At 30.7% G+C, this 144,179-nt stretch overlaps 12 protein-coding genes across 15 annotated transcripts; 7 read left to right on the top strand and 5 right to left on the bottom strand.

Moving 5' to 3' along the window:
* Nucleotides 1-37,805: 37,805 nt before the first annotated feature.
* LOC109609275 (runt-related transcription factor 2) lies at nucleotides 37,806-51,158 on the bottom strand. Of its 3 annotated transcripts, XR_007547054.1 has the most exons (7): nucleotides 50,976-51,158; nucleotides 48,862-49,408; nucleotides 44,374-44,487; nucleotides 41,600-41,719; nucleotides 38,743-38,952; nucleotides 37,985-38,683; nucleotides 37,806-37,933 (listed from the first exon to the last, which is right to left on the bottom strand). XR_007547054.1 is itself a non-coding variant. In XM_020025916.2 (6 exons), exons 2-6 carry the CDS (start codon nucleotides 49,280-49,282, stop codon nucleotides 38,046-38,048), a joined length of 1,503 nt encoding a protein of 500 aa, XP_019881475.1. In that variant the 5' UTR covers nucleotides 49,283-49,408; nucleotides 50,976-51,158; the 3' UTR covers nucleotides 37,806-38,045. The 3 variants fall into 3 exon arrangements, 2 of the variants coding, with proteins under 2 accessions (XP_019881475.1, XP_049817524.1); XM_020025916.2 differs by having other exon boundaries at nucleotides 37,806-38,683; XM_049961567.1 differs by having other exon boundaries at nucleotides 37,806-38,683; nucleotides 41,600-41,704; nucleotides 50,976-51,157.
* Nucleotides 51,159-56,489: 5,331 nt separating this feature from the next.
* Nucleotides 56,490-57,175, bottom strand: LOC109609252 (uncharacterized). The gene is made up of 3 exons (XM_020025889.2): nucleotides 57,017-57,175; nucleotides 56,810-56,962; nucleotides 56,490-56,750 (listed from the first exon to the last, which is right to left on the bottom strand). Exons 1-3 carry the CDS (start codon nucleotides 57,155-57,157, stop codon nucleotides 56,523-56,525), a joined length of 522 nt encoding a protein of 173 aa, XP_019881448.1. The 5' UTR covers nucleotides 57,158-57,175; the 3' UTR covers nucleotides 56,490-56,522.
* Nucleotides 57,176-59,520: 2,345 nt separating this feature from the next.
* LOC109609284 (uncharacterized) lies at nucleotides 59,521-60,230 on the bottom strand. The gene is made up of 3 exons (XM_020025926.2): nucleotides 60,061-60,230; nucleotides 59,852-60,004; nucleotides 59,521-59,791 (listed from the first exon to the last, which is right to left on the bottom strand). The coding sequence occupies exons 1-3, from the start codon at nucleotides 60,199-60,201 to the stop codon at nucleotides 59,564-59,566; spliced, it is 522 nt and encodes a 173-aa protein (XP_019881485.1). The 5' UTR covers nucleotides 60,202-60,230; the 3' UTR covers nucleotides 59,521-59,563.
* Nucleotides 60,231-61,015: 785 nt separating this feature from the next.
* On the top strand, nucleotides 61,016-61,732 carry LOC109609286 (uncharacterized). The gene is made up of 3 exons (XM_020025927.2): nucleotides 61,016-61,193; nucleotides 61,244-61,396; nucleotides 61,455-61,732. Exons 1-3 carry the CDS (start codon nucleotides 61,029-61,031, stop codon nucleotides 61,680-61,682), a joined length of 546 nt encoding a protein of 181 aa, XP_019881486.1. The 5' UTR covers nucleotides 61,016-61,028; the 3' UTR covers nucleotides 61,683-61,732.
* Nucleotides 61,733-62,054: 322 nt separating this feature from the next.
* On the top strand, nucleotides 62,055-62,745 carry LOC109609283 (uncharacterized). The gene is made up of 3 exons (XM_020025925.2): nucleotides 62,055-62,220; nucleotides 62,277-62,429; nucleotides 62,485-62,745. Exons 1-3 carry the CDS (start codon nucleotides 62,083-62,085, stop codon nucleotides 62,710-62,712), a joined length of 519 nt encoding a protein of 172 aa, XP_019881484.1. The 5' UTR covers nucleotides 62,055-62,082; the 3' UTR covers nucleotides 62,713-62,745.
* A 2,383-nt stretch (nucleotides 62,746-65,128) lies between these two features.
* Nucleotides 65,129-67,501, top strand: LOC109609256 (L-dopachrome tautomerase yellow-f2). The gene is made up of 6 exons (XM_020025893.2): nucleotides 65,129-65,286; nucleotides 65,664-65,791; nucleotides 66,178-66,447; nucleotides 66,520-66,724; nucleotides 66,777-67,032; nucleotides 67,084-67,501. Exons 1-6 carry the CDS (start codon nucleotides 65,192-65,194, stop codon nucleotides 67,429-67,431), a joined length of 1,302 nt encoding a protein of 433 aa, XP_019881452.2. The 5' UTR covers nucleotides 65,129-65,191; the 3' UTR covers nucleotides 67,432-67,501.
* Nucleotides 67,502-69,797: 2,296 nt separating this feature from the next.
* On the top strand, nucleotides 69,798-71,558 carry LOC109609250 (putative serine protease K12H4.7). Its single transcript, XM_020025886.2, has 6 exons — nucleotides 69,798-69,995; nucleotides 70,049-70,236; nucleotides 70,286-70,521; nucleotides 70,577-71,002; nucleotides 71,054-71,356; nucleotides 71,415-71,558. The coding sequence occupies exons 1-6, from the start codon at nucleotides 69,798-69,800 to the stop codon at nucleotides 71,522-71,524; spliced, it is 1,461 nt and encodes a 486-aa protein (XP_019881445.2). The 3' UTR covers nucleotides 71,525-71,558.
* Nucleotides 71,559-72,947: 1,389 nt separating this feature from the next.
* LOC109609249 (putative serine protease K12H4.7) lies at nucleotides 72,948-74,778 on the top strand. Its single transcript, XM_049970856.1, has 6 exons — nucleotides 72,948-73,145; nucleotides 73,203-73,390; nucleotides 73,438-73,673; nucleotides 73,729-74,148; nucleotides 74,199-74,501; nucleotides 74,555-74,778. Exons 1-6 carry the CDS (start codon nucleotides 72,948-72,950, stop codon nucleotides 74,764-74,766), a joined length of 1,557 nt encoding a protein of 518 aa, XP_049826813.1. The 3' UTR covers nucleotides 74,767-74,778.
* A 639-nt stretch (nucleotides 74,779-75,417) lies between these two features.
* Nucleotides 75,418-77,089, bottom strand: LOC109609248 (lysosomal acid phosphatase-like). 2 transcript variants are annotated; one of them, XM_049970447.1, is made up of 6 exons: nucleotides 76,954-77,089; nucleotides 76,661-76,866; nucleotides 76,513-76,611; nucleotides 76,315-76,462; nucleotides 76,078-76,230; nucleotides 75,418-76,023 (listed from the first exon to the last, which is right to left on the bottom strand). In XM_049970447.1, exons 2-6 carry the CDS (start codon nucleotides 76,745-76,747, stop codon nucleotides 75,449-75,451), a joined length of 1,062 nt encoding a protein of 353 aa, XP_049826404.1. In that variant the 5' UTR covers nucleotides 76,748-76,866; nucleotides 76,954-77,089; the 3' UTR covers nucleotides 75,418-75,448. The 2 variants fall into 2 exon arrangements, with proteins under 2 accessions (XP_049826404.1, XP_049826403.1); XM_049970446.1 differs by having other exon boundaries at nucleotides 76,078-76,462.
* An 18,677-nt stretch (nucleotides 77,090-95,766) lies between these two features.
* Nucleotides 95,767-97,495, top strand: LOC109609276 (segmentation protein Runt). The gene is made up of 2 exons (XM_020025917.2): nucleotides 95,767-96,320; nucleotides 96,632-97,495. Exons 1-2 carry the CDS (start codon nucleotides 95,873-95,875, stop codon nucleotides 97,285-97,287), a joined length of 1,104 nt encoding a protein of 367 aa, XP_019881476.2. The 5' UTR covers nucleotides 95,767-95,872; the 3' UTR covers nucleotides 97,288-97,495.
* Nucleotides 97,496-107,837: 10,342 nt separating this feature from the next.
* Nucleotides 107,838-109,547, bottom strand: LOC126266218 (pyruvate kinase PKM-like). Its single transcript, XM_049969735.1, has 2 exons — nucleotides 109,248-109,547; nucleotides 107,838-109,194 (listed from the first exon to the last, which is right to left on the bottom strand). The coding sequence occupies exons 1-2, from the start codon at nucleotides 109,507-109,509 to the stop codon at nucleotides 107,855-107,857; spliced, it is 1,602 nt and encodes a 533-aa protein (XP_049825692.1). The 5' UTR covers nucleotides 109,510-109,547; the 3' UTR covers nucleotides 107,838-107,854.
* A 61-nt stretch (nucleotides 109,548-109,608) lies between these two features.
* Nucleotides 109,609-111,336, top strand: LOC126266432 (pyruvate kinase-like). Its single transcript, XM_049970336.1, has one exon. It carries the CDS (start codon nucleotides 109,648-109,650, stop codon nucleotides 111,271-111,273), a length of 1,626 nt encoding a protein of 541 aa, XP_049826293.1. The 5' UTR covers nucleotides 109,609-109,647; the 3' UTR covers nucleotides 111,274-111,336.
* The last annotated feature ends 32,843 nt before the right edge of the window (nucleotides 111,337-144,179 follow it).

Genomic DNA, 144,179 nt, shown 5'->3' with positions numbered 1-144,179 from the left:
GGCAGAATATATAACCCATAAAATAAAATAAACGAGTACTATTAAAATTTGTTTGAAAAATATCATATGGAATGAAAAAGATTTTCTTTGTATTAATTTTATGTAAAACACTTTGACTTTACCACTGTTTTTTACTTTTTTATTTAATTGCTTCCATTTATTTGCGATATAGCAGCGAAATAAAACATTTTAAATACTTATTTTGCTTTGTGGGCATATATTTTGCCCACAAGGTGTTGTCGATATGATTGTAATTAATAAAAAAGTTGACATTCTAGTAAATTTAGGACTTAATTTTTCTTAAGAAAAATAGGCAAATTACTTGAGATAATGAAATACATAAACACGGAATGGATGAATCGAATTTAAGAATATCTTTCTCCCTTGCATTTGAATAAGATACTACATTATATTCACATCGCATGCAACGCTTTCGTCAAGGAACCAACAATTCCCTCTGCTGCAACGTGACCACTAATGTGGTAATGCAAAAGCCTAAGACTAAATAAAATCAATGCTGTATAAATGGGAACGGAATGTGGTTGTGTATCATATTATTCGCAAAAATTTCGTACCACACTGCTTTTATTTAACTTTAGTCTCATGCTTTCTATGTTACCACGTTAGTGGTCGCATCAGACAGAATTGACGAGAGCATTACGGATTTCCGTCAAAGAAATCCGTACGATGTGAATAGTCTGCAATACCTCATTCAAACACGCAGGACGCATTCAAAAATCCAACTTTAAAACAACAATAAACTAGTATGAATCTTTCCAAGCATGTATTTAAGTTTGCGAAACATCAGAAACATTTCATTATTAAGGAATATCACATCTTGTCAGGTTATACGGCAGATCATCGTTAAAAACAGCAACAGCAATCAGTATAATGTATCCATCTTTCTAATTCGTGAACAGGGTACAATCGGATTAAACTATTCCCTTACAATATGACATTTCCAGTGTCGAATTACGGAAAGAAATCGTCCGTGGCGCGTTACTCGTATCATTAGGGTGGCCGAAGGCCACGATTGCCGCCGCCTTCGGACGACCATGTGCGAATCTAATTTGCTTAGTTCGTCTACGTTCATTTGTTCAAATTACGCGGCGGCAGACCATCCCGGGAATCGGATCGGCAGTTTGGGGGCGGCCACGTCGCCCCGACCCCTGGACCTTAATCGTTTGGTCCGCTGTAAGCTCCGACGTCATGTTAGAAATAGCGCCGACCCCAAACTCAGAATTAATGATACCTTTTATTGAAACTTCAATTTCTTGATTAGCCCGCGTTCCACCCACGCCCGCTCTCCCGCTTTTTTTTGCGCCCCTCAATCTGAATTATACTCGTCATCAGTCTCACTTGCGATCCTGACGCTGGTTCTAATTATTTCGATTATTGACCCGATTTTGTTTATTAGCAAACAGATTTGGTGTTTTGAATTTACTAAATAGTTTAAATTTTAGTTTAATAAAAAAAGTATATAAAAATATGAGTGTTGCTGTTTCTTCAAAAATAATAGTAGCAGCCTTCGTACATGGAATTTCGAATGGTAACGCATCTGTAAAAATTGTATCTAACGTTAAATCTCAGTGTAAACTAGTTCACTTTAGTATAAACAAAGTAATTCTTTATTGGTTCTGAAAATTTTTGAGAAATTACACTACTGGATTCAAAAGAAATCTGCAGCTGAAGCACACAGAATTCTTGCGGTGACAATGCTCTATCGGACATCGGCAGAGAAAAATAATTGAAGGAATTACATGATCAAGACCGATATTAGACGGTTAACAGAACTTGGAGAAGTATAAGAAGTAGAGGGGTTAATAGTTTCAAAACGTTTAAAACTGTTATGGGTGCCGTATTATTTGAAGCCAAAAGACTTCGAACGGCGTTTTCTCACAAGTTAACTACTGCGAAATAGTTTTTACACCGTACCGTGACTGGCCATGAAAAGTGCATATACTAATATAATCCAAATCATAGGAAATGGTGGGGTAAGCCCGGACATCGTCGGAAAAACATATATATACTCGGTTCGAAGTTTCTTCTTTGCATTTGGTAAGATCTGCAGGGTGTAATTTTTGTTATAAGCTTCTCAAACCGAGACATCGCTATCGACTTCAATTGATGCATTCGAGTCGAACCCTAAAAGAAAAACGGTCACTATACCAACAGAGACACTACAAAATGATTTTGTTACATGACAACGCTCGGCCTTATGTTGCAAAACCAGTGAAAACCTATCTGGAAACACTTCAATCCCTTTCCAATTTCAACCTATTCCGTTCTATGGCATATGGCCTACCTGAACAGTGCTTCCAGCCTTAAAAGACATGCTTTTTTTGAAGAAGAATTTATATGCTGCTAGAAAGATGGGAAAAACCAGTGGCTAGTAATGAGTAATACTTTGAGTCAAATATTTTTGTTCGTTATATTTTAAATAAAATTTTTATTTTGTAACACCGAGAACTTATTCAAGGTCTTAAAATGTATAAGTTCGGAAACATTGAATATTCTTAAGAACTATTGTTTGCTATAAGAGGGCCAGTTCAAATTATTTCTGTTATTAAGCTGTTGAGAACGAAATATCTTGAAAGTAATTTGTGTTTTCTTTAGGTTACCTATTTGTTAAATTAAATTTCAGATACCTTATCAACTCTTGTAATAGAAAAACTGAGTGTATCAAATTTGATGTAAAAGCTACATAAAAAATTGTATATGAAATGTAATGCTTTTTGATCATTCTAGAATTGTGAATAGGTATACGTTTTTAGCAGAAATATCAGTAACATTTTGAAATATTAGCTTGGAATTTTTTACGTTTCCTCGGTGTCAGATTCATATGATTGTCGTTAATTTTAATTAATAAAAATTGTTGTTATAAAATAATATTATCAAGTATTATAAGCCAACATATTTGGGGAAACATATTAAACATTTTAAAAAGCTTAAAGTTTTTTATAACATTTAAATATTACCGAATATTTTTTCTACTAAAAACACCACTGTTCTCAATTTGAATAACGGGTCTTAATTTTGCCATTAAATTTAATGCGAAAAATATACAACTTTTCCATTATAACTATATATTATATAAATCCTGTATGTAAAACTAACAGATTGTGTTATGTTTGTCACATATAAATACTTGTAATTTTGTTGCTTTATATTTACTTATTACATTACAGTTTTACTTGTTTTAAATTCTATAAATAATAAAAAATGTTACTTTACCTATTACATCCAATTCTATTTGTTTAAAGGATATAAATAATAAAAATGTTGAGGCCTCTATTAGACTTTTTATTCTATTTTTGACAAAATGGAATTACAGATAATTTTTTAAATTGCTTATTAACTGAATTATTTTGAAGTATCAAATTGAAACTGGAGTGCCTAAATGCATTAAACATATTTACTATTTCGACCTATTTCAAACACGGTTGGTAATAATATTGACACTAAACACAGTTCGCTCATAAATTTTGAAGATATTTAAAGCTCTTTTAGTGTATATTGTTAAAGTTGAATTAACAATGAGTGATGGACTCATTGATGGGGATATTACTGGTATTTATTTCATAGTAGCTTACTATTAAGTAACCGCAAATCAGTCTATTGATTAATTTTAATTGACACCAGCGTATCGATGGCATATGCCATTTTAACCGATATTAATAATTGAAATGTTGTAATTAAGCGTTGAGTACCATTCAATTCGAGTTAATTAAAAGCCCCAAACTTTTTATACGACACTTGTACTTAAACTTGGCAAATAAGGAGGAAGTTTACGTCGTGAAGCTGAAGAGAGAAACATAATAGCAATAATAATATAAATCAATAGTCATGAGTTGGTATGCTGGAGGGTTGTAAGTAGGGAATTTTGGAATTGCAAAGGGCAAACGAGGTGTGTTCATTAGAGGCTAATTAAGACACAAGTTATTACTCCTCGGAGAACGTTTTTGACTGCTAAACAAATTTACACTGCTGCGCTCGCTAATTGAAATATTGCCGCGAAACGTAACAAAAAGATCATTGGGAATTGAGTGTCTTTAAAATTTCGATCGAAATTTTCTTTTCATTTCAGCATTAATTTGTTTGACGGAAATTGATGGAAAATTATTAGAACAAACGATTTTGCAGCCATCCAAATAATAATAAGAGTCATTAGCAAAGTTAATAATTCGAACAATTATATATTTATCTTTCACCACGAATATTTAAAAAAGAAACATGAGGGTCGGAGAACAATTCTTGGTTCACATACACACGACTCTGTTGGCAAAGTATGATATCCGAGTGTCAAAAGTTTCCCGATATTAAATTATGCCGCGTCGCGGAGCAATCTCCAAGGAGAAGGCAATACTACCAACGTAACGGTGCGGCAAACTGTTAATTAAATCACCAACTAATTACCCGCTGCCAACCTCTTCTCTCTTATAGTATCCCGGACTAACGGCTCGGGAGCAAAGGAAGAGCAACTTGTCAGTAATTATTAATTAACAACACGCTTTCAGTGAGCTTTCTAAGCTTTTACCGGCCTTACTAAGGGCTTAAAGCGAAGCAGAATATGTTTATATGAGCTCCGATGCGAAACTCGACCTTATTCAGCTTCATAATAAGATCCTTTCGTTATTCTTACGTTCAAGTATGGGAAATATCAGAGGCGGGTTCAGAGGAAATGTCTGTTAAGGATCGTAAATTATTTAAAAGTTTTTTCTGTACATTGGTTCTTCAACTTACAACTACCCAATTCTTCTATTTTAATATTTAAGGAATGGAAGACAGTCAACGTAAATATGAATATAAATATTGGACAATATGTGCTACATCTTGACGAAAACTCAGCGACTTCTTTTAATTAAATATTTCTTTGTGCGTTGCGATACAGATGTAGACTTTAAAGTCAATATTTAAATGCCGAAGAATTGGAGAGAATCAACATCAGGACTGGAGCCAGCCCTGCAGGAGGTTATATTTCAAAGCCGCTTTGCAATACAGTATAAAGATTTCGAACAATTTCTCATTAAGGCGCAATAAGCCAACGATTGTCGTTTATTTTCAACGCAATTGTGAAGCTCTCATCGTAGACTAGACTAGAAAATTCAGTCAAACATGTCAAACAAATGACTGTAATTATTCGTTTGTTCGCGCCCTCTTGCGTTTGCAATTATTTCCAAGGGCAAAAATGTAAGTCGTACATACGTTTGGAATGAACGTGACACGTTTTGTCTTGGGCGTCGCTAATAAAAATGACCGAATGGCTCACGAAGGGTCGCCCTAATACGGCCATTTTCCATTATCGAAATATATATAACGCTGATATGAACAATACACGCAGTGATTCGTGATTCCGGCAAGATTTTGCCAATTAACAAAGTCCACAGCTGGTCACGTGATCGCGAACACTTCCACAAAATTTTGGCAGTTTAGGTCAGCTGTTATTGTTCCTATTCTATTTTTTAATTAATTGCGTTTTTTTGTTTACAAAACCAGTTTTAGCTATTTATATAAAAAAATGAAAATTGAAATTCTGAAACTATTTTTTACCACAGTTTTTCTAAAACATTAACACAAAAAGATTATAAAGAACACAATTAAATACATTTGAATTCCATTTGTATGATAATACATGTACAATTATTAACTGTGAAGTTTATTTCCTGAGAAACAGAATGAAAATAAAATTCATCCATTCAAATATCATAGGTTGGGAATAAAAAATTGTAGATTTCACAATTATCCTTAATATTCGAAGGCAGTGGCAGCTGAGTGCTCTTTTTATATCTCCCTTAAACTGGAGGCAACATCTGTCCACGTACTTGCTTATTGGACACAGTTGTTTCAACTCCGTTTCTGACAGGCATTTTTGTTACGGGAATATTCAGATTAAGGATAATACGAAATTAATATTTTTAAGATATATATACAAACTGCTCCATTCAAGATGGAAACCCTCATCACTAATTATAATTCGGTTTTAAATTAATTTTTTTAACAAATAATATCTTAAATATACAAAAATAAAGCTCCATTCACGCCATATTTTTGTCACCTGTCAGAGGACTTTTGTAATATTTTTATAGTCAAAAAATGAGAAAAAATTATTAAGGCATACTTTATGAAAATTACATTTGTTTTATTTCTTCAGATCTTAAAAACTATCCAATAAAATACCAAAATATCTTAGAATATTAGGCAGTAACGCAACACATTAGTTCTCACAACTGGTTTATGTCTTAATGCCAACTAAAACCACAAGTTGAGTTTTGCTTGTTACCATACACTATGTTCACTGATCACTTAGTTCACTTTTTTGTATTTACATATATTTTTCTCATAAAAATGTGATTTTTAATTTTGTCACTGATTTTTTTGTACCCATTTTTATTTTATTTTTTAACCTTTTTTGAAGAATGATCAATTAAATAGAAATTATTTTTGGAAACTTTAATCATAATTTTATCTACAACAACCGCATTTTGGTCTTGCTCTATACGATTTGAATCATTTAGACGATGTCTGTGTTGTCAGTAGCACTATCTGCTGTCGCCTTTGAACATTTGTATTTCGTTTTCCAATGCCAATAAGTTACTCATTTTTTGGATGAGAAATGTCAAGTTGTTTTTCATAGCGATGTATTTTTATGGTTGAGTCTCTTTAACGGCTTTAATTTTCTTTGTGGGGTTCAATATATTGATTTACATTAATAAATAATCTTTTTTATCTTGTGATTTTTAATTCTGTCACTGATTCATTAATACATAAAATATATTTTTGAAATTTGCTTTGTATCCATTTTTATTTTATTTTTTAACCTTTTTTGAAGAATGTCAATTAAATAGAAATTTTTTCCTTAAAGAATATACTAACCAATATTTTCTTGTTAAATTGGTACATTGAAAGTAATTTTTATGGCTTGCATAGAGTTTTTTATTTCCTTCTCACCATTTTCTTACAATGTGATGCAGAATTAAGCGTGAAAATCTTTTGATGTATATATAAAATGTGTTTAACGTATGTATATGTATATAATGATTTTGGGTGACTACTAAAAATATTTATTTATTAAAATATTAAAATATTAGGAGATTCACAAAATTGTATTTTTTTTTCAAAACTATTCATTATATTCAGAGTTAAGTAATAAAAAAAGTCACGATGACATACATTTTAACATATTATTTTTTTAAAATATTATTTTTTAGAAATTTTTAATGTTTCTACTACCAACTTTAAAATACCATTATATGCTTCAATAGATATTTTAAGTACATACTGACGAGTAGTGGTTTTGTGCGTTTTGGACACGAGTTAGCATCAAGTTAATCTTAATATCTCTGGTACTCTTGGTAGTCTACAAAGTATGGTATGCAACTTTTAAATACTCGTTTTAATTAGTAATTATATTATATAATATAATTACTGTTTTACAATGTATAAAATTTAATAAAATCAGTTTATTTATTCAAAGAATTTGGTCTAAATATACTTCTATACTATATATTATTATATCTAGTAGAGTTTAATAGTAAATAAAAAAAGTAACAAAATATATTTTAAAAATCTGCTAGAAATTAAAGCGAAAACGGCATGCCGCGGAAACGGGGAATCCGACCCCGGTGCGTCAGAGAGCGGCCGTCTTCGGCGGCGCATCTGGCGCGGACCGTAACACGAGCGTTAAGGCATCCCACCGCCGCCGCCGCCGCCTCCTCCTCCACCACCGCCGCCTCACCCCGCAGGACGGCGTGTGTCTCACCGCCGCCCGGGATCACGACACCGCCAACGCAACCGACCCGCCACCGCCTCCTCCTCCAGCTCGGCGAGCCGCTCCTCGCCCCCCGGCCCGCCGCCTCTTACTTCGCTCCCGGCCGAGCCACCTTGGATCCCGAAATGAACCGTCCGATGGATATAGTCGATGCCCGTCGTTGCCGCCACACACGAATTCCATGCGTCTAATATCTATTGAAGATGTTGTATAGGTCCTATACCTATACCTGAATAATTAATATGTAGTAATATAATATCAACTATGAAAAATGCAAAAAAAATTAATTAATTAATAGTAAATCTTGACTATTAATGAACATAATAAGAATAAAACATAAACATATTTGAGAGGCATTTATTCAGATATCACAAATTTACAATTATTACTATTTGACACATTGTTTCTTTTTTTTTATATAATGTGTGTAATTGTATACAATTAATTATTCAATTCAATTAATTTAATCAATTTTCTTCATGATTGATCGACCTCAGCGTTATTGTTCAAAAAGTTTCATACACCTTAAAATCACTGTTTTTAATTTTTTTATAAAATTTGTACTTGCACAAACCCTTTCAATGAGTAAACGTTTGAAATGCCGGAAAAGATAAATTTGATAACCACATCTATAATACAACCTACCTAAATGCGTTATTTATTTAAACCCATTTTGATATCAACTATTAAATTAATCATTTTGGTGTCTAAAATATTATAAATTGAGGTGTAATGCATATTGGACCAAAAAAATGTAGTTTGTGAAAATTTATCAATGCGTACATTTTGGTGATAGTCAGCAAGCATTAGTTTTGAATTTATAATTTTATTTTGGAAATTATGTAACTTTAATATTATTTCCTTAGCGAGGCTGTTAATATTGTTCACTTGCACATTATTCGGCAACCGAAAATAATCACGAAATCACCCTTTACACGTCAATCGTTTTGAATAAAGGCACATTCTCTACATTTTCATATCTTTCTAATATTATATTCGGATAGAAATAAACTCTAATCGACAGCTTCGAATTTCAATACATCTTCTATATCTAATGATTCACAGTTTATGAGCTAGATTTTAAATAACTTTTGAGTTGTTCTCGAGATTTTCAATATGACAGTCGATTAAAGTATTTGTAGTGTTTTTAGTAGGTCAAACTTTGCTAAAAATTCTTCATTTTCTTTAAAACCTTTAATTATATAATCTACATCTATTTTAAGGAATTTCAGTATACATATTCCGTATGTTCCATTTAGTTATGTGTAGCTTGATGAACGACTTTCGTTATTTATTTGATTTTAGATAAATTGAAATATTTTTTTATATTTTCTCTTTTTTATGTGATTATTTAAATTGACGTTAAACGTGTACTATTTTATAAATTGTTAGACGTAAATTTCCTATTTTTAATATATATAAGATTTTTTTGAGAATTAAAAATAAATTATTTGATGTGTTATTGGTTTGTTCAAGTTTAGATTTTTGTTTCTTTTCTGCCTTATCTTTTGGATACTTTAATCATAATTTTCTACAACAAACGCATTTTGGTCTTGCTCTATACGATTTGAATCATTTAAATGATGCCACTAGCACTGTCTGCTGTCACCTTTGAACATTTATATCTCATCTTCCAATGCCAATAAATTACACATTTTTGTAAGAGATAAGTCATGTTGTTTTTCATTGTGTTGTATTTTTATGGTTGAGTCTCTTTAACGGCTTTAATTTTCTTTATGGATTCAATATATTGATTTACATTAATAAATAATCTTTTGTTTATCTTGTCTCTCATGTTCTAAATATTTCTAATAATTACGGATTTGAGAATACATACTTTTTATGGTTAAAAAAATTACGAAATAAAAAATTAAGTATATATATATATATATATATATATATATATATATATATATATATATATAGTTTGAACAAAAAAATTTGATATAAAGGTGAAATTGATATTTTCTACTTTAATTTATGAAAACTAAGTTCAATATCTTTATATACTATAAAATGAATCTGAATATTTTGTATAAGTATCAATAAATAATACAAATCCTCTTTCGGGTTAAAGAAAAAAGAAAAATACTCAAAAAGCAAATGTTGTTGGATACCAGCATTATCAGAAGTTAAACTGAGGTTGTTCTACATTCTACCTGTAGAACCAGGAAGACCCCCTTGACCATTATCTCCTTGTTTACCGACTTCAAAGTTAACTCCCATTTCTTCTTCGTGATTTATTCAGTACCTATTAGTTCATATTTCTTATGGATCCTTTTAGAGATGAACACAGTTTTTCTGTGGGTATTTATATTTCGAAAAACGAACCAGAACCTCCAGGTAATCCGGGTTGGCTATCAATACCATGATGTCGCTTCTATTCGCTTACAATTTATAAAAAAAATCCTGAGTTGTATTCGATTGTATTTTTAGTTGGTTTTTACATCTGAATTATTTCAATTTCTACAATAAAGATTTTTGGTTTGCCTTTTAATTTATTTTTTTACAGCTTTGTATCGCACATTAAAACCCCGATTTAGATCAATATATCATCACATTGTTATGCCTAATTATTGAAATAATTTTTTACTAGTAATTATAATTTTTTTTTTTTTTAATAAATATAAATAATACTGAAGAGAAACAGTTACAGAAACTAAATATATCTCCTAAAACTATCATCGTACATAAAAAAGCTTATTTACATTCTCGTTACTGATATTATTATACAATAATAGTTTATAGTATATAAAATAATAAACTAACATCGTATATGAAAAAGCTTATTTACATTGTCATTACTGGAACTTTCTTTCTTTATAGATATTGTCCTCTTTGGTTTCAAGTAATATATACATATTTTTAAATTTACATATGTCCTTAATGAGGTAATTATTTTACGTAAAGTATGAAATTTTGTCTATCAACACCTATTTTTATAGATAAATATGTAATAACAACATGATTTACATGAATTTCAGATTTCGAGTCCAGGAAAGTCGTAATATATACATATTACGACTATACACGTATTTACGTATATATATATATATATATATGCATGTATAATATCAGCTCAAATTCTTCTGCTATTTTTCCTTCAGAGTTTGCTATAATATAATCTTCAATATTGTCAATTTCAACAGTTCTCAGTTGTTGCCTACATGGTATTGAAAAAATATTAACTTGCCACATCCCGCGTTGCCAAAGACTGCTATCATCCAACAAGTCAGTTTCTGATGTAAATCATCGCATGTGTAGTTTATTTAAGAATTTCTTTGTAACATTTTATTTTGATTAAAATAATGTGTTACCAATAGATTTGTCGATTTTTTCTGATAACACTATCTTACGTCTAAATATATCATATTTGACAAATATATAATATTTCATGCCACCTAAATTTTTAAAATTATCGTATGTTTTCGTTGCTCATTGTCTAAAATGAGCATATCCATCGTCGTCTATTTCCACAGACAAAAATCAGAATCAATGACCATTTCAGTAAAATTCATGTGATATCATGAATTTCGTGAGATTTATAGGCCCATATCAGTTCTGCTTTCAGTGTCTTTAAAATTTTTTCTTTTCTAACTCTTCCTCCAATGTAGGTTATAACATGCTCGCTAGTTTATTTGTGACGAACGTATGCCACAATGGTGGTGCAAAAAAATCCGCAGTGGTGAAAGATCATGGTGACTGTTTGGTGATCCGCAACCGGTCTTATCCACCACAGCTTTCTGAATCCCAACGAAATATATATGCATATAAATCGACGAAATGCAAGGACCGACGTATGTGCCCGGCATTGGTCAACAGAAATGAACCAATTTTGCTCCATAATAACACTCGGCCGTACGTTGTACAATCGACTCTGCAGAATGTTGAACGAATTGGGCTATGAGACTTCGCCTCATCCGCCATACTTGCCGGACCTCTCGCTCACTGACTACCACTTTTTCAATCATCTCGACAACTTTCTGAGTGAGAAATGCTTTAAAAACCAAGAGGATATCATAAACGCCTTCACTGATTTCATCGTTTCCAGGCCTCCGGATTTTTAACCAACCGGCATAAATAAACTTATTTCTCGTTGATTCAAATGGTTTTTATTTCGATTAAGTTTATTATAAAAAAAGTTATGGTCTTTTAAAGTTAATGGTTAAAAACCGAGATTATTTTTGCATCTACCTAATAATTATGTGAAAAGTTTGAAGGATGCAGAAATGATTATTATCACTAAAAATAAAAAAGTAATTAATGCGTACTCATAAAACCAGATTATGAACGTGTATTTTTAATTCGTCGCGCTGAAATGTTATTAATAGTAGTGTAAATAAAATAAATTATAATGACACATATTTCGTAAAGTATTTTTTAAACATATCTTAGGATTTATATTACAACATATCGGTCATATAAGACTTTTGTGAAAAGTTTCCCCAATCGAGTTGACTAAATCTCCCCAACCATATTTCAAGACACTGTCTTAATTAATACCAGAAACATCGTACCGATCGCGGCCATACGTCTTACCAGTCCAATTGGTAAATTGTTCGCTGACATATATATCATTCCCAGACCTTACAGTAAGGATGATATATGACGCTCGCTCTCCACAATCCCCATCCCTTAATATATCGCAACTTGCAACTATTCTCTCCTTACTTAAGGCGCGGAACTTGAAACAATTATCCGTGTGTGTGTGTGTGTGTATGTGCGGGAATGTTAAATATATTGCACCGCATTTCATTACTTCCTGTAATTTGTTATGACCTTCATCTCATAAAATTATATCAAATTATTGTTGGGAATTTTCTTAAACATAATATCTAGTAAAACATGATCATTCGGAAACTATTACTTTATTTCTCAAATACATGAGCGGGGCTAAGTCAAATGTACTTTTGAGAAAACCCAAGAAATCCTCCAAAAAGAGTTAACACATAAATTAAATACGAACACTAAAAATTTGTAATTAAGGAAATGATTTAGTGACATAAGTGATATGTTAAGTATCATGATCCAACCAATAGTTGGATATTGCGATAAAAATACTTCTTGGCCAAGTTTGATCATCTGAGCCCCCACGTCTGGAGGAGCAGCGAAACCAAAGGGATAAAAGAGGTGGACGACTGCGGCGTCGGAGGCGGCGGGGACGGCAAGGCGAACGAGTGGGGCAATGCAGTGGCTCAAGCGACAATAAATCAAGAACTTGGATTTAATTAAATCTTGCATTGAAGTTACGCGGGCGGCCGCTCGCCGCGCTGCGGTGCGCGATAAAGATGGGACGGTGCGGGCGACACAACAACCGGGGGTGGATCGGGGGCAAAGAGTTTCGATTGCGTTTTTTCCTTTCTACGTGACCTGGCCCATTGCCTGCGACACCCCCCGCTCGTTTATGTTCGTCATGGTTTTGAAGTGCGACTACAAAAAAATGTTTAATTTGCAACTGCATTCATGATAATCGTTTTTTTATTATGCATCTCTACATTAAAAGTAAATGGACAAATACATGTAGAATGTTGAAAACAATACTGTAAAAATAAAAAGCAAGATGTTAAAAATATAAAAATCAGTTGAAATAAAAAAATGATACTAGTAAAAAATTAGCATCTCATAAGAAGAAACATTCCGAATCAATAAATCGTCTCGGTGAAACGCCCGGAGTGAAACCAGCAACAGCCTGATTTCTGAACGGAGTTTGTCCCTGTTTGTCCTGTCATCCCCTTATTCCCTAATTCCGTCTTTGTTGTTTACGCCTTTATGATTCCGGATCCGTCCATATGTACACCACTGTTACCAACTACCATCGTTTTATCGCGACAAACTAAATTCATACACCGCCGCCTTGGCTCCCGGCTCAATATTGCGTTCGCAAAGTGGCCTCTTTATTAATTTTATTATTTCATCCGCCATTATTAATCGACCCGAATTACGTTCCGTATTCCATGAAATCCGCTCTCCTGGTTGCCAATTAATTTCTGGCGTTGTGACTTTGACCTTTATTATGAATTTAATTCAAATTAACTTGTTTCCGATTTGATAAAATATTCTCCATGCTCTACACAGATGTCTTTTTATCAAAACCTTTGTTTCAAAGGGAACATACAACCGAACACATTTCGAATTAGTCGACATCTCGTAACTGATGCATAGGCAGATTATCAGATAGAAAACAGAAAGGAGAATAATCAGAATGTCCTCTGTCCGGTTGCCAGGCGACGTGGATGTTGTCCCCAGCATCCCGCCAGCTATGAGGATGTTCGATTCACGCAGATTAGACCTATTTTACACGTATTTCAATTGCTAATCGTTTCTTCCGGTCTATCCGGAATCCGGATTATGTCCGCACATGTCTACGGTCACACAATAAATACGGCGAGGGACTGATGGATTTGCCTAATAATTCCACAATTTGTCCTAACTTTGTACCTACTACTAAATCAATTTTCATAATATCCACAAGACATTTTACTCACAGACAATGTTATTAATTATCACTATTGTAAATAAAATTGATTATTAAATGGTTTGTAAATCTTTTGGCATCGGTTGCATTTATGTGGGGGAAACTTGAAAAATGAGCGTGCAAAACAAAAGGGACAACGAAAGTATTTACGTACAATAAAATCATATTTCGGCATTCTTATCGGTAAAGCCATGTTTCTTGCAATGACCCGGCGTTTTAGAATGGGATGTGTTCCATTCGTTCGCGTTGGGGACGAGACACAGTCTGATTTTGTTGTGTTCTTTTAAATCGAAAGCCATATTTAAGCTACTTGGTACATAATTTCCGTTCAATAATGCCCTTTTACGTTTATGTCGGGATATAAATATAGTAATATTTACGAGTTTCGGGTAAGATAAAAATATAAAATTATATGTCACAGTTTACGGCCACACTAAAAACGCAAAAGTTTCCAGAACAATCTTAATTGAAAACAGCATGTTTTATTTGGACAATATTAAAATTTTTATGCGAGGAATTCATTATCACACTCCTAGAATTCTTCTTAATAAAAATGAATGCACAATTTAATATCGCTAATTTAATACATATTTGCATATCTTTAATTTTTACTGGGGCGCCCTCATTATCCCATATTTATGCCAGATTCTCGCAAAAGCCGCGAGGGAAAAGGATGGAAAACATATCGTAACACAATTAGAACGTTTTGGTATGCTTGGTATTCTTAACAGCCTTCCTGCTGTCGCCTTAATTAAAAACTCCCCATGTTTCGTGGAATCGACCATTAAAGTCCAAGAGAAAAGTTCTGTTGCGCCGTAAGGGAATATCTAATTTGGACCGCTGTTCATTCCGGCCAGCGGTGGTTAGACACTGTGGTAGCCTTGCAATAACGTATGCAAAGTTTCCACTACGAATAGTTAAAAGTTTCCGGAAGAAAACGTATTGCTCCCCGAAATTACTACGCTCACTACTGTAGGAAATTATTTCGCACTATTTTTTTTTTTTTTTCTCTTCTTTTACAAAATACCGAACTTATGAACATTATTTTAATTATTTAATTTCGATTTGCCGTTATAACGTTACTAGTAATTTAATTGGATTACAAAAAGACTGAATAAATATTTGTTATACAAAATGGGAACACCGACATTCATAAGGGTATATTTCATTGCGAACCCTCTGGTGTTGTTCGAGAGGGTGGAAGTTCATACTACATTTAAACTGTCGACTTTTTGTCGCACTCTTTTACAAGGATTTTTTGATTTATGCAAATTTTTAAGCGATCCTCTCCTGTGAATAATAAAATGAACAATATTTGCGAGGGGATTTGCGTTCAGACGCAGTCTTTAAATACTGATGGCTTCGTATAATGATGTCGACTCGGATACTTAACTTTATTTTCTGAATACTGATTTAGTCATTTGTTAAGATCACGTGCACTCAATTTACTGTCACCTTGTACTCCTTGTATGTATGCAACAACTGGAACTTAATCTGGATATAGACACTCGTACTTTGCATTCGATTTGGCTGGAGGCAAAAGTTTTTGTCGTGTTTTAAAATAGGAAAAGGATAGTTGGAAAGTCCGAGCTGTTCGTCCTGCGAGTTTTAAAATTCAGAAAACGGCAGAGTGCTTTTTACCGGCGGACAAGAGAAGTGAATTTACAATTTCGTCTTCGGTCCTTTGAGGCATCTACTCCTGTACAGTCAGGCAAAGGATATTCTAACGTCTTACTATCGAATGGTGAATATCTCATTTATCAAATAATTTGCTTTAATTATTTTTCTAAAATTTTTTTTAATGTTGATTGTAATATTGACGTTGCTGTAAGTTCAAATATTGAAAAATATTAGAATATTTAGAGCTTGTTAACATTTATAACAGAATATTTAAATATTTCAAAAAATTTCAAATAATTCTTAAATATAAATAATATAAAATAATTAAAATACAGATTGATTGATTTAAAATTACATCGAAAATGTAAATGAAATTAATAAATAAATTGAATCTTAAAAAATATTGTCCTCTGAGAATTAGTTTCATAAAATTAGACATTAAAAATCATTAATTCATAAACGGTGAAAATATGTCATTATCAAAATACTTTCTGTAATGAGATTTAGACAAAATATTGATTTATGTTTTTTTTTTAACTTATACAATGGTAGCTAGAGAACTGGCAAACATTTTATAAAGGGATTTAATTATAGACCACATAATTTAGTTGGCTAAACAATACTCTTAATACTCTTAATAGCGAATAACATTGCACTGTAGAGAAGAGGAAAATTATAATTAACATGAAACATCAAAGTCTAAATATTGCTATTATCGCTAATAACTTAAGGTGCGCCCGAAAAATTATTATAATGTTATTAATATTAACAAATACAAAACAACACACAATAAAAAAGCCTCTTAACAAATAATCAATTTATTTTATAGACAGACAAGTTGAAAGAATCAGTAAACGAAATCCTTTCTTATCTATTAGACAAATAAACACTAAATAAAGTTAGCACATAAATATATTAATTATCCTCCATAATTATCCTGAGGAGTACTATGATAAATTCAAGTTCAATAGAATAGGATTAGTTGTCAACAATACGTTTGTTGTTCTTTGAAACACGCTAGAGGAACCGTTATAATTTGAGTTTCTTTTTCATGACATGGTATAGTACAATTACAGAAAATTATTGGTAACATGGACTATGTATAGAGATACCACGAGAGATATAATATAACCATTTGTAACGATAATTTACCAGTTACCATAATGATCCGAAGCATACGACCAAAATTATTTAAATTAGTTAAATCATGTTGAAGTTCTCGATTGGCCGGTCCGGATCTAAATACAATTAAAAACGTATGCAACTCGAATCTCGATAAAAACATCAAAAACCATCAATTTTGATGAATTGTGGTTATTACTTTAGTAATGGAATTTAATTTCAAGCGACCTCTTTAATTTAAGTAGTTTAAGTTAAAAATGAATAATTCTAAAAAGAATATACTGTACCTAATTAACAGTCCCGGTATTTTTTTATTCATAATTCGGATCTAATGAATAATTTGCCACAATATATATAAAAAAGCTCAATGCGTGTCATAAAAATTGTTTTTCATACTACTACTAAGTGGTTGAATTATGCAAACTGAAGTCTATATTTCACTAAAAATCATATCACGTTCTTCTAATAATAAATATTTATGTTATTTATTAAACAAATCTCAAAAGTTTGCTGCGAAATATTGTTGTTATAACAACAAATGCTGTAAAGATCTGTGCAGCAGCTTATTGAGTTGGTTGTGGAGTCGTGGGTACATATTTTTTAAAAACATCGTTCAAAATTATCACGTTAAGTTGCCAGCAAAGCACAGACCTTGACAAGGAAAATTAAGACATTGAAATACTACTACTATAAAGAAATTAATAATTTATTACAACACGGTTTCGCCAGTAATTGTATAGAAAAATAAAGAAAATTCCTTTATGCACAATGCATACTTTTAATGTTAAAAGAGATCGACACAACTTGAACCGAGCTACTAATTTGGTATGTTTTCGTGAGATAACATTCTGAACAGGTCATGTTTCAGATTTTCGATGCAGTATATTCTGCTAGTGTGGACAACATGGATACACTCCTAGGAAGGACAACTGCAGAACACAATTTAGAAAGGGCACGTGTTCAACGGTACACCACAATTCATCAAAAAAGATTTTCCATGTGCTTATTGCAAAAGACGTATCAATAAATATTTGAAGGTCACATACTGGTCAACAAAACGGAAATGATCTAGTAATTAACGAAAACTCGAAAACAACTTCGGTATTGGGGAAATCGAATTTGAAACCTCCCAAAAAACATCTATATTTAATTAGGGTTTCAGGACTGGTGCAGGTGTTCTAAAATTTCAAATCTCCCTGCCAACACCTAGTTTCATAAACTCATATTGCTAACCTAACCTAATGATTATTAAACTGCCTGGAAAACAACTTAAATATGACTTAAATTAGATTAAAGATATAAGAAAAATAAATAAAATAAATAAATATTTACAATACTAAAGAATTCATTAAAATAAATCGAATTATAAATAAAAGTATTATGTATATGTTAGTTTTGAATATAAATACTATAATAATTAATTAAGTTAACATATTAAAAGTTATTCGCATTAATTAATAGTTTTTTAGAATATAAAAAGAGACTTTTATTGATTCATAATTAATGTAATAACAAGTACAAGTTAGACACTTTATTTTTAATTATGTTAATGTGTCAATTAAGTGTTTATTGTGCTAATTAATAATAATGAAATAATAATTAAACTTTAGGTTATTACAAGAAATCGAATAATGGTAAGGAATGAAAAATAAGGTGAGTGTTAAACATCGATATAAAACCACCCGAACATCTTTCCGGCAACAACCACGCAATAAATTAAAATATTCTCAGGTATTAACACTCGAGACTGGATATAAACGAATTCCTTGGATGAGAGCAACGTCTCGGGTGTAAAATACAGAGGGCGTCGTTAAGATCATCTGTAAATATTTCGGCGTGTATTTAGCAACCTGCAACCCTTCCCATTAATTAGTACAACTCCACCCAAGGGGGTGATAAGCCTCCCTTACTTAAAGACGCTAAATATTAAGACAATTTAACCCTCAAAAACTCGGTGCTCGGTGCCATTTATTTTCATTTCTCACCTCACATTTCTTGGGGTAATAATTCGAGGATTCTAATGTGCACTATTGTAAAAGATCGATGCGAGGAATTATTTGGTCCTCGTGTACTGTACGCAATAAAAAACATCAAAGGCGTACCAACAACGGGGATGAAATCGGGAGTAAAGTAAATAAAGAAGTATACAAAACGAGAGCATAAAATATATGAATATATCTCATGAGATGTAATATTCAGAAGCCGAGGTTTTCCAGGCCCAACTTGATATCTAGCCGTTCCCGCGGGAAACACAAATATGCAATATTGCCAACATAAATTGATTCTGGATGCGATCCCTTGCCTTCTGATATTAACCTACCAAAAGCAATACCCCCTGTTTAACACGTTTCCAAAATATGGCCTTAGGCTGCGCCGGAATGGGGATGGAAACATTATTTACTGATTTCGTTATTATTTACTACCCTACTGTTCGATATATTGTGCGAAATTCCGAAGAAAATGGGGTGAATATTAGGCTTGGAACTTCCTGAAAAGAATGTAATTGGGTAATAAAATTAATTAAATTGTTGTGTGGCAGGAAACGAATGCCAATTTGTACGACCCTCAAATCGATTTCTGTTTAATTTTGGAATAAAGATGTTAACACCTTTATAATTTATTTTTACTTCTTGAAGTTTGTCTATGTTCGATTGTTGAGGAAAAATGAGCAAAATGCGTATACTCTTTTATAAATCTAAAAACGAATCAATCATTAAACATTAAATAACGTATTCAATATTTGTGTACCTCGACAGAAAGTGACACGTCAACGTTCAATAAACCTTTAACACTGATCCCTTGTGATTTTTGCGTGATAACCAAAGCCATAATTAGTAATTTTCTGTTATTCTTATTCCAGTACCACCAAGGACATTGTAGAAATAATTCATGCAAACCTTCCAACTAACAACAAATATTACAAACAAAGAACATGATATATTGTCCACTAACCCGGTTTGTGAGAAGCTGTCCAAAAATAATTGTTGACGTGCCCACCATCAGAGCAAGTGAAACAGTGATTGTAGCTCTAATATACACAAATGTACTGTACGACTAAAATACACTAGTTAACCACACAAATTAGTATAAGATTAGAATATTTTTACATTGTACCAGTCGATAAATGCAGTGACAAAAACCATACAACCACTGACAACCATGTAAAAAATTGGTGCTTGGCTAACATTTATAAACTCGGCCATGGACCTAAAAGAAGTTTAACGGATTCTGAATATGTTTAATCAATGTTTATTAACTTACTTTTTAATATCACAATAATCTTTAAAAAACCTTTTTAATATTTCAGCCACCCAGTTTTGCTGATCATAATTAACATGATCCTCCAAAAGTAGAAGTAAATTATTCTCTAGTGTGGTAACTTGAGATATTATAAACGTAGAATAAAATGTAAAAATTGTCGAACATATGGTGGCAATACAACATACATAAGCGAAGCATAGAAGTAAAATAACAAGCAAAAGCTTCTGATTCTCGATTATCTTTTGTAAAAACAACGCCTCGTCCACACCTTTCACAAAAAGAAATGCACATAAACCTGTAAGACAATCCCCCAGTCCAGTTAGAAGTACTGCTAATTTTAGATGTCCTGTTTTTGTAGCTGGAGTTTTAGATGTTTTGTACATTACCTCCATAGTGGATATAAACTTATCGTATTCGGGAATGTTGGCGGATATGATGTAATAAGAGGAAGATACCCAAAATAAACTAGATGCTAACGATAGGTTCTTAACGTAAACGAAATGTGGTACCACTTCGAGAGAAAGTATGACGAACGGTATTTTAAAAAGTATGAATTGTTGAACTTGCAACATTTTCTGAAAAATGTTAACAATCATCTGTCCTGAAAAAAAACTTTAATGTGTATACTATAAAGGCTCATAATACTTACTTTCATCATTATTTTTAAATATACAATCGACAAATATAATTTTAAATAAACTAAGCAGCGTAACACCCATTTTAAACTGTTCTAACAGTATTTTTTTCAACATTTTTACGGATAACAATTTAATAAAAACCAAGCGAACAATATTCTAAAATAATGGCAAAAAGTCAATATAATTGCGTTAATTTGACTATAAAGAAGTCAATTTAAACTACTTTGATGTGAACTTGACATTTTACTCTTTTAAGTTTTAGTTTTAAGTGGAATGGCCGTACAATTATCATTATTTGAAATGTTGTGTTAATGATTCAATTTCAATACCAATATTTCAGTTTTTAAATATCGGAATTAATGACGGCACTGATGACAGAACAAATAATTTATTTGATTATTTTTACAATAATGCAAAATTAATGCCTATTATATTGAATGTAGGAAAAATTTCTATAAATATGGAGATTTATAAATATCATTTTAATATGTGTAATAAAGTAACCCTCAATAAAAATTATTTGATATTTTTTTTATAGTTGAGACATTATACAAAAATATTTAGATGACGGAAGTAAAAGCCGATCGATCTACTTGTACTCTAGAATCAGTCTAAGAATATTAGAAATTGTTTAACTTGTAGCAATCAATAATGACTGTGATTAAAATTAAGCTTCCAGTGATTACCGTAAATATTATTTACATTTATATTTAAACATTTTGTAATCAACATATTTATAAATATTTATTATAATATTTCAATTACTTTAGATTTAACTACATGCATTTTTGTTATACAATACTATACACATTTTCTATAATTATTACTAGAACTAATATCATGCATTTTTCAATTGAGTTCAAGAGGTTTTATAAATCTATTATATCTATTAAATAGCATTCAAAAAAATCAAGGTGGTTAGGTAAATAATTTGAATAAATTTAATATGACACTATAGTTTGCGCGCACGAAAAATTCTCTTGTATAGTTTTATCCTAATTCTAATAATAAATAGATAGTAAATAGATTTTCTGTTACATAAATCAATATTATGTAATTAATAAATAAGTAATGTTAATGGCACTCTACTGTATTTTTATTTATTATTTAAATTGATATTAAATTAATATGTTTAATATATTTATTATTTATTATTACATAAATAAATAGAAATATTATTTATTTCTAGAACAGTGATAGCAATTGACAGAATCGATTCAACTACTATTATTACAAATAATAGGTACCATAAAATATTTATAAGATAGTAATTTTTTCGCATGAATATTAAATGTTATAAATTTAAATGTAATTTGTCTAATATATCATTGTGATTCGTTAATTAAATTAAATTTGATCGGATATTATTATATTATTATTTATCACTAAATTATTATTATATTATCATACAATTCCATGTTAATTTACGTTAACTAAAGAAACAGTTTATCATTAATTCAATGTATACTTTTATTAATATTCTTAAACATAATTTCAAATAAAAATCAGGAGAGATCATTAGACCGTGAATTCAATTTACCATAATGTAAAATATTATCAATTTAACAGCCTTATTGTTGCTATTATTAAAAGAATTATGACTATACCTTGATAATGAATGATAATGAAAGTTATTCAATAATAAATATCAAATATTATAACATTATCAATATTAATAATTAAAAAATAATATTGAATATATTCTTACTTTTAATATGTATTTAAACTATTATAATACTAAAATATCAAATAAATATAATAATTAATATTATAGTAATTACATATGTTATATCTGACAGCATCTAATAGTAAGATGACTAAAATTATATATATATATATATAAATATTTCATAGTTTTACGTACTAATCGATATATAATTATATTTATGTAATTATTTATATTTTTTTCTTAAACAATTATAATATTTTATATATTTTACATAAAATATATTTATTGTCACACATCAGCGAAAACCGTATTGGAGAAAAAAAGTAGAAAACCCATAAACTAATTTAAATATCTAAAAGTACATTATTACGACTAACTCTTTTCATTCCTATTATAGTACCTTAAATGAAATAGTGGCATCCATACGAAAGCAACCTTTAAAGTTGAGTCCATTATTATTTTGTATAATTAATAGAGTCATTAAATATATATTTTTATTTTCTTCATTCCATTCTGTCCATGGACATTCTAAACATAATGTATGTAAATTTTCAAACTGAAAATATAACTAGATTATTTAGATTCTTTTTTATTTATTAATTTAATTATCCCACCCTATTTGAAAGCAGTTGCGAGAAAGTTATAAATGAAAACAACATTATTACGTCTAATAACAAATATACAAGCGATGTTATTATTTTCCAAGTATTTTTCTCCTGAAAATTTATTAGTATTCTTAAGTAAATACTCGTGAAATTATTTAAATACCAGGTAAATGTCGATAAACGCAAAAATCAAAACAAAAACTCCACAGCTGATTATTATGAAAGTTGGAGCCTGATTATAATTATTTAAGTAATTCATTGCACTAAAAATTAAATTTAATATGTAAGTATTGAAACAAATTGCCAAAAATTATTTACCTATTAATGGAAAAGTAATGTGTCAAAGTATTTTTTAATCTATCTTTTGTATCTTTTTGATATTGCGAAGAAATACAGTCCAAGTTATCAGCTAGATGTAAAATATTTAATTCTACTATGGTCATATGAGAAATAAGAAATGTTGTGAAAATGATCCAAAGTATTAAAATAACAGGAGTAATAAAACAATAATATATCTGTCCCGAGAAATATATAAAATACCAAATGATTTTAAAGTCTCCTATGAGCCGGAAAATAAATATATGTTCAGAATTTAAAATGTAATGGGCTAATATACTGATAAGTATTATTAAAATTAGTAGTACAATAGTAGCTAACTTAAGAGTGCCTGTCATTTTAGTTGGAGTTCGTGAAGATATATAAATACTGGTAAATAAGAAAGCAAGATTTTGATATTCAATGATATATACTCTAATAATGTAATATGATACAGATACCTGAAATAAAAAGTTAATTTAGAAACATAATTACTTATTTAAATTTTAATACCCATAGTAAATACGAAAATTGATGCCAGTTGTGCACATATACTATCTGATTTATCATTTCTACTGACCATAATAAAAAGTGAATTTCGAAAATAAAAAATTTATGTAATTTCTTGTTTACCATAATTTGCATAAAAGTGACGACTGGTTCTCCTGAAATTATTAAATATTGATAATTGCCTATTTACATGAAAGTACATACTTTCATCTAATACATCATTTATAACACATTTAACAATAAAAAATTTAAAAATTTCATACATGCCGACGGTAATTTTAATTTGTTCAAATATATAATTTCGTAACATGCTTAACGGTAGACCATAATCAAACTGACTGAATACTATGTAATTTATTTGTTTATCGAAATATGATAATTAGATATATAAATTATTAAATATATTATTTTGTGAATAATTGATTCGAAACAGATAATGGATATTTTTTTATTATTTATTTGTTTGATTTAAAGAAACTTATTATTTAATCAATTATTAATATATAATTTTTTGATGAAATATCTGTTAATATTATTACTTACTCTTAATAATGGTAATTTAAGTAAAATGCATTTATTTATCATTCATCATCATGTTTAGTTACTGTTTATATAAGTAGAGCAGATAAGTGACAAATTAAAAAATAATAATAATTTAATTAAATGTATTTTGAAATATTTTATCATGGCTCTCAGTAGTATATTTTATGAAACTATTTGATTATATTAATATCCACATTTTAATTATTACAGTTACTGTTGTTGGATGGAAATTAATATATTATTGAACATTCTTTGTTGATTAGATATTAATGTTTATATAGAAAACCACAACAATTAATTAATAAAAAAGGTATTATATTCTTTGTAGAAGAATATAATGTAATTGGTAAAATTATTTATTTATGCATTCGTCGCGCAACAGATATAACCAGAAACGAAATTCGGTATAAACAGCCGAGTCGTCGGGGGTTGGGGAAAATTGAAACTCATCAACTACCGGTCTTATTCTAAGTGACAACATTTCCGGTCTTTTCAATTTTAACAGTCCTGTCGTGAAAAATCCAGTTTCATTAACTGACTTTTAGGGGCGGCATCAGCCAAACATTGATCCCGTTCCGCGTGTTGCCTCGCAGCGTTCACTTTTTAATTCCTGCTAAGTAGCGAGCACGAACAAGGGAATCTTCGGGGCTAAGACGATAGGCGGGATTAGATTGAAGGATAATAGGGGATTTGTAATAAAGTCGACGGAAAAATTCAACGAGAACTCCTACTGACTACCTATGTTTTTTCATTTTAGCCGAATTATCTTAAACGCCCCAAGGATGTTACGGAATCATCTTCCTACAAAAAAAAAACACTTTCCGGATTTTATTTTGTTTGAGACTAATATTATTCGAACAGTCATTTGTTATGCTGTTGTGGTTTTGAATTATACAAATTATATATAGCTGGTTATATATTTAAAATAAATATATAGTCATATTGCTAAGTAATTTCTTTGATTGTGATTTGACGAATTCAATTAGAATCGGAGTATCAGATCCATCCGAGTAAATAGGTTAAAGTCTCGTTCCCGGAAAAGCATCTTCTTTAAAAATAATCCATCATCCTGAGAGTTCGCAGCGGCTGGCAATGCTTTGGTCTGGGCAACTTCATTTATTATTAGTAAAGTAGAAGCAAAAAGCATTTTTACATTAGTCGAGGAGTACCGACTGAATATGTAATCAGATGCTGGAGAGCAAAGCCAAAATCAAAAGAAGTGCTTTTAAATAAACATGAGGAATCCGTTCCCCGTCTTACAAGGAATATATTTTTAAAGGGAAGCGGGATATTTATCTAATCGCGCTTTTATTGAACGGTTTTAATACTTAAAACATCCACTGCACAAATTAACTTATTCAATTTATATACTACTTATATTATATACTGTTTTTATTCATGCGTCTAGTAAAAAATGTACATAAAATCCAACATTTAAGACACTACTGCTTGAAAGTTATTCGAAGTGTTCATAATAAATTAGATTCTCGAGGAGTTTCGATCTTAAGAAACTACTTATAATTTAATTATCACCTTTGCTGTCTGAAACTTAATGCCTGATAATTAATATATGATAAGGGCAGAGTCGGTGGCAGTGTGTTGACTGAGTTCACTCGATGCTCCGTCGGGAATAGAAATTGAATTGCACATCCCTTTCGCTTCGGCTTTGAAATGTGTCAAGCATTCTATGCTTCTTCTACAGTTTCGAATTATTCACTCTCAAATAACATAAGAAGAGCAACTTTGGTCCTCCGTCTCCCCACTAAACATTCCATTCATGTTTTAGTAGTTTTCAAATAATCGAGCGAAATGTAAACGTAAACCGAGACACTTCGCACAGCAGGATACAATTAATTTTGCCGAGTGTAAGAATCCGACCCGCGGGAGAGGGAGCACGGAAAAACTTTAAGGGAAATTAAAAACTTCCTTGTTGATATTCTTATTAATTACAACCACACCTCGCAGTGCCGCCTGGCAGCCTAATAATAACTCTAATGAAGAACCAGGGACTAAACATAATTAAAAGAAATATGACATCCGCCGGGGAACCCCTGGAATTTTTTAATTACATCAACTTTCCAACCCAGTTTTCTTATCCAAACCGATATGGATAACGCGAAAAAGGCAATACTCGAAACCGTCCCCGGGGCAAATTAATGCGTCCCTCCGCACGCAACAATAAGGCCCGAATTTAAGGCACTAAAATAAAATTAAAATCCGACTTGGATGGAGGAGAAAAGCCTAAAATACAACCGATTGTACCATAAAACACATGTATATGTAAATCCGTTGCCTGTTTTTGGCTGAGCATCATATATTGCTCAGCGGGGGCGCATCTTATAAACACCCCACAGAACCGTATCCAAGAAATCCGTTTTGGCCTTCCATTAAAACAAATTGATATTAATGAATTGATAAATAAATATATAATTAGAAAAATAAATTAAAATGAGACAAAAAAAAATACTTAAAAAACATACAATATAACATTATTAATAATTAAAATTTCTTTTTCCGTGTTTCCTTAATAAATGGTGGTATTAGCAGGAATACAAATATACACACATTTAAGTTAATAATAACAGTGTTATTATAAAAGTTATCAATAAGTAAATATACAAAGGACAAGAAATAAAATAAAATAAAATAATAATGAACAACAATTTACTGGAATTAATAAATAAATATTAAAAGGTATTATATCTCTAAACAAGAATTTAATAATAAATGTGTTTTTAAAGTTAATATGAAATAAATATACAAATAAAATAAAATAATAGTCATTTTTTATTATTATTATAAAATAAAATGAAATAAAATATACACCTTCTTGGTTTTGGTATTGGTATTATAAATATAAACAAAAATGAAAATATTGGTACTGGCATTAATAATTAAATATAATAATAATAATAATAATAATAATAATAATAATAATAAAATAAATTAAATAAAATGAAATAAGAATAAGATGAAATTATATAAATTAAAATGAACTAAAATACATCCTTTCGTGTTTTTGATGTTATGAGTTTAAACAAAAATGTATGTTATAAATTAAATAAAACGAAATAAGAATAAGGTAAAATTATATAAAATAATATGAAATAAAATATCTCCTTTCGAGTGTTTGTTATTGCTATTATGAATTTGTATTTATTTATAATAATAATAAAAATAAATCAAAATTATCAATAATTAAATTTAAAAAGAATTAAAATATAAATGAAATAAAGTACAATGTGTATAAACAAAAAATTATGTTATAATAAAACTTGATAATATATAAATACATATACATATAATTAAAAAAATAAATTAAAATAAAATGAAATAAAAATAAGATGAAATAAAATGAAATAAAATATCATCTTTTATGTTTTATTAATATGTTTAATGAACGTATTTTCAACAGATAAATATAGAAGGAGTAAAAAATATATAAATGAAAACAAACTTAGATAAAAATAAGATGAAATATTATAAAATATAATTAAAATAAAATATACGATATTAGTATTATAAATATAAAGAAAAATGTATGTTAATAAAATATTAATAAATAAATACACAAGGAATTAAGAAAATAAATTAAAATAACATGAAACAAAATGAAATAAAATATTCCATTTCCATTTGTTTTTTAACATATCTAAAAAAATATATTAATATTAAATGCATTTTGAGATATCAATAAATAAATATAAAAATATAAATGAAAATAAAATAAATAAAATATCCTATTGAATAATAATAAAAATAAATATAATAAAATGAAATTAAATGAAAATACAATAAATAACTATAATTTAAAAAAAGTAAAAAATAAACAAAAATTAGTGTTAGTAAGAGTTTTTTTAAAACTATTAATAAATAAATAGCAAAAAAAAAATTAAAAATGGAAAAAATGAAATGAAATAAAATAAAACATAAAAAATCTAAACCACTTCGCTGCCTTGTGTGGAAGCTAAAACACTCACATATTTCCATTTAATCCCGCCCTGCGAAACACCGACGTAAAGACCTGATTTGGACGTGGCATTACTCGTGCTCTCTATATCACGACATAATGGGGCAGTTATTTAGTTACCCCACCGCCGTTTTTCCCGTGCCGCCTTCCGCCGTGCAAAACCGATGCCGCTACCTATTGCGAGGAGCGAAATAAAGTAACCCGCCGCGGCCCGGAAAAAGAATAGGGATTGTAATTTAGAGGGATGTTCGGAATTAAGGGTAGTTTATAGGTAAACCGACTCCGGAGTCTTTAGCGGATGTGCTTCGGGCCCTCGCTTCCTCCGACGATGCGCTTCTGTCGTCGACTTTTAATACTTTTATACAGGGGGCCAGGTTCGCTGCTTATCAACGTTTATATTTATCGGGGACGCGTCTCGGATTGAATTGCTAATGTTACTCACGAAAAATGATCTCGCAGAATTGGAAACATTTTATTAACAATTTTTTTGTCTATCTTTATGTTTTCGTATTATGAATTTTAATTACGTTTGCAAACCGAAATGCATCCGGTATGAAACACACGTATTTGAACAATTTTAATAATCAAATAGTTGTAAATTAGTGAGCTTAAAGAAGACGCGTACCCGTATTTAACAAACAATAAGTTTAGACTGCACCCTTGTTGCGTTAGTCCGTTTGCGAATGTTCACATTCTGAACGTCGCATGAAAATATCGTTCTTTGCAGGATCCATTCCGAGGGTTTATATATTCATGGAAGCGCCCAAGCTAAGATTAAGACGCAGTATGGGCAACTATGATGTGTGTTTTGGGATTACCATGCAACTTACTACGAGTTGATGGCTTATATTATCATTATAGAGGGCGCTGAATGCATTAGTCGGGCATACTGTTGAATATTTATAATATATTCGATATTATAATTTTAATGAAGGGACACTGTTCCAATTTGCGTTGCCACGTCATCGTGGATGGATGTTAGCTGATTACTTGAAATACAATAATACCCATCCACTTAATTACTGTTATTTTTTCCGCACTGTTACTTGATTTAATTTAATTATTTTTTGAATTTATATATCGTAATAATCATCTACCAACAATGAAAATTGAAGACAATGATTTACTTCTTGTACTTTGACAGTTTTTATGAAGTATAAATTATCTATTTTATATTGTGGCGAATCGACTGTTGACCTCCTTTAGATTATTGATTTTCTTTAAAATAATTTTATAATTGTTTATTATAAAACATTTCTATATAATATCCGGAATTATTCTTATTGCTTTATGAACTCGTGACTAAATATTAATCATTTATATATGTATATAAAAGGTGTCTTGTTTTGGTTAAATTTAAAATTTTATTCGATAATTGTTTTTTTACAACATATATTTTTTTTAATTCAAGAAATTAATTTTTGAACATTATTTTGTTATGATTAAAGGGGTACCTCGTAAGCCTGCAAACTTTAAAATCTTTTTACTTCTATGAATATCTTAATATTTTTGTTAAAGTATTGTTTGTCCAGTATTTTTAGAAGAAAAGAGATACACTTTTTACTCTAAGTGACTTTTATCAAGATTTGCATATATTATTAAATTCATCATAGCTAATAGTTGTAATATTTAAATTAATTTGGCTTTCAAACAACAAAGTTGCTAGCCAACAATTCAGTTTCTGACAAACCAGTATGAAAAACGTCACTGCTTGTTATAAAATAAAGTTACCTAACAAATTAATTGTTAGAAATCCAAATTAAGGGAAGTATTGCAACAATGTACCACTTTAATTCATTAAATCAAATATTTTATATTCAAATATTCCAAAAACGGTCACTCTGAGAGATGATTATAAAGTGTATGTTTTTCCTACTACTACAAACAATATTTTTATAAAATATGAAAATAAAAATATAAAAGTTATAACGGCTTTAAAGTGTACAATGTTGTAAAATAAAATCTTTAATTTTACTACTCATTTTATAGTTATTAACTTTTAAATAAATTTGGTTAAATCGTAATATTTTTTGATCATAAATATAATATTTAATCAAGACTTAGATAAGATTATTTGAATAAATAAATAAAATAGGGTTTGTGTAAATTTTTGATGTTATTAGTTTAAAAATAATCTTTTTTGAGTTTTCTGGTTTACATAAATTTTAATTTAATATTATTGAGTTTAATTCCTATAAAATGTCTAAAATTTGAACAAATAATTTCTAAATATCGAAGAGTTGAGTAGCCTCTTTCTTCACTATTTTCCATTTGTATTTTACTGTATTTAATATTGATAATGAAAATAGTATTTTATGGTTTATTTACAAAAATTCACAGGATACAATTTTTAATATATTTTTCTAAAGTTCATAATAAAGAAAATAAAAATAAAGTGTGACTAACAATGGGATTACTCACATTTTTATTTATAACTTAATATTAATGAATCAAAGCTCCAAAGATATACTCTATACTCTAGACATACCAAAACTGTAGATTACTCATCAAAGATCCTTTTATTAAAATAAGATAAGCATATTTGATATATACCATACACAGCTGCGTGTAAAATAATAGCAATGGTCATATATTTGATAAATATATATACAGAAGTAAACACTGCATAAAAATACAAAAAACAATGTTTGTTACAAATTTTAACATTTTTTATCTTGTTTTCTGTTGGACTTGTATTAAATTTTTTTTTAAGGAATCGACTTATTATTTAGAAGTGCATATTTGGTTAAAAAATTTCGGATAAATTGTGAAACATCCTGTATATTCATTTTATATAATTATTGCAATAAATAGATTATTAAATCGTGCCTACAAATAAATTAGATACACTCCCCTGTATTTAAAAGAAACAAAACTATTTCTTGTATCGAATAAAAAGTTGTGTTTTTAAATACATTTTATTTTGCTGAATTTATTTAGTTTATCAAAATCAAATAAAAATAATAGCAGTGTGTGCATTGTTTTGATAAATTTCCTTGAATATTTGTAAATCATAAAAGTAAGTGAATTTATTTATGTTAATTGAATAATTTAATGAATTTGATGAGTTTTAGTAATAAAAAATGGACCGTGGTAAACATTGTACTTCAGAAAAGCGAAAACAAATTAAAAAAATAATTTCTAAAAAACTAAGTTTGTTCAGGAAATGTTTTGCAAAGATGATTAGAAATGCCCTGATATGAAAATAAGCAGAAGAGACCCGTGGAAGAAACCGAAAAACTACCAAACGCAAATAATCAGGCAAATTAAAGTTGATGCGTTTACTTCGACAAGCCAAATTCAAAAGGATTTATTTACCACTTTCTGTTAGCTCTAGTACAAACAAACGACGTCTTCTGAGTGCAAATCTTTATGCCAAAACACCAACACTACTTCATAAAAGACATATTCGTAAAAGACTTCAGTTTGCCAGAGAAGATTTAGACCGGCCTGCATCAAAATAGCGGAATATCTCGTGGACTGATGAAAGTAAAATAGAAATGGTTCTTCTGGCACCAGAATGTATGTAAAACGATCACAATATATAGAGTTTCGACCACAGTACATTTTAAAAACAGCAAAGTATGGTGGACTTAACATTATGATTTAACTAACATTATGGCACAGGCCCAATATATTAGATTAAAGGCATAAAGGGTTAACCAGTTTACATACAAATTTTGGAGGATACAACAATACTGAACAAGAAATGCCTTTTTGCAGGAAAACGACCCAAACCATACCCGTCGTATAACAAAACAGTATTTTCATGACCAGCAAATTAACTTGTTAGAGAGGTGCCCAATTTTTCGACCTTAAGCCGGACGGACATAATTTATGACGAAAAACTGACTAATAAATATCTACTATGGAATGTAGTCGACAGAACATGGTTATTAATTCCAGAATAACATTGACAAAAATTTGTTAATTCAATGCTGCGTCGTTGTGCTGACGTTATACAAAAAATATAGGTTTTGCACCAAATATTAATTATATTATACTATTTTGTTATCTAATTTGTCAATATTCATCTATTCATTTTATTATTTTATTTTATATTTATAGGTATTACCTATAAGATAGCCATTTTTTTTTTTTGGACCATCGTTAATATATTATTCTATTTATTTACTATAGTTTGTTATACATTTAAATATGTATTAAAATCTATTCCGATGATATTTACAGTATTTATATACATTTATACCAAACTATTGTATACTATATGTATTTGAAAATATACAGGTTTCGAGATTCAGAAAGCACATTCAACATTTGGTTACAATTAATTGTTTTTTATAAGAAATATGTTTTAAATATTTATATAATATATTTATCAGATAAAATAATTATTAAAATTGTTTTAATTTAAAATTATTAATTGTGTTTGAATAATTTTTAAGTACTTATAATTTCTTCAAAAAAATTATACAGAATATTAATGATATAATAATTGTGAAATTTTAATCATATTTGGTAATATTTAAAATTGTCACTATAAAATATTGAACATTTTTTATTAAACTGATATAGGATTTAAATTTATTTACCATAACCTTTACTGAATATTTAGTATTTACGCAATCAAAATTAGTTCTCCCAAAAATGGATCGATAATTTCAAAATTTTAGAAATATATTTTAATAACAATAGTAAGTTAGTTATAATTATAAATATATACTATATTTTTCTTTTAGGTGATAAATATTAATATTTTTTAAATAATAATATTGACTTTGAAAAATGATTTCAAAAATAAAATGTTCTTGATTTTTTTTTTTACTTGCTGATTGATTAAACAAAAAAAAAATTAATTACTAATTTATTTCTAGTTCAAGCCTGAAATTCATAAAAATTTAGATATTAATACTTCAAAATATTACAACTTTAACGATATTTTAAAAGCTAATTCAATCAGGTTTTCCATTTTAAAAATAGAAATGTTACATAATATACATATACATATGATTATGATTATTTTCCATATTCGTATAAAAATATTTGATTGCAGTAAAATTGTGCATCTTAACACATAATTTGTTTATTTATGAATAAATATTAATTGTCAAAGATGGAACGATACAGGATGATAGAAACCTTCAATAAATTTTCAGTTATGATAACTTATGTTATGTTAGACGATTCCTGAAGAATTCGTCACATCCAACCAGATGGACCAAAAGATCAGCCCCAATAAAAATGTAATAAGCGACCACATGCGTAAACCGCAGGAATGATCTGCCAATCGTAAGGCGTCGTCTAACCGCAGGAACGCCTCTTCTAACCGCAAACCAACCGCAAAGTAACGTCACGACACCGCAGGAAACTTATAAAACGACCATAGGCTTCTTATCCATCCACCTTCCGCCTATCAGGATTGTGAATTCCTCTGCGACTAACCGCAAAACAATATACATACGGAATCACAGGAGATGAAATCCCAGTCCGTCAGAAACTTCTTCCAAGGAAGTATGTCGCAGGATTTTTTTCTAAAGTTATTATTCGGAAAAATCGTTATGGTGTAATTTGTTTAGTGCAGCGCTATCTGTTAGCAAGGAGGACAACCTGCGTTTTCTTAAAGATCCGGGCTTGAAAGTGTTGTTAAGAAGTTTGGCGTCGCAGAAAAACAAATACAGGCCACGCCAAGATCGGATTTTCCGTCGTTTCGAGTCGGGAAAATCCCACAATGGCGATTGAAAGGATAAAGTATAAAGTCCAAAATGCAATATTATGTTTATAAACTAGTGCTTATAGGGTATTACACATTTTGCAGGAAAATACAAATTATAATCAAGATTTTTTTATTGATGCTCATTATATTGAATAAAAAAGAAAAAATTTTTTTAGCATTAGTTTATTGTATAAAAAATTATGACAATGTCGTGATATCTTTTAAGTTTCAATTTAATTTTTATAACTTTATAATGTCCTAGACATTATAAAGTTACAAGAGCACAATATACAACACCCAACAAACATATATTCATAACATAAGAGTTATTCATAGTTGTTAATTAAAAAATATATAATAAAAAACATATTTATTATAAAGGAATATTTAAAGGAACTTTTACTGAGCTTCGCTGCTAAAATCGATAGCACCGAAGAAGCCCGAGCAGGTCTGGTTTTTCATGCGTCCGCGACCCGAGGGTTCTTTCAGGCGACTTTTATAAGAAATCCTCCTTCCCTTTCCGCTTCTGGCGGACCGGTCCTGTAAGAAAACAACCGAAAACACTTGAAGTTTTAAGGGTTGACACTAGAAAGCGCTGTCGTGCCAGAAAAACTGGCACGGTCGCGCTCTCGAGCTCAGATTTTGCGGTTTTCTTTGATATTTGAACTGTTTTTGATGTTGCCCGTCGAAATTTCCTGCTTTATTCCGCTGCCTCTGTTTCTGGAAAATTTATTAATTATTATTTCTTGCTTGAATTTCTTCTTTGCGACATAAATGAGCCCTTTGATGTGAACCAGGAGATTGGCATAGGGTTTTCCATATTTATTTGCGAAATTTCATCTGTACTCCTTTATTTAAAAATAATTACAATTAATTAGCCCAGCTATTTCGAGTGAAAATGGATCAATACTTTTGTGAAGTGAACATTTTCAAGGCAGGTTACAGTTTAACAAAATTAGCAAAACTCTCAAAAACTTTTGTTCTGGATGTTTTAGCATGAAAGTAAATAATCAAATCAATTAAATCTCGAAGCTTGCAAATTTATTTTTGTGCATTGATAGTGTGGGTGGATTTTTTTTAAAACATTTCAGCACGAAATAAAACATTGAATTCACAATCAATCTAAACAACGTAAATCGGCAGCTTTCAAACATTCAGAAACAGGGTGTTCGTCCCGTGCATAAATAATACAATAAAATCATTGGCGATGAAACGAATTTCCAAACAGCGGACGCATCACACACATGCGGAGTGTAATGAAATTGGGAAGCGGGGATTTTACAAAGCCCTCTCCTACCGGCCTAACTTTGGTTGCTATACGGTACACCTGCCACCGCTAATTAGTAGCCTATAATGGCTATCCAAATGTCGATTTAACCTAATATACTGCCTATTGCGCTCACACTCGCCCCTGCAAAATATCCCCTGGAACATGTGTTCCGTAAATAAATGCAATTTATAACAATAGGAAAAACAGGACAAACATGCACAGATAAATCTTCAGCTGATGTGTTAATTATCTCAAACGTCGAAGAGACCCACCGCTTCAGTTTCGCAAATTTATCAACATCCTTTTTTCAATATCACAAAGCAGTTTTTATTATTCCCGGAGTCTCCTTGGATAATTTGTTTTGTACTTTGTTTGGTTTGTAGTGCAATACATTAATCACCGACTCGTTCCGAATAAAATTGTTCTAATGTGTATATTTGGGTAGGAAGAAAGTTCTGAAACTCGTTCCAGTAAATTTATTCGCATCGACTTGAAGTTCGGCAACCATCCACATACAGTTGATAGCAAAATGTTCCTAGTAGTTAAATAAACAAATTGCCCCCGAGAGCAATTATGTGTAACATAATCAGATAGAAAGGCGCTCGCGAAACTTACGACAGCTAAGACATGCGTTGCGTTCCATCCCCCCAGGGGCCACTAATAACGTCATAATCTTGATTAACACATACGTGCTAGTAGTTATTTTAACAACCCTTCGCTTAAATCCTTTCCTTAGTGCACAAAGCCCTTCCTGCTTTCGGGGAGATCGCGATCTATTACTTGGAATCGTAGTTCAGGCTATAGTCAATAATTTTGTGGATTAATCATTTTCGACATAATCATATTCAAAGTTTCTTTATGATTATTGGAAACATCATTAATAAAAATTCGCCAATTGCAAAAATCAAATTGAACGAACCACTGGGTCAGTGCATTGTCGTGATAAAAGAACTGCAGTTAATGAAAAAAGTTTGTCCCATAAATGTTTTGTAATAGGGAAAACTGTTCAACTAACCAATTAATTAAAAGTTTCAAATCAGTCATGTAGATACATGAAATTCTCTCGTCTTACCATGGAATCCTAAGAGACCTTTGTAGTATTTAGATATTCATTATCCAAGCATTCTTCCCAGTTTAATTTTCGGCCAGCAAACATTCCACAGTTAGCGAATTCCTTTATATATTTTTTTAAAACTTTCCTTTTATACCTACATTTTCTGTCCCTTCTACTTTCAACCACAAACGGTCAATTTTAGTAAAAGTTCCAGAACATTATTTACAGAGAATTGTACGCGCCAGTGTTTTACTTCGTGTTCTCCACTTTTCAGGGCCGGTTAAATTATATTTTGCACTTATTTCAGGTATTTGCCATTTTATTTTCTGAGACTATCCCTGTTATTTAGCATTTGTATTTTAACTTACCTTAAATGTTCGGAAACTATTAAAAAATATTGACCAAAAACCAACCCTTTTACATGCTGTATAAGACTACACTAAACTTCTCTTCGATTGATACCAGTTTTAATGTTTATCACATTTTAAAATTAAGTCTATTAAAAAAATAATAAAAAAGCGATTTGTGATTCATATTTAAATCATATCAAATTATGAACTTAATATTTCAAAAAAAAAAAACACTTGTTAATATCAGAAACTTAAACTGTGCCAGTGCGTCACGTTTTTTGAGTTAATTTTATATCTGATATTAATATATTTTGCAAATTATTACTTACCTTTATTAAATTTTATGATAATTTTGGATATGGTGAATAAAAAAATCAAATTTGTCTTGTTAAATTTATTTCATATCGTTGTTATATTACATTCTTCAACAAAAAATAACAATTAAAGGTTTTTGTACAGGAAACTCGTACCATATTTAAAGCGTTATCAATTTACACAGTGTGATTTAAAAATACAAGCATTGTTGATGTTTAGTATTTTTAAATGGTTATTTACAGGACATATTCACTAATGATAGATTGCACAATGTTTTATTCACTTTTAGTTTACATTTTATACTTAATAGTAACATTTTATAATATATAATTTACAATGTCTCGTTTAAACAACATTAAAAACAAAAACAAACACGGTTTATGTTAAACATAAAGAACGAAAACTTGTAACTATATATACAAATTTAAATCGATGATCGATTATTTATTATTATATGTAAAATCTACAATACACACGTTCTTGGATGAATATCTGCCTGCAAAACACATATTCATGCAAGAGCCACTGCTTTTTGAGCAAACAATCCGTGAAACTGAATGAATAATTGGACGAGATTTATTATTCAAATTAGCGTTTGAGTGGCGTTTTGGCACATTTACTGCTATCAACTAGTCAGCAAGACATATTCTGTTTTTAAATTCGCAGTTTTATTCATTGGTCAACTGAACCTTTTTCAATATTTTTACCCGGACAAATTTTCAACTACGGATACATGCACAGTTTTATCAACAGCAAGTGTTTGTATTAAATGTGCTGCTAAACTATTGCAAATATCAGTTTTTTACAAAAAAAAATCTAACATACCAAATTGCATGTTTCCAATCCACATTGAAAAAACTGCGACGAAGAACCACGTGGTTTGAGTTTAATAGGGCCTCCAGACGACGGCGTCGCCGTTTTGAGCGGGCCCCCTGGGCCCTTGGGTGCTGAGCCCCCTAGTGTGACCGTCGTCCTGTCTGTTGGCGGCGGCCGCACACGTGCCGTTATTCGACAGGAGCAGATCCGTACTCCCATTCATCTGTCTCTGGTTGCTTGAGGACAAATGATCCATTACGGTCTGTATGTCGTTGTGGTGGGTCTGGCTCGAATGGTGCGTGTGTAACGAGTGGAAGTTGTGGCTCTGGTTGGCGGCTGAATAAAGTTGAGAATACAACAAGCCGGGCAGCACTGGATAAATGGAGTTGTTGCAGTTACCGGAGGAATAGGAACTCTGCGGCATGTTCTGGTGCAGGTTGAAGTTCGTCGTGTTGTTGACGTGGTTGACGCCCGGAGCGGTTTGGGGGGTGAGCAAGTCGTCTTGGACGGGACTCTCGGCGGCGCTCGAGTTGTCCGACAGACTTCTCGGTCCGGAAATCGCAAAATCTGTCGTATGATTGGAGGAGTACCGCGGCACCAACAAGGACGAGGAGTGTGCCGGATTTAGAGAGTGGTTCGTCGTGTGATTTTGTGATGTCACTAAGCCCAGATGTTGATCCAAATCCGTTGCCGAAGCATCAGGTATCACTGAAACGAAAACGTCCGCAGTTGGCAGATGTCCAAGGCAAAAGGACGAAAAGACTTACGTGAACTAACAGTGGAACTGGTGGTAAAGGCATCTTGTGTGGTGGATTGGTCGGGGGCGCTGCCCGAGAACCCGAGGGCTGGGGTGTTGAACTGGGCGGCGGGCGCCGCACACGAGCCCAACGTGCTTGGCGTGAAATACGGGGAATACGCCCCGGCCGCCCCGTAGCCCCAATGCGAGTTCGTGCTACTTAGTCCAAATTGAGGCATATCTGTGCAAGAACAAATGATGATAAATTTGAAAAATTGTATAAATGAATCCAACTACAACTGTTTACTTTTATGTTTAAATTAAGAGATTAAACTAACAGTAGGTATAATGATATGAATCATTATGGCATTATTAGATTTGCAAATATTTTAAATTGGTTTGCTAAATATTGGTGCAATTGAAAATCAGTAATTCGGCGGATCATTACGCTGTACTCCGGTTTGGGGTTGATTAATTTATCGATCTGACCGCATCACTTTAATTATGAATTTGCGGCCGGTTACGCACAGCAAAATAATTCATAGACACTTGTGCGTCCAACCTAAAAATTTCGCTTTTGCGTGTAACAAATCCAAAGTGAAATTACGACCTTTTTAGGCGCAATAATGTCGGTGAACGTGAAACAGACCGGTTTGATGGAATATCGAGTAATTTTGACAGAACGTCCTCCCACTCCAAAACCATCTGAACTGGAATCGTTTTTTTACAAAAGCCGTATTGTCGTCCGCATGTTATTGAATCCAATGTTCGGCCACAAAAACGAATTAATTGCTTTTTACTTTGCTTGCTTTTCAAACGGTTTGTTTTGTTTAGTGGTATCCGAATACACACAAATTATTGTACACAACTGCAGGGACTGAGTTACAGCTGGATCTCTTTATTTACATGTTCACGGTTTCGATGTACGTTCGATATTTTCGATATGTGAATTTATGGTTAATGGTAGTTTATTGTACTATTTGAACAACAAATATTATATACATTTTGGTATAAATTTGTACAATACGCGGTGCTGTTTAAAGTGTAAAACCTCAAGCAAATCTCTTTGGAAAAAAGAGTTGGATAACAACTTCAAAGTTAAAATGATTTCCACAAATGACAAAGTCTAATCACGAACAATCCATCTTATTCCTTTGTCAGTTTTAAGTAGCACGCGAACTAAAACATTTAATGAATATAAATATATTTACCAAAACACTTGTGCATTTCAAATCAGTTTATTCCTTTATCCTATTTACAAGGATAACGAATGAGTTTTGTTCTCATTTACAATGGTATTCCCAAAAGTACTATAAAAGGGTGGAGTCCTAAATTAAATTAAACCTTATCCTTTCGACATTCAGTTTTTAGCAGTTAGTTTTGCTCCGATTTTTGAATTTTAATGCAGTGGGAACGGTTAATTAAAGGATTTGTATGAATGTAAAGATTTCTGCGAGATTATGAAAGTTATAATTGAAACTTCCTTTGTTATTTTACTTTTGCTGAAAGTTTTACTTTCAAGAAGAATATCGAGGATAATTGGCAAAATATTCTTCTTAATAAAATACCTCAACAAAGAGATTTTGAATAAATTTAGATGTTACGATTATTTTTACATGATACTCTAAAAAGGGCGCAATCAAACAATGGCACGAATATTATAGTTTAATGTTTCGAATTTTATTTTGATAATCGTGTTAGAATCATACTCATACTCAATCATAAAATAAAAAAAAATAATAATATCTTGTCTAAACTTTAAGTTATTGCAATTTTAAGCACAAATATTTAAGAAGACTATCCAACTACATCGTCTAAAAATGTGCGAATCATAGATTTAAATACTTTCTTAATCAAGTACCTTAAAAATTGATTTGTGGTTGCAATATTCTATAGTGAATTTGCACATAGGTTTTCATTGTTTGGTCATACAAGTCGTGCTTATGAACTAAAGAAAATTTTGCCATGATCACTTGGCCGTGAATTACAGCGAGGTTCATGCCTAAACAAATAAAGGCAACCAACTCGTTTGGATTTCTGTTATTAGTTACTTCAACAAATTCAACAAACCTCTAAAAAGTCAAATCCAATAATGATCAATCTATTTACTAAGAATGATGTTTGTTAATAGTTGGGATTTCTTTCTCATTACGTTAATTATTGGGGTTTACTAAAGTATGAAAATCCTCATTATGTTAATTAAATACTCGAGGACGCTATAAACTTTTTTTAGTACATATACGAGGCAGCATCTAGAAACTCAAATTAAGTGGACAAGTTGTTACACCAAATCGTTGCATAATATGCAGCAGCTTTAGTTCGAAATTAACTTCCTACTTAATGGAGAAGTTGTGGCCGTCCTATAAAATAACTAGCTCCTACTGGATTTTTACCTTTTTAACTACAAGAGAGGTATTTTTTAGAGAACACAATTTTGGTGTATATAAATTTTAATTGAAATAAGTAATGATTATACATATTTAATGAATATACTGAAGAAGGACAAGAGTTTGGATCAAGGGATCAAGGGATCTAATTTTGAACTTATATGTTTATTTTATTTATGCATTTACTGTTATGTTTTTTTTTTCTATTTTATAATAAAATCATAATAAAGAAGTTATAATAAATAGTAATATGCGAAAATTTTGAATTAATTTATGGTATTTGAATATTCCGTACCCATATTAATAAGATATACGGAAAGAAAAAGCAATGTAATTTTATATTAATTCACTTTTTTATTTCACGAAAGGTTCCTTTACGACGTACCACCATTTGTTTGCGCCATTTTTGGAACATACTGTTAAACTATTGTAGTTGTTCTTTGAGTTAAGGTGCATAGTTAAATTGTGGACGTAAAATTAATTTGTTGGAAGGTTACTTACTATTGCAATTTCCAATCGGGGGCATCCTGAAACCTGACAAAGGGTCCGAGGCGGCGAAAGGGAACGGCCTCTGTCCGAAGGCAAAGTGAAATTGTTGTTGTTGTCCTAGAAGAGATAGCACTATATTAGAACTGACAACTGTCCTGATCTAGGCTTACTTCACAGTCAATATTAGCTTAGCACCAGCAACCGATGATTTCGTAGTATGTGCATTGATTAACTGATTGACAATCATTTTACGTTATATAAAATCAATTAAGCGTATGTTATTTACATAAAAAATTTGTTACAAAGTTACGTAAATAAACATAATTCCTGCAATAATCCCTAAACATAACAATTTTATATTATAGAGGTAGAATTATTTATGTTTGACATTTATATAAAAAATTATTTTGTTATAAAGTTGTGTAATTAAAGAGAATTCATACAATAATGATTTTCCGTTGAACATAAAATGCGTTGTAAATTTAAAGACCAGATGGAATTTTATATTAAAACGTCACTTGCAAAAACAAATCAACATCACCAATATTTTCCCCAACAAAGCATTAAAATTACAATGGTGTGACATAATCAACCATGTAAAATAATTACTGTAGCAGAAGCCGGAGTGGAAGAGAGACAGACAGCGACAAGCAGGAAAACTGTTAGCAGGAAATGTAATTATTTCCTGTGAGTATATATTAATTAACGTCTGCAGCAAACTGTATCAGCAGGAGGTGTGACAAACGTACAGTACTATCAGGACGAAATGTTATAGGAATATAGCATTTCTGGCGGGGCCGGCAGGATTTTCAATGCGACATCTGGACGCTTTCCTGCTGACATGTATTAGATTAGGGTGAGAATCCGGACACTTGGCGGATGAAAGGTTTTTAGTGCTGCTACACGGACACTTTTTTTATCGGGCGGATCTGTTAAAACTCATTTTCGGTAGGATGGAAACTTATTTCCTGAAAAATTAAACGCCTCCATAAACTTTTAAGGTAGCTCACTTTATATTTATTTTATTTTTAACCCATTATTTATTTGTCAACTGTACTTTGAATTTTATATTATAAAATGATTTTTATTTTCGCCAATTCCGTCTCGTGAATTTCCTTACGATTGCTCAAAGTACCTAATTGTATATTAGCCCTTTATAATAATAAGCCAAAGGCAGTATCAAAGTACATTTACCATGCCCTTATAATATCAAGCGCTCCTTGCATTGCCTTTTAAGGTTAAGTGAACCAATATTGCAGGAAGTTTGCAGGAGTCGAGCAGCAATTTCGAACAAACTAGCACAAAGTTGTGTCTAAATGGGGCCTCGCCGATATTCTCTTCTAAGACTTGCGGTTACTTAATGTTGGCTCCGCAACTGAACGAATGATTTATGCGAAAATGGCCGGAGAAAAGTCTGCAACGGCAAAAATCCATCTCAAACGTTAACCGGTTTAATTAATTCCTAATTAAAACTTGCAACAACAAGCGAACATTTAATTGTCTTCATTACAACGACGTATTAATTATATAACGTGGCACAAAAATACAGGGTGTAATTTTATCTGGCGGAATTAATTACACGTGAAAGAATTCTCTTAGATTCCTGTCAGACCTGTTGCTTTTGTTAAGAAAGTGTGAAATCCTGCGGATTCTTGTCAAGACGCGACCCCAGTTTGTCTTATTTACTTCTCCCGCATTCCAGGCTCATAAGAATTTACTACCCAAAAACGTTCGACGATAAATCACCGGGAACATGCTGCTGTCTCAGTTCAGCTGTTGGATTATAAATAGAAAATATTCTTGTGAGAAATCTGCCTGTTTTTGTGCGTTTCATTCTAGTAACTTGATGTATTGAGGGGTGACATTATAATACTCAAAACAAAGCGATTAACTTAACGTAAATAAAGTGGGGTTTGAAAGAAAATGTTATCTGAGAATTTTGAGAAAATACAAAAGATGGTTTATGGTTGTTTCTAAAAATAATAATTTTTCCACTACTGTACTGTTGGTTAATTAATAATTAAAAGGTCTTCATAGAAAAAATTAAATACATTTGACAAACAGCCATTCGTAGTAGTAAAGTGAATATTCATCAGCAAGTTGAAATTTCCCTAAATTTGCTCTAAAACTCTTCTCTGGAAGGGAATTAATGAATTGAATTGGTTGATTAATTAATTACAACTAGCTCATCTGTGTCTGTTTCACGAACCCTTTGTCCCGTCCCCGTTCCCGTTCCCGATTTCCCTCGTCGCTCTGTCGTATCTTGCCTGGCGAGGATACTCAATTTACATCAATTCAAGAATGTTAATGTGTGGGTGGACTGCATGTGACAAATGCACATCGACTTAACTCGGACTACTTTGTTTAGTTCCGCCAGTTCCAACTTATTTAAATGTCGGGTTAAAATTATTGGGGGGAATGGGAAACACCAGTAAATCATTTAACCCGTTCATTTTTTCCGAACAGACTGGAATTGAATGTTAGGAATGGTTGCAGGATAATAAACTGGGTATTTTTAGAACACCCAACTGAGCGGCATTAAACATTATACCGACTTAATAATTTTGTCGGTTTCATCTTTGAAATGGATACTTAAAGACGGAGCCGCTTGCAATCAAAACTCTGATACAAAAATAAATGCTACTTCCAGAGAATATTAAAAGCAACTTGAAAAGAATCGAAACAAAGCCTGTCTCATTTTTAATAGGATTATTTATTTAAATTAAGCTTTCTCAACCGGGTGGTCTTTAGCAAGCAATCGTATTGTGAAAAAAGATCATACTCACTTGTCTTAGATCTCGGTTCACGTGGACCATCCACCGTCACTTTTATCGCCTTATTGTATGTCGCTACTTGTGGGGGACTGGTCGATACCATTATTGTTAATGTGAAACTTTTGCCTGCAAACAAAAGAATATCTCTGTTAATGTATTTAATTTGTATGTGACGCTTTTGCCGTTCGTTTCGAGACATTATATTTCAAAGCCATTAAATTATTTACGACAATGTAGAGACGAAAATTGTTCCTGAAAACAGCACTCGGCGGTGGGTCGTTTTTGCGGGAACGTACAGACACCACCGCTTCTATTTCTGTGCCTGGCACGAATAATGGCGTGATCACTTAACCCCAACACACAGATACTTGTGCGGTGCGCCGTCGATGTTATGTCTATCTAAAACCATATGCCATGTCGGTGTAAAACACCGACAAACACGCTACTCGAGAAATCGAGTTTAATAAACCGGGAATATGTAACAGAGATCCTCCAGTCATACTAAGAAACACAAAATTATAAAAACATTAAGTTGGAAAGATAGAAAATGTAAATTGTGCGGCTAAATAAATTATGAAACTTTTTGAACCCTGTTAATTTAGAACAATCTCTCTCGTTAAAACGCTAATGAGAATTCTGGTCGGTTTGAATTTTTTATCCGATATGGCCGGCCGGCTAAACTGTTTGAAACATTCCTTTGGAGTGCTAACTGGGGCCGAAACCGAGCCAGCAACCCACATATGACCATAGGTCACACTCTCTGACCAAGCAGACTAACCAACTTGGTGGACCTCACTTACGCCGAACTTGTTTCAACAAAATCACATGGAATTCGACGCTTTCATCTATTCATCACTTAATAATTCATGCACAACTCCATATAATTAGATTGAAGGGAAATAAAAAAAAAAACAGACGCGCAATTAGCTTTTGTTGACCGCGCGGTGTAATTAATTGAGAAATTGGACACGTTAAAAAAGAGCCGAGTAAAAAATCGATGGACGTTTTGTATTTAAAGCTAGTGAGCACACGGTGGTATGTTTGAGGCATCACACAAACCCTAATAGCCGGGGTTAAACACATCAAGTAGTGTGCATTTTTCACCAAAAGCTCACCTACATGCCCACATTGCGCCGCAACGCTCATGTTAAGCACCACTGAAATAAACTCATGCCATGGATTTTTGCTTCCTGTTGTTTTGTTCCTTCTAATCGGACGAACGTTTTTTGTTACGACGGGATTTTAACAATTGCATTTTTTCACTCGTGACTATAAATAATACCATTTGGTTACTATGGAAATGACACATTCAAAAATAAACTCTCAAGCGACATATACATTACAGCTGAGTAAAAAACTCTTCAAGTTCACATAATGTTGTTTGATATGATTCGTAAGTTTCCCAAGGTTTTTCTTCAGAACACAGATGAAGAGTGTCCAGACGATTGTCCACAACCCGATAAAAATGAAAGATATCAATACTTTCCGGATGAACCTGATGACGACGAATTGAAGGATCCACTGGAGACACTTAGAAAGGAGTGCAGTCGTGAACCTCATGGTGAGCAACTTGCGAAGAGATTGTTGCAGTGTAACGATAGAGTAACCAATATTACCACAACCGAAACATGCGTGGAAGAACTTATTGATTTCATGCATTATTTGGATCATTGTGTTGCTGAGAAGAATTTATGGAGTTTTTTGAAGTAACAGCTTTTTAAATATTTGCGCACTACTGTGAAAATAAAATAGTATTCAGCATCTAGAGTTTTTCAACTTTTCCACTGTGTTGTTTTGTTTTTAAAAATAGTTATGAAGATTAGTAATGGTACAACTTGATAACTATGATAATTTTATAATTAAATAATATTTCTTTCTTTATGATGGTTGATTTCAATTAGTATTAAAAAATATGGTATTAAACCAGATGTCAACTATTTGTCAATAACTATATTTGAGTAAATTTTTCAGTATTCTATATTCATCATCAAATTAGAAAAGTAAATTAAGTTATTGCGTGCAGTCTATTAATTAATTAACCTGAAAATAAAATAACTATGCATATGTATGGTCATACAAAAATTCAGAAAATAATGAAAACAAATTGAAACAAACAGAGGCTTGCCATTTATTGAACTAAAACAAATTTAAAACGTTAATAAACAAAATAAAAGGAAACCTCAAAAGCCGCTAAATCATACAAACAGGGAGCAGTCACTTATAAAAGCAAACGTTAAACTGCGCTTAATCCCTGTTCAAACTTTATTTTTAAATTAAATCCAATCGTTCGCAGTAGCGAGACCGAATTTTCTTTTGCGCGAGATGACGAGAGACGGAAAACGCGGCAAAATTTCCAGACAGCACCGACAACAAGTTTATTTTACGGCGGATTAACTTTTATAATCTGTTGACACTTTTCATGACAACGTCGGATTAAAACCGCCGAATTTCCTGGCATCATTGTTTTGCGTTTCGTTTCGGATCGCATGATTTAGTCCAGTATAAGGGCTACACAATTGGGATGGAAACTCATTTTTCATCTTTTACTTAAGCTCTTTTTAAAAAATGAACTCTTTTTTTAGTCAGATTATTGTTGTTACAGTTGTATTTTCGTCATAATTATTAATTAATTAAAATTATTAAACTATTATCAAAATCCTCTCTTGTCTAAACTAAAATGGCGCATCCAGATTTATTCGAATAATCACTGTGCAAAAAAGTGCTCATTTTTCATTTTTTTCTTATGCACTTTTTAAAAAATGAACTCTTCCTTTTAGTCAAATTATTGTTGTTTACATTTGTATTTTCATCTTAATTATGATTAATTAAAAAACTATTACCAAAATCCCCTCTAGTTTAATCCAAGATGGCGCATACAGATCTATTCGAATCATCAAAGTGCCAAAATATTCATGTGTACTTTGAATAGATGTTTTTTTTTTTTTTGTGAAAATCTAATAAAATATAAACGAATATATTAGTAATTAAGGGAATGCAAAAGATTTTCATCGAGTTCAAAATATTTCACTTATCAGAAGATGCCTTTCCCAATAAATTGTTAAAATTCTTAATAATGAACATAGTCATTAATGGATAATCGGGTGAAATATTTTATGAATTCCGGTCTGAGCCATTAATTAATACCCACTTTTATTCGTATTTCTAAGACGTTGCACACTTTATAACCGCCAATACTTCGTCTAAATTGTTATAGTTCGAAACTCTGGAAAGTCGATTAATAATCACTTTTATCCAGTTGCGTGATTAATCTTTGTCATATTACGCGTTAAAGTATTAAGTAATCCTAGAAATTCATCTGGAAATCACCTCTCGGATCATTTCCCGTGCTCAATCCAAGATTAGCAGGTGATTATTTTAAGCAACACTAAGAGACTGAGTATCGCATCGTGTTAATTACTTCTATCCCCCTTTCGCAGATTCGCCAGGATAATGCCAAGAACTCGAAAACGGTTTTAAGACGTCTACGTTTGTACCTTTGGTCTGAATAATTTACTGATTGGGTGCAATATTCAATTTTGCGGCTTCCGCGATTATTGCATAATTAATTTTTATGAATTCGGGCAATTATTGAGCGTTTTATTGTTAGTTATTGAATTTTAAAAATGAATGACGTATAGTGTAGAACGAATTGAATATTAATAAACAGCATTTGGTGCATTTTAATCTGGTTACGTATTTCCGTATAACAAGACAATCAATACCATATATAATATTATCAAATGTAATTTATTCTGTTGCGTTCAAATGTCACCGAACCGCAAATTAAAATTACACATTGGAATTCGTAATTAATATAATTTACAATATTATTATTACTAGCGCAATCTTTACGGGGTGTTAATGGGTATTAATAACCCTTTGACTTTCGGACTTTTCAGTGAAATGCACTGTAATTATGTTAGTTTGATATTGCATGCTGATATTAACGCCATTTTGCGTGCATTTCAAATGCATTTTGTGGATCAATGTTCGAATATTATAGTCTCTATAGTGCAATTTTGTTACTGTCGCAATGAATTTTCGCTGTGAAACCGTTTTTGCTATTCCCACACGAAGGTATTTCGCGTGTGTGATATATGAAACGATGGGGGTGTCATCCGTCTAATGATTTACTTGTTTCACCACGAAAATATTATTTTACAAAACAAAGACAAGTACAATAGTTTTTGTGTTTCTATTTTAAATTGATTATTATCCTTCATCAAACTTATGTGTTGCATATAAAATGTCTGGCAAAATGAAGCAGAAGCATATTCAATAACAATATTTTATGTATATCATTATACATTATATTATATCTCTTCATTTATGTGCTGTTTTCCTTCAATTTAAATGTTTCAATTTCTTCCAATATTTAGAGAATTTTATAGTTTCACTTTCATGTATAGTAGAAACATAACTCTTCTTTATTCTTGCAAATTAAATGAGGAGGAACAGGAATGTTGGAGGTGAGTGTCTTCCTTGAAGCTGGATACTAACCTCTCCCGCTTCTTCCGACGAATCGAAGATCATTGAACTTCGCCACTTGGTTCTTCATCACCGCCGTTGAGTTCCTCAATTCCGCACAGTAGTTCTCATCATTTCCCGCCCGCACTGTCACCACAGTCCCGTCACCAACGTCACCCAATGCGACGACTTTGAACGCCACCGGCAACGTCTTGTTGCTCCGCCAATGGGGTGGCAAAACTGTACACACGAACAGGGGACTACCGGTGCGTACGAGCTCGCCCGGATGTTCCGATAGGAAGTCGTTTAGAGTTCTTTCGGCCAGGATATCAGAGGTCATTTTGGTGTAGGTATCGTTTATGATGTTGGTGCCTTCTGGCGACGAGGCAGTGCCAGTGGCCGTTTGGGTGTTCGTCAGATGCATTGTCTCGTTGCTGGACCAATCACCGTACATATAGGTTAAGCATTTAAGGTTTTTGTCATTCGATGTGCCTTAACGTCGATTTATTTTGTTGGCTAGTCACATTTTGGCACAGGTTTAATGCGATGACGTCCAACCATTCCTCACACTACAAAGAACCTGAAACAATTTTAATTTTATTGATTGTCCCTACTAATCAAAAATAACTAATTAAAAAAACTGTTTAAAACCTTATAAAATTTTGTGATATCTTTATATTCTTATGTAAAAGTTTTGTACTAATAACTTAAACATCAAACTAAATTTATAATGTGTATCAAACATTGAAGCTATTACTGGCAGACAGCGTCCAATTTTGGACCATCACCCTCGTATTGTTATCATCGAAAATGTATTTTTACATACGGATCAAAGGGCGTATTTTCAAAGGTGAATTAACTCAAAAAACGAATGTAAAGCAAATATTTAAAACGGGCAGCTGGAAACAATGCCGAAACTATGAATGCGAGTGATTAGATGGAGCGTCCGGCGCGCGATGTCCCCATTGTCAGTTTCCGACGGTCAAACACAAGTGCTTATTAAGTGGACCGGACCCTGGAACAAGAAAACTTGTCTCCCCTTTTCATTAACTATTCTCACATCGATGGCCGTTTGTTGGGTGACGTCCTCCTTTGATCGAGTTTTATTTCCACGACGCTCCTAATCACACGGAGAAGTTTATGACAACCTGAATCTAGGCGAAGTTAAGTAAGTGGATTTAAAATTATGCATTTTATGGTTCGCCATCTTGGATGTTAGACTTCAAAAATGAATTAACTTTAATTTAAATTCGTTTCTTTCACCATTTGAAAATTTGGAAATATTCGTTATGGTGCAAAGCAGGGGGATGCTGTACAATTCAATAAGAAGTTTGGATTAATGGAATCTTTAAGTATCTTTCAGTTCTTCGCCAAAAAACCTAATATAAAGAACTGCAAAAACACTTCTATCTCCGACATTTTTGGCAGCTTTTTCACTTCGCACATTAAAAATAAATAAAATTATTAGTCAATTTAGGAGCATTTTTAAACTTAAAAAAGTACTCCTAGAGTAAATTCAATGGTAATTTAGTAAAATACTAAATACTAAAATAATCTTTTAATTAATGTTGTTGCTTGGAAAAAGTGTATTTATTCTATTCGAAAATTTATTTTAAAATTTTATGGCGAATAAATAATATTTCAAACTGGTTTTTAAAATAAGCAATAAAGGGGTAAGAACCGAATGGTTTTAAATAACATGTTCGCTTAAAATGAATTATATTCCAATTTGAAATGAAAAGATATTTATTAAAATATGTAAATCATTGAGTTTCAAATTTCATCGTTTATATTTCTTGCTTTAAGTCACATATTTTTTTTATTTCTTGACAATTTTACTGCTGATATCCTTTGGTAATTTTTTGATAAAACTACTAGAAATTTAAATTTGATCCTGCAAGGAATTTTGTTTTAAACAAAAAAGAGGTTAAAAAAGAAGTTAATTTTAATTCGTTTAATATTATTAGCGTGTAGTTTTAGATTGGCACAAAATTTTGCTTTATAGCCACACTAATGAGTGTCACGTTAGCCCGACAAATCCCCCAAGGCATTTAAACGTCGATCACCACAAGCTGTCCAGTTCAGCAAATAGCTTTAAATAAAAAATGTGTGCGTGTAAATTTGGTTGTATCAATGTAGTGACTTACCTTCCTTTTTCCTGCGAATAAAGTTGTGTCAGTCTGGTTGCACAAAAACAAAAACACGCACAGTGCGGGCTTTCAGGAAACGCACACAAAAACAAAAACTCACACGTTCTCTTTTGGCGGTAACCTAGCAACGTATGACGTAATGTCAACAGTTTTTTCAGCAATGAATGAATGAAAGTTTTTAAAAAGTAGTAGGGGTAGGATGATCACGACGAAAGGGTGGCCCGCGGTCGGGTGGCGCGTTATAACAGGTGATTTGCACGCGGCACGCTCGCGTATTCCGTTTGGAGTTCTTGAGCGGATTGAGTTAGAGGAAGGATTGTTAAATACGTTTCCATTTGAAGATGGTTTAACAACTAACTAGAGTATAGCATTCGTCCAAACACATGTTGGCAACTCCGACGGCCCAAAACGGAGAATGCTTCTGTGCTTCTGTTTCAGTTAGACCAAAGATAAAACCATAACTAACACACTGTAAGTATGTTCCTGATTAACTGATTCGAAAGCGCGTACGTGCGCACCAAAAATAAGCATTCACCCCAAACGTTAGATAGAGACATAGTGATGCGAGCACGTTGCCAAATACTAGTAGCAACAGCGGCATGATAACCCTTTCTCTTATCACACGGCGTAAAATAGGGATAAATATATACAATCGCAGCCGACTAGAAAGAGACGAAAGGGCACTAGATTAAAACAGGAGCGAAGGGGTTAGGTTAGGACAAAGCACACTACATTTTCGTATATTAAAGTTAGACAGAGAAACTCCTGTTTGCGGTCAGAGCAGGCAGGGCTTGGTAAGCGAGAGCGACGGACTTATGCGGCGGCCAACCGGCGCGAAGGGCGCAGCGAAAGCTCGCGGTTTTTCAGCCGCAGACGGCTTTGCGCATGAGCCACATGTGTGTTTTGTGTGCGATGGACTACAGATAAACGCGTGCCCGTAAAGGGGATGCTTTCACGATGGTTTCACCAGGATTGTCCTATGGTTTTCGCCATGCTAAACGTGATGGTTGTGTCTAATTTGTGGTTTGCGATGTTATTATCGGACGCTATTTGTTTATTAATGTTGTCCGGACCGGACACTTTTCACTTTTTGCCATCGCCTTTTTTTTTTCATTCGATTATGCGGATTATTCGCCACGATTCCACTGCTTTTAAACACTTATTTGTCATTCCACTTTTTGCTAACCCCAACTAATTTGCTACGTCGGTGATTTTTAATGCCATTATTAACACTAAAACAGTGTGTTGATTCTGAATATCGATTTATTATTGTTGTGGTTCACTTTAACATTTAAACGATATTATTGTATAAAACCGTGTTAAATATTAATATTTTCCTAGCTTGTGTAGATATGAAAAAAGCGGACAAACATTTCTTTCACTAAAACATAAATTTTTAATGACTTTAATATTAACGTTTTTTGTGTGGCATTTTATTCAATTAAACGAGATAAACTTAATTTATGACACTTGTGCTTTTTTAACCCCAACGAGAACTTTTAATAAAGTGAATCGTTTATAATTATATAAAATGTTAGCCAACAATTTACCTAAATTATTTCACTATAGGTAAATATTTTTCACTGATTTACAATATAAACCGGGATATTTATAACAAATATTGAACAAAGCACGATTTAATGAAGTTGTTCGTTATGCACATTTTTATAAAATATACTACATAACATAAAATATTTTTTATTAACTAAATAAAAAATGTTCAAAATTTATTTTTCTGATGTTTGTAATTTAGCACACAGTATTTAAATGAACACACGTTTTAATCAGGTTAATTTTCTGTTTCGGTAATGTAGAAAATAAGTACTCTGTTGAATAAATAAATTGACGCACACAAGCAGTAAAATGAGAGCAAAAAGTTAAACTGAAAATAAAATTAATACAAATTTGTACTTTTATTTATCCAAATGTATCTAAAACGTATACGTTTTACAATTAAAATAAAATTACTAAATGTTTATTTACAAAAATTCTAAAATTAAAAGTTTATTATAATATTTTTTATACATAAAAAAATGGGAAAAAATGATTCAAACATTGTTTACGTGTCATTAAAAAGGGTTTTATACAAAATTCCACGATAAAGATACATTTTAGAAAATCTGTAGCATAATTAAAAGTTATCTTTTGCAATGAATTTATTTTATTTATCTTGGAATAAAATGTGACAAAATAACTTAACGCATTGTTTTTCACAGAAGTTCTCAGTTTCTTAAGTAACAATAAATAAAATAATATTACCAAATATAAAAATAGTATAGTTTTTTTTACGAAGAAAAATACGCATCCTTCAAATTTGGAGAATTTCTCAAAAAAATATTGAAGACTAATCTTTGGAAGGATTAAAAATCACATTTTTCATATTGAATTTATCTTTCTGGTCGAATATACCATGAGAACAAAATGTTAGAGTAACTTCTCACAATTAGTTTAATATTTAGGAGATGTTTTGTTGCTATACAACTTCAATTTGCACAGTAAATTTGTGAAAGATTTAAAAATTATATTTTCGAATGAATTTATACTTCTGATCAAGTAAACCATGGAATAAGATTCCACCAAGATTATTAATAAAATAACTGAAAATAAAATTAATACAAATTTATATTTTTATTTACACATTGTAACATTTTTATACAAAAAGTGGGAAAAAATTATTGAATATTGTATCCTTCAAATTAGGTATACTTTCTCAAAAAATATTATATATTAATAAATCTATGAAAAAATTAAAAAATGCACGTATTTAGTGAATTTATCTTTATGCTCAAATATACCTTGAAAACGAAATCTCACAAAGTGACTTCTCACAATTAGTTTAATATTTAGGGGCAACAAAATACGTAACTTTGCAACAATTTTGCTCAGTAAATATGTGAAAGATTTAAAAATTACATGAATGAATTTATGCTACTGTGGAATAAAATGTGTTATAATAACTTAAGGCATTGCTTTTCACAGTTAGTTTCATATTTAAAGTGAAAATACAAGTTTAATTTAATCTGTCTGACCATTATGTTTACCTAAATATGTGAAAGTTTATGTTTCTCAAATAAAAATAAATAAAAGAGAATTATTAAATATTTAATTAGAAAATGGATTATTAAGTTTGCAGAGCTCTATTATATCATTTTTATACACAAAAAATGAGACAGAATTATTAGAGCCTTTTTTAAAAAGAAAAATAAGTTATTGAATTTCATAGGCTTCAAATTGGGTGCAATTTCTCAAAAAATATTGAATATAATTGTAACAAATCTGTGGAACAATTAAAAATTACACTTTTTAAGTGAATTAATCTTTCTGTTCAAATTACCACAGAAAAAAATGTTACAAAATGACTTCTCATAATTAGTTAGTAATATTTAGAAGCACAAACAATTTTCGCGTCCAATTTTATTTTCTTTATTATTTTTGAATTAGCTTAGTCAATACGAACGTAATTTTAAATTCACTAAGTATATAAACTTATATCATTTATAAAAATTAGATATTATATTATATAGATACACATAAAATTTACGTCATAAAAAGATTGACTCTGATAACTATTGAATGGAAAAAGATATCAAGCTCAAATAAATACCCTGTAAAATGTTGCTAGTATTGTTCCTTTCACATGTAATCAGTTACGACCTCACTGTATATAAACATATTTTTACCAAAATAAAAGGAAGTTTAAAGATAATTAATTTAAAACTACCTGAACTTCTTCTCATTTATCTTTGCCTCTAATTTCAACATTATTCTTAGTTTTTAGTGTATGTATTACAATTCACAAAATTTCATATATAGCAGAATTTTTATTGTACTTCATCACAGTAATGATGCATGATTATATTTTAATAGGTTCAATTCTTTTGACTGTAGTTATGTACAAAATGAATATTTACTAAACTTGAAATTGAAAATATCACATAGATCGAAAATTTTAATAAATCTCATTCTGAAAGGGGACCTGTCCATTGAAAGCAGGCGAAAAAACTCGCATCACTAAAACGCAACAATTAAAAACCTGGACTTGAAAGGCGGCCGAAATTGAATATGGGGGTTATTGTTGAAACAGTGGCCCGAAATGAAATTCCTTTAACGAGATGCAGCAGTGTATTTCTCTCAACCCTTCCTCTCCTTTCCGTGAGAGGGTTAACTTCATATATTCTGGGCAGCGGTGCCGACGCTTCGGACACTGGCCAGTTTAAATCCACCCCTTCGTTTTCGACGTGCCTGCCACCATTCGAGCGCACTGGCGCACCCTAATTGTTCCATAAATATCGGACATTACACTTGCTGTGGTCCAGATTGAGCGCGAGCCTTCCCTCCTTAACTCCAACTACACCGCCAACGTCTATTCGACCACTACGAATCTCATTGTCTTTACTCTCAAATTATATACGATAAAATGCAAATAATTTTATGCAAAATTAAGAGTTTATTCATATGATTGAAGATATTCTGAGGACTAAAAAAAATTAAAATATAAGGAAACAATAGAGTCATATCTATTTCGATAGAACAAAAGGAGGGAGCGTATCTAAAAAGTTTAAAAAACATTAAAATATAATAATTATATAAATATATATAAATTATATTTCAAAATGTTAGATATGCCATATTCATTTCAAAGTTTATTTTAAACAAATATCAGGAGATTTAACATTACCAAACATTTATTCTTGTAGTGAACGGCTAATAATTTAGTAGCTGACACGATGCCGAATGGAAGTGACAATAAACAATGCGGCAAGTGGGACGTAAAAGGGGTCAGTCTGGGCCATTTAGGCAAATTCGTCCGTTCCTCAGCTTAATGTTTCGGTCCGGCTTCGGAAAATCCGTACTTAAATCAAGGGAAAATAAGACTTCTGAGCTGCATTTTTGTGCAGTTAGTCGATGTGCCTGTGTGTGTATGTCCACCCCTGGAGGTTGTTAGTTTAATTACAAAGGGTAAAACGAGAAAGACCCCGTTCAATGTCCCTAGGGAGCGGACAATCAATTAATTTTTTAACTAACAGGCAGTCACAGCTAAGAACATATGCTCGTGTTCTATGAATTAATTGCAAATGTTCCTTTATTGTTGATTATATATATATATATATATATATATATATATATATATATATATATATATATATATATATATATATATATATAACTTATGGACATTTATTTTCGATTTTAAAATTAAACGAGATCTTGATTATATCTTTGACTCTTATCGCTGACTTAATGCGAATGATAATGTTGAACAAAACGTTCGCGTCTGAAATATAGAAAGGACCTTGTTAGTGGAATTTTGCACAATGGCCAGTAATTCAACTTGAACTACGAAGCTGAAAACAATGGTAGGTTGCAGCTAAAACAAAAGAAACTCAACGGGATCTCACCCGTTGTTCCGCATTCGCTGTCATCCATATTTGTTCGAACGGAGGTGGTGAATTTAATAATGACTGAATTAGTTTAAATAATAATAAAAGGGATATTAATAAAAAATCTATATAAATGCACATAACTATAATTTATTTGAATCAACTAACCAAGAATAACTTTGTAAGATAAAGCATTGCAAGTTTGTACATCAAGCTGATCTCCTAAAGTCACAACAGCTTTAGGACACAAAGACTGGAATAAGAGTGGAGAATTTTTGCACGCCCTGACTACACCCAACGAATTCACCACTTGATTTTCTGCAGGACATAACTTGTTTATGTTGGCGCCACAAACAGCTGCATTGCAACCTTTGGAGTTAATTGGAATAACCTAGAAACATTTAATTACTTAAATAACTAACGAATTTTAAATTTAATAGAATTAGGTACCTTAATTGGTAAATTAAATCCATCAACCAAAGATACAGCATACTGATCTTGATCAGTACCAAGATTTAATACTGCAGAAGATCTAGGTCCATCACAAACATCATTGCATGCGGAAATTGAGCCAGACCATGTGGAATCCAATTCCAGATTTACCTGTGAATTTTAATAGTTAATTTATTTGAAGCAGTATATTATACATATACTTACTATAGTTTTTGGAAGTAGAGTAATATCATCTTGTCCAGTAACTGAAACTTGTAAAATAGAATTTGCCTTGTTTTGTACCACCACTTGTTTAGCAAAAGTGGCTGAAACCACCAAGAGAATTGTAAAAATCTGAGATATCATTTTGTCGGATACTTTTGTATGTATGATACATTGTTTTCTCTAATCACTGCTTTTATATCTAAATTATGGCGTGTGTATTGAATAACAAAAGATTTAGTTAACCTTATCCAAATTCCTTGTGACTAGTTTATAAAAGTTCCAGTAAATATTATTAACATTTAGTATAATTTTTGTTCAAAATATTTTTTATCCAGGTATTACATTAAATATTTATTTTTTGCTTAAACGAATTATTTAGAATATACTTTTAGATTAACAAACCTTCTATTATAATACTGTTACCACCAGCAACTGTGATTAAACATTCACATTAATAAATACGTATGTAAATAATTCCATGTGATGTTTGCGTTAAAAAATATCTAATCTAAATACCTAGTAATTACAGCTTATAGTAAAAAATATTTCCTTAAAAAGTATTTTATATAAAATTTCCGCTCAATGTAGAACTCAATTTTTTAAATTATATGAAATATACATAAATTAATAGTATTATGGGTGACATAGAACAAACAACAATGGCTTAACACCACGCGCTAGGGAACCAAAAAATGAAATGATGTTTTTTATTTATAAAATAGGATTTTATTTAATATTTAATTAGACAACATTTCTACAGAAGGTGTTCAAATTCATGACATTAACATTGAATACACATTTCCAATCTTCGTGTTAATGATTGACAGCATCTTTGAAAAATGTTCCGATTATTATGAAATCAGCAGACTCATATTTCATTTTTCATAAACCTTCAAAATCTTCTTTGTAAAAATGCTATTGCCTTTTAAGAAAATGATGAAATCATAACCCGCCTTATTTTAAATATTCTTTAATTAAATATTTAATAAAAGTCTGTCAAAAAACTTGAAAAATCTGTAACTTGAAAACAAAAAGCAATTGGACATTAGTGTATTGGATCTTTTATATTATTTTTGGTCTTCTATCGCGTAGTGCTATATATTGTTCTATGCCACACATTATCAATTAATTTAGTTATTTTAATGTGATTTTAGATAGTTAATGAAGACAAAAAATAATATTTTACATCATTCTGAAATTTTTTTTATTAAACATTACTTATAAAAAATATACTTTTATTCTAAAAAAAATACCAATTATGAAGTTAAATAATCAATAATAAATATTAATAATATAAATAAAAAAAAACAAATTAACATAATAATGAATAACAGATGTTTTTATCGTTTCAATGATTAACAATCTAACTTGAAGAGAAGAAGAATAGATTATTAATAAAAAATGTACTCTTAACAAGATCTCTTTTTATTTGTTACATAATAACAATAACATAAATTAATTTTAAATTAGCCACATTTGTCTAAATTAGAATATAAGCAACTCTTTTAAATATATCCCCGTCTATAATTCGATAGATAGTATAATCAGTATAATTTGTGTTTTTGTTTCATTTGGAAAATATCTGGAGGTTTTTTACGATGAAGTATCATTAGCATGTGTGGCAAATATTATCACCGAATATGTAAGTATTATAAAATTTATTTTTATTTCAATTACGAAACTGCCTTTGATTAATTAAAATACATATGGTAATAAATCTAAATTAGATATAAAATAATATGTATTTATTACTATTTGTAAAACAGATAAAATGGTATACTCGTAATAGAACAATAATTGCATCACACATGTAAAATATCTATTGTATTTAATATAAACGGTTAAATGATTAGAATGAAAAATAATTAATTACATTCTTTAGCGCCACCCTCATAAGGGGAAGTACCAAAAGACTACAAACAACCAAGTTCTTATGTTCCCTTCCTTTTACACTCTGTCTATTCAAATCTCTTCCTCTCTGTTCTTTCAACCGTTTATTTCGTATTAATTATGACGGATTTAGGGTAATATATTGCAGGGAAAATATTTGTGGAAAGTTAATGAATATACAGTGCAAATTGGGTGGTCCGGTTAATGGGTAAACTTACTTTTAGTACATTGTAAACATATAAAACAGAGGAAAATAATAAATTGTTTAGCATTGTGCAGAACTTGATACAATAAATTTTATACTTTCAGTGTGGAGAATGGTAGAAATCAAATGAAATATGTACTAATCACTAATCATTATTGAGTATTGATTGTTTTAATTGGCAGCTTAAATTGGTTAGTCAAAGAGGCATTATATTGGTTTTATATGAAAACAGTTTCAAATAGCCTTTGTGTTTCTATATTTATTTTCACATAAAATAGTTTCACTGTATCTTTCATATTCATCACATCAGTTTTCATTAAATATGATATACACTTAATTTTATTTTTAAACCAATAATAGCCAATATTATGGCTTAATGTTTTTTTATTAAATAAATGATAAAACAAAATAAATTTAATTAAATTTATTTTAAAAATTATATAATATAACAATTAACCAATGATAACTTTGTAAGAGAGTGCATTGCAAGATTGTACATTAAGCTGATCTCCTTCAGTAACAATAGCCTTGGGACATACAGTGTGGAACAACATTGGGGAACTCTTACAAGCCTTAACTTCACCCAATGAATTTACGACTTGATTTTCAACTGGACACATCCTGTTAATATTGGCAGCACAAACAGCTGCATTACAATTATTGGCTCCAATTGGAACAACCTGAAGATGAGAATTTATAGTATAATTTAACAGTCGTTTCTAAGTAATAAAATCATTTACTTTCATTGGCAGATTAAATCCGTTGACCAAAGAAACAGCATATTGATCTTGGGCAGCACCAATGTTTAATTCTGCTGAAGTCCTGGTGACATCACAAACATCACTGCATGCTGAAATTGAACCGGACCATCCTGATTCCAACTCTAAATTAACCTGTAAATTTTTTAGCAATAAATAAATAAAATTTAATTAATAAATAAATGTCTCACTTGAGTATGTGGCAATAATGAAATATCGTTCTGTCCACTAACGGAAACAGTTAGGATACTGTTGGCACTATTTTGTACTACAACTTGTTTTGCCAAAGTTGCAGAAACAACCAATAAAATTGTAGCAATTTGAGAAATCATTTTAGTTACTTCGATGAATACTTTTTGCACTAATAAAAAATATCTCCAAATCGTTCTTTATATACTGTTATTTGCGCACGGGTATGATACTTATCTCTTAATCTCAAGTCCTTCAATAGTTTGTGTAGTGTATAAATCGCTAGATATCTAGAAAAAAATATTTTGTGTTGATTTCACATTTAAATAATATTTATCATAAGAAAAAGTACGATTACCACCAGCAAATAAATCATCATATCAGATATAGATAAAATAATCTTATGACCCAATTACCACGTCAAGAAAATTATATAAAGTTAAATAATGAACAATGGTTTATTTCTTAGAAGTTACAAGGAATAAATATCATTATCTAATGTAACAAAATTTGATTCAGGAGGTAAACAAGAAACAGGTGATTCAGTCGTTTTAGGACTTAATCCGATAATATTTTTATATCTATTTTTAATATCTATGGGAATTTCTGTGCACTTCACATTAAATGTTTTTGAATGGAATATTTTTATTGTGGTAAAATGCAATTTGCACTCGTGAGGCCTTGAACCCTTAGATTATATTTCATAGGAAAAATTTTACTTATACCTTGAATTCAAAGTTGTTTCTCACTGTTTTTTCAACCAGATATTTCGTATTAATTATGATGGTTAAATTGGATGGTTCACTTAATGGACAAAATTTAACTCAAATTTGTATAATTCTTAACTAAACAAATTTGTCAAAATAGTCTATAAAATAATTAATTAATTTAAAATGCAAACAATGCAATCGCATTTGCGTAAAACAATTGTGCTATATAAACTACATGGTTTGTCAAATCTTTTATTCAAATGAATAAACATTGTCTTGTAAAAATGAATTCACAGGTCTTTATTGTGCTTCTTTTGATTTCCATCACTTTTGCCAAACAAATTGTGGTACAAAATAAAGGAAGAACTCCTCTACAAGTCTCTATTACCGGCAAAGACAACATTTCATTGTTGGCTCATTCTATTGTAAGTTGTTTTTATGATAACTTTACTGTATAACATTTTTAAATTCTTAGGCAAAGGTTGACTTGGAAGAAGGTTGGTCTGGATCTATTTCAGCATGTAGAGAGGTTTGTGATGGTCCAAAAACCGTAGCAGAACTTTCAATAGGTGCAACAGCTGATCAATATTCCGTATCTTTGGTTAACGGCTTTAATTTGCCAATAAAGGTAAACTCGAATATTTTTATAAATATATTATTGGTGTATAACGTAATTTTTTGTTAAGGTCGTTCCAATAAAAGGTAGACGGTGTACTGCAGCTATTTGTTCTGCTAAAATTAACAAATTGTGTCCGGTTGAGAACCAAGTATCAAACTCATTGGGAGTTGTTGTTGCTTGTAAAAAGAGCCCCGCAATTTTCCAAAAAGTTTGCAAAAAAGCTGTTATAGTCGAAGGCGACATACTTAACGTCAAAACTTGCAATGCTCAATCCTATAAAGTTATCATAGGCTAAATAAATTTGAGAATATGTATTTTACTTCCTAATAAAGTGTTGAATTTTAATTTATGTTTTATTTTACATTTTTGTCTAATAATATACATGTTACATTAATATTAACTGTACAAATAATGAGTAATACCGCTAATCTTAAATGCTTTCCAGGTAATTCCAGGCAAACAAATGATATAACTTTCCATTATCTGTTTTAAACAAAAACAAAGGAGAAGTCAAAAATATATTTGTTTCTGTATTTTTCCTATAAATCGGAAATTTAGTTAATACTGTTTTTTCGAGACTTGTTCTAGTATTTACGCTATAGATAAGAATTACCTATATAAACACCGGGTTTCAAATTGATCAAACATAATCAATTGATCATTCGTACTAATATCATCATTTCAAAACAGTGAAAATGTACTCAACATTTTTCTTTACTCTGCTAATTTCTGCCGCATTTGGCAAACAAGTGTTGGTGCAAAACGAGAAAAACGTAGCCTTGACCCTTTCAGTAAGTAATCAGGACGACCAAAAAGTGCTTCCACACAGCTTGGTAAGGAATTTTATTAAAGTTTATAGAAACACAATAAAAATTATATATTAAAAAAGGTCAATCTGACTCTTCCGGAAGAATGGCAAGGAGGGATATCAGCCTGTGCTGAAATCTGTGATGGACCAAGAACTCTGGTCGAATTGACATTGTCTGCTAATGGTGATTTCTACGACGTGTCTTTAATAAACGGTTTCAATGTTCCCATAAAGGTAAAACGAACAATCAATTCAAAGTAAACAATTCTTATTATCCATTATTTTAAAGGTAATCCCAATCGAAAGGCAAAACTGCAGGGCTGCAATATGCGGTGCTAACATCAATAAGGTCTGTCCTGAAGAAAATCAAGTTACAAATTCTTTGGGGGAAGTCGAAGCCTGTAAACATTCACCGCTCATATTCCAGACTTTGTGCCCCAGAGCCGTGATCTCCCCCGAAGACAACACCAACGTGCTAACTTGTAATGCCACCTCTTACAGGATTGTAATCTATTAGTTTAGTTAATAAAATGTTTTTATAATGATTGAATTTAATTGTTTTTTTTTTTTTTTCTTTCATCTACAGTTTTCAGTCAGTTTCTGACTTGGATTATGGTAATATTATAACGAAATGTGAATTCATGTATTTTTAAGTATTACTTCGGTGAAATGAATTCCAATTTAATTATGCAAGAGTTGATAAATTATTGACGGAATTAACAATGTTAGGTGGATGAGAACATGATTCTCCTGGGACGAGTGGTCCCAAACGCTAAGTAAAATAGTGACTCTAAGGGTCAGTAGTTTTGGGGTCTTGGAAATAATAATACAACGTGCACTGGAATGTCGTACATCTTGGTTAATTGCTCGTACGTCATGTCTGGTTATTTGCAACGCAGGTCTTAATGCTCTTAACTCTTGATAATGTACACTGCGTTGTGTTATCGCTCTCCCTTTGAATACTTGAGGGGGGACGCGGCAATAAATTGCAATATGTGCATTAGTTATTCCGCTTATTGAAATTTAGTTCAGCCCTTATCGAGTAATTAATCAGAAGAATTTGAGAATGCAATTTTATTTCTAAACTATTCCGCACACGAATTTACATTAAACGTGTTGAGTCCCAAAACTATGAATCCGTACCGGAGAATCCGTCGCCATGGAACATTTGTGTCACGTTTCGTTGCATTATTCAAGTAGCCAGTGTAAACTGGATGACCACCAATAATGTCCTTTTAACATCTGGCTATCTCGATGCTGCAATAACAATGGGACATCGTCTAACACGTGTTATAACACCCCCACGTAATGATTTATACACGCAAACAGATACACACAAACGAGCCCACCCCCAATCGATTTGTTTTGTTTATCATGATGTATTCTGCTCTATACACAGGATGTAACCAGATCAACTTAACTGAATGGTTATTAAAAAATATTTTCATCGCCAATCCAATTACGTGTCTATTTTTTTTCTGCATTTTACCATTCAAAAATGGTTTAGGAATCTAAAAATTCATTTAATTTAGACAGCCACTCTATACGTGAATGAAGTGATAAATGATTGATAAAGTTCGTGTGTATTGTGTTTAATTTTAATTTTGTGATTGGCCTCTAGAGTGTGTGAAACGGTGTGCATCGTCATCGAAAATTAAAGAACCCGTAAAAGTGCGCGACTCCGGATCGAATCAAACACGTGTGTGGTGTACGTTTCGTTCCGCTGCTCAGGCACAGATGGCGATGCCGTTCACATTTTTCAAACGCAAATATTTCCGTTATTTACTCTGTTTCACAATCGTAAATCACAATTTAATGAAAAGTGAATGACTTTTCATAATTAATAATCAACTGTTGTAATTAACACTCATTTAATTTCTTGATTTTAAGATGTATTTTTGTTGCTTTTATGAATATTAAAATCTATTTTTTAAACGCTACCTGAGATAATAATTATTGGAATGGTTGGAATATTTATAATTAATTTTATTAAGTAACACAAAAGCTTCATTTAATATAATTAATATCAATAAATAATTTAAATGTATAAATTCGTATTCATTGAAGTTGAAAATTTAATTCAAATTTGCTGATTTTTATTTATTTTGTAATATTACAATATGTGCATGTGAATTTTAATTGTACAACCTCTAGTATCTAGATTTTATTTCTAAAACTTAAATATTTATATAAAATTATACTGCTTATATATTTCTTTAATTAATTGGAAATACACAAAACTACAGTTGTAATATAATAAAAATATGTTTAAATCTAAGCCTTAAATAAATGTTAAACTTAATAATCACTACAAAATAATTTTGTTTTTTAAACATTTACAATAAAATTTGATTATGAATATAGACTTTAAATTATACATTTTTCCAATGATTAAAAACCTATTTACAAACATTTAAATACCACTAACGAGTTCTATCTTTAAATTGTATTATTATATGAGAGAATCATTTGATTATTTATATTTATTTGTATTTAAGTTGGAAATTAAATTTTCTATCAGTAATTTATAAAGTTGAAATAAATATTTAGTTTTCAAATAATCAAACCATTATATTATGATTGTATGTATAATAAACATGTGCTAAACATATTGATTGTATTGATTCGTTACAAATAAAACGAATTAAATTATTTATCGCTGCGAGACGGTGGCTATTTAAAATCTGAAAACGAGAATCCCAAGGTTAAAATCGCAATACATAGGCGCTAAACTACACATTTAATCATGAATTATGACAAAATATTAATTTTTTAGATATATTATCGCCGTCCCAAATATTATAACGCTAATTGACCCCTTATGAACTTTACCCTTTGGAAATAGAATTATTTAAAACAAACAAACAATTTATATATAAAATTATGTAAATATGTAATATCGACACCACTGACCGGCGCAGAACTCAATACAGAAACTGATTTCTTCATATTAAACCTCACAGTTCGGTAAAAGATTCTTCGATGAATGCAAGAAAATGACATTCAAAATGTGGAATCTTTTGTGTGTGTTGTTTGGCGTGTTTTTAACGGTACTTGGCAAAGGACTAAAGGAAGAGTTCACATGGACCAGGCAAGTAATATAAAAATAATTTTTTTTTACAAAATTTTATTCAAAATTTTTGAAGAATTCATTATTTCAAATATTTTGATTTGTGAACTATTTTAATAATAAAATAATGGTGACAAAATATCATTAATATCAATTTTAGTAAAGAATAATTAAAGAATCTTATTTTATGTAATGTTTATATTGCTTAATTGTTTATTAAATATTTGTTTATACTTTTTCAAGGTAGATATATGATCATGGCGTATCTAATTTACATGAAATAACAGTAATTATTTGATCATCAAGTTGAAAATACTTGTAATATTTGTTTTCGCACTACAACACAACATCTTATTAGCATAACAAAGTGTTTTAAAATATTATTTTTTTTTATATAGGTTAAGTTATGTATGGCCTGTAAAAACAAGAGGAAATTTTTATCAAAATTCCGATTTTCTATTTCCCGGAGACATTTCCAAAGGTAGTAACGAAGAAGAAATACCCGCCAGTCTGAATTATCAATATGGTAAGAAAAAAAAATTAAATTCCATACGTCAAAAAAAAAAAAGAACAAACATTTTGAATCACTGTGCATAAACGAACTGTGAGTGAAACTAAATTGGTTTCGATATGAAACTGGAAAGTAGCGTGTTTAGTTTAAAATTTGTAGGGCGCGTTGTTGACATAAACGCTGTTTAATTTTACTTCCATTTGATGTATCAACAAAAAGCTAACACGGTTAATTAAAAATTCGTTATGTGAAATGATTAAACAAAACTCCATTTTGTGAGTTTTTCGGTGCCGAAATAAAACTATTTTTACTAAAGTAAACGAATAACACAACAAATAGTTGTGCAAAACAAGTTACTACAAAAAGCAAAAAGATTAAATTGATTAAAATATTTATTTTAGAGAATAACATTCCAATGGGGGCGAACGTGTGGAAGGATCGATTGTTTATCACAGTCCCCCGAAGAAGATTGGGCGTTCCATCCACATTGAACTATGTAAGCCTAAACAGCAAAAACAAACACAATGTGCCATTAACACCGTATCCAGATTGGAAAACCAACCTGTATCCAGCGGAAAATTACGACAATAATTTTGTATCAGTATACAGAGTGGCTGTTGATCCATGTGATCGACTGTGGTTTGTAGATACAGGCTTGATAGAATTACCCGGTTAGTATTTATTCGTCTGATTAAAATGCGACGGGTTTTATTACTGATAGTTTGTTTAAAAATTACTTACAGGCAACGCCACAAGGATCAAACCCATGACGCTGTACGTCATTAATCTTATTAACGATGAAATCATACACAGGCATGTGTTTCCTGAAAGTAGTATTGCAGCAGCTACCAATTTGGCCAGTGTAACCGTTGATGTTACTAAAGAACAATGCCATGATGCCTATGCTTACATGCCTGACCTTGCAGGATATGGATTAACTGTGTTTAGGTGAATAATGCGCGAAAATGCTTTTTATTCAATTCTTTTATCGATTATTTAGTTTGAGGAAAAATAAATCCTGGAGAGTGAACCACAACTACTTCTTCTTGGAACCACTAGCTGGGGAGTTCTTTATATCTGGTCATCGTTTCCAATGGAACGATGGAGTTTTTAGTGTGGAACTTACTGAATTAAAAAATGGTTACAGGGACATGTATTTTCACTCAATGGCCGGTCATAATATGTACAAAGTGTCGACCAGATTTTTAAGAAACGAAGCACTTGCCACTCGTTCTTACAAGGAAAACGACTTCAAGGTACCAAAAGAGTATGTTATTCGCTTGTTTGCTAATGTTATTGTGTTTTAGTTGGTAGGAAACCGTGGAGAAAATTCGCAAACATCTTCAGCAGATATTCACATGGACTCGGGAATTATGTTTCTGGGTTTGGTTAATCAGAACGCTCTCGCATGTTGGAACACAGCAACTAGTCTTCATGACATCTCCTTGGTACAAAAGGATGATCGCAAAATGATTTACCCTTGTGATGTTAAAGTTTACAAAGATAAAGTGTATATGTTAACGAACACTATGCCAGAATTTTTGTACGGACAATTAGATTATAATGAGGTTAACTTCAGGATTTGGTCGAATTATGTTGACGAGGCCGTAAAAGGCACAAAGTGTAATCCACAAGGTGGCAGAGGAAGATACTAAAATATAATTTTAATTTTATTAATGACTTGAACCAATAACTATTTTATTACAATAAATTTTTACAGTTAGATCAGTTGCATTATTTCTTTCAAAGACAACAAACAAAAATCTTAATGAACGTAACAAAGATGTAGGAGTGATTTTCAATTTCCACAAGAGGACCGGGAAACCTTTAGTGGCGTAAAAGTGGGAGAAGCGGGTTCGCTCTAAAGGTCAATATTGACCTTTGAGGGTAATGAACGGCTTTAGTGTTGAATCGAGCGCCGGACCGTCCAGCTCTTAGCACTGTCAAATGTCACTACCTAATACTAAGGACAGCAAACACAGGATTTAATGGAGGCACTGTTTAATTTCTCGTGTCCACATTGTCTACGTTCTTATGCAACAACCCCACCAATTTACCAATGGTGAATTGATTATCAAACATATCTTAATCATTGATTCCTAAAATTCAAGTTTTTTCAACTACAATTCTTTTCAACCGATTCTTTCCATAACAATTGGAATTAATTGACCCTTCTGTAGTTAATGAACGAAACGGAACAAGTGTTCCGAGAGATGTAAATAATAATTATACACATTTTTACAACTCTTTCCGACGTTTAATGTAGGGCCTTTGACAGTTTATTATTAAGGGGTTACCGCTTAACCGATTTTAAAACCTAATGCACTAATTTAAATTTAAAAAGATACGCGGACGACCCTAAACGGACATATGGGAAAGGGTTGAAAAGTTTCAGGAATCGTCGTTTATTACTATTTAATTTCGGTTAATTGGCTTGAAAACGTTTGGCTTAATATTTTATATTTTAGGCCATATGTTTTTATTTTTGTCAAGGTGGGCTTGTTGTTATAGATAAATTATAGATTTTGTTTCGAGAACTTTTAATAACCATAATTAGTGACTACTCTTAGACGAGCAACACATGTGGTTAATTTGGTTATAATAACTTCTTTATGTACTTGCGTTCCACAAAATGAAAAAAATAACTTTTTTAAAAAGTATCGAAATAAATATTAAATTACAAATTCTCAATACAATATAGAGTTGGACATGTGCGTGTTAAGCCACGGCATGGTTCGAAGTGCCCGTTGCAGTAATGACATTATAATTGCATGTAAACAAATTGGGCAAAAAGCAGACGGAATGAGTGATACAGAGCGATAATTAGCCAGTTCAGTGAGACTAAAGGGTCGCACATGGGCCCAACCGGAAGCGCAGGTTAGCACGAACACCCACACATAATGCTCACTTCCTTTCCACGGTAATGGTCTGAAAGAGTGATGTCTGTCTGGGACGGACGAAACTTTGAATTATTGAGATTAAATTGTCTTTGAAATGTGTGTGTATCCAATTAGTTTGCACAGCAAAGCAATTTCAACATTTCTGAGTAATAAGCTAATTGTTGTTGAGATTTTTTTGCTTTGATTAACAAAACTGTAATCATAATCTCGATTAGTATTTGTTATCACATGTAAACATACCTGTCCCACGTTTAACATGACAATGACGAATGGAGATTTATTAGCAAAAATCTGATATTCCGAATCCAATTAACTTTGAATAACTTCACGTAGAAATCAATGGTTCGCCATGAATTTCTCACAAGATTGAAACCTATTTAAATGGGTCCGTTGTTCGTTGTGTAAGTTCGGCAGTCGTAGGTTCCCAGATCGTAGTTGTTGGACCGGAAGTGGCGATATGTCAGTCTCACCGATCGCAATTCATATTCCCTAGGTGTCAGGCTTACCACTCTCTGGCCTCTTCTCATTAAAACACTGTCCAAGCAGCCATTAGTTTCGCACGCTACAAATTGCGTTATTCGTCTTTGCCATTAGGCTATTTCTCCATTGTTATATCATTTATTTCAGGCGACCGGTTAACAGGCTCGTCCTTAGTTTAGGCATCTGTTTTCAACCACATTTCGACGTTTATGAATTAATTAAAAAATAAGTGAAATGAATATTAAATAATAATGGGCGAGGAATACACTTCAAAAACAAAACACGCATATGTACTTAAATTTATTCTAAAAATACTTTTTCACATTTATTTGTATATCAGCTCCAATTTTTGTTAAACGCTTACAACGGGGAACATAGATAACCAACTATTTTTGTATAGAATCTACTCAACATTGTTCTACATTTAAAATACATGGGGAAATACAAAAAAATTGTGTCACCCAAAATTAACCAACGCGAGTGCTAATCAATAGTTGATAATAGGATTAAATTATCTCTACTTTGTTTTTAGAAACGATTTATTGTAATCATAGAGATAAAATATATTGCCAGTTAGTGAATATTAAGGTTAGTCTTCAACCTCAGTTGCCCATTAAATTTTAATTTGTACAGGTGTTATCATGAAGTGGCTTCTTTATTTTACTATTTTGTATTTGTCGTGGCCCACAAACGGACTCAGACAATTTTTCCGTGGAAAACATGTTGGTGGAAACGTCCTTCCTCCACCTGTTTCAGTAACGTCTAGATCTGTATCCCAGAACTACTTTGACCAATTTTTAGATCACTCAGATCCAACAAATGAAAAAACATGGAAACAGGTACTAAATAATTCAAATTTACTAAACAATAACCAAATTTTATAATTTTTAAGAGATATTTTGTAAACGACGAATTCTTCGACAAAGAAAAAAGAAATGTTGCTTTCCTCTTTATTGGTGGTGAAGGTCCAGCTAATGTAAAATGGATGACATCTGGAGCTTGGATCAAATCAGCTAAAGAATACAAGGCACTATGTTTTCAAGTAGAACACAGATTCTATGGTGACAGTCAACCTTTCGAGTAAGTCTTTCTCTATCTTGTTTCCATAAGTTGCTAATAAAAATTTTAGAGAACTCTCTATTGAAAATCTGAGATACTTGACCAGTCAACAAGCTTTAGATGACCTGGCCAATTTTATCGTAGCTATGAATGAAAAACATCAACTAGCTCCGGATGTTAAATGGATTGCCTTCGGAGGTTCGTACTCTGGATCTTTGGCCGCGTGGTTAAGACAGAAATACCCTCATTTGGTTTATGGTGCTAGTTCCGCTAGTGGACCTTTACTAGCCATTGTCGACTTCCAACGTAAATATAAATTGTATAAAACTTCTTGATTATTTTACCTAAGCATAAATTTTAGAGTACTTGCAAGTAGTAGCTGATGACCTACGCGACCTCCACAGTCAAAAATGTGTTGACGTGGTCCAGGAAGGCATTAAACAACTCAGCGACAACTTAAATAATACAGACGCTAACATAGATAAACTGTTCAATTTATGTACACCCATAAAAAATAGTCTGAATAACGAGAAAGATATTGCTTACTTCTTTGAATTGATTGCGGATAATTTTGCTTATATAGCTCAGTACAACAGCGATTCCAAGGAGTTAAATGTTACATCAGTTTGTGATATTTTAACTGCTGAATCCGGAAAATCATCTTTGGAGAAATTGGCTGATGTGAATAATCTTGTTCAAGAAGGAGCTTGTTTGGATTACAAGTATGATGGAATGGTAAAAGAAATGCAAAACGGAAATAGATCATCATCTGCTGTTACTGGTGGAAGTATGTACTTTTTCAATTGTTTAATTTCGTATTACTGATTAAAATTTGCAGTGAGACAATGGTTTTACCAGACTTGTACAGAATTCGCCTTCTATCAAACATCTACACAAACACCTCCAGTATTTGGTGATCAGTTCCCAATTAAATTTTTCGTAGATTATTGTGCAGATATTTATTCACCTGAAATTGATAGGGAATATTTAGACAGAATTGTAAATAGAACAAATACAATTTACGGAGCCCAAAATATAGATGTTTCTAATGTTATTTTTGTACATGGTACAGTAGATCCTTGGTATCCATTAGGTATTTATGAAACACGTGACCAAGCTGCTCCAGCAATACTCATTAATGGTAAATTGAAGTGTTTCATTTAGTTTTTTTGTATTAAGTTGTTGTTGTTGAATTTTAGGAACGTCTCATTGTGCCAACATGTATGAAGACACAGTTTTAGACTCTTCAGAATTGGTTGCTGCAAAAGCGAAGGTTCATGAACAAATTGGAGAATGGTTAAAAAATTGAAATTAATGTATTTCAAATAAACTATTAAAGCATATTATTACTTTTATTATCTATTAAAATGTGTTTTCTCTTACTAAATATATAAACAATTTTTTATAGAAATAGAAAAAAATCTCAGTAACAACAATTCTTTATTATTTAAATTTAAATTAGATTCTTGTATTAAATAAATATAAACAATTTTTTGGTCATATAATTGAAAAAAAATAAACAAAAAAATCTTTATTAACATATAATAAATCAAATAAAGTGGGGGCGTAAGTTAGTGATATTGCTTAAAATTAAATAAATAATAATACAATGAAATTATATTGTAATCTTACTTATATGAAAAAAGTGACATTTTTTTATTTTAAATTTTTGTTATCTAAAGAAATAAATAATAAATAAGTAAATAAAAATACTCACGAACCGTTCATTCCATGTTTTACTTTTATCGCAATAAACTTGTAACTTTGTGATTAGTGGAAGTATGCCTCGTCGTAAATTATGGTGCTCTACAGACCAAAGTATGTTATATGTACCAAGATATAGAAGGACATGCCAATTAATTTATCCATTTGGAGGTGGAGGTGTTATGGTTTGAGTTGGAATCTATTTTGGAGGAAGAACAGATCTCTATATTTGTCAATAGCCAGGTGATATCTACAGGCGGGACATTATTGAGTAAATAATTATTAATTTTCATGCAGTCATTCGGGACCATTTATTTTTTCTCTACGATAATGCTCGACCATATAGACCTGTAACTGTTGAAGAAAGAAAGAAAATTTCCATGGAATCAATTATTTAGAGTTACTTCCATGCTCTCCAGACCAAAGTCCCATGAAGCATGCGCTTGGGACGAATCCGTACCACCTCCAGAAACTCTTCAATAACTTAGGATATTGTTACCACAATTATGGGAAGAAATAGCTCAAGATTATATTAGTAATTTAGTAGAGAGTATGTCCCGCAAGTGTCAATCAATAATTGATAACAATGGTGGACATACGACTATTAATGCAAAATAATATTTTTTTGTAAGTAAATATTTTATTTTTTGAATGTTTTTAGGAGAAAATATTTTTTAAATTACTATAAGTGTGTAATTTAAAAAATAAATAATCTCAAAGTTCTAATCTGTTTATAATTTATTGACAATATCCCTAACTTATGCCGTTCAATTTATATTACTTAGGAAAGTGCAACTTTATTTTTTTTTTTTTTTTTAAATAAATAAATAAAAAAATACAATATTCAAGAATTTAGGGTGTCAATATAGATATCTTAATTCTACTTATATATAAAACAATATGTATTGTTAAATGTATCTAATCTATTAATCTTGAAAATAATTATAATTTACTATTTAATAACAATATTCAATACTTTTATTACACAAATAACTCTGATTAGCCACAGCTCAGTTGTAGTTCAGAAGATGAAGTCGTTTTTGTGTATTCTGCTAACATCATTAATTTGGTATACCAGTGGCACAAAGGACTTCTTTTATGGGAGAAGAGTAGGCGGAAATTTGCCTCCACCCGATAATGTTCCAATTTCGAGAGCTATAACCACTAAATATTTTGACCAAATCTTGGACCATTTCGATCCCACCAATCAACAAACATTTAAACAGGTAATATATAGTGTACATCGTTGTATATATACATATGTATCTAATTAAATTTTATAGAAATATTTTGTAAATGAAGAATTTTCCAATAAAGAGACCAGAAACGTAGCTTTCCTATTTATTGGTGGAGAAAGTCCTGCTTCATTAAGTTGGATGAGTTCTGGATCTTGGATTAATTCAGCTACAGAATACAATGCTCTATGTTTCATGCTAGAACATAGATATTATGGTGAAAGTCAACCATTCAAGTAAGTATCTCTATTAATTGTTTTCCAAAACTAAAACGAATTTTTAGTGAACTAACTACAAAAAATTTAAAGTATTTAACCAGTCAACAAGCTATAGATGACTTAGCCACATTTATTGTAGCTATGAATAAAGAATACGCTCTAGCAAAAGATGTGAAATGGATAGTTTTTGGAGGTTCTTACGCTGGTTCTCTTGCTGCTTGGCTGAGACAAAAGTATCCTCACCTGGTTCAAGGAGCGGTTGCTTCAAGCGGTCCTTTACTAGCTATTGTAGATTTTAAAGGTATTAATATTGCGATTACACCTTATTAAATTTTATTAAACACTTGTCTGTTTAGAATACATGAAAGTTGTTGCTGACGACTTAGTGAACCTGCATAGTCAAAACTGCGCCAACACAGTACAAACCGCATTTCAACAACTGGAAAATAATTTAGGAAACTCTACAATTGATTCTTTATTTAAATTTTGTACACCTTCATCAAACAGTTTGAATAATACAATGGATATCGCAAATCTTTTTGAAGCAATAGCTTACGGTTTTGCCTCAATTGCACAGTACAACAGTCCAAGAACAGCAGTTACCATTAATTATTTGTGTGATTTGATGACAAAAAACTCAAGTCAAACTGAATTGGAGAAATTAGCGGTTGTTTCTAAAATATGGTATGGGAATAGTTGTATAGATTACCTTCATGTAAACAATGTCAAATATTTACAAAATTCTATTTTAACTGGAGCTGCAGTCTCCAGTGGAAGTAAGTAAAACAATTACAATAAGATCAAATTTTACGTATAACATTTTTAGTGAGACAGTGGATGTACCAAACTTGTACGGAATTTGCTTTCTATCAGACATCCACGCAAAATACACCAGTGTTTGGAACTCGATTTCCGATTGAAACATTCGTTCAATTATGTGCCGATGTTTATGGATCAGAGATCGATGCTGCTTACTTAGATAGAGTTGTAGCAAGAACGAACAGAATTTATGGTGGCTACAACATTAAACACACAAATGTCGTACATGTGCATGGCAGTGTTGATCCGTGGCATCCTCTTGGTATATATGAGACGACTGACGAATCTGTTTCAGCTATTTTAATCAATGGTAAGTTAATACGATACAATAATAATATAATTTTAACAATTACATTTCGAAAGGTACTTCGCACTGTTATGACATGTACGGGACCCACATTAGTGACTCTGTTGAATTAACATCTGTGCGAAAAATCGTGCATGACTTAATAGGAAGTTGGTTAACTGAACAGCCTGATCCAGAACATGACACCGCTAATATACTTAATGTTAACAAGAGTTTCATTTGCAGCGTACTTTTAATTACATTACTATTTCAAGTGGTGAATTTCTGAATAAAGTGTGCTATAATTAATTAAAACGGCACTCATTTGATCCTATGCACGTATTATAGATCGTAGTGAGTGCGAAGATTAGAACTGCGACTATAACATTTATGGTTCTAATTTTCATGTGTGTATAATTACACACCTTCATTATTTTGTCTGACATATTAGAAATTGTTTATTTATCGACATAATTGAAATCTAGTTATGGCCAGTCCATAAACATACTAATAACACATTAATTTGGTCGTTATTAGTGGATTAGACCGAATTTCAATTCTGCGTGCTGAACGAGAACGTACCTAATGATATTCATATTGGGGCAAATATAAACGTAGGCCTCCACTTTTATTTTGTCGTTTAAACATGCGGTGTAGCGGATAAATCGATATGCCAACTAACTGTAAATTTTATTACCGTAAAGTCCGCATGAGTTATTGTTTTGGGAAAACAGAACTAGTAGGTAATAATACACACGAATATTAATTAAAGTAGTTTCCTATTGAGGGTAACATAAATGTAAAATATGGATGTTCATGTTCACTTGCAAAATTGGTTTCAACTTTTTTTAGGGGTTTTTATTGTGCTGCAATTATAAGATCGTTTTGTTCACGTAACGGTTGAGCTATCGATTGGCTCTCTCATGCAATTTACACATCGTTCATTTATGATAATTTTTTATTAAATTCATTTACCACATATTTAAAACAAGAACTAACATAACCACAACACAATAAATCAAACTAGTTTTTGAAATAGCTCCTGATGTTGCTCTACATAATTCAACCAGCTTTTCTTCTTCTATAGTTACTTCAGCTAAAGCTGACTTAAATGCAGAAAGACTACAAAGTTCCTCGCAACCTTCAACTTCGATCTTTGTCACATTATCGTCCCTCTTTAAATAAACTTCAACATATTCATCCTCTCCATTCCTCCATAATTCAAAAATAACCATACTGCCAAACTCCGGACAGAATTTCTCGTGTTGTGGAGCTATTGTATATACTAGTTGGGCAATGTTCGTATCATGTGCTGAGTACATCAGCATTTTATAACTGCGATCTTTGAAACCATTTATAATTGTACGCAAAAGAGGCCCTGCGCTAAATTTTGCCACTTCTTTATTAAAAGCCTGTATATATTTACTAATGGCAGCTAGTTCGTTTAATTTGCCTGGATATACTGCTTTAGTCCACTCTGGAAGTTCCAAATTCATTTCAGATTCAATATAGAGGACTTGGTAGATGCCTCCAATATCACGCAGACCTAAAATGTCCAAAATATTACCTCAGGAATTACGTAGTACTACATAGTAGTTACTTGTAATATTAAGTTGAGTATGATTGTTAATGTAAGCGTAAAAGTCTTTGTTTTCCTCATCAATGTTTCTGACGTAGTCGGAATTATACAAATCGTCTTCTAATTCGTAGTAGTAGGGACAATTGAAAGGTTCACCCCATAGTAACTTGGCATCTATATGAATTGGAACAGGTTGGTATTGGAAATTTTTGTCCCAAATTTCATCCGAGCTTGTAACATTTTCTGGAGTGTAAATACCTGCTAAATTTGCAGCTGCTGACATTAAACATCTGTCCATATCATCGGACACAACGTATATATCTTTTCTGGAATACAGCTGTGGAAGAAAATCTTCATAACGGGCTCTCAAAAACTTTCCTAAGAGGTACTGGCGATTTTTTCCTGCCTACAACGTATTAATGTTACATTTAAATCTTTAAAAAAAGTAGTGCTTACATAGGTGAGTTCTCCAGCTTCAGTTTCATTGTAAAGTATATCGTTATATGGATCTAAAGGATAAGTATATGTAGCTGTCCTATCTCCATGCCTAAAAACCTGTAGAACAATATAAAATATATGTATAATTTATAAAATATTTATTTACCACAGAAACCGTTACTAGTTCCCTTTTCTGCATAGATAACCCGAAAATGGCAGACACAATTGTAAATTTAAATAAGTAATTAATCATTTTATTACAGCAATTAATACACTTTAATCCAACAATGTTGAGTACTAGACGAGATATCAAAGGCTACTGCTTCGTAACTCACAACGCCATTTATATTTTTATATTAATTTAAAGTAAATCTAAAAATAGCAATTTATTGATTTTGTCGAGAATTCATTAGTAATTAATTTTATCTTTACGAGTTCTTAATTGATTTGTATACTTACTGGTTTTAATTTTATTATCGTCTTGATATTCCGAAGTTTAATTATTCACGTGTAAAGCAGTAGTGTGTGACAAATATTACAAAGAATGTTGAAATTCTTCATAACGCATGTTTTTAATATTTTTACTTATATAAACTTAAAAATAGAAATGTATGGTAATGATATTGTTAGGTTAGTCAGTTTTTACTGTTATACTTGTTATCTTATCTTTATCTGAAGTGTTTATTTACATTTATATATTTTATTCTAAAAATTGTAAAAGAAAAGATACTCATAAAGCAAAGAAAAACATTCGAAAGTACGTTGTGAATTCGAACACATTTATCCGTTTGATTCATTGTTTCGGGCTGGCATAAGGAATAGTTCGATCCGTTTTGGTGTTGTCCACTCTTGATGAAAAAGCCCGCCTGATCGGTTCAATCGCGGACTAAAAACAAAACGAAAAGAGTGGAATACAAATAGATACCGCGGCCAGAGAATACCGGTGGTGTTGCAAAGCATGTAAACACACGAAAATCCAGAGGGATTTGAATAAAATTGAACACAATTTAGCTTGGACTAGGAAACAAACCAGTGCGGTGCCTACAGAAAGTTTTTCTCAATTGTTTCATTATGCCACCAGCACATTTTATTATTAATAGAAAAGTTTAACTGTTAAAGGCTCAATGATGGAACACAATGGAGCAGTTGCATGAAATAAAGTTGAAGAAATCGAATAGAAAAAATTGTTTGGAAACTCAAGCACCGTTTGGAGATCAGTTGCGCGATTAACCGGGAATCAAAGCCTCACACCGTCAGTCGACATTAGCGGCGGTATGTAGGTAGAAGGGGTGGGGCCGTAACCCCCACATGCCCCCGCACTGTCGGCGGGGGGTTGGAGGCGTCGGCTCCCCCCTGCGGTGGGTAACTGGCCAGGCTGCCCTCATTAGCGTGTAAAACTCGGCTTGGGTACAGTTTTATCATATGTTCCACACGGGAGAATGGCATAATCTGTTTCAGATTGAAACGCACATCGAAAGGACGGCGTCGCGTTGTTTTAATTGAATCGGCTTCGGGTTGAAAGGGCATCCGTAATTAATTATGATGAAGTAGTATAATTGGTTCGTGTAATGCGTGCTCGCTGGTATTTGGCAGTTTTTGGTTAACGTTAATCGAGCCTTTGTATCCGTTCAAACACAAATCAAATTATTTGTCAGAAAATTTTATTACACATATACACACATATTAGTTAGTATTTGGAAGAAAGAGGCTTTTAGAAAAAACCTCCAATGCAGGTATGGCAAACAGAAAAGTGCGTAATGGTCCCATGAGAATGGAAACTGGTGGATCCATTGGAGATTTTTCGCATTCGAACGGATTGGTCAGATAAATATTATTTCGATGGGATGCACCAGCATCTGGCTGATTCCGGTTGCAAAAGTCCAGTTGTCCGTGCTGATAAATCCGTCACTGGCTATGCCAACTGGATTTTGTCTGACCCCTTTTATTCGAAATGAACATGTTTTTGTTTTTCCTCGTGGTTCTTTTTGTTTTTGGTTGTCGGTCGTTATCGATGTTTTTAGTGGAATTGCATGTATGATTAATAATGTATGTGTCGATCGGCCTGTGTGTGTTTGTGTGTATAGATATTTTCCGCAGAAGTTTAGTGTGATTTTGTGTTATTTTAGTTTTATTTGTACACATCCAGGGCTCTTTTCGCTTGACAAGGATGATTTTATTCTGACACTTGTCTCGCATCAATTAGAACCATCAATTTTTGTTTCCATTTTCTATTTTGTTCATTTCCCTTGAACATTGTGTGTTTAAAGATTCTGAATAAACATTAACGAGAATATATCAAAAACAATTCACTTTATAATCTCATATACACTAATGTAAAACATTGAAAAGTCCCGGTATAGACTCTTTGCGGACAACAATGTTTGAGACGACGTCAGAATCTGACGTCATTTATTAGGTAGACTAATATGCAATAAGATATTCAATTTTAATTGACGGTAGTTTAAAATGGCAATAAATCTCGGTTGCGATTTTATTGCGCCCATAAAACAGAAATCAATCTCGCCCATATAAATCGAATATTCATTAAACAGTTTACTGTACGATATCCGATCACCATAAAACTGTCTTGATCTTATTCAATTCCGGTCTTAGACCCGGGAACCGGAATAAAACACAGCACGTGAATGCATAGTCTGCTAAAATCATCTCATATATCGCCGTGGCAATCTTGATCCCGAGCTTTTGGCTTACCAGAAATCGCGCCTGCAATGGATTTCCTCCTCCTACTTTTGCACGGGAACTATCTGCCTGTTTTAGTGGCGGCGACGCGATATACTGCCTCTTTTGTTGTCCTGTGCTTACACCGGGACCACCGGAAATTTCAATATTCATCCGAAGTTTTACTGGCAAACACTCATTATACTTAAAGGTTTTGTTTTTAATTAAATAATTAATTTTAAATTGTTTATTTCAAAACTAGTATTTTATTTATTTCAAACAGATTTTGCATATTTAATTATTTTAGAAGGAAAATAATTGCAATATTATTGATATTTATTGTCACATTTATACTAAAACTAGCATTATTTCTTTTTTGTACTATTTCAATTTGTTAATTATTTAAGTTTATGATATAATTTTCATTAATTTTTTAGAATAATATTTTGTCATCATTTTTCGTTTGCGTAGACTTTAATAAAAAACAATTGATATTTGTCGACACATTTATGTCTTGATAATTGTGGGATCCTGTATGTTATCTCAAATAGACACATAGTTGTTTTTATATATAAGATATAGTAAACAATCGCCCCACATTTAAAAAAATCCTATCAAAGTAAATAGCAAATTGTTTCTATTAATTTTTATATATGGTTTGTGTATAATCGTTTTTATAAGTGGTTTAGTTTTTTTAATGTCGAATATATCATTCAAATTCTGGTAAATTAAAAACGGGTTAAACTATCGCCATTTCAATCAATTTCATTTTCGTTTTAATTTTCGTATATTGTTAATATGCAACACAAAATGTCGTGATGAGTGTTCTCAGGCTGTTTTGTTAGTGAAGAAAGTTGGAGTTTCCCCAGGACAGCCAAAAGGTTTGGTGTTTCCTGAATTTCCCAGTACCCACCAAAAAACCAAAACAGGACAGATATCGTATCCTGTGGACACTTCTGTCCAAGATCGTTTTTTGAGACTTTCAACTTCAAGACAACGGTTTATAACCACACACAAAACTTACTAAATACCACCTGAAATAATGTCATCCTTTATGCTGAGCGTTACATTTTGGACATTCACTCTGTTCATGTGGTCCAATATAATCTTATTTGTATCGAAATTGATACTACGGTCTGGCCAGCCCATAGTCCAAACCTTCACCTCATCGAATATATCTAAAGCATGTCTGGGAGACGTTTAAGAGACCATCCAATGCATCAAAAGAAATTGGAGGAAGTGAATCGCCTTCTTGTCTTAACTTAAATAAGATAATATGGATCAAAATTAAATGTTGAGTATGAACAAACGGTGCGAGGCTGCAATTCAAATAGAAATGGAAATACTCATTATTAAATAAAATTCATTAATTTATTTAAAAATCGAGTTTTCCTAATTTTAATTTTTTATTTTAATTAAATTATTTTTAAGCTTCTTTTAGGATAATTCGAAAGGAAACATATTTTTATGTAGAAATATGAATAGTTTATACCACCCATTTCCCATTTTTAGAAAAAAAGTCATAATGATCACTTATTACTGTTGTGGTACGTTAATTTATTTGAGAAATGTATGAGAAATCGTTACAAATTCAGAAAATCTTATAGTTATATAAGAAGTAGTTGCAGTATGTATTAAATAAATTTTGTTTTTTTTATTAAAATTAAGATAAAGAAGTATAAAAAACTAAAATTTAATTTGTTTATTTTTTACTTAATTTCTCTTAAAGTTGAATATTCAACTTCTAGTTTTATTTTAATCAACGCATTCGCCATTATTTGAAAAATGTAAAAGCGTATAAAATTCATTAATTTAGAATTTCAATAATGGTCGAGAATTTTATTTGCAGTTCATTTTGTGGGAATTTTAATTAAGCTATATCAATTTTTAATAATGGCGAATTTAAATTGTGTTTAGTTTAATAGACAACAATCTGATAAAATAATTGAGACTATTTTTTTTAATAATAAGTGTACTTTGTGATTAGATGTGTTTATATAATACATGTGTATTTGATTAATACTTTTATAAAGTATTATATTTTATAAAAACATTAATTATTAAAAATTGTTTTAATTTAAAATTTAATATTATTTTTGTTACAATGTTTATATTAAGAGTTTTTTTTTTTAAATATTAATGAATCATTGAAATTTTGAATATATATATATAAATTTAATAATACATTTATTTCACTTATATTGATAGGTATATTTTACCTAAATAAAAATTATTTATGGTCATAAAAACATACAAACACCAGTTTCATCCTTTTGACAAAACTGTTCACTAATATGTTCCCATTATGTCTTAGAAATATGTTTCCATGCCGCAATATTTGGTATTCTAATGTAACAGTCGAAAAAGCGTGTCAACAGACCACCCAAAAATCTGAAAATCACTTGCTTCATTACCCTAATCTATATCATAAGGCAACATTTGAATAGATAATCCCGATTCTCTATGCCCTTCACTATGTGCGCCCAAAACTAAACCGGGCACAATGGACGCAAAATTAAAATAAGCAACAAAATCAAATATGAATACAGGCTTAAGTAAATATTGGACGCATTTTCCGCTGCTTGTGTTACGAATACAAATGTTTACTTGCTTAAACAATATTGAAACAGATTTTTATTTCGGTCCGGACTTAAGATAGACGGTGAGTTGTTTGCGTTTATTGTGAGACCCAAGTCACAGTCTTACGGTTGTTGTTTAGGGGTCCACAGTAGCGTTCGCATTATAAAAGACTAGGCCGCAAACCATTTAGTTTCGGTATGGTCGGTTATCATTGTTGTTGACGCAAGACGTTTTCGACCTTATTGTCAAGGGGGTTAAGGTAGAAATTCGGCGGTCGAGAATTTATGTCGGTTGTCTTTTAAGTCGGTGCGTTGTAAAATTTCAAAGTGTCGGTACTGTATAAAATTTTACTAGCTTATAAAACAATATAAAATGGCCACAAGGATGGTTAAATATATAACTGAATTTTGAAATTTTTATAATTTTATTAGGTGAAAGGTAAAATTTTATAGGGTAAACCGTATGTAAAATGTCATAAAAATTGTAGAAAGTTAAGGCTTGAATTTATGGTTATAAGTTGCTCAAGTAAATGTTATTTAATATAGACTTGAATTTATATTTTTATTTATACAGTTTTATCATATACAATCAATCCACTTTAAATTTTAATTACTAGTAAAATTTATTTTCTTTGTATCAATTTTAATTTTATCATTATTTTATGTATGTGTGAAAAAATTTGTTCTAAATATAGAACATAATTCATTTTAAATTAATAAAAATATTGAATAACTTTTATTCTTAATTAAAAATTATGATTCACACACTTCTACACAAAATATTAATTATAATATTGAAATAAAAATTAAAACATTCTTAAATTGTAGATAAAATCATTATTTACCCATTAATTATTTCCATAAATATAAAATTACACAAAAATATTTCCTTATTCAAATAAACACATATTTTTAAATTTGGACGTTTGTTTTCATTTATTCATAGTTTTATTTTTCAAACGAATATATTCCATTCATTTGAAATTATATTTAATTAATTTATGTATTATAATGGAATATTTATAATACAATATATTATTCATTAATATATTGAATTAAAATTAGTGATAGTAAGCGTATTATTAAATTTTAGATAAAATCATTATTTTCTCGTAAATTACTACTAAATATAACAGATTACAAAAAAATGTAATAACATGCATTAATATTAAAATTCATCATTGAGTGTACAGATATTAGATTAATGATGCATATTTAGTAATGATTAATTTAATTTTCAAATAACATGACAAATTTTTTGTACAATATAAAAATCAACAGCTAATAAAATTTTAAATCGGCTTCAAAACACATAATATATCATGATACTATGGAATCCAGAAAAAATGTCATCGTTAAGAAAAACGTTAGAGCTCACTCCTTAAAGCCAATTGAAAAAAATAAAGCAGTTTACTTTACAGAATAGAAGAACTACCGATTACAAATCGTCAAATATATTATCCCAGTTTCACAACGACAATGGTTGCGCTTAAGGACACTTAAGGATGAATAGATTATTTAGAAAATAGAGTCGCAAACATAGAAATTCGGCATGTCATGCGGAAAAAGTAAAGAGGGTTGGTATGTTTACGTTTCTTTATTTTATTTTTATTTGATTGACGAAGTGGAAAAATGTTTTTATGTGCCGGTGGACGTGTGCCTGCGCCGAAAGATGCACGGCACCTTTTTTTTTTCAACCGAATTTGCTGGGATTCGTTAAATTAATGGGCTACCCCTAAACCCACATGGTTTTTTAGAAATGCGACCCGAGGTTTAGGCGGGATTTGTGTAATTAGCCGAGGAAAATTTTATTACGAACAACACGAGAACTTTGTCACGATGTTTTTATTTATTTATTTAGTAACTGTTATTTTATCAAAATTAAGCTTTTTGCTGTTTTTTTTTTGACAAATATCAAAACACGAGATGATTCATGTAGTTTATGGGTTGAACCTCCCTGTGGGAACGACATACTTAACGTCAAAAATTATTACATGTATCCGTCCCAAACAGTACACACACATCGATGTTCCTTACGTAAGATAGAGGGGACGTCTCCTCGCATCAGCCTGCATAAAGAACTATGGAATTATACGAGATGAAGTAGCAAGATAAAATAGTGATTGCTACCGAATCAGCGGTTCTGAAACGGTCAAATCGAGCAAAGCCAATTCCGCTTTTTCAAATGCTAATCTGTTTTATTAAGGATAAACAATATTTTTGTTAAAATTATTATATCATTTTATAAATTAAGTATTTTCGTGTTTTCTTTATACATACATATTTTTGTTTCTTTTTAAAACTTTTTTAAAAATATGTCGTTATGTATTAATTTTTTTGCTTTATAATTTTTCGTAAAAATTTTCAGTGTAACATTCAAAAACAGTTATATTTTAGTATTTTACAATTATTAAAAAAATTTTAATTTTTTAAGATTCTTTAGACGTCAATTTTAATTTTATTATTTACTATATTCTAATAATTGCTAAATGTGTATTATAATATCTTGTAAATGAAAATTAACATTTTATCTATTTTTTAAGTTTTAGCTAAAAGTTAAATTGACTTTTTTAAACTATTTTGTATACTGAGGTCTTAAAAAGTACCCCTTTAATAACTTTTGAATAGAATAAGGTATGTGTCTCGAACAAAAATCATGTTGTTGTTGTACCAAAATGAGCACAATTAACTATTTTTTTTTAATTGAAAGAGTGGTCATGTAATATATCATTTGAAAAGTATTAAATAAAATCAGATGAGTAGTTACATAGTTATGAGAGATTAATTTAATGCCCCATACTATTAAACTATTGAGTGTCATAATTAAAAAAAATCGAAAATAGATATTCAGTTGCAGTATCGAGCCTTCTTCTGAATTATTAGATATATTTATAATAAATATAAGGGAGGGATCTAACTGTATTGTATTAACATGTCAAATTGATAAAATAAAAAAATCTAATTTAAATATTTTATATTATGAATATTTTATGTGTATTTAAATTTATATCTTCGACATTTTTAAATATTTTATAATCTGTATTAAATCTTTTTTAAGATCCATTTATCATATGTGGTTTAACATTGTAAAAATACGATATAATAAGGGTCATGTTCCTTAGAATTCGATAAAGTAAGCGCCAGAACAAACTTATTCATTGCAGAAATTTACCAGTCGAAACTGATTATTGCTTCTACAACTTTACACGAACTAAAACCTTCAGCGACTAAACCATTTTCTGTCGTCACTTGATTCCAAAAGAATATGTCTTAAGTTTTTCTGGATTAACCGCGATTACATGTTACAAACATTTTTCATAAATAATAAAATATCTATCTAATTAAAATATTTTATATTCATTTCTGTAAAGTATTTCAAAAAATGTTTCATTTCAATATTTTTTTATTATGAATCCATCAGTAAAAGTATCTATATAAATTTATGACAAACCAATGCCGCTGATAAAATCGGCTTCGTCCGATGAAGGAACATTTCAACTTCCGGCAGTTTAGTGGATCCGGCGTCGCGACCTTAAAAATCTCTGGTACACCAAAATGAATCGGCTCCCATATGATTTGATTCGCAATCTTCGGAATCAATGAAGGGTGACACGGCGGTACTTTACAGAAAGAGCTACCGCACTGGTGTGCCGCGTATATAGATATCTCTGCAAAGCGGAAGGCCGCATTGTTACGCTAAACTGCCGTCTTATCTACACATTTATCAGGGGCACATCCCTCCCAGTCTCATGGTTCACATTGCGAATCAGTGATTCCAAACATCTACACTCCAGTGCAACTACCTGCTGTTCTATTAGATCGAACTGTGTTTTATCAGATATTGTATTATTGTTTGCAAGTGGATTTACCGTCTTCATTATTATTGTGGGCTTACGAAGGATTATAAGCCAAGACAACTATGACAATGGATATCACAAAATTGTACTGTGCCTAAAATATTTCGATTAATACTAATTTGTTAGAAAGATATACATTATTGTATTTAACCAACCAGTTTCCACATTGTGAAATCTCACAGAAATTGACAAATCCACGCGATTGTTTTGTTTATATTTCAATTTTGCCAATGCAATAAGCCGAATAAAATTGCCACAACAGCCTTAAACTTGAGTATTAAATGTAACTTTTACTTGATACCTCGAATGTTTTAGCAATTACAGTAAAAGCTCTTTATTCGCGGGGTATATGTTCTGTAAATATGCCGCGAATACAGAAACCGTGAATATGGAATGGTAATTTATATAGGATTATAGGAGATACGTTCCTAGGTGACAAAATAAAGAATAAATTTATAAAAATAATCAATTTAATTGAGGTTTTTAACCATACTGATTAATTATTATCTTCAGGCTTAGATAATGGCTTAAAGAATTTTGTAATTTTTTCTTGCTTGACAGTTTTTAGAAACTCTTCCAATTCAGATTGATATTCAGCAGAAGCATTACCAATTTTCCTCTTAAAAATAAGAGTTTGTTCCATACACGGATCAATTTTCATTTCGATCCATAATGATAACGCCACTTCCGTTTTTTCTATTATGGATTACGAACAATTTTAGCTGAGAGTGAAGTTGAAGCTACAAACGACCTTATTTTATCTTCGGATTTTTTTATTGATCAATTACTCGATCACCATTTTTGTAACGAATGGAGGAATGAAACTATAAATGCATATGCAATGCAGCTCTTACCAAAGGATGGAACTGTTTGTTTGAATTCTCATAAACAACCGAACGCGGCGAAGGCGGCTTATGTCAAAGGCCGAAAAAATACAGCATCTATATTATTTAAAAACATACTTTTGGCATAGTTGTAATAAGGTCTATTTTACATTTTTATTAGTCCATTTGACGGTGCGTTTACAAAGGATATTGAACCGATGTTCCGATTTAGATCCGCGAATAAAGAAATCTTTAGTTGCGAACACAGAAATTGGGTCACATTTTTTTAATCCGCGAATAGTAAAACCGCGAGTGTAGGAAGCGCGAATAAAGAGCGAATATGGTTTGTGTTTAATGATAATTTATGAAAATTTGAAACAAAAAATCTATAAAATATTTACAAAATTTTTAACGTCTAACTTTATTTTAAGAGATACTATAAAGAAATATAAATAAAATAAAGTTAAATAACAACTTTTCTTCCACCTTTTTCTCTTTACGAATAAAAGGATGATCGCTAATAAGTTAAAAAGTAATGGTTTTAATATTGGGTGTTGGTATAAGTTCATCATTAGAACTGGGAAAAATTCGGAGCTTCTAAAAATTCTGGATGCGTACGCAGGACAATCAAATCCAATGTCTAGGCAATGGGCCTGACTAATGTCAATTCAAAAATTGTAAGAAGAAAATTGATGGATGATGGTATGTCTGAATGTAAGCGTGTAAAGAAACTGTTTCTTTCCAAAAAAAAGTGTCACTAGAGCACAGAATAGTGGAACTGTAGTTTTTAGTGATGGGTCCGTGGTAGATCCGTTATTGTAATGGGTTGCTCCTCTACACTGGCTACAGACTATTCTGTTTTCGACGACTTTCTATAAAATCGTATGGATCGCTTTATGTATAAAGACATTTTAAATAAGAATTTAGTATCATATAATGACGATGCCACTACAGAATGTTTTTAATATCATAACGACCCAAAACACAAATCTAAATCACTGCTTACGAAAGCAAAACATAAATATTTTACCCTGGCCGGGACAGTCTCCAGGTCTCAATCCTGACCAGGAAAATAAGACATACAATCCATTGATATTTAAATTAAGAAATGCGCCAAAGTAATAAAACAAAAGTAAAAGTAAAATCACACTAAATCACACAGATAAATAAATTATATTTTATACATTTGCTCCGTTAGATAAATAATAAATCTTTTAAATGCACCTTTAATTGGTAAATTTCAAATAAATTTTTATTTTTCTAGACTTAAAAATATTTATCTTATATTTTTTTTATTTATAATTCCATTTTATTGAATAGTAAAAACAATAAAATATTGTTTTCTGTATGACCATTATTGGTATAAACCATTTTTTGTGATAAAAACGAAGAAAGTTCATTAGGACTCTTTTATGAAGAAAAAAAATACATTATTTCCTTTGCTTTAAAAATATATTGAATATTATGTCTGTAATAAATAATAGAAAATAATATTTTCTTCAATGAATTTATTTCTTCTTGATGATATGTTATAGTAAGCACCAGTTATAAAGTACCAAAAGCGTTTGACTCGTCTGTATTTAGAGAGAGTCTTACTGTCTCTGTCGTAGATTATGTCTCTTTCAGGAACTCTTTTCGTACTGTATGATATAGAAGACAATCTTTTGACATGTTAAAGAAAAAAGAACAGAACAGTGTAAAACCTCACAAAAAATTAAACAAGTTAATAAAAAAAGAAGAAAACTTTAGAATAAGATATATGAAACTAGAGGATAGAACGAACGTGAATATAAAGTTTGAACCAACAGGAGAACATATAGAGGAAAAAGGCAAATAACATGAAAAACTGATATGTATATATTATAAGCAATTATATTAATAATAACTAAATAAAAACGGACAAAACAAATGGTACTCGGAAAAATAACGTTTTCCCTTGAAAAATAATTTATAAAAACAACTCTGGTCTTACGAGGTAACCGTTTGCGTCGCCGTTTCCCTTGTGCACAAAACAAACGTAAACAAAGACGTGTTAAATTCTTCCACTTCAAGTGATTCAAAGAATAAAACGGCGGCTCCATTGTCTTTGGCGCATTTACATTTATGTCTTTTTTTCTCCACGTGCCCGTTCGGTCTTAAATCATCGCGTCGGAGCCGTCGTACATTTTAATTGTGATAACAGAACATTAAGAAAATTAAAGCTGCGTGTTGTGTATTAATTAAAATGGGGGCGTTGTATTAATCTGAGTGAAATAAAAAAAAGAAGGGGGGACGTTTATGTGCGTCTCGGGGTTGAAGAAGTACGAAAGAATCGGCGAGAGGTTGTCGCAGACAGGAGCCGCAACCAATCAGTTTCTTGATTGTAATTTTCCTCTATTAATTCGATGTTGAAATTGCGGTCGACAATGGATTTAGATAGGTCGGATTTTGGGGTTTCTCAAGGATTTTCGATTAACGCATCAATTTTCGACGTATTAAAATGCGTCCCGTCGCCGGCCCATCAATTAATTTATGCTGGAAAATAAATGGTACGTCATTGAAGTATTTAAAAGTCCATCACTCCTCATCTTGTAAATGGAGTTTAAATAAACGTAACGCTATTTTACTACAATTTATGTGCATACATGTTTCACCATAGGGGTCCGAAAAATAATAACTTCATCTACGACACGTGCTCAGAAAATTAACATTGTTACTGATACGAGACATAAAAAATAATAAAGCGCAGGGCGTGTGAGATTTTCGGCTGGACCCTTTCCGATTATTAATTTGTGAAAGGGCGTTTCGGACGTTTCGACAGAAACATTGCGTACGTTAAGAGCCCGACGTTTCGGCGGGGGGCCGGACGAATATCGTGCGCCGTACAAATTTGGTAAATTAAAAAGGGTTTAGGGTTCTAACGTCATTTTTATTGCAAGACGACTGGGCTTTATAACGTCGCTTTACGTGTGTTACAATATTGCGAGTCTCTTGATTTGTTTAATTAAAGCTATTCCGCGTGTCTCGTTAATATTCCCGGTTAATCTTTTATTAGGTGATATATGCGTGACCCCGATTTTTGCATAGCCGTTTTATTTGCAACCCTATACAGCATGTATAGTTTAATTTTAGTACAACGTGAATATTTCATTGTCGCATTAAATTTCGCAGATTGACGGTGGATTTATTTATTTATTTAATTATTTTTTTTTGACACGTGTAAATTCATTCAGTTGAACAAGTGTCTTTTTTATAATTTAAGACATTACATTGTGGCTGTTAGGTCAATAAAACACGGGAATGAGCAAATTGTTCCTACTTGTGAATAAATAATGCGTTCGAAATTGCAATCAGTGAGTGTACAGCTGTCTATAGATTTATATTATTAATCAAGGTTATATATCTTGCAGCACGTGGTGCTGACATCTGAATAATGTTTTATATGTGCGGGAAGAGCATATAAAAATAATTAATTTACAATACGTCAAGTTCGTTCAGTAAAGATTGAAAAGTGCATGAAAAATTCGGAACGTTGAAAGTAACAATTTGCGATGCCACATTGTTTGTCGGCATCGGTTTTATTGTAAACCGAGGTTGTAAAATGTGCAATAAAATATGTATATTTTGTTAAAAACAGTGACTTAAGTCCGTCAACCCTTTAAGCTTGCGAACACATGTTGTGCCTTGTAAACAGTGGCGGAAATTATATAAACTAATAAAAATTTGACAATAAATGCAGAAACGTTAAAATAAACAGTGCGTGTTCAAAGAAGTGTTCGTATGTGAAGTGAAAATTGTAATATCGAGATTGGTTTAGGGATGCGGGGAGAGATGGCGGCATCAGCCTCGACACAATTTTAATTTCGTCCATACCAAAATATCCCGCTGGCGAATACATACAGATGTATGTACATCTGAAATGTTTTGGGATTCTAACATCCCGTAAAAGATTTATTTTTTCATTTTTTTTTACTTATTAATTGTTTGGTATTCGTTTTTTCATATATATATATTTTTTTGTTGATAAAGAGTTTTATAATTTTAAATACTTTTACATTTTACACAGTAAAAAATGTTTTACTAGTAGTTTAATTAAATTCTTTTTGATAAGTAATAAAATTTAAATAAAAAATAAATCAATTTTTGTTATATAAAAAAAACATAAAATATCATTTTAATATAGCATTCAAATTATGAATGAAATAAATGCTGTATAAGAAAGTTTTTAAGAAATATTAGAATAACATACGAAATAATATTAATGTCGTAATTAAAAATAAATATAATTATTAAACTGGTTAAACTTAAACGTTTTATTTTTGTTGGACTTTTTATCTTTGTTCTATAAATAAATAATATATTAAATCATTTTAAATAATTTAATGTTTTTACCATAATTAACAGAAATATAAATCAATCTACAACCATTTGTTATAACATTGTATAAATTATATATTAAATGTGTAAAAAACTATTGTTTATTCGAATGTATGTATCAAGTGAATGATAAAACTGCATAAAGTTTAGTATGAAGGTTTTTAGGAAACAATAGTGTCTGCCAAACAATATTATTATTCTAATTAATAACAAATATAATTAAACTGTTTATCTTTGAATGTTGCGGAATTTATTATCTTTGTTCCAATAATAAATATTATTGTATAACATAATGTTTCAAATATTATTAATGTTTCTGATATAATTAATAGAAAATGTATTCTATTTATCTATCTTTCAATCTTTCATTTCAATGTTAAAATTATGTATTAAATGTATAATGAAACTGTATTGAATAACTAGTATATTAAATTCTTCAAATGTATTCAGGAAATATAAATATTACATACGAAATAATTATAATATTCGAATTAATAATTGTTAATTTTTTTTATTTTTGTACTATTTTATATTTGTCCTAACAATAAATATTGTGATATAATAAAACGTTTAATAATGTTTTTATCACAATTAATAAAAATTAATATTCAAATTATATATTAAACTGTTTAAACTTATCTTTGTCCCAACGATACATATTGTGTTATAATATGTATAAAATTTTAATAATAAACTTAAAACATTTTACATAACATTTAAATTTTTATTTCAATTAAACCATTTTCAATTTTTCTACTAATATAATGTTCAAACTATATATTATATGTGTAATAAACTTGTATGATGTTTAGTAGAAAACTTAATTATTCTTCAACCATTATTAAGAAATATCACTATCCTTTAATGTTTTATTTTTTACCTTTGTTCGAAATATAAATATTCTGATATTATGTATAAAATTTTGTTTTAAACAATGTTAAATTTTTAATTTAATTAATAAAAGGAATGTTAAACAATTTTTCAATCTTCCATTTCAATATAATGTTCAAATTATCAATTGTGTAATGAAACCCTATATTAGTAGAAAACAAGTAACTACTATTACTTGAATGAGTAATACAGTACAATAAGTTTTTCAAACGTATTCAATGTTAATGCAAAATAGTCCAAACTAAGTTGTTGAATTATAACAAAAAATAAGAGATAATTCTTTCAGTTCCGTATGTAAACCAATAGAGTAAAATTATCTCACCCCGCTTTTAAAGTAAGTACATTCAAAAAGGTAAAAATTACCCGGTCCACTAACAATCAACAGTTCTCGAGACGGGTATTTTTACCCGACCCGCTCATAGTGTGTTAATATCCTAATTCATCACCGTTACTAAATCATTTAAACTTAAATGTTTTATATCTTATTTTACTTTTATTCGTGATTTAAACAATAAATATTGTGGTATAATATATACAAAAATTTTAATAATAATAATATTAATATGTTTTAAATCGGTTTATAGTTTTTATCTTAAGTAATACAATACTTTTCAATACTTCATTTATATATAGTATAAAAAATGTTTATGGAATATTTGCATGAACATTTTTTAACATCCAATTTAAAAGAAATATGAAAAATAATTATTGTTAACTATAAATTATGTAGAATACTATTTTTTATTCAGTTACAATATTATACAATAACAATAAAAAATATTATTAAGTGTATTGAGTGTAAAACTCAATATTAGTATCAATCAAAATTTTCATATAGTTAAATAATGAAATATTTAATTTCTTTTTGTTAAATGATCCGGGATTTATTTAATATAAAATTCTTGGTAATGTAATAACAACTATTCCTCTTAAAATGAAAATTAAATTTAATGCAGTACAATCAGTGACTTTATGTGTAAAATATATTCAAACAATAAAAGTAAAAAAAATGAACTTCGTGAAGTCATCTTTGAAGCAAACATACAAACTTAAAAATTCGTCTTGAAGAAAATTTCGTTTTCCAATAATAAAATGATGGACGTAACATAATGTCTATTTAAAAAAAAATAAAATAACCGTTAGTATTTCTATCTAATTATTAAATTTAGTTCATTCTTTCATGATACTAAATATTTTCTAGGTCATAATTAAGGTTGAATGAAATATTGATAATAAATATTTTTAATTTCATTATTATATTTGAAATAACATTGAAAATAAGCTTAATGGACATGGTCAATTTTGTCAAAGACGAAAAAAAAATAAAACGAAACGAAAGTTATCCGCGATCTACGAAGTCGAAACATGTAGCTGACGGAAAAAACGGCCCTAATCCTCCTCACTTTCGTCCCGACTAAACACGCACAAGACCCCAACAGCTGAAACTTGTTCGGTGGAGTGGGGATGAGAGGGGTTGGCTTGACATGCGGCGTGTTAGGGGTGGGGCTAACCGCGTTGAGGCCTCAAAAACCGCGTTCAGGATTGGCTGAATGTGGCCTTTTTATATTTTCCTTCACACACGCGGCTCCGTCTCGCTCGCGCAACGTTTTGCACGGTTTCGGCTCCTTTTTCTGGCGGCGAGGTGCGCCGATCTCGCATCTCTGTTGGGACTGTTCTGTCCCTCGATCAGGTCCGGAGCGATACGATTTTATTGTTATATTATTGCAATAAATTGGAACTGTAAAATCGGGAATGTGGGTCAGAAGTGAAATTGGTAGTTCGGTTGTAAATAATTTTTGATTGGGTCTGTTTATTGGCGGCGGCGATTTTGCTTCTGCCTGGTTTTTGACTCACAATATGCTACTGCAAGATTTCCAGCAATATAATATTTTACCATCAACTTTATTTTGGCTTGGGCATCTTGACTTCTGTAATTATTTGAAAATGTTTAAGAAACAATATTAACACTCTTTTTGGGGAAATTTTCAAATGCTCAACCTGACTTCGAATTTAAAAAAAATTATTTTGCTATTAATAATAATAAAAAATTACAAAATAATATTTAAATATTTACAAAATTATTTGAAAATTTTCAAGTTTACAATATAATTTGTATTACTTAAATTAAAACTACTTTTTGTACAAATAAAAATTTCAATATGGAGAAAGGATAATTAATTTTATATTTAATGAAATTAAAGCTCTAAAAATTAATTAATTAACATAAATAAATGATTTGAATGAAACTAACATTCTTTTGTTTACTAGTCAATTCATTAATTAAAAAATATTAAATATAAATATACGCATTGATTGTTAATAAGTAATGTTACTTTGTTATAAAACAAGTATAAAAAGGATACCTAAAATTGTATTTAAAGGAACTACAATTTTTTTAACATATATAAGCAATGTTAAAATTGAACATTTTAAACTTATTAGTTATTTAAATGAATATAAAATTTATTGAAAAGATATATTAAGTAAAGATATGTATATTTGTTGAATAATTACTCAATGAAATTATTTATTATTCATTTATCAATAGTTTCAAAAGAACAAAATAACAAATAAATTTATATTAAAAGAGCTACAATATTAAACTTTTTAATTTAATTATTTAATTCGTAATAACTTAATAGGAGGACTCTAAAGTAATCGAGTAACTTAACTTTATGTAATTTTTCTTGATGATTCCCTTATTTAAATATTGGATAATATTAAAGTATATAAAAAATATCACTTGTTTAGTAAATGACGAATTGTTCAATCTTAAAAAAATACTTCATATTACAAATTAAGAAAATATAAGAATTGATGAATAGAATTTTCCTATATATATAGATTTAATTTAATAACAATAAAATTTATGGCAAAAATTAAACTATTACATATACTATTTATATTTAATTTTATTTGCAATATATGAATGAATGACATAATTTTAAGTAATATTAACAATTATAACATCTATAATATTGAACCGAAAATTGAAATTGTTAGGTAGGTATTCTATTTATGAATAATATTATAAAATGTAAAATATTTGGAAATTTAGGTAGGTATACAAACGAAACTACACAAATATATTTCTTAAATAAAAAGAAAAAATATCTTTATAAACTTTTTCTTTTCATTTTTGTAGAATATTATTCATAATGTAATTATAAAATATTAGGATTTAAAAAAAATAATTTATGTTCATTATAGTTATTACAGAATAAGTTAAATTTAGAAGGTACAATACATAAACATATGAATAATTGTTTATTATAAAATAAAAATAAAATTATTAAATTAAAAGCAATGACCAAGAAATAAATCTCGATATAAAAACAATTTACTTTTAGATTACACTCTAAAAAGTAAATTTGCGATACATTACATAAACATATGAATAATTGTTTATTATAAAATAAAAATAAAATTATTAAATTAAAAGCAATGGCCAAGAAATAAATCTCAATATAAAGACAATTTACTTTTAGATTACACTCTAAAAAGTAAATTTGCGGTTGTCATTCAAATCAATAAAGTTTATTGAATTTAAAAAATATTGAGTATTCAGTTGTGAGTATGGAATGTATCGTATAAAAAGCGGAGTTCAACCCTGTGCGGGGCTCATTCAAATGTGTATCAAATAGACATATCTCACTTTAACAGATTGGAACCTATACATCGTTCCTTGTTAAATGGAATTCTATCTTACTCTGTTGTGTTTTAAAAAAGTATTTTTTTCTCTGTCCCATAAAATAGTCAACAAGATATCTAATTATCTTTGTCGCTCTGCTAAAACGAGGCCGTTTGTCGTCTTGCTCCAATCCGTGCTATAAAAGTTTACCTAAAGTAAGGGTCGACGGTTGTCTGTCCCTGTCGCACCCGCTCAATCCACAAATTAAGGACCGTTGCGTCTTTCTCACACCTTTCTCGGTACATCAGCGTAAAAATGTACCCTCCTTTTATACTAATAAAAAGGGTGGGGGCTAGTCACAGTGGTATAATATTCTAGCCGAAAAAGTTTACCAACCAGTCTCGTCACAGACCTCAAGTGATATATTAGTCAAAGTTTGCGGGAACAGTGGAAAGTTCGCACTTCAGGTTTTTTTTAACGTTTGTGCATTTGTGACAACAGTGACTTGCGACTTTATTTGCGCCTGGATTTACCAAAGTTCACCGAGTTTTACATTGAGTTATGCATTTACCAAACAACAACAATCTCATGAAGATGACCGACATGTACGCAACACTTCAAGAATCCCTCCAAGAATGCCACGGAGAATTAGTTCAAACTGGATCACCGGCTGTTTTATGCAGCGCTTTGCCAACACATTGGAGATCTAATAAGTCTCTTCCTATCGCATTCAAAGTTGTTTCTTTGGACGAGGTCCCCGATGGCACGTTGGTTACCTTGAAAGCCGGAAACGACGAAAACTATTGCGCCGAATTAAGAAATTGCACCGCCGTCATGAAGAATCAAGTCGCCAAATTCAACGATTTGAGATTTGTCGGCAGAAGCGGCAGAGGCAAGAGCTTCAGCTTGACCATCACCATCACCTCCGCACCGTTCTACCAAATCGCTACATACAACAAAGCCATCAAAGTTACAGTAGACGGACCCCGCGAACCAAGAACCAAATCAAGTAAGTGTTTACGTTCAGTTTTTACTGGTCTAATGATTAAACAGTTAAAATACCTTAAATTGTTTAATAAACAACTCGTAAAGTTATGCAGTAAAGTTAATATAAACACATAAAATCTTGGGTTTTGTCGGTACGTTAAAATTACTTCAACAAAGCATTAAAATCAAACAGTTTTATCGAACATATGCTACACATTTGGTAGTAGTAACTGCTCTAATAAAACCCAAAGTTTACATTAAAATATTTTTGTTTCTTCCATCAACCATTTAAACTCCATCAAACAAAATACTAAATATCCCATTTCTTTCCAGATTACCAATACGGCTACGGACTTCCCGGCATGCCAGGCGGTTTCAACCCCTTCTTGCTGAATCCCCAATGGTTAGACAGCGCGTATTTGTCCTACGCCTGGCCAGATTATTTCAGACAAAGACCCAGTCTCCCCACACCCGCGCAATATTTGCACGGATCGCCCACTGCCCAAGGAAATTATCCCCAACCGAACTTCTTGCCCGGAAACGGCGGCCTTCTTCCGCATTTACCTGCCGGCGACTTCACCAAAATGCCAACCTTCGACACAATCCACTTGAGACCCATGGCCCAGAATCCGATGGACCAGTTGAGCGTCCGGGTCAGTCCGGTATCGCACAGCCAAAGTGTGACACCGGAACTGAGTGCACAGGAAACGAAAATCAATTCAACGATTAACGATCACAGCAGCCAAAGCGAAGACGAGGAAGAGATCGAAATCGATATCGACGTGAAATCGGCTTTCGTTCCGTTGAAGCCAGCCTCGGAGTTCCTGAAGGAAATTCAAGCCCCCGACAGTACGGTTACCGATGAGGGTTTCTTGAAGAAGAAATTGAAATCGCCAAGCGCCCTGTCTGTTAGATCGATGTCGCCCAATACCAAAATCCATTCGTCCCCATCTTTGAACCAGCCAAAAGCAGTTTGGAGACCGTATTAGTCGTCGAATTTTCTCTCTTCAGTTTCTGTTGCAATACGAAGTCATTTGTATATATTAACCTTTTTTTTAATTTATTGTGAATATTGTATATAAAATTATTTATGTGTTAGTCAATTTATGAAATTTTAACACTGTACTACAAATGTGATAGGTAGCCAGATTTATATTAGAATTTTAGATATTTTTGTACAAACATTGACCATAGAGAATAAAAGACGTTTATTAATAATGCATTTATTTTATTACAACTAACATTTTTATTGAAAGGTAAAATATGAGTCTAAAAGCAAGAAGAAAGTTTTGAAATCGTGTAAAATTTATGCATAGCACACGAAATATTATTTTTAGAAAATAGTTTACAATTTTTTTAATATACATATATAAATATATGTGTTTTTTATAATATAAGTATTTGTTAAGAACTTACTACAATTTAGAAAACTTTGAATTTTTCACTTTTATGAAAAATTTGTAGTTGCCTTTTAATATTTAGATATAGTTATTTTATTAAAATAACTCTTTTTGTCAGAAGGGAAATTTCATTCAAAATGCGAGAAATAAGTTGTGAAATCGTGTAAAAATAATAAATTGTACACGAAATATTTTTAGAGTACATATTACTTAAAATAGTTTAAAAAATCATTTAAATTTCAATGCTATGAATTGTTTAAACGAATATCAAAAACGCCTAACGTAAAATTTTTCAATGTTATAAATAAATTTGCCACAATATTTAAAATATGAAATATAAAATAATAAATAGATATATGTTCTGAAATCGTGTAACGTTAATGTATTGCACACGAAAAATGATTGTTATATATTTTACATAAATTGTTTAAAATGGCGTTTCAATATACACAAGTTTTAAACTTTAGAGACATATCTAAAACCTTGCAAAATGAAGTCTTAAATTTGTAACTGCCTTTATTTTATACTCTTAATATTTATGTTTGTTAACTGTATTCTAGCAGTCTTTCTCAAACACACAATTTTTGTAAAGTACTAATTTACTAATTTAAATTTTTCCTTTAATTTGAAAATCTGACCTGCTGCTTTATAGCAAATTCATAAAACTGAATCGAAATAATGTAGAAAATAAAAATTATTGTGTTCAATTAAATACACTAGAAACAAAATAAATATTTTGAAAAATCTGAATTTTAAAAAATATAAAGAGACAAATCAATTAATTTTAAACAATATTTTAAAACATAAAATTTTAATAGATATTAATTACTCTTGTATATATTGAATTAATATATTTTTTTCAGTGTAGTCTTCCAAACAAAAATTACAATACATGTTTAATTACTAAATTAAAAAATTTACTTTACCCAATTATCCTAAATTAAAATGAAATGTTTTACAACTACAAACATCCAAATAAATTATAACAGTTTTCATTTGTTGAAAATGATGAAAGGCGTAAAAATAATTGTATTTAAATAAATGATGATTATTTTTCTTTTTGAAAATATTTTAGAAAGGTACAATTTCATAACAATAAGTTCTTTAAAAATATAACACTCAACAAAATATATTCAAAAATAAAAAATACAATAATTTAAAAAGAACTAAAGAATAAGGTATTAAAACATATTTAAAAAAAATATATTTCCGTCGATATTCGTAAAAAAATGGTAAATTCTTGCACCTGGTAAATAATTTTTATAAGCGTTTGTACAATGTAATACCTGTTTATTACATACAATATTTTCATATAAACATTGTTTAGATCAAAGAAAGATTAAAGAAAACCGTTTAGGAGATTAGAAAAGATTTTCTACCAGTAAAAGGCTTAAATCACCAAAGCAAATTATTATGTTGTTATTCAATTATAAATTATTTGCACAATTATTTATTCAGTGTTGTACATCCATAAGTAGGTTACAGGTAATTGGAGTTTGTATTCAACTTATTATTATTTTCTAACAACAACCTTTTCTGGGCTTTAATCTGGAAACTATGCATAAATAATATATTTATTATATAGGAGTGTTGTAATTGAAGTGATGCAACAATATCATTCAATTGCATAAATACAATTAAAGAATTACTTTCAGGTGAAATCGTATTGAAAAGAATCATTTTGACCTGTACATAAATTCCATGAATATCCGGTTGCTAACCACAATATTTAACATCCCAAATCACATTATCTTAAATACATATGTTTACCGCCACTTTTAATGTATACCTGTGCTGAAGCCAATTAACCACAATGTCTGCAATAAATGTTATATTCTTTTGATGTACAGGTTAAAACCTACTAATTTATCAATTCCGACGCAACAGTAAAAATGAAATTAAACAGTTTTACAATGTTTGATTAATAAGATTACAGAGATATTAGAATTAAATCAGAATATGTAGACCATCTCCCGAACTCGCAAAGTGTATATCAAAATAATATATGAAGGTCCTATACATTTTTTCTAAAAGCCGTTTCTTCTTAAGTAATAATTAATATTATTAACTAGAGTACTAAAATATACATTTTTAATAGATTAAACTTAAAATTAAAAAAACTGCTAACTGAAATAAAATAAAATAAACCGTTTTGGGGAAAATCTAAGATAGATTCTTCATTGTAGAGTGGCGTACCAGAAAAAGTAATTTACATGCCACGAGAAAAAAAAATGCTGTGTTAATGAAATTGAAAAACAACAGAATTTAACGGTTTGTTACGTAAAGAATGGAGCAATGGAAAAAACAAATAATAGTCACATAAAGAAGCATCACAACAATAGTCTCATTTAACATTTTGAGTTTCTTTGACTATCTAATGCGACAAGTGGTTTTGCGTTCTATGAAGAAACTCGTCCTTAAATAAGTTTTTCATAAACGTCAATTTACGAGCAAAAGTTATTTAGCCACTTGGTAGGTAGTTACAAAAATCTTTTCCAAGTTTAGAATATTGTTCCATCAGATTTACTAGCTTCAAAACATTATTCAGGTCAGCGAGAATTGTAGTAATCAACTCATTTTTCGTATTGTGTAACAATACACTCAATAAAAGACTCATTTGCGTTGCATGCAAAGAGGGAATTGGTAATTGATAAATGCCTAATTCTGTTCTCCTCACTTAATTTATGTGGAATCCATTTGTCCAACTCTTTGATGGAATTCATTGCATGAAACCTAATAATTGATTCATCGCAGTTTAGTGAAGGGCCTTTTTCTAAACATGTTATATGAGAATATTGCACAATATATTGTTTAATTTCTTCGTTGGCTCAATTTCGGGATGACTTTGTCTTTGTGCATACTCAATGGATTAGTTGCCAGTTTTAAACAAATGCATTGCGAATACTACCGTTTTTGATTTTTTAACTCATTTGAAGCAATTTTGCACGAAGTATGGCATAGAGCATAAAGCTTTCAAATAGTATATACAATTTAATACAAAACATATAAAGATTTTAATTTAAATGATGAACTGGAAACGTAAAATACTTTTTTAGTAACCTAATAATATAAGAAATAATGTAGCAGCTTTTGAGTGTCCAACATTTCGTCTGAAGCAACGAATATGAGAGTTGAAGCACATCTTCATTATTGTACTTTACGTTATTTTAAATAGATTCATAACGAAAGAAAATATATATATTTTGAAAACAGTTCATTTTATCAATGTCGAAATAAAGTACGCTTTTTGTTTTATGCACTCCTAACGATTACCCATCAATTTTTGGCAACGTTCATTAGACGCCCACATCTTCTCATATGAGATTCTTAGGGAAAAAAACTTGTTATATTAATTTGACGCATTCTGTATAAATCCGGGACATTGTCCTCATATTCTCAGACAATCTGTACATACACAAAGGCTTATAAACGATATTAATATCAAACGACGTAGGTTTGATTAACACGAAAAAAAAAACGCACAAAAATAAAATAAAAAAGTCGCAAATCGATCGATGCAACAGTAAAGTAATGCGTTTGCATTAGTAGGCAAACATGAAGTAATAAATCAATAGAAATCCGAAATCCGAAATCCAGCCCTTGTGCACACACATATTTAGTCGTCGCCTGTGTTTCAGAGCACAATAGACATAGTTTGGGAGTGAGCGGTGTATGCGTAACAGCTGTGCAGAAATACTACGATTCCCTCCGTGCTCAATAGAAAGCGGAATGACTCTATTTAGGGCCTCTAGTGTTGCCCGGCTCTTTCAGACGCGCCGTGTTTATGATTAATGCGCCGCTGTCACCCACTGTGTTTATCCAACACGCTGCTTTATTCCTGCACGGTTCACCGGACACGTATCAAAACTACGCTTTGCGGGACATCGAGAGCACTACAAGATGCACTTTTTCCATCTTCAATGCCCGAACGAGGAGCAAGGCTATCACAAAAGGGATCTGGCTTTATCTAAATGCATTGCTTTGACGAACACGTGAAAGGATTAGAATTTTAACGCGGGATCCGTGAAACGGATACGGTTCCATCGTGTGGTTTTCGATGATAAACAATACGGAATTGGATAAGAGGATAACGTATATAAATAAAAGTTTTGCCTTTCACGATTTATACACAAACTTCACCCATTTGGAAGTATCTAATGGTTTCAGTTTCTTTGATTTTCTACTTAATTTTCTTGAAAAATCTAGGAATTCCGTCCCGTTTTGGGATACACTTGTTTGGAAAACACATTAAATCATTTAAACACTTCACGATGATATAAAATTCTCCTGTTTTAACAAATGTTCACTTCTTAAAATAATCAAATTCACTATTTTAGTTAAATTTGACAGCCCCTTATAAATAATATAGATAGAAATTTAATTATGTAGAAATTTAAATAAGTACTTACCTTAAAGTTATTCAGTTATTTTTAAATGTTCACGTAATTAGTAAAAATAAACATATTCAGCTTCATAAATATATCTAATTTTAAACAAGTATTCGCATTATTTATATTATATAACTTCAGTTTACTTACTTGAAAATTATTTAAAAAATAAATGTAATATATAAAATATTTTTTATAATATTATAAATATATGAAAAATATATAATATTATAAAAAATTAAACAATTTGAAATGTCTTAAAATAAATTATTCCCTGCTCCAACAGCATCTTTAAAATATTCTAACTAACACACTTTTTGTTGAATTAGAGTTAACATTTCGGAAAATTTTCAGAAAAATTTAAATAATTGAAAATACGTCAAATTTTCTTTAATAGTTTTTAATAGTTTTAGATTCCTTGTATTGAAATATTAACACCATTAATTCTAATTAAAATATTTAAATTAACATATTTTTCGTCTATTTCACAAAATTTATCAGATGTTTACACAATTTAAAACGTCTGAAAATTATGTGAAAATATTTTATAAGAAATTAGTTCAATTTGATCAAATATTATTCATATTATCAAATAATTTATGGAAAACATATTAAGGAGCACAAACACAAATTTTTCTTTAGTTACTCTGAAAATATCGTTCTGAAAAACATAATCTGGTATTCTCTCAATATTAATAATAAGCTTATCGCTATTTTCGCATACTTATTCTTATAGGAAACTGAACAATCTTCAAAAAGGGTCAGATATTATTTTTCATATTATCATTGAAGATGAAAGTTCAACTTCAAATGACAAATGACAACATTTTTTTATATTTTATCTCGAAGTATTGGCCCAAAAAATAGTTCATCAAGATTTTCAATAACGAATTAAAAAATATTCGACATACTAAAATTGAAAATCTCAGGTAAACTTCCAACAACATATAAATTCCTTTTCAACGCTTTTTATTTAAATCGTGCAAAATAACGTGTTTTTCTTTGTAAGTTCGTAGAATGAAAACGAGAATTTAAATTTCACGGAAAATATAATATTTTATTTTTTTGAGCAACTATTTCTAGATAAAATATAAAAAATTATGGAAGCTATCGTAATAAAAACACAAGTAAAAAATCTTATTGATTTTAAATATAATTAAAATCATTAAACTACTAGTCGAGAACTTCCTTGTAAATTAGCCTGTCTTTTTGTGTTTAATTAAATGACGTAATTTTTTTGTGAAATAGTTTACCGCCGTCTGAAATAAAAAATGCAGTTTTCGGTTTAAAAATCCCTTTGACGCGTCGCCCTCGAACGCGGCAGCACAGGACGAACAAACGGCAAACGCCAACGCAGAGTCCTTAATTTGGTCGGTTCGCCGTGTCGTGGATCTTGCAGGACGTACGATGACTGAAAAAAAAAATGGATAAAAGTGAACCCACGCGCCCCTCGTATTTGCATCTATCCCGGATTAAGTTACCCTCGCAGCGCTAATTATGGGCCTTTGAGCGTGCCGCGTCACAATCGCTCTAATCGCTAATCAACTTAGCCTACCTGGTCAATCAGCCGCCCCCCCTGTAAATATCGGCCGCAACGGTCGCTTTTATGCCGGCTCGCATCCCCCCAGTCACGGGGCGCCAAATATAGCCCCACCACCGCCGCCCCTTCATCTAATGAATCGATTTTTTAATACTTTTTATTCGCGTTTGGCACTCCGCTATTTGCACTTGTTCAGTGGCGGCCATATTACTATTAATCTGTATAAATAAAAGTGCGGCATAACCGATCGACTCTAAATTACGCACTGCTGACTAGTGGCAAAACAGAACCGAATTTAAAAATAAAATTTTCTCGGTATTAATGTAAAATATTAACTAAATAAAAATAAATATTTACTTTTTTGCTTATTTGCTTATTAATTATACTAATATATTAAGCAGTTTATTTTTTATGTAATACATTATTAATTAAACATTAAAATTTAAAATAATGTTAATTGTAACAAGGGAAAAGTCCGGGCTTTAAGATACCCTTGTACAAGGGTTCTGAGCAGTTCGTGATGGTCACAATCTCTAAATGAGTAGAGGTTTGATAAAAAATTAGGACGCAATGCAAATAGAAGAAAAATAATTTTAAATATTATCAATAATTAAAAATATATAGTTTCATTCTTCTCATGATTTTCTAGTACAAAATTTTAAATATATTAATACATTAAATTAAACTTCTGAAGAATTTTAATTTTAGGAAGGAAGACAGCAGAGCGTCCGGAGTTTGGGGTACATTTGTTACAAGGGGTCTAAACAGCTCGTGATTATCAGAACCCGTAAATTAGTAATAGTTTGAATGAACTTGCTCAATAAAATTTTAAACAATTTATTTAATTAGAAAAAATATGCAGTCAAAAATTTTAATATCTTTGAAATATAATAATAATAATAATATAAAAAAATACTACTAATATTATGAATATTTACTCAATATATTATTAAAAATCATCTATGTTATTAGTTATTTTACTTTCTGTTTTCAAATTTCTATTTGTGAATGAATATTTCAATTATATTTTGTTTAATAATTTAACATTTAGTGTAAATGAAATTGTCTGTACCGTGTAAAAAGTAAAAATAAAGAAAATTGGTTTGAAATAAAACTGTACATGTTATTAATTAAATGATCCATAGAACGATGGACTTAATTCAATATTAAGTGCATAATTCGAGCAATGTTGTATTTACAGTCCGAGTCGCGGTTCAACAAAGTGTGAAGCATATATTTAAATTGCAGAGATAAAATAAAAGTTAAACTGTAATTTTATAAAATCCAGTTTCCCGACTGAAACGCCTGTGGTGCAGTTGCACTAATTTTCACCCGTGTTGCAAACCGTGTGTTTGTTTTAATTTGTTTCTATCAGTTCCTGTATAATTGATGGTAATGTATTGTTTGATTTCATGCTTTGATTTCAGCTTTAAAATTTTATTCGTCGAATTCGAATTCACTTCGCAGCGCGTTTTTAAATTAAGACTAAACTGGACTAACTCACTGGCAAATATGCTGGAACAAATATTAACTTTGTGCATTCGACGCATTCATTAAAATGTTCACCATTAATTAAAAGGTCGAAATTCGTTACTTTCTGACCGTGCCAGAAGAATACGAGTCACCGTCATTCACTGAAAAGGACTTTTTGTTTTCGAGTTCACTAATTGATTTATCAAAGTTTCTGCTACCCAAAAATGTTCAATTCAATTAAGTTTCGCACACTTGAATGTAATTAGAAAAATACTACCATAAATGTCGTAATTCATGTACAATATGCAAAGGCATCAGATAAATCCACCCTCGTATGGAACAACGCTTCGGTGCTAGACAAAGAGCGAGCCTGACAACGTTTCGATAAATTTCAGCTGAATTTCAGTAACATATAATCACATGTTGTGCTCCAGTGAACACACAGAGCCATTGGCAACGATTTTAATTCGTAGTGGATCTTTTTATAAGGCACAATTTTTGTTGGACGGGCTTTTATTAACTGGCAGAAAACCGCTGCGTACTACACTCCACTGGCCGACGATTTATATGTAATATGAATATTCTGTCGGCTTAATTAAAATATAAAATGGCTATATTTTAATGTGAGCTGTGCATTTTTTGCCAGCGGGGATTTTTTAACGCGCGCCATTTATACAACGGGATTTATGGTAAACGGGGGCTATTTTGAAAGTGGTTGGGTTATTGGCTTTCATCTATTTAAAACATTTCATTACATTTGTTTAAATAATGTTTCGTGTTCAGTTTTTTACTCAAATAATTTGTATATCTGTGGTGACCAATTAAAATGAAAAAAAAAATGAAATCTTAACCCCACAGTACTAAATACTTAATAATGTAGTTGTGTGTGACGAATTTGCGATTCTCTTTGTAACACTTTCGTTATGTAAACACCAAATTAACACATTCTTACCATCAACTTGCATTGACAGAAGCAGATCTATTCGCAGGTATTCGACCGCAAGTGTAATGAGATTTATTAACACACATCCCCAAATATTTATTTAAGGGCTGTCGTCCACAACAATTCAGGTGTGCCTTTGGTCCAGTTGTGAACTGAAGACGTGAAATTTTTGTTTGTTAACTTTCCGTTGAGGGCGGATCGCCTTTTTAAACTTTCATTCAATGGAAATCGACGAAATGAACGGAATTTATGTTCCATCTGACGTTTATGGATGTGAACGTGTATTTGTGTTAAGATGTTTTGGAATGAATGGCGAGATGACATTAATTAATGGTTTCTTGTTATTTTAATAATAATAATCTTACTCGATTACTCGTTTTTATCACTTCTCACTGATATACGAAATATGATCTTCAATATAAACAACAATTAAAAACAGCTAACAGTTAGGTTAGTCGTATTGTATCAAAAATAATGGACGAATATTAAGGATCAAACAGATTACGAATTATAGGTATTGAATAAACAAACACATTGGAACAGATCCAATTTTTTAATCTGTGATAGATTTTTAATTGTAAGATATTGAACGGATGTGGGACCTTTAGATATAATCGATTTTCCGGTGCTTAAGTAATCAAATCCCACACTACATGCATGAACTATTGTGGAAAAAGTCTAAGTCGATTATTTATTTATTTACAAACTCAAAAAATCTTTATGAATGCCCACTGGTCACCCTCCTTTATCCATTGACCAGTTTCCAACCTTGCGTAATTACCTGCCGGGCATAAAACGTCCGCACATTTTGATTTATTATCATTTTTTTGTGTTGCACACAACACGTGAACTTATGTGGCGTGTATTTGGCTTTCTGTCTCTATTTTCTCCGGTTTTCATTCATCCGTTTCGCAGCTTAAGCGTGGGATAGTTTGCTTGGCCATTCATGCCGATTTTTTTCGAGGAAGTTGACGTTAAGGAAGCCTAAGTAATTTTTATTTGCGAGATCCATTCATCTGTCAGGTGTGTGGATATATTAATTTATAATTTAACAATGCGTTTCGGATCCAATGTAAAAATTAAAATGATCACGGTCAAATATTATTGTATATTATAATATTATGTTGTAGCTTTACAATTGTTATTTTAAAAAATAATTCTCAAAAATAAAAATTTAAATAGATTTTTGAATAAGCACAAAAATATTTTACAGTATTGTATAAGTACTGTCACATTAAAAAGTTTGAAATTTGGTGCTAGGCTTGGGTGTGCACGAAACTGCAGGGGAGAAAAATAAAAACTGTCGACATAGTTACATGTGGAAACACATAAATCAATAGTCCGCATGTTTACATTTTTTATTTTCAATTACTTACTTTATTATACAATAGGGTCGGGATCCCCAAATATATGCAGAATCTTTTTCACCCCTGGTTGCCGCTACCGTGCCATTATACGTTCCATTTTTCGCACATTATCAATACAATGAGGTCACATGTGACATTAACGTCTATATTTTACAAGGCCGTCAACGAATTACCCCGTACCTCCTAACCGTAACAAATCAAGTTACGAGGTTCCTTTGCATGAACTCTCTGGTTAGACGTGCACTTTGATAATAAAAATTAAAATAGACATGTATGTGACATGGGAAAAGGCATGTTAGCATTTCTATGAAATTGACAATCTAGTAAGGGTAATACATATAATAATATAATACATTTCCAGTTCCATTTATCTAGTAAGTAAAAAGTGTGATTGAAGCGCTAGAGAGTAGTAGACTTTAAGAGCGAAATGGATATTCCAATAAATTTATTCGTAAGTTCTAACATATTTTAGTTTGGGTACGTAATAAAACTGAATGCAATTTGGACCAGAAAAATCATGGGGCAGTTCTCTAACTATAATCACCACGTCACCTCCTCTAATATATCCTCTAAATTTTGCATAGGTTAAGCCCCATTCCAATTTGCGATCTATGGTGTTGTTCTTCTTTTGATTCTTGTTTCTGTACAAAATTGAGTCGCAACACTTAAACAGTTTTAGGTGCCTGGCCAACTTTTTCTGCTTACATACGGTAATTATGGGACATTTAGGTCTGAAATACGAAATGCTAATAGGGGTTGCTCCGGTCAATGGTATGCATATGATCGCAGCAGCTCCACATCTATGAGCAGTTTGAACAATACACAGCGATACAGAAATCAAAGCGTTGTAGATCTGACCACATCTCCATTGCTCCATAAGTTGTTTCTGATGGACGGCTGCCTCAGCCTGAACGCAAATTTTTGATATATTTATCACCATTTCCAGGTTGGAATTTTCCGGAGACAAAATTATACCGTCTATACCTTCTAATATAGTATATGCAAGGTCATTCATTTCAGCTTTAGTAATTGTCTTTGTGTCTTGAAAGCGCATTCCGGCAAGTACTGGAGTGGCGCTTTTCAAGCAGTTTCCTAATATGTGCTTTTTTGCTAAGAACACTTTCTTCTTTGAAACCTCCGACAGCAATTTATTGTCATCGAGATAAATACCATCAGCTTCAGCACTGATTTCAATCATTTTAGTGATACCCATTAGACTATCAATAGCAGCTAAAACATAAATAGATTCGTGTTTGTTTTTCTTCAAATACTCTGCAATTTCCATTATAGTATCTTTATCTTGTATACCATGCATAATCACGACGTCTATTGAATATTCTGTTAAAAATGATGCCATTAAATCCAAATCTTTGTTTAGTTCAGGGAGTTCAATAAACGCGCCTGGTATTAATATGGTGTCGTTGGATATAATATCCCCTCCTCGTTTCACTGTGCACTCAACTGTTTTTTCATTTACATTTTTAACTATTAATACTACCATGCCTTTGTCAAAGACAACATAATCGCCTGGCTCTACTGCTATAGTTAATTTTTCATAATCGACGAAAATAATATCCTCAGTCACATGTTCTCGGTATGCTTCGTCAACAGTAAGAGTTGTGGTTTGATTCGCTTCAAGTCGTAAAGATTTCTTTTTCGTATTTTTTAAAGATCCAATGCATATTTTTGACGAGTCTATTTCCAGTATAATAAGTTTGCTACAGAAATGACTTCGGCTCTTATTATATAACTGACTTTGAATCTGAAGTTTCTTTAACAGACTCTCTGAAAAGAGAAATGTTAAAAAAAGTGTTGAGAATTGTATATGTTTATTTTACCAGCAAATGGTCTATCAAATGTACTCATTGATATTAAAACACCAGTTACACCTACTTCGTATAAACTCTCTAACCATTCTGGTTCAAAATCATTGTTCACTGTGATGAATAGTTGGGTGCCTCTGAAACATCCTGGGTGCGACGTAAAATTTAATTTTTGCTGGTAGTTTAATTTTCCCTTTTCGTGGACGGCGCTCATTTGCTTATTCAAAACACCGTTCGTGCTGTGAAAGTTCACCAGCCATGGTTTCGTAGTACCCATTACTATAATTTTCACCCCAAAAATTTTCTGCAGTATCAAAATGACAATTATAACAACACAATACCAGACACATGTGACATAAAATGTCAAATCTCAAAATTCAGTAGTAGGTTCGCTTTCATTTTAAATCCCAGTATTATGAATTTTAAATACGATTCCTGTCCACCTTTGCCTTGGATGGTGGACTTTCATGCCACTGACACGGTTAAGGTGCATAGCAATCAGTTGGAGGCAGCGTATGTTGCGAAAGAATTGGATCACTTGGCGTCCCTAAATCCCGATTCTGCAGCGGGACTTTGTAGATGTACCAAAATATTCTGCACAATTACCAGTAATCAAACTTGCAAAATGCTGGAAAAGCTGCTTAAAAGTGGGATAAATGGAATAAGAGTTGCATTCCCGAAATTTGACAAGGACAAGGCTTCTGATATGGTATCAAAAATTAAAGGAATGAACGCTGATTATAGTAAGAATATAGGTAGAATTAATCCCTTGGTGTTATTATTGCAACTGAATGGGCCACAGTTCGTCCAGAGCGCTGATGTAAGAGACGACGAAGAAGTTAGAGAAGAATGCGTCGACAAACTTTTGAAAATAAAAAGCTACCAACATGAACCTGTAACAGAGACAAGCATTGTAAACAAGTCTAAACTTCCAGATTTACCATCCAGAAAAGGTGAAGTTTTCTTTGACAAAAGATGGGTTCCTTTGACGGCCATTAAAGCTGCAGAAAGTGTTCTGGAAACTATTGTGCATAGAGGTCTTGATATCGCTCTAGAAAATGATGAAGATCAGGATGAAATAGCTTCCCAAGATGTCAGTGAAACGGATATTACAACACAAGATAAAGAATTGTTGATTTTTGCTGTTGAGCAAAACATGGATTGTATTATTGTACCTGGTGTGTTACACAATCAAACAATTCGAGATGTTAGGAGAGAATTAAATAAGGTGAAGGGTGGCCATTTATCTATTATTGCAAAAATTGATACAATGAAATCCCTTCAACATGCAGATGAAATTATCGCACGAGCTGATGGTATTCATTTGGATAGCGCCAAGTTAATGAAAATTATACCTAAAGAAAAAATATTTTTAATAGAGAAATCGATTATTGCAAAATGTATTAAGAATCACAGACTTATCTATGTAACTACTTCTACCAATGACCGGATCAATATATGTAAGTCAGAAATCTGCGACATTGCCAATATTGTAATGGAGTCAGTTGATGGTTTTATTATACCAGAAATGATGACAACTCCAGAAACCGTTACGAATGTACATGGTGTCTGCCGTGAAGCTGAACCTGCTGTTTTCCAACGACAACTCAATGAGGATTTAACTGAAAGTATAACCTTAACAGAGCCGATTTATGGCGTTGCCATATCGGTCATAAGTCTATCTCTCAAATGCGAAGCAGCAGCTATTATTTGTACCACTTCTTCAGGAAGAACGGCCCAACTTTTATCAATGTTTCGGCCACGCTGTCCAATTATTGCAGTCACCAAACATAAAAGAGTTGCTAGAAAATTGTCCTTGTTCCGAGGCTGTGAACCTTTAATACAACTGAACGATTACGGAGGCGAATGGCAACAAGTACAAGACAAAAGGCTACAGTTGGGTGTTACGTTTGGAAAATTAATGGGTTTCATTCGGGGTGACGATGTAATAGTTACCTTGAGTCCGACAAGACCTGACAGTGGCTTCACTAATTCCGTGCGAGTGTTCTACGCTTCGTTTTTCGATGATATTTCCAAGTAGTTCGTAAATGCTGCTATTCAAATTATAAATTAGAAATGAATATACGTATTATGTGTTTGGTAATTTATTCGTTTTATTTTATATTTTTTTAATGGTATATGTCTTAGACATATGTTATCTGAGCAGTTTTCTCCCCTTTATATTGCTGAAATGATATACGCGCCAGTAACACATTTGATCAGAAACCGTGGATTAATATTCGCTTAGATTTTTCACTTACAACCCTTAAATTTCGCCCTCGCCCCTAAAACCAAAGAGCGTCAGCTTGTACAGACCGGATTTCGTCGGTTGACCCAAGACCTCTGGGGGCGAGAGGGGTCCCGAAACAGCGGCAGTCGACAGGGACTCGTGCACCCCCTCAATCATATCGCACCCTCTAATATCCTCTGACGTCCTTGATAATGCAACAACACCCCCCTACAACCCGACGTGCATAAGTAATCCGGCAGCGTCTCTAGGAGATCTGGCCTAGTAACTTAAGATAAATAGATTGGTTGGGGGCAGATCTTACGACCGGGTAAGTTTTAGATGTGATTAATATTCACACCTTGATTTATAATGGAATTGGCAAGATCTTGAATCATGATTAATAAAGGTGCTTTAAGTATATTATTTAGTCACGATCGTTTGGAAGGAACGTCGACAGTTGTTGAGCTTCTGGAAGTCTTGGAGAAGTTTTGAATTTGCAATTAAAATGAAAAAAAAAAATTCACCTTTTAATTTGTCGCAAATGCTTTATAAAATGAATGTCGAATTTAAATTTGCTTGAATATTTTAAATATTGCCATCTTGAACAATCACGTGCATCGGTTTTGAAGTTAGTCGCTTCCAAACGGCCGCAGTTCGGTGAAACTCGAATCCAGAGTGACGAGGAAGAGGCACGGAGGCGGAGGGCAGTGTTTGTGTGTGACAACAGTGGCACCAGGGCGCCCCCGATGTATTTTGGAGTAGCTAACGGGTCTCACAAAGGCTCAAGCGGTCCGTGTAATTCGATGAAATGTGACGAGTCGCACACACATGCGACCGGCCGTCGATGTGACAGCCAATCAACTATACTGATTTTTAACGCGGCTATCCGTGATGATTAAAGCCGGCACCGGCACCGCCATCCTCATGTGTGATTTAGATTCACCTACTGGCCTTTTGTTTTTCGCCGTTTAAATAAATTCACGGATTTTCTCCGCATAAATTGCAGTTTTGGAACGTGCACATTTTCACCTGCAACGTTTTTCTAATTATGCAAACGGATCCGCTCCCAAATCTATACAAGGGGTTGTTTCATATTTCAACAATTATATTATGTATTTTGTTAAATTGTAAATAAATAAAACTGCAATCGATTTGGAAATTTTGTCAATGACCAGATGGGAAAAACTTCCAAAAGTCTCATGGGGGATCGTTTTATTAGTTTCTCGTGGACCAGAACGTGAAATCTACATGAAAATGGTGATGGTTTTTGTGTGTCCGGACAACAGGATATGAGGGGAGAATAATCAGGGTCATATCTGGAAGTAAAACTTTTAATATGAAGAGGGTGGTATTGTTAAAAAATCTGATTTCGTGTTGTTGTCGATTAGCAATCGGCTGTGATGGATGGAATGGACGGGGTCAGAGCGAGGGTGGTTTTTAAATGCAAAAACTAGAAAATCGACGACAAAATTTTAACCCCAACGATACAAATCTACCCCTTGTTCAGTCTTTTACAAACCTACCAAATTGTCGTGTATTTTTTACAATTGATCTTTTTATTACATTATTCGTTATTATTTTTGAGTCTAATAATGGAAGCGAAAACTGTCAATTAATGTTTGTGTAATAATACTAAAAATAACAATAAAACGAAGTCAAAAGGGTTGATCAACCCCAGTACGATATTAACACACGTATATTTAAACAAACACAATCGAAAAATAAACAAACATAATTTCGGTTACCGAATATGGACCGTATAGAACGTATCCCCGTAAGCATTGAATTGTTTTACACAAACTAACCCCCAACAAACCGAATCCTTTTGAAGGCGGTAGACATCGGGATACCATACTGGTCTGGTAGCGGCGAGCCCCACTATTATTAGCTCCGATTTTCGGCGCACAGGGGTGAGACCCCGCGCTCGAACTTTACTACACGTTGCATGTGTGCAAACGGCTGTTTATTAACGCACCCAACTTTATTTATGTTTGAGTACAATTTTTTTTACTATACGCAGGTAGCTACTAAAATGGTTTTGTGAAATTATATATTTTCTCACCTAATTTATTTTATAATATATAAAATTGCTTAAGAAATTAAAAAATTGTTTTAAATTTATACAGAAAACGGCTTTGTAAGTTTGAAATTGCTATACAAATTATATTTAAAAACTTTTACAAGTAATTTTATACCTGTTCAAAAACAACGAGTATCTTAATTTTGTATGTGACAATTTAAGAAGTTTAGATCTTTCATAAATTGTTTAAATTTATATAGAATTCTTTAGGATGTTTTTAAAATTTTCTTATACTGGACAATATTGAAAGTTTAACAAACCCCTTAATTTAACTAATTTTAACTATTTAGGTAGTGTGAAACTGTACTTAAAATTGAAGCAATTTTCTCGACCGATTTAATTTGTTGATAAAGTTGTATAATTTTTAATGTCTTATATTTGTGAAATATCTAAATTCAGCATAAAATGAAATATTATTACACAGATATTCTAATTTTATATCGAACTATTTTTATATACAAATTTTACAAATACCTTAATTTTGTACAGAAGAGTATGAAAAGTTTTAAACTGCATATTTTAATTATATACAAAATTTATGACATACAGAATTGATTGGTTTTAATCTTCACACTAAATGAAAGTATGAATGGTGTGAAATCATATTTTTAAAATGTCGTTTTTCCCATAATTTAATAGAAGTAGAGGTTGAACTTGTAACGTTGACTCTGCCAGTGTATCACTCCCTGTTAATGTAACGCTTGATCCCACCTTTTCATGCGGCCCTCGGTGTTTTAAATAGCGGAAGGGTAGCAACAGCTTCCCTGTATCCTCGGTATTGTACCCCTAATGTTGCTACTTCCCCTGCGCTTCATGTGACCTCGTAGAGAATCGTGAATTGATTTGATTAACAATACGTGTGTTATAGGCTACAGATCTGAAGTGGTCTAAATTGATGAGAGGACCGATAGACAAGAATCGAATTAGTTAATGAGACTGTTGATAGTTTATTGTTGACACTTTATTCCAGTCATAATGGTTGATGGATAATGTCAACATTCCAAGCCCCAGTTAACCAAATTGGACATAATTGAATTTGGAGAACTGGGAACGTTTCTGGACGCATGAAAGTGAATTGTGAAAAGTCAACTGACCCACTTTCTGTAATTTACAACTTTAAAATTGCAATTTACCACGCGACAACAATAATGCCGTTCCCAGCCTTACGGTGGAGCTCACAAATAATCTCGCTTCATGACTTGTGACGAATTTCCTAACAGTTCTAGCCATTGTCCATTGAATACTCTTGGTACAACAGGCCTAAATATTTACCCAGATTTGTTACAGGATAAACAAAACATTTTATTGCAGGTCTAAAATTATAAATTATCAGTGAACAACACGTTTCCGTCTTTAATCCACTGATTGAAACGAACAATTGATCCGAAAAGTCTCACAAAAAAAACAACGTAAAATGTATCATTGTTGAGTTTTTAATTAATTTCAAAAACTCATCGACGCTTTCAATTTAATTATTATCATCAAGAACCTATCAATGCCTATTATATATTTCCCCCATTTCGATTTGCATGTATTCGCCGGCCGGATAAATGTATGAATGGTTGACATATGAACCCCAACTAAAACTATGGATGATGAAAAGTCCTCCTGATCTCCATTAAGCTGCACATTTATTCCATCGTTTTCATTATAAATTTATTTTAGTTTAAAGTTTTTTACTTTTATTTATTTAATTTACTTTAATTTATTTAATTACTATTTTATTTTATTTACTTGAATTTAATTAAATAATAGATGGGAAAAAGTTATTTAGTAATTTTGAAATCAATCGACATTTAAATCGATTCGTTTAAACATATTATTTACTAAAGTATAGTTTAAAATTTGGAATAACATGTATTTGTATTTTACATGTTAACACGTATTTACTTTAGATTTTGTATTCAATTTAAAGAAAAACTAAATATTTATACAGCATAAAATCGACTAGTAGCGACATAAAAGGACCAAACTCAGGGGTGGAAGTGACGGAGGGCCCACGGGGAGTAACCAGTCCGTCGACCATCATCCATCCCGGGAGCTTGGCCGGCGCGGTTGCTTCAGTGGGAACGTTGCGGCGTGCCCCAAGGCAACGTCCACGCGCCCCACCGACAACGGCGGGGCTCTGCCCGACACACACACGCTCTCTCACGCGGGGGAAAACTACCGCTCTGACTCACCCACGGACAATGGGAAACCGTCCCTTCCGTAAGCTCCGCACTTGCTCCACTCATCTAGACGCAAATCTAGTTAGGTTCGTTCCTTTTTTTTACTTGGATTATTGAGTTACGCGAGGAAATGTGGGGTACTACTTACTATGCACATACGTGTTCGTCAGCGTTGCTCTAAATTATACACCATCTGTGCATTTTAAATAAAAAATAAACATTATTTGAAATAAGTAAAATATTTCTAACGAGTTGTCCAATTTGGTAATTATTTTTAACTACAAATATGAATGCTGTAATAGGTTTCAATTATATTTCTTTTCGAAAGTCTACTGATAATAAATAGGAAAAACGTTTAGAAATCGCAAAACTTATCAAATTAGCAATATTTTATTAACAGAAAGCTGGTGAGAAACGTTTTGGTATGAAATAACTGGATGGTCCATTGTTAATCATAACTTTCATAATTAAAATCTTCTTGGAATCCCGAAGAGAAACTGTATTTAGGACGCAATATTTAGGTCTAAATAGATCATTTTCGAAATTTTTATGGTCTTTCACTTTTGTTAGGAATACTCGGAAGCCACACGAATGGCCGTACTTCCATTATCCACGGATTGCCGTTATTAAGTTATAAATTATTCTGTTCTCTAATAGAGCATAAAATTTCGCTCTTTTATGACTGTAGAAAACAATCTATGCATGTTTCAACTTCTCACAAGAAAGATATTTATGTTGTACATTTTACGGATTAACTGATAAACGTTTTATTGAGTCACACAATATATTTATTATCATCTTTCTTGGTCAATTAAGCTGATGAAAAGTTTCTAGAAAATATACATTGGGTTATTAGTCTCTAAATTGTATAACAATTCAAAATTATTTTAAGATAAAATAAATTTAAGAATATACATATAAATTACAGTTTAGATTAATATTTAAATTTCAAATTGGGAAATAATTCATAATTCGCTTTTTTAAATGTTTATGGAACTGTGGTGGTCAGAGAAATTAAAATTAAACATATTTTATAAAAATAATTAATTCACATTCTGTTCAGTCAGTATATTAAATTTAACTAAATATTGCTGACATGACTAAAAATTAAAGGGCGGTTTACAATATTATTAACAAATATGATAAAACACTATGAAATGAAAATACAATAAGAAAATGTTCTAACATAAAAATAAAACTCTTTTATATACAGACTAATTGGAAGAAACAGTAAAGGAAATCTTTTCTTGTCTTCTAGGCAAATAGAAAATGAATAACTGTATCGTACAACATTAGTGTGTCTAGTAGAACAATCAGATGTCATCTGACAGAATAAAATTTATTTTTCAGTAAAAAAACCAATGATATCAAAAAAAATATCCAAACAAGACAAAAGTTTAAACAAAAATATGTTCCTCTATAAATTGGCGAAGAGTAATTTGAATCGAAAAATTCAAGTTCAATAGAATAGGATCAGATAGTAAACAATACGTTCTCTATCCTCCATATAAAAGTTCAAACCCTACATACACTACAAGCACTTGAAAGAAACGTTATGATTTGGGGTTTATTTTCATGGCATGGTATGGAAGCATTACAGAAAAATGTTGGTAAAAATGGACAGTTTCATGTACAAAGCTAGCATGAGAGATGTAATGGAATCATTTGCCAAGAATAATTTACCAAATACATGCATTTTTATGCACGATAATGATCCGAACCATCCGTCATCATATTAAAATTCTCCATTGTCCAATCCAGAGTCCGGATCTAAATCCAACTGAAAACTTATGGAACGATAGGACCAAAAATCATAAAATTTAGATGAATAATGGCTGAATACGTTCTTCGATGTTTACAGACAGTTATAACGAATAATGAATATCCAACAAAATATTAACAATATATTTTATTTAAAATTTAATTGAAGCATAAATTATTTTGATTTGGGCAAAAATTGAATAATTGTAGAAAGAACTCATTGCATTTAATTAGAGGTGAGTATTTCCAAATAAATAGTAATATGTGTTATTTATTTGTCCTTAAAATTATAAGATGAGAGCAACTTTCTAGATCAATTAAAAACCAGAATTAAAACAATATTTCCAAAAATTTATATTTTCTTTAGCTAAAATTTAACGATATACCTGAGAAATTTTGAGATATCGTCTATGAAACATACGGAAAAGTATTCTTCATAAATGACTGTTAAAGTTACCAAATATGATATTTGACAAAAAGGCAACTTTTCAAAAATTAGTAATTATTTTGTGTAAATATGTGAGAATATAATATTTGGTTTTTAGGAACATAATTTAAATTATTAGTTACACCCTCTTCGTTATGCAGACAATAAACTTAATTAACTTATTCGCCACAATTGTCATATCTAAGTGAAATATAATTTTTGTATTTTACAAATTATAATTTATGTTTTAAAAGCAAACCGTTTTTACAGTTTGTCTAAAAATAAATAATAAAATTGAAATCTGCAAAGTGTCAGTTTTCATAGATATCTGAGAAACAATCCTAGATATCAAAATATAGTTTGCGATAATAGATGATTTAAAACACTGAATTGAACTGCATTCTTACATTTGTATATAATAAAACTTACGTAACTATTAAAATTTCTTAAAATACTTAAATTTTTTTTAATAAATTATTCGTTACTAAAACATTAAAAATTTAAAATACAAACAATATTTTCTAAAATACACGGTTCCAAACGAAAATCATGGCACTGGCACTCGATTTAAATATGAATGCGGTAATAATTTTGCCACCTATTGAAGTTGAAAGTATTGACCATCGAAATCATTTCTAGTCGACTAATTTTTACGCATTTCTGCCCTTTAAAATTCAAACAATTGATTACGGAATATCGATCCTGGTTTCGTGTCACAAACCACTCGTGGATATTTCACGCTGGCAACATCTGGTCCTCCGCACGTACAGAAAAAAAACAAGGTGTCAGCCGAAAAAATCCACGCTTTGGATGTCACGCGTTTTGATGTAATTTCGAAAAAAACGGCTGCCATAATCCCCGATCAACACGCCACATTGGTCGGTGTTGGGCCGACCGTGGCGGAAGCATGACAAAAGTCAAACGTTTATCAATCTGGACAGTTGGACAATCGGCGATTGAATGCGGCTAAGGTGAGATGCCTCTTTTGCAAATATTTGTGAATGTGTGGACAGCCTATTGAGTCTTTAATGCCCTTCTAGATTAATATCTTTTACTTTGATGTCTTTTTTCGACTCGAGGCACACAATTACAACGGGGAATTGTAATATTTTGACTTTTGTATTAGTCTTCCCATGAGTTTCTATGCAGTTAGTAGGCGTTAAGTTTTCTACTACATTCACTTGTCACATGCATTAAATGGACAATATTTATGATAGTTTCAACTCTTAGAATTAGACGAAACTGTATCGAATATCATGACGAAGTTGTCCAACAAACACAGCAGCACAACAATACTTATATTAGATGCAATTTCTACTATTTTGACCCAGATTGACAAAGCACAGTAAAATATCAGTTCGAAATGTTTATTACTTAATTATGGCTATAATGTTGGATGGAAGTCAGCCACTCTCGTGGCTTCCAGGAACATTGTACAAAAGTGAAATGCAATAAAATAATTCTGGAGCAGTTTCAACTAATTTCTCAGAAAACAGTAGCTTCAAATATTTTACGTTTATCATGATTTCTTTTATAAAAAGCTTCTCTTGTCAATAGTATATTAAATATATATTAATTGTAAAATTTACTTTTTGTTCATTTTAGGTTTAGTAGTTCTCTTATATATAATACTGATAATATATAACAGAGAGATTTTAAAAATACTTCTTGCATACAAAGAAGATGAGACAATAAATACAAAAAAGTGCCGCAGTTTTAATCCCGTTCAAACCATATATTAATTTAATCCCAGGCCCAATGCAATCCAATAAGGTAATTTAGGAAAAATGGCCGCTTTCTAAAGGGTTAACGCGTTGTGTAATCCAATAAGCGAGGCTGAAAAATATTTACATTAGGTAAGGATTAAACACTGGGCAAAATGAGCGGCTCCTTGAAATGTCCATCGTTCCATAAAATTTGCTGATTCGGTGTTTTTGGTGTTTTTAAGGGTCGTATTTAAGATAATGATAGTATAATGGAATATAATAGGATTAAATTTTGATGGTTTTGTTGTCTGTTTAAATCACCAGTATAATTTTGTAAATGGTTTAGTTTAAAATAATTTTTTAATTATATATATAATTAATTTGGCTGAGAAAAATAATGCATACATTTATGATTAATGAATTAAAAAGAAAAATAATACAGTAATCTGTTAATTAATATTTCCGAATAAGGAAATTAAAAAAACGATTTTTATGGGAAAGAATTTTACAAATAAAAACTTTACGATTTTGCGTGGAACATTATGACTTTGACTACTATAGTGGCACATTCTGGAATTTACTACCCAAATTAGAGCATTTCATTTGTACCGGTACGAACGAGAAATTTCGTCTTTGATCCGGTAGTACTTTGCCGACTGCCGTTTATAACTTAATTATGTAGGAAGTCAGTCGCTCTCGTGGCTTCCCCGAAGTGCGACAAAAGTAAAACCTAATAAAATAATTTTGAACCAATTTATACTTTTTTCATAGTCTTCTGCGAAAACGGTAGCTCCTTTTAGCGGCAATTAAATCATAAAATCACTTTCCAGAAGTAGAAGTTACCGACAGTCAATTTGTTTACGATACGGTTACAGACTGGATCTGAAATGGAAACAATGTTATTTATGGCGCGTCACGAGTTTATGTCAGTTTTTCCATTTATTGGGTCAGTCGTAAACCGAAATTTGGGACATATTGGTCAATCTGTGTATACAACAACGAAAAACTAGGTTAAATTTTGGCAACTGTAAATAATTGACAGACGCGTTTTCGAAAATTGATTTTAAACAGTTTTACTTTCATGGTCCTTTGTACTAATACGATCAATTTTGAGACGTTGTCAGTGCTTTTAGTTTCATTATGCTTTTTGATTTTTTATTTTTGAAGGAACGTTTTTGAAAGAATAATAAATAATTTTATTCAAACTGATTTTATTACTGGGTTGAAAGAAGAAAATAAATCAGAATTTGTATATTTAAAGCATAGCAAATCAAAATATATTGTTGCACTTGCACTGAATTACAAGAGTATAAAATTATATATACATACAGTGTAACTAATTTAATATGAAAAAACTACCAATATATTTTTTTATTTCAAATGAATGAAATTGTTTTCTATGAAAACATTACGAAAAAGATTATGACATTTATTATAAAAAAACTTTTCAAAATTTTACAAAAAAAAATGTATTGAAAATTAAGAAGCCTGTTGCAGAATCATATTTTTCTAATGAAATGATGTTCACTGATTGAGTATGATACCATTCAAAAAGTCCCAATAGTATCGTAGAATATCAGACTAACTTGTCGTATTAGTTCTCAGAATTAATTCTTAATGTCAACTAGATGCACAAGTTAATTTTGTCTCTTATACAATGTTTACTGGTAACACCATTCAGTTCACTCTATTGAAGATAAGCACTAAAATGTGAAAATTGTGAAGACTAAAGCGTTAAATCAGTATCTAATATTATCATATATTTTCCACATTTAATTGTTTAATAAATTAGAACAATTTCATCAGAAAAATGTGATTTTAAATTATGTTACAGATTTAATAATGTTTTTATGAAATTTGATATACGCCATATTGAAAAATGCGATATTGATTGGCCAAATCAATATTTCTCATTTTTTGACTGCAAAAAATGCTACTGTGTACCTAAGTCGGATGATAAAGAAATTAACTTTTATGGCAACCATAGAATGTGTACTTTTTCTGCTGATGTATTAAATTCGAATTATGAGATATTTATATTAAATGGGTCATGCTCTATAATATTTATTTATTAGTTGGACGCAATATTTCCTTTCTTAAACATTATTAGTCTTAAATTTTAAAAATCATTCGTTTTATAAATTATTCACAAGAAAAAAATTTCTATAACAAGTTTGAGATATTCAATTTTTTTTCTTTAAGGTTACACAAAAGTGCTTCTTTGAGCACAAAAAAAATTGATTTTTACTTTTGTCACAGATTTATTAATGTGCTATATTTTTTATAAGCTTCAAAAATTGACACTATGGACCTCTGTCGGGTGATAAAGTAATTAATTTTAATAGCAAACATAGAGCTTTTTATTTTGTATCTTTTCTGCTGATTTCTTAACATCGAAACGTTTTTTATATTAAATAGGTTGTGCTCTAATATTTATTTATTAGCTAAAGGTGGTATATTTCTTACTTAAACGTCAGTCTTAAATTTAAAAAACATTCATCCATTTATATGTTATTCTCAAAAAATGAAGTACCACAATAATTCTGAGTTGAAGGAAAGTAAAATATTAAAGAAAAAAATTGTATTGGTCTTCAAGTTATTTTTCTGTAAGGTTGCACAAATTTGCTGATTCGAACTCATAACGAGAAAGTGCTGTTTTCGCATTTCTAGGTAGCGGAATTTCGCGCCAGTTTTACAAAAGCACAATTAGTACCGGTTGGTGTTAACGGGTCGGATAGAGGTAAAGAGTTATATGAAAGTAGGTTGGCCATCAGGTGGTGGTGCAAGGTTTTGTGGATTCTATGCTAATTTACAGGTTTATTTGTCAGTCTGGTTTATTGCCAAGTGAAAGGGTTGGGGAAAGTTCAGTTTTATGCAGTTATGTTTATATAATTTATGGGTTGTACCACAATTGCAATAAGTCGGCGACTATTTTCGTGGAACTGTTTAAATTCATACGGTTCCCATGTTTCTAACCTGGTTAATTTAAATGGACTTCAAAGAGTATCATGCGTATAAACAAGATGAGAGATAATCCTATTAAACCTTTGTGGTAACTCAACTTTTAATTGGATTAAGTATGAAATCGTCTAAGAATCAGGTCGTCGCTTTATTATTCAGATTTTTGTTCGGATTACAAACGTCTCATTTTACGCAATAAAACATGTAAATATTTGCAAATACGCAATTGTGGGTATGAAAATTTTGCCAGGATTACCCTTTGAAAAGATCGTAACCGAAAAGGATAACCTAAAACAAGTCGCTTAATCTTATTAAGATGATTATGCAGTAAATGTAAATCTTGACCAGCCTCCTAAAATTAATATTAATCCGGTAAAACCATTGAATTACTGCCGACAATGTTTTAAAAGTAATTGGCCTCTTTTTATAATTTATCTGCTGAGAGAGTGATAAGTGGCTAATTTGCCGAAACAACCACTTATCTGCTTCACCGTCTAGATTTATTACTTTTTACTTTCTTTCGAGGGTTGAAAGTCACCGAAGACATAACAAGATAAAGAAAGGAGAGCTTTTCAGCTTGCATAATTGATTCGAAATTTACTGCGCTGTTTTCGACTACAGCTGTATTCTCTAAGCCCCGGATTATTGGGTTTGTTTTAAACACCTCGAATTTATTTCGGTGTTATTTTTACACCGCTACGTGGAATATGTACGAGTCATAACAGCGGAAAATGTGTTTAACTGTAATTTTGGAAAATCAGTAGCTAATTTTATGGTTATTGTTGCACCCGTTTTTATTGGATGCACCGCAAAAAAGGCTTCTTGTTGTAAAATATTTTTTAAAAATTGTTTATTGTAGGTTTTAAAAATATTTTAGTGTGCAATCATAAACGGCGTCTTTTACCTCTTTTTATTAACGGATTTTTTGCTGGATGGAACGAGGTACTTGCAAGAGTTAAAAAATTAAAAAAGGGTCTGTAATAAAAGGGTACCATAAAGGATTTTTGGTGGTATATTATATTTATTAGACGCACTAAAATGTGTTTTTTGAATAAATTTTAAATTTTTATGATAATATGGCCAAAAATTAACCTGAGTTAAAGCTACCAAACGGCAAAAAATGTATATAGACCTATAAACTAATCCTTGTCCACTGTTTTATATACGATAATTATGCATGGGCAGTTTTATTTATTGTTGTTATTTATCTCATAAAAATAATTAGGATTATAAGATTAAAATAATATTAATTTTAAACCTTTAAGTTAATGTCTGAAAATAAAAATAAGGTATACAGTATTATAAAATATAAACCTTCTTAAAAAAGTTATATTTTAATTTTCATAATTTTGTACTAATGAAAAATAAACAATATTTAAAGTAAAAAGTAAATAACTCGCATGAATGAATATCTATAAATATTCTCTAGAAAATATTATTATATAATTAATTATAATAATATTTTCCTTATTTATACTAATGTTATGAGATCACACAAATGATAATTGTAGATTTAATTTACTAAAAGACAAATGTTATTGTATAAAAAAGATGATAAAATAAAATATTATACCATTTTTTTTAATATTTATATTAGTATGTATTATATTAAATTCTTGTAAATTAATATTAATATACTTGATAAAATTAATTAATGTTCTTATCGTATATTTTATAAAAGTAAAAAAGTATAAATTAAATATTTTAAAATTCGTAGATTGGGTAAAAAAACTGGGTGCAATAAAACTAAAAGACGCGTTTTTATTTTCCCAAACAGTAGTCAAGATATTGGGAAAAAGTTCCCCAGAAATTGAAGTGGTTAAATTTTATTATTTTACGTTCAAAGACGCCGCCGTTTAGCGTCACTTGTCTTCGGCCAGATTTGAAAATTGCCGACTTTATTGTGGGGGTCTCACATCCGAAAATAGCAAACATCACGTCCTGGATTTTCGGTAAACTATTTACCCCCGCAATTTGTGGCTAATAAATGCTACCTGATGTCCATTGAACCAGATATTAGTGTTTGTTTAGAAAGTAGACTGAATTTTGAATTTCATATTTTTATGATAATATTCGTTCAAACTAGGTTACAAGTTACACGTTTATGACATTATATTAGGAAACAATAAAAGTTTATTGGGTGAAATTTTGGTAATGTTTGCAAAAGTTATTTAATTTATAGGACAAATTACGTCGTCGTTGGTATTAACAGGACTGTAAATGATTTTATTTCATTTTGCAACTGTTTCACATTTATTATGCACAACACAAGTTTATCCATATTCCGAAATTCTGCATAAAATATCTAAAACTGTCATAAATTCTAGTTACAACTTTTTAGAAGTTTAAATATTTTCGTTCGTCATAAAATAAAAAACAACACTTAATGTTCTGTAACTTAAAATCACCCTTTAAAAAAATAAAATATAAAAATTTTATAAAATTCTTTTTATTTTGTAAATATTTTGTACATAAAAAATAATTGTAAACTTCAATGAATTTAAATCGATATATTTTGACTTTAACTCAAAATATAAAATAAAACTTTTATTTATTCACTTTGTATTTCGTATATTTTTAAATACAAATTCAAAATTTACAAAAATTTCAAAATTCTATAAATGTTAGTCTTATTTCTCATTTCTCACTGTTTGACTTATTAAAGCAATCAACAAAAACTAAACATTTTGACGCTACTCGATACAGCGGATTTATGAACATCTTAAGTTAAAAAGGCAACATTCTGATCTTTTGAAGAATCTGAATTAAATAAATATTAAAATGTTATCTGCAATAAATTTAATGATTGGTGATTTTAACGGTTGTAACCCCAAAACACGAAAAACCAAATTGCTACCTTTATTTATAGCACTTTGTGGAACTGCTATCAATAAACATTTGCATTTTATTCCTGTGGCCAAATCTAAAATGTCTGGGGTTACGTCGTAAAATCTCGTAACATTGATAGATCGGTACGCAATAAAACTTAAGCTCTCGGTACTGACCGGCCGATGCAATAAATTCGAGTTTTTTACCATTTTTTATGCAAGTCCCAAAAAATGCAGTGACTTTTTTACCTAGAAAAAAATACCGTTTGGGAAATATTGGGTAATATAAAAGAGTTAAAAATGAACCCGTTCTTTTTTATGAATGCGGAAAGGGGTATCATAAATGCGGTCATGGATTTTTTACAATCCGTTAGTTTTTTGTGAAGATGTACTTTGATAGTAAAAAGTGAAAGCAAAACTACAGTTTTTTTTTTATTTTTTTATTATTTGTGTTCCAAAAAGGGAAAAAAATGGTATTCATCCACAGCCATGAAAAAATTCTTGATTTATAAAAATATATTTTGATAAAAATAAGTAGTTACTATTAACCAAAACTTTTATTTAAAAGTTATTACAAAATTAAAAATACAGTGTGATTTAAGAAAGAATTACATTTTTCGGAGTAAGAAAATTGTTGAATTCTTTTTTTTTTTGTCACAAAACTTTTTTATGAAGAAGTACTAGTAAAAAGTGAGAGCAGGACTCGATTTTTTTATTATTTGTGTTCCAAAAAGGGAAAATAAATGGTACACATTCACAGAAACGAAAATAATTCTAGATTTACAAAAATATATTTGGATAAAAATAAATAGTTACTATTAACCAAAACTTTTACTTAAAAGTTATTACAAAATTAAAAATACAATATGGCCCATTTAAGAAGGAATTACATTTTTTGGAGTAAAAAAATTGTTGAATTCTTTTTTTTGTCACAAAACTTTTTTTATTATTTGTGTCCCAGAAAGGGAAAATAATTGATATACATTCACAGACACGAAAATAATTCTAGATTAACAAAAATATATTTTAATAAAAATTGCAAAAATTATAAGAAATATGCAAAATAAACAATTACTATTAACTAAAACTTTTATTTTTTAGAGTATAAAAATACATGACCCTTTATTTTAACAAAAAGTAAATAATTGATAAAGTATCCATTTTGAAGGATATTAAATTCATCATTCATCGATAAAAAACTATCTTAATTATTTTTTCTTATTTTTTCCTTTAAAAATAATATAGAAAACAATTTTTATGGCGTGCAACTTTTTTATTGTTTATTTATAGATATTTCGCTCAAATTGTTTAAAAAAATATAGTAGGTAAAATTTAATTTCAACAGGTAAGATTTGTAATAAGTACATTTTAATTTTAAACAATTATAAATTAAAATATATAAAGTTATATTCTTTTTTGTATAGACACATGTTGCTTTTACTTTCAATTTTCAAACTCATAAATGTTTATTTTGTACATATTTTTTCAATAATGTATTCTTTAATGTATTTCGCCAGGTCTCAATTAGCCAAAAAAAAAAGAAAAACGCATAATTTAAAATATGGGGGCTGTGAAGTGAGTGCTTTGACATGTAAATCGGAATATTTAATTATCAATCATACTTTATGTATGCAAACCACGAATTTTTTTTCCGTCCAGTAAAGGGAAATATTTACTTTCATGCGACATCGCGCTAGCGCCGAACTAAGAGTGGCTCCATTATTAAAACTCAAAGGAAAAAAGATGCAATTTATTGGAGAGAAATTTTATTCAATTTGGGTTTTCCATTTTCTATATTGCTCTTCGTATGTATTCACAGATATGAACTTGGTTAGTTTTTGCATGAAGTCGAAACTGCACGAACCTACTTTTCCAACTGTTAGCCGTTTTGTCCTTTCGACAAAAATAAAATGCGGCCGCCGTTTTTCGGTTAATAATTTTAGTTTTTAATAAAATTCAATCACCGTTTAAATATTGGAAAATCAACGTGAGATGATAGAATGGGCGTGATCCAAATGCGAATTCGCGTAAAAGACCCACAACTAACCAGAGGGTATATTTTGGTCCAGGTGTTGGCTGTCCTGAGGCGCTGCACCTCATTAAGTCGCGGAAACTGCACGCTGGCAATTTCCCCTTGACGCTCCATCGCGAAATTACAGTCGTGACCGGAGTCCCGGAGCACTGGCCGGATTTGGCCGGAATCACGTAGTGTCCTTAACAAATCCGCTCTAATATGCCGTTTTAACTGGATGGGCCTGATGGGCTGCGACCTAATCCGTTATTCCTCGCGCAAACGTTGTCCACCTGATTCATTTTTATTTTGAATTTCGATTTTTTTAATAGACCGCAACTTTGATCATTAAAAGGAAACGATGGTATATAAGCTAAATTGATTTCACTCAAATAATGATCAATTATTTGTAAAGTTCAAACAAAAGATCTATCCAAAAGAGTTTACAATATCAAAAATTTAAATAGTAATTTTTTAAATATTTAGCAATTAATAGCAATATTTTCCTATTTGTAGATCTGGCTTTAAAAAGCCATATATTCAGCATTTAAAGTCACAAAATTGTTGACTAAATTACTTCACTAATAGAGACGATAGAATTGCTGTATTATTATAGGTAATTATTAAAAATATTAACAGCACAGCAAAATAAATAAATATTGTATTCTATAATTTTATTCACAGTATAAACGGTAACAGTACATTTAAAGGAAATAGTTAGGAAAAACTATATTGTATTACTAAATTAAATTAAGCAAGGTGCAAATATAATTAACTAAGTTTTGAAAAAAGGTAACGGTGCAACTGATAAGAATCGCATAATTTTGCAATCGCTGACAGATAATTTAGAAGCCAAATAAAGTAAAAATGACAAATTCCATTAATTTCACCTTCTTTTTATTTTATTAATTTTTTTTAGAGCACTTATTTTAAACGCTAAATATTATTTTGAATATTTATTATAGATTCCTTTATACTATTACCATTATGTGACTATTTACAATATTTTTAGGTAATTAGATTATTTGCACATAATTATCCATAACCATCACCATCCAATAACTTTAAAAAATTATTAATTTTCCTCATTTTTGTATCTGATATGTTGGCTTATCTCTGTTGTAATGGTTTATGTTTGTTTGTCTAATGGAAAACCGTTATTGTTTATTTCATATATAATTAATAACTCCTACATAACTACTTGTATTCTGTGATTTCATATAATACACGCCTACTATTTTGGCATTGTCATTTATTGATATTTATCAGTTTATACATGCAACAATTAATAGAAACTACTGAAAATGTGGGTGACATAAACAGATATCTAAAAGAGTAACAAAAAAAACTATTACATTACAATATCATGTTTTTGCAAGTATAAACTAATATAATGTGTTATCTTAACTATTATTTCAAATTCTATGTTAGATTCTTAAATAAAATTATTGAATTTTCAAGTGTTGGAATTACATGCGCACTTATTAGAGATATGTCATACTTAACTATCAGTAATAAAAACTAATGACAATTAATTATTTTAACAGTTTTAGGTATCTAGTTACTTAGTTTGCTTCTAGCGACAACTATATTAGTTAGGTTTCAAATCATTTTAATATTGTCAACGTTAGAAGAACAATTATCCGGTATTAACAACATAAAAATGTTATTTTGTGACAATTAACCAAGCATTATGCAAATAAATTAAATTTAGTAAATAATATTCTCACTTCACAAGTAGTATTTTTTATATTAATAAAATTAATAATAAAATATTAAATTATATGCGTTCTATTAAAATATTTTAAAACATAATTATTAATAACCAACGCAAAGTATTTATTACAAGCATTACCCATATAATATATACATAAATGTGTATTTATAGAATAAATATGTTAAGAATATGTATAGAGTAAGAGAATGTAATGTCGGTAAATTTATTATTCATTTATTTAGTTTACGTACTTACTGTTATGTCAAATATAACTATTGTTTTCAATTTATTTTATAGTGACCTAAATGAATTAAAAATATTATTTTAAAATTAAGAAAAACGAACCCATTTATAAGAGAGGAATATTTAATTATTACTTATTGATTATACAAGTATACGTATAATCAATAATGATTATGCACTCTAACACGGTGTTAATGTTTGATAATGTTAGGGGTTGAAGAGAAAGGAATAATTTTTTTCCCAAAATATGTCATTTTAAAACAGAAATCGACATGTTTAAAGATTGTGTTCAAAATAAAAAACTAAAATATACGTTACAGATTGGTTTACAAATCAACTTTTGAAATATTTAAAATTTTCTTTTACAGTTGTTAGAATAATTTGGTTGTTTTAAGAATCACATTAATTTTTCTTTTTCATTTGGACCATTAATTTAGAAGGCCAATTTGTGTTTTTCATTTTGCGTAAAGTGATCTCCAGAATTTACTTTAAGCCCGAGTGAGAATAATAATATTTCGTTAAAAGCTATTAAATTACTCTTTCAACTGTATATAATTCGTCTCTATCACAAGAAATATAGCTGGGTTACAGTCATTTTTTTCAACAACGAATATTTCAAGATTTTCTTTTTAGTCAATGGTTTATTCAGTTACATCAAGCTCTAGCAATCCAAGTTCGAATATAAAATAAAAATTTTATGATGATTATGATGAAAAAGAAAAAGCCAGTGCACTAGTTTGATATTATAACTGAATATTTCTCCTTCACTGTCTAAACTGACGACAAATAGTTAATAAAAATTCCTTGTAAGTTCAGTTGTACGGGCAATATATTGAAATCATACCTGCTTCCTGAAAAACAAATTTTGGACATTACCAAAAAGTAATATTCCAGAATGGTCTTTAAATCATTAAATTATATAACGAGAATGGATTTAATAAATGTAGTTCCTTTAGAAGCATTCGAGACATTCGTTAACAAATTTTGAGAAGTTAAAACTATCTCAATTACTTTAAAAATATTTTAAAATAAGATGATTAATATTTATTTTTCTTTAATCAATTGGTTATCCTCTCAGAAATTCTGGATAAACAAGATGAAAGATTCCACAACACCTGACTGAAATAGAAAGAAGATAAGCAAAATGCAAAAGCAAAATGGTATCTATCGTTTCATAGTCGAAAAAATTTAACAGATAGAACAGTTCAAGCGTGTAAAACTAGAAATTTAGAAGCAAATTTAAAAATTCATTTACTTTCCTTTCAACATAACATTCTTCTTATATATCCGAATTTGATATATCAGGGCTTGAAATGTTTGTAAGTGAATAAGTTATCGGTTAAAAATGTAAACTTGGAATATTGAAATTATTTGTTATTGAACAAAAATACTTAATTGGCGGAAGTGATTGAAAATCTTCAAAACTTATATGAAATTTCTTTTTCTTTCTTTTTTTCGAATCAAAACAAGTAAGTACCATTGAACACATAATCTATTCATATTTCTAACGAAGTGTCATCTCGAACGGGTTATCTGTTTATTCTGGAGACCATATTAAGTAAAACGAAAAACATAAAGTTGGTATTATCTAGATAAATGGCCCAAATAAAAAAACTAAATAAGATTTTAGTGTTCATCACACGAAAACTATGTATGTGGTGAAAAATTAATTACAATAAATTGATCATACTAACTGCACATTCAAAATTTATACAGGAAATATTTTACGAAGACATCGTCCACATAACAAACAGAACAATTCCAAACCGACAACGTAACTTAAGCCGTAAAATCAGATTCGCCCTCTTAATTAAGACGAAAGGACCACTTAAACAGCGGATACGGTACAACATGATATTAAGTGCTTTCCGTATAACTTCATAATAGACACCTTTGGCCATCTTGTGACCCCTGACTTCACACCCCAACATAACCCTTAATAAAACTAATGAAACTTTACCATTTATTAACACGTTTCCGTCACTTTTTCGTTTGAATTGCGTTTTTTATTTGAATTATTCGATTCAGCAAATGAACGAATTACATTTTATGGTGTTAAAACAACGAATTTATGAAGATTTGATAATATTATATGTGTTTTATTAGTGAAGGTCCGAAGCAATCAAGGCGTTATGGCCTCTTGTGAGGATCATTGTCCTCCCCCAATCTTGCAAACTTGGAGTCGTTGTTCCAGCAGTTAATAGACCATATCTATAGAAACTGGTAAGATAATTGATCATTATGCGTGCCTCCCTTCGTGAACGGACTAATGAAGTTTTGATGAGAGTCTTCGCAACATTTTGAGTGACACCGCTTCCTTGAGATAAAAGGAACCATTTAATATGTGTTAAAATGTTAAAATTTTCTGTACATTAAATAAATATAGAGATAACTACATATCAAATAACTATAATATGTATGACTTTTTATCATTTTCAAATTTTTTTTACTTATGCAAATGTTACAAAGAACTAGACTGTTAATAACAAAGTCCTTGAAGGTTGTTTGTTAAAAACTAAAGTAATTATAAAGAGCATATTATAATGTAATTTTACTCTAGGCATAATTTTTAAAAACTGAAAACTAACAAAATTATTTCACTTTTAAAGGAATTGATTAATTTATAGGTTTTCAATTTTAAAAGAATTGATACTTTTGTTAAAAAATAACAAGACGAATCGATTGTTAAATAAATATTCAGAATTGTTTTTCTTTCAATTTTATTGGTCGCGTTACCCATTAGCAAAAGAGAGACAAGTTACATATTAATATGTGTTTGGCATGGGCCATAAACAGGCAAACGCAGTGCCGAAATAAAAAAAGGCAGCCTCGGCAATATAAAACTATAAAACGGCTTTAATGTCGCCAATATGAAAGGTCGTTGCGACCATTCCTTCACCCTATTTATAGCTAATTCTCCTTTCTTTCCGCTAAATAAAATAAGAATCAAAATAAAATAAAACTTTGGGACATTGTCCAAAAGTTAAATGTCGTATTATTTGAAGTGAAATGGCCAGAGATAAGCCGGGTGGTGTTCGACCGGAATTTTCCGCCACGGCATCTTCGACATCCGTCCACGGATTGGACGCGGATCGGTGCGAGGCGTCGCGACGGTGACGGACGACGCCGCGCAAAAAACCTGCGGTATAGCTTCTAGTTTGGATATGAGGGGCGTTGCGTATACTTCTCAGACCGATAAGGTTAACTTATTCGAAAGTATGGTCGGCTTCATTGCAAATTATTTGACCAAAGGGATACTATTTAATGCATGAGATGCTTTTTTTATGGAGCCGAGTTTCGGAAATCTGAAATCTTTGTGGGGCGTCCGTCGAATAAAAACGATCGGATTGTTTTCGAAACTTTCAGTTTGGTTGACTTGGCCATATTCAAATGATTGTCGAAAACAGGTCTACTAAGATCGATTTCTATTAAGCTCAGTTAGTTTTTTTTTTTTTTTTGGATGTCACCGTAGAAAATCGTGACCATAAAAGTTACCAAAATTTGACTTATTTATACCGAGTATGGTCAGATAATTGGTCGTAAATATCCGCATTCAACCACCATTGTCAGTAATTATTTACGATCATGTGCCTTACTTTCAGCATTCTTAGTAGACATTGTGTTTTACTTAATGGTTTTATTGGACCGAGTTAGTTTTACTTTATTTTTTTTTTATAAATGATTATTGGAAACGCGTGGAACATTGTTGATTTAAGCATCCATTTTAAATAACATTATGGGATAATAATGGTTTTATGATACGTACATCAAACTAAATTTGATTTGATACGCTGATATAGAATTATTTATATTCAATAATTTTTGGTTAAATGAAATGACAAAGTTTATTTAAGATACATTATTATTTAAGAGAGGATTAATATAACTAGACATCACTTGTTTAGTTAAATAGTTTAATGGTGTATGAACATTAAACGATAGTTGTGGTTTTGTAAAATTTTTGGTTCTTCTAATGTTTCTTACTAATAAACTATAGATAGTATAAAAAAAATTATGGTTAAGTTAATTTAGCTTTAAATAGACAATAAAAGTTGTCATTTAATGATTGTAGAATAAATAAAACAAAAGCCATGAAAGATGATGTCCATTCCACTTAATTTATGGCCACACTTCTTCCTAATCTGTGTTTGTCAAGCTGTTGCACTTGAAACGAACCGAAACATGCTGCAATAATTCCACCTTCTCACTTCCTATTTATTTATAAAACATCTCGCTCGGTAAATATAACATGTGATCTACGGCAAACAACTGGTTACACTAATTTAACGGCCGGTATTATTCTTAAAACCAATACAGTGGATAATCTAGTTTTCTCTGTAAATAATAGTTCGTCGCTTTGTAGTAAAGTTTCCTGTGCCACCCATCGTTTCGTTTGACATGACAAATGGTCTACTTAACATCTTCATATTAGTTCGGTGCACCTCATACCGTTTCCGACTCTAAGTTACCACGACTTAAGGCCCATCCATGGATTTCATGGTAGATTATGTGTCATGCTGGGAGGAGATCTCTTTTGCCAAACCATTCGACGGGACATTATGTTAAGTGATATTTTTAAAGAGCGGAACTAAACTGTTCCTGAAATGTTCACTTTATTCTCGAGCTTTTGGTACTGTGACAAATTTTTTAATATGTATTTAACAGAAAATTAGTACTTCATAGTACCACATTCATTTTCTTTAACCGCATCGTATTTTATTAAAAGAAGCTTTTTTAAAATTTTATTTTCCTCTTCAAGTTATTAGTACCAAAATATAAAGTAATTATTTTTCATGTCATCATCTTTTGTCCAAAACTGCTGTTAATTTTACTCTTTTATACATTCAAATGCCATGTGTATCGATTAGAAACAATAATTGTATTTGCGTTTCATTTTTTGCATTTCTGGGAACGCTCTTCTAACCCAAAATAGAGTCGTCCTGTTTTCTGGTCGTCGGTAGCGTTTTACCTTTCTGCAAATGACCGTCAAAGATAACAATTAAGACAGAGAAGACTTCCTACTGTCAGACGGGTTTATCTGTCGCCATCTGGCCTTCAAAGTGTCGTCAAACTTGGACGGTTGCGATTTACCAATCGACCGTACAAGTCAAAGTGATATATGTGTCTCAAACACTGGTCAGTTAAATACCGCAAGTTAAGCCCGAACGATAAAAAGGGGCACGAGGATCGGAGATTCCTTTATTTTTTTTTATTGGCGTTTTGGCTCCGGCGCAACTGTTTCTGGTCGGAACGTAATTAATTGGTGTGTTTGTCTCGACTGATTTCTGGCTTAAAGACAATGAAGCAATAAAATTTATAAATTGGACCTAATTTTAAGGGGACTACTCAACACGTTTTATTTGATACTATCTGGAATTGATTTATTGGAGCGTAAAACTGCTCTTCAAAATATGCTTATCACTCTCTGCATCTGTTCAAATAAAAATAGAAACAGTAAATATTTACTGTTGTAATTTGGTGTTATATAATATAAAATGATGAGCATACATCAGTGTAATTGCTTAGACATCTATTAATTTTCATATTAATCCACTCCATTAGCTTCCTGTAAAACATCATGGCCAGATTTCAGCGGGATATCATTATAGGACACAGCATTTAGGTTTTAAGTAACAAGATATGCTGGCATTATGCTTAATGCCTTAATTCCTCTCCGGGGAGCTTATCTGCGATCTTTTTACTAGCCTTATTCTTCTGTGAATGTGTGTAATGTACACTGCCTCCATGAGTCCCCCATAAAAAGACAAGTCCGTCCTGAATAATAGATTAAAGAGTCTTTTTATGTGCTCAGTGCCGATATTTTTTATCCCTGTGTGAATTTTTTCCAAATTTATTGAAAACATTAACACCCAAAGTGTCGAATATAATGCAAACGCGACGTTATCCATCATGCTTTGGGTACTTAAAAAAACTGATAAGGATCGACAGAGTAAGTGTAAATTGATGATGTAGTAATAGTTCTAAAGTGTTTTGTTGTGTGTATAAAAAGATTTTCAATGGATGTTACTCAAATTTTCAATTTTATCGGCTGTTTCATCTCACAATATTTATTCTTTAGTCCTTGAATGTATTTTCAAGCTTTTCTTTGTCGGTTTCAAAAAGGTCACGAATATGCCTACTAATAAAAAATATAAATAATATGGTATTTTTTATAAAATTAATTTTCATTTCGATACAATTTTTAATGAAAGATGAAAAAAGTGACGTTTAGAATGAATGTTGATCTAATTCTAATAAAGCCCATTCGTCAATTAGAGACTAAAATAAATCGGCGCGATAATTGAATAAATATCAAAAAGCACATTCATATTTCATCTATCAATAACAATAGGTACTAGTGACGCCATCTATCCAATATACTGTTATTAATGAAATATAAGTACAGTTTTCTACCTGTGTCACTTCAGTCACTATTTTCCAGCGTAGATGTCTAAACATCTACAACAATTAAAAATTTGATACATATATGCCTATCAATTTCTGAGAATTACTAATATTTATCTGTATGGAATTAAGTAGATTTTTTTGGCGAAAACATAATTAATTTTCTTTTTTAAGAGATGACTAACAGAGGCAACTTCTGAGGTTTGTATCTGATGAGGCACATTATATATGGAATAAAAATAAAACAAAAACAATATTTTATTTTTTATTTACACATAATTAACAACATTTCAACAACATTCGAATGATCAGTGCCTTCGTCATGTAAATTTAGTCGGCATGGCACATTTTTTAAATCATAAAGGCCCCTTTTATACTAAATATTTTCACTACTCTCACTACTCACTAAAATAAAAAAACATAGCCAGCAAAATATTCATTATTGTACTTCCTACTAGCCAATCAAATTTATCGTATCAAGATACAGTAAATCCACGTTTACTGCCTTGTATTTATTATGGTATCTAAATCAGGAATCGGACAATAATAGTAATAAACTGAAAATTAATTTATTTAATAAAAAATCCACCACGTCAACAGCATTTCTTTCGTATTAGTTCCAGTTGACGTCATATCGTAATAAAAAGGAGATTAATAAAAACCTTTCCACAACTGAATCCAACAGACACACACACGGTCAAGTAGTTTTTGAAACATAAGAATTGGCGAAATTCGTTTGTGTCGGTATTTGGAATTATCTCATTGGGTAGAAGCACGCCTTAGAGTGCGTATGATAAATGTTGGAATCAAATAGATTTATTCCAGATTTACTTATGAAACGAATTAACGCGAAGAGGCACATTTGAAAGTGCCTCTGAAGAACTTGCATACAAAATATTCATTGAAATTTAATATAAAACTGTTATTCCTTGTTTAATTGTCGGTTTTACAACATATTATCCTTCTACCTTTAATATTAAGTTATATTCTATTAATGAATAAAAACATTTAGTAGTATTTTTAGTATTTTAGTACATTTAGTATTTTTTAATATTAATCTTATGTGAATCAAATCATCATGAGATGATGTAACCGCCACTGGTGAGTAAAGTTGCACATTTCATTTAGAAATAAGCAAAATCAAAATTCAATTTTTCATTTATAAACATTATGGTGTCTATCCAAGTTTTACTATATTCTACCACATGAAGACAACAATTGATTTCCGAGTCGCAAGGTGAAGTGCAACCTGGTGCACATAAACAAAAAAAGCAGACAATACCCAAAACTGTACATTATCATGTATTCACTAAATTTCACGTGTAACCAGCATTATTTCAAGAGTCGGTGCTAAATGTAACGTTCATTGTCATCACGTGCCGGCATATTTAAAAACGACTTCTCTCCAATACCAAAGGACAATAGGCCAGTTGTTGCACGTTTCAATTTCGAAGGAAACAGCGGTCTAGTTTTGGTTTTAATGGGCGAAAACAGTTGGCATCGGTACGGTAATAAAGACATCACAAAAAGTCATTTAAAAGCGGGCGAATGTTGGGCGTATTGTTGGTCCGTTTAATTGTTATCGGATGGACACAAGGAACCCTTAAAATGTCTCTTTTACCTTTGGGTAGTGAACTACTGATTTATCCTACACGAATTTTGAATACTTTTACATTATTTTTTATTTATAAATAAGTTAGAAAAGGTTTCCTTGATTGGCTAAAATCGGGACAAAAAAAACACAATAGGACTTGATATTAATCTCGGCAGTTTGGCCTCTTTCAGTTCATTAAACTGAATTCTGCGTGTTTTTTTTTTGTAAAAACTCACATTGTGTGAAGGATTGAAAAATAACCCGTAAAAAAGATCAAGTCTTTAATATGTCAGATGTAACACAAACCAATAAAGAGCCCACAGAAGTGCTAAACAAACCATTGAAAATATAAAAATATTGTTGCACCCCTTCTTTCATTCATCCCACTTTTTCATTCACTGTGGCCGTCCCTAGGTACCTTTTGATTCGATCTTTCAAGATTTTAATCTGACGTTTATGTTTTTTTATCTGGCGACGTCTGTTTTTTGTGATTCATCAATGATAATTTCATTCAAATAAAACTCACAATAAAGAAACGTCTTAAGAAAGTAGGTACTTCGCTTAAAATTAACCAAAGACAATGCAAATTATTTTACCCTTATAGTTAATCAATTTTAATTTGAATAATGTTTGAAATGTGACCGTTGAACAGAACAATGTTGCTCCCCACATAATTTCCGCGTCGACATTTCGTCACATTTCTCCATTGTGACATGTACTTTATGTTCGAATAAAATTTTCGGGGCCTCTTTATTGATGTGTCACACACATTCAGCCACCTTTCGGCTTCCGGTCTTTACATTCGACGTACAAATGGTAACATACTAACAATGAAGATATTTATATACCTTCTTGAACCCATTTAATACGTATTTGATCGGTTCAAAGGCTGCCAACTGAGCAGAGGAGGATCGCCACTCCAAGAATGGGACAAATTAGAGTCTTTTTTGTGTGGCAAGTGAATATGTTTCGTCATGTGGTGTGATTTATTAAGGAAGTACTACGACATCACTCTAGACATTATTGAAAGGCTCATGTAAAGTAAATTCCTTGTTGAAATTAAATGGGCTTCCTAAATTTTCTTTTAATAACTGATAATAATTGCTATTCCAATATTAATCCTACTAACAGGTTAGTTCAAGGCTAATAAAGAATTTTAATGAAAAAAATGTATCGTAAATGTATGAAAATTTGAAAAATAGTGTAAACAGTAAAAACATTTTTGGAGATGAGACTTGTGAAACATTCAAATTTCAAATATGTAATTTAAATGTATTATTTATATGCTTACTTTTATATATATATATTAGTTGTTGACACAGACTTTTTTGTTTTATTTTAGTGACATCCATATTAAATTAATTCAAATGTTTTCCAATCAAATTTTTGTATCAGGTTGCGGCTTATTACATTCAAAACTACGAATAATCAATAATTAAATTAAACACAATTAATGCTGTATTAATTTTCAAAAAGATACTGCTTAATATATTTGTAACATTTTAATTTGTAAGTTAAATCACAAACAATATATTCGTCAAATATTTTTTTATATAGACATCGCTAACATTGTCAACACTATCTCAAAGCTTATTAATATGGCCGTAATGAATTTTTTGAACAATTTGTATCACTAAATGAATATGTTAGTAGAGATTAAATCTTTTCTAATTATAAGAAAAAATCCAGAATATGTAATAGCTAGCAATATTTTTGTTAAATAAATAAAATATATAAAGATTAAAACTGCTGAAATATTTTTTTTTTTTTTGTTTTAGTCCATTTGCTCATATCTATTCAATTATTTAATATTCAGTCATTCCTGTCTGTAATTAATATTAATGTTAATTATGTTTTGGATGAGTTTCAACTTAATTACTTTTTGATTGTCGATCTTAGAATTAATTAGAATAAACGATGAATCTTAGAAAATTGACACACAACTACAAAAATTGTGTCTAAAAATATCAGAATGTTTAGTAAAATCTAACAGCTTAATAATTTCTAAAATATCTTGTTAATATTCTTTGAGATAATCCTGAATTTATTTTACAGAATAGATTATCTTGCAACTTGTTCATATACATTTGTAAGCAGAAAGTATAGAAAAAATATGTTAAATATAAACACTTAGAATCAAGGTTTAAATTAACTACTTTACTTATATGTTTAGTTTCATTTTTATTATAGTTGTTTACCCTTTTTCAAATCAACAGAAATATCGTTTGCCTCAGAAATAATTTTGGAAAAATAATATTTTATATGACTCTTCCGACATCAATTTTTTTTTTAATTTTATTATCTTTGCCATTATTTTCTCAGCAACAGCCAGTATCGTAGTTATCAACTTATTAAATGATGTAATAAATCAAATAAAAATATTAATTATAATTAAACCTGTTTATAATCAGGCGTCGATTAATATGAATTTCCCCAGGACAATTTTTTGATGTTATCAACAATAATGCAATATAATAATCGATTGTAATTACGTTTCAGTTGGTCAATTATTAACTGACATTGTACTATTTTAATTGTTTCATTTTAAATTTGTAATTAAATCAAATTGTAGTTCGACGAAGTAAACATTTTACTTTGCGAATGTCCGTGGATTTATTGGATTCTAAATAATCGAAGGATATATTTAATATTTTTGTATTTGTCTCAAAAAGAATACGGATATTCCTGTTTGGGACTAATTGATCAATTTCAAGTCAATACAAAAGGTATATGTTAAATTTAAAAAAGTATTTTCTTAATAATTTACTTTAATTAGAATTGTACTACATAAAAATATGCTAAATAATTAGTTATAAAAGTAGTAGTAAAAATATAATTTTCTTTACATTATTACTTATAAATGAATTAGGCTACCAAACCAATTTTATTATAATATAAACATTTAAACAATAACTTTTATTAGCACAATTTTAATTTAAAAAATGCTCATTTGTAATTACCTTTCAGTGTCTCATTTAGACACAAATATGACAAGGTAGTTTTCTTATATTACAGTGTCATTAATTATTCCGTTTAAACATACTAATGTACGGAAGTAATTAAAAAGTAATAATTAGAGTTAAACTAGAGTATTTCCAAATAATCCACATAAAATATAAAATGGCAAGATCATTGTGCTTTGTGAGTACTCATTTCTTAAAAAAATGGTATATAATTTATAGTTTTTGGTCACTAAAAAAATCTGAAAACATAAGTAAATTAATTTTAGTCATAAAATGCTTAGACTAAATCTATTTAATTAATTTTTAGATATATTTTGTCTAGAATTACTCTTGTGTTTATTAAACACTCCTCGCTCCATGATTTTTAAAATTATTTCGTTAATAACATTAATTTATGCAGTTATAAATTTAATTTATAGAGTTGATCCACTTGTTATTGTATCATGTTTGTTTGTAAGTATAAATACCAACAGTATCATCGTATGTTTAATAGTGTAATATTTTAAGGTACTTAATAGTCATGTTACTATGCAGGAAGATACGCAATTTGAAATCTACACTCTTTTAAAATATGCTGTTGATACCACCAAATTGGAATGCTCAATGTTTAAATTAAATTTAATCCTTGAATTATTAATTTTTATGGAATTTACAGCTGCAATTACAGTATCAGCGCAGTTGTTTTGTTACCACCGATTAGATATAAATCTTATAGGGCAAGTTATTTTTGGTAGAGCTTTGCTACTTCTATTGTGGGTTCCTATTATATTATATTTTATAAATTTCATCTACATAAATAATACTTGTGTAGCAATAATCAGCATTCTGATAATTAATCTTTTGTGTGACTTGACAAATGATATGAAAATAATAATGGAGTGTGATCCTAAGTATGACCAAATGAGCGTTGCTTACACTTTAAAGAGCTGTGTATTTAAGTATAATGAAATCAAAAGGTGCCTGTTGAATGTACTATTTTAAAACGGTTGTTAAATTTATTAATGTTTCAGGATATTTGCAAAAATTAACCGAATAATTCGGATGAAAATCTTTGTTTTCAGCATATTAGGATGTTTAGTACCAATTTGTTCAATAACACACCTAATTAATGTAAGTTTTTCCTTTTAAATTCGCTAAATAAATTAATTTGATTTTCAGGCCACAACGATTATTGATTATTTGACGCCGATTTTATCACTTGTGTGCAGTTTTGTTATTTTTTTGACATATATGGTATTTGGACAATTAACAAGTGATAAAGTAGTAATGATTAATAATATTTTAATTTATCTTACGACAGTTGTAATTGTAGTTCGAAGAAATTAATAACATACTATGCAAAAGTCATTGGATTTATTGGAACATAAAAAACCAAAAGATGTATTTAATGTTTTTGCTTATGAGCCAGAAGACAGAAGAATTTTCGTTTTTCGGATTAATTAATCTTAATAATTCCCTCGTCTTAAAGGTATAATAATTTTGTTTCAAAATTTAAAATATTCTAAATTTATAATTTTAGATCACCAAGGGAATTTATGCTCTCGTCTCCTGCTTTATTAAAATACGGAAGTGAGAGTCATTTACTTTATGTTGAATTTTTGTGTAAATAAATATTCATATAATCAAATTATGTATTATATTATAATATTATAAAACAATGTACTCTATGGTACATATTAACGATTAGTTACATAGGAAATATTAATCTAATTGAACTAATAAATTCTAAATATAATTTATCATTAATTTTAAAAATAATTAACCAATACGCGATAAACTAGTAATTACTTGAAAATTCTATTATCCTATTTTTAGAGTTATTAAGAAACAAAGTGCAACTGCAGTATTTAAGTAAATAATATAACCTATATACAACTAGTGCACAAAATGAAAATATTTATAGATTATCGTCTATTTTAACAAAATGGCAAATAATTTACAATTAAATGTTAAACAGTAATACAAAAAATACAAGTATGTAATTTATGGAAATGGAATAAAGGTTATTTAGTTTACTTCTAGATGTATTTTATCTAAAAGAATTTGAATATCTATTAAACAATTATTAAAATTACATCTCTAATACAAATATATTTTATAAAATCATTTATTAAAAATTTCAACAAGTTCTATTTTAATATAGTACATAATACATTTAAATAAGTCAAGAAATAAATTTCAATCTGTTGAATGATTTGGAGTATGACATTAATAATGTATTGTGAGATTATCCTTTTGATCATAGAGTCGCTAGTTGTCATTTTAAAATATATGTCGTCAGATACAGTAACATAAAAAATACAGTGTTTCTTAAATGATAGATAAACTCCCCGTCTCGACATAAAAAAACAATTAAAAACGGTATTTTGAGAAAATATCACAACCTTATTAGCATTATTTGAAAGTATTTATAAATACTATGTTTTATTGTAATTGAGAGATTTTACAAGAAGTGATTGGTGAAAAATCCTTGTGGTAACATCGTTAATTTCTAACATGTAATCCATAGTAGTGTTCAAGACGTATTTAAAATAACTTACAACAGAAAACAACAAAAATTAAATATGTAGAGATATAGAAAATGAAATATTTTTAATAATTTATTTAAAATTGGTTTACAATTCAACGAAAATCAAGTGAAATCAAATTTTTTAAAAAATTTGATGAGGTCTTTAATTTTATGTAAACATATGTTAAAATTTTGTAAAAAATCCAATAAGATATTGCCAAAGATACACTTTACAAATTTGCCTTTAATATGTTTATTGTTATATAAATTTGTAGGCAACTATTATTGGCGATTATGTAGTTTAATTGTATGCTAAACTATGATTTTTAGACAATCTAGCAATAAGATGAGGTAAGATATGCAATATAAAAATCAGTCAGGAGATCTGATCTTTGTAAATCTTCTCTGTTTTATTGGAACATAAAAATCCAAGATGATCCAAAAGGATGAAGGATTTACTTTGTTCAGATTAATTAATCACAATAATAAACTGGTTTTTAGTGTATCATAAATTTGATTTCGATTAAATATATTTTATAAACTAATATTTTTAGGTCGCCAAAAGAGTCAATGCTTTCGTTTTTTGCAACATATATTTGTGAAATTAATATTTATATTGAAGCGAATCTAATGTTATAATGATGTTGCGCCTGTTGTTAACACAAATAAAACAGATTTATGTGGTGTATGTGTATATTTGATTATTTGGGCTTTATTTCCGTTTCAAAAAATCCCTAACTTTAATGGAAAGATTAACTGTTTTCCGTTCATCCTCGGCCAAATCATCTAGGCGATTATAAATTATGCTGTACAATTCCTGCTCAACATATGGTAATTCCTCGTCTTGTGCTGCAGACTCGTTTCTTAATATGTGCAATTCACGTCGCCTTTTGATCAGCATCACTTGAGATTTCCACAAAGGAAAACCTGGTTCACGATGTGGATCCAAAGGATCGTTTATATCTCTTTTACTCGGCATGTTTTTTACTTCTGTGCTATCTACGGCATTTTCTTCTTTTATTAAGGGAAGTGTAGACGTGTCCGTGGTCATTATTTCAGTTTTAGTTTATGAGGTTTCTCTGCTATTGATTTTTTTGTGTTTTTTAGTATTGTGACATTATGAATATGTCAGATTTCGTTTGACAAATAATCAACTAAAATAAAAATATAATTAAAAAAAGATATAAACATATATAGTATTGAAAAAATCATTGCAGACAGGATATTGAATAATTCACAAAAATAAATTGTGATACACCCTTGAACATGTTTAATAAGTGTTATTAAATCATTACATTCATATGTTATTAATAAGTTTAAAGAGCGTAAATTCCACTCACAATA

Source organism: Aethina tumida, chromosome 1, assembly GCF_024364675.1.
Source record: "Aethina tumida isolate Nest 87 chromosome 1, icAetTumi1.1, whole genome shotgun sequence".
NCBI lineage: Eukaryota > Metazoa > Arthropoda > Insecta > Coleoptera > Nitidulidae > Aethina > Aethina tumida.
The sequence above is the reverse complement of the archived record's forward strand: the minus strand, read 5'-3'. Positions and strand labels throughout refer to the sequence as shown.

Excerpts from the sequence above, each read along its gene's own strand:
- LOC109609284 (XM_020025926.2), bottom strand. The coding sequence starts at position 60,201 with ATGATTTCTCAAATTGCTACAATTTTATTGGTTGTTTCTGCAACTTTG. Across the intron at positions 60,005-60,060 it reads CATTATTGCCACATACTCAA|GTTAATTTAGAGTTGGAATC; the intron begins GTGAGACATTTA and ends AAAAATTTACAG. Across the intron at positions 59,792-59,851 it reads GATTTAATCTGCCAATGAAA|GTTGTTCCAATTGGAGCCAA; the intron begins GTAAATGATTTT and ends TCTCATCTTCAG.
- LOC109609252 (XM_020025889.2), bottom strand. The coding sequence starts at position 57,157 with ATGATATCTCAGATTTTTACAATTCTCTTGGTGGTTTCAGCCACTTTT. Across the intron at positions 56,963-57,016 it reads CTCTACTTCCAAAAACTATA|GTAAATCTGGAATTGGATTC; the intron begins GTAAGTATATGT and ends TAAAATTCACAG. Across the intron at positions 56,751-56,809 it reads GATTTAATTTACCAATTAAG|GTTATTCCAATTAACTCCAA; the intron begins GTACCTAATTCT and ends AAATGTTTCTAG.
- LOC109609283 (XM_020025925.2), top strand. The coding sequence starts at position 62,083 with ATGTACTCAACATTTTTCTTTACTCTGCTAATTTCTGCCGCATTTGGC. Across the intron at positions 62,221-62,276 it reads AAGTGCTTCCACACAGCTTG|GTCAATCTGACTCTTCCGGA; the intron begins GTAAGGAATTTT and ends ATATTAAAAAAG. Across the intron at positions 62,430-62,484 it reads GTTTCAATGTTCCCATAAAG|GTAATCCCAATCGAAAGGCA; the intron begins GTAAAACGAACA and ends ATTATTTTAAAG.
- LOC109609256 (XM_020025893.2), top strand. The coding sequence starts at position 65,192 with ATGACATTCAAAATGTGGAATCTTTTGTGTGTGTTGTTTGGCGTGTTT. Across the intron at positions 65,287-65,663 it reads GAAGAGTTCACATGGACCAG|GTTAAGTTATGTATGGCCTG; the intron begins GCAAGTAATATA and ends TTTTTTATATAG. Across the intron at positions 67,033-67,083 it reads ACAAGGAAAACGACTTCAAG|TTGGTAGGAAACCGTGGAGA; the intron begins GTACCAAAAGAG and ends ATTGTGTTTTAG.
- LOC109609248 (XM_049970446.1), bottom strand. The coding sequence starts at position 76,747 with ATGATTAATTACTTATTTAAATTTACAATTGTGTCTGCCATTTTCGGG. Across the intron at positions 76,612-76,660 it reads AACTAGTAACGGTTTCTGTG|GTTTTTAGGCATGGAGATAG; the intron begins GTAAATAAATAT and ends ATTGTTCTACAG. Across the intron at positions 76,463-76,512 it reads AAGCTGGAGAACTCACCTAT|GCAGGAAAAAATCGCCAGTA; the intron begins GTAAGCACTACT and ends AATACGTTGTAG.
- LOC109609276 (XM_020025917.2), top strand. The coding sequence starts at position 95,873 with ATGCATTTACCAAACAACAACAATCTCATGAAGATGACCGACATGTAC. Across the intron at positions 96,321-96,631 it reads CGAACCAAGAACCAAATCAA|ATTACCAATACGGCTACGGA; the intron begins GTAAGTGTTTAC and ends ATTTCTTTCCAG.
- LOC109609286 (XM_020025927.2), top strand. The coding sequence starts at position 61,029 with ATGAATAAACATTGTCTTGTAAAAATGAATTCACAGGTCTTTATTGTG. Across the intron at positions 61,194-61,243 it reads CATTGTTGGCTCATTCTATT|GCAAAGGTTGACTTGGAAGA; the intron begins GTAAGTTGTTTT and ends TTAAATTCTTAG. Across the intron at positions 61,397-61,454 it reads GCTTTAATTTGCCAATAAAG|GTCGTTCCAATAAAAGGTAG; the intron begins GTAAACTCGAAT and ends TTTTTTGTTAAG.
- LOC109609249 (XM_049970856.1), top strand. The coding sequence starts at position 72,948 with ATGAAGTCGTTTTTGTGTATTCTGCTAACATCATTAATTTGGTATACC. Across the intron at positions 73,674-73,728 it reads AGCTATTGTAGATTTTAAAG|AATACATGAAAGTTGTTGCT; the intron begins GTATTAATATTG and ends TTGTCTGTTTAG. Across the intron at positions 74,502-74,554 it reads TTCAGCTATTTTAATCAATG|GTACTTCGCACTGTTATGAC; the intron begins GTAAGTTAATAC and ends ACATTTCGAAAG.
- LOC126266432 (XM_049970336.1), top strand. The coding sequence starts at position 109,648 with ATGAATTTTAAATACGATTCCTGTCCACCTTTGCCTTGGATGGTGGAC.
- LOC109609250 (XM_020025886.2), top strand. The coding sequence starts at position 69,798 with ATGAAGTGGCTTCTTTATTTTACTATTTTGTATTTGTCGTGGCCCACA. Across the intron at positions 70,522-70,576 it reads AGCCATTGTCGACTTCCAAC|AGTACTTGCAAGTAGTAGCT; the intron begins GTAAATATAAAT and ends CATAAATTTTAG. Across the intron at positions 71,357-71,414 it reads TCCAGCAATACTCATTAATG|GAACGTCTCATTGTGCCAAC; the intron begins GTAAATTGAAGT and ends GTTGAATTTTAG.
- LOC126266218 (XM_049969735.1), bottom strand. The coding sequence starts at position 109,509 with ATGGGTACTACGAAACCATGGCTGGTGAACTTTCACAGCACGAACGGT. Across the intron at positions 109,195-109,247 it reads ATTTGATAGACCATTTGCTG|AGAGTCTGTTAAAGAAACTT; the intron begins GTAAAATAAACA and ends TTCTCTTTTCAG.
- LOC109609275 (XM_020025916.2), bottom strand. The coding sequence starts at position 49,282 with ATGTACGGTGATTGGTCCAGCAACGAGACAATGCATCTGACGAACACC. Across the intron at positions 44,488-48,861 it reads CGTCGGAAGAAGCGGGAGAG|GCAAAAGTTTCACATTAACA; the intron begins GTTAGTATCCAG and ends TTTTGTTTGCAG. Across the intron at positions 41,720-44,373 it reads TGAACCGAGATCTAAGACAA|TGCTATCTCTTCTAGGACAA; the intron begins GTGAGTATGATC and ends GTTCTAATATAG.